This window comes from Anopheles cruzii, chromosome 2 (assembly GCF_943734635.1).
Source record: "Anopheles cruzii chromosome 2, idAnoCruzAS_RS32_06, whole genome shotgun sequence".
Taxonomy (NCBI): domain Eukaryota; kingdom Metazoa; phylum Arthropoda; class Insecta; order Diptera; family Culicidae; genus Anopheles; species Anopheles cruzii.
Genome location: NC_069144.1, coordinates 17,792,549 through 17,934,069, shown reverse-complemented (window position 1 = coordinate 17,934,069; position 141,521 = coordinate 17,792,549). Strand labels below are relative to the sequence as shown.

General features: G+C 50.5%; 9 protein-coding genes across 9 annotated transcripts in view; 7 read left to right on the top strand and 2 right to left on the bottom strand.

Moving 5' to 3' along the window:
- Positions 1–1,043, top strand: part of LOC128269289 (phosphatidylinositol 4-kinase alpha) — an 8,347-nt gene extending 7,304 nt beyond the window's left edge. Inside the window, exons 10-12 of the mRNA XM_053006716.1 lie at positions 1–67; positions 135–381; positions 447–1,043. The exon at positions 1–67 is cut by the window's left edge and continues 689 nt beyond it. Of these exons, the coding sequence (XP_052862676.1) occupies positions 1–67; positions 135–381; positions 447–832 (700 nt within the window). The 3' untranslated portion in view covers positions 833–1,043. The remainder of the gene's footprint in view (positions 68–134; positions 382–446) is intronic.
- A 37,069-nt stretch (positions 1,044–38,112) lies between these two features.
- LOC128269226 (serine-rich adhesin for platelets) lies at positions 38,113–54,305 on the top strand. Its single transcript, XM_053006629.1, has 6 exons — positions 38,113–38,230; positions 49,721–50,144; positions 50,418–50,508; positions 50,566–50,848; positions 50,911–51,011; positions 51,078–54,305. The coding sequence occupies exons 1-6, from the start codon at positions 38,113–38,115 to the stop codon at positions 54,129–54,131; spliced, it is 4,071 nt and encodes a 1,356-aa protein (XP_052862589.1). The 3' UTR covers positions 54,132–54,305.
- A 6,273-nt stretch (positions 54,306–60,578) lies between these two features.
- LOC128278574 (uncharacterized) lies at positions 60,579–66,320 on the top strand. The gene is made up of 4 exons (XM_053017302.1): positions 60,579–61,038; positions 65,386–65,483; positions 65,561–65,729; positions 66,307–66,320. Exons 1-4 carry the CDS (start codon positions 60,579–60,581, stop codon positions 66,318–66,320), a joined length of 741 nt encoding a protein of 246 aa, XP_052873262.1.
- Positions 66,321–67,550: 1,230 nt separating this feature from the next.
- Positions 67,551–71,728, top strand: LOC128278573 (uncharacterized). Its single transcript, XM_053017301.1, has 5 exons — positions 67,551–67,981; positions 68,761–70,017; positions 70,102–70,259; positions 70,409–70,611; positions 70,676–71,728. The coding sequence occupies exons 1-5, from the start codon at positions 67,551–67,553 to the stop codon at positions 71,414–71,416; spliced, it is 2,790 nt and encodes a 929-aa protein (XP_052873261.1). The 3' UTR covers positions 71,417–71,728.
- A 2,245-nt stretch (positions 71,729–73,973) lies between these two features.
- LOC128267495 (inactive rhomboid protein 1-like) lies at positions 73,974–78,883 on the top strand. Its single transcript, XM_053004340.1, is given in 8 exon segments — positions 73,974–74,452; positions 74,533–75,954; positions 75,956–76,949; positions 77,024–77,251; positions 77,316–77,654; positions 77,718–77,972; positions 78,040–78,297; positions 78,362–78,883. Coding segments are annotated over 8 exon segments (4,497 nt in total).
- A 999-nt stretch (positions 78,884–79,882) lies between these two features.
- LOC128278572 (tRNA pseudouridine(38/39) synthase) lies at positions 79,883–81,490 on the top strand. Its single transcript, XM_053017300.1, has 4 exons — positions 79,883–80,174; positions 80,237–81,059; positions 81,120–81,271; positions 81,360–81,490. The coding sequence occupies exons 1-4, from the start codon at positions 79,883–79,885 to the stop codon at positions 81,488–81,490; spliced, it is 1,398 nt and encodes a 465-aa protein (XP_052873260.1).
- Positions 81,491–81,608: 118 nt separating this feature from the next.
- On the bottom strand, positions 81,609–109,055 carry LOC128278570 (uncharacterized). The gene is made up of 7 exons (XM_053017299.1): positions 108,443–109,055; positions 102,505–102,654; positions 84,555–86,232; positions 82,663–83,699; positions 82,419–82,589; positions 82,227–82,344; positions 81,609–82,161 (listed from the first exon to the last, which is right to left on the bottom strand). Exons 1-7 carry the CDS (start codon positions 109,053–109,055, stop codon positions 82,122–82,124), a joined length of 3,807 nt encoding a protein of 1,268 aa, XP_052873259.1. The 3' UTR covers positions 81,609–82,121.
- Positions 109,056–126,436: 17,381 nt separating this feature from the next.
- On the bottom strand, positions 126,437–127,857 carry LOC128278569 (uncharacterized). The gene is made up of 3 exons (XM_053017298.1): positions 127,645–127,857; positions 127,313–127,548; positions 126,437–127,237 (listed from the first exon to the last, which is right to left on the bottom strand). The coding sequence occupies exons 1-3, from the start codon at positions 127,855–127,857 to the stop codon at positions 126,601–126,603; spliced, it is 1,086 nt and encodes a 361-aa protein (XP_052873258.1). The 3' UTR covers positions 126,437–126,600.
- Positions 127,858–129,923: 2,066 nt separating this feature from the next.
- On the top strand, positions 129,924–135,665 carry LOC128278568 (uncharacterized). The gene is made up of 7 exons (XM_053017297.1): positions 129,924–130,293; positions 130,370–131,111; positions 131,182–131,842; positions 133,114–133,353; positions 133,527–133,857; positions 134,135–134,879; positions 134,951–135,665. Exons 1-7 carry the CDS (start codon positions 129,924–129,926, stop codon positions 135,663–135,665), a joined length of 3,804 nt encoding a protein of 1,267 aa, XP_052873257.1.
- Positions 135,666–141,521: the final 5,856 nt, after the last annotated feature.

The following is a 141,521-nucleotide window of genomic DNA, read 5'->3' as shown; positions in this document are numbered from 1 at the left end:
CGTGTTCCAGCAGGTCGGGCTCGAGCTGTACCTCTTCCCGTACCGTGTCGTCGCCACAGCGCCCGGTGTAAGAGCGATTTCCGCCGCTGGCGTGTCGCATATTTTTCAACATACTTTCGTCTATTTTACGACAGTGCGGTGTTATCGAGTGTGTGCCGAACGCCAAATCACGCGACCAGCTTGGCCGGCAGACCGACTTCGGACTGTATGAGTACTTCCTGCACCAGTATGGCGATGAAACGTCGAAAGAGTTCCAGTCGGCCCGCAGCAACTTTGTCAAATCGATGGCGGCCTACTCGGTGATCGGTTACCTGTTGCAGATCAAAGACCGGCACAACGGAAACATTATGATCGACAAGGATGGCCACATCATTCACATCGGTACGGTGTTCGCTTCCTACGGTTGAGTTCTGTTTTCCTAAGCCTGTTTCTGTCGGATTTTCCAGATTTTGGCTTCATGTTTGAATCATCACCCGGCGGGAACATTGGCTTCGAGCCGGACCTGAAGCTAACGGACGAAATGGTGATGGTGATGGGGGGCAAGATGGAAGCGGCACCGTTCAAGTGGTTCTGCGATCTGTGCGTCCAGTCGTTCCTAGCCATCCGCCCGTACCAGGACGCGATCGTGACGCTTGTGTCGCTCATGCTCGACACCGGCCTGCCGTGCTTCCGAGGCCAGACGATCACGCTGCTCAAGCAGCGCTTTGTGCCAACCAAGAACAGCAAGGAGGCGGCCGTGCACATGCTGGGAGTGATACGCAATTCGTACCAAAACTTCCGGACGCGCACGTACGACATGATCCAGTTCTACCAGAACCAGATTCCGTATTAAGGGTGCAAAAGGGTAAAGGGTTTGGTGGTTCCACTGGGTGAATGTAAGCTTCAAACGTTACCAAAGGTTAGAGGTGAAAACGACACAGACCGACGGGGTCTAACGGCTATCGTCCGTGTGTGCGTTTATTTAAATTAATTGTTGTTACTCTGTTTGTTGACAAGGCAAGGAAATAATCAACTCCGTAACACGGTAATAAAGGCAAGCTATTTATTCCGACACATCGAGATACAATTTTTTCTGTTAATTCTTTCTGTTAATGCTCTGTTTCTGTTAATTCTTTCTGCTTTCTGTTAATTGGAAATGTTTCCAAAACGCTCAATTTCACAACCGTTGTTTATAGGAAGCCTATCCACTAATTCAAGGATTTTTGCCATTTTCAAAATGTTCTCTTCGAACCGCAGAACTTACTGAACAACCCCAGCAGCAAATTCAATTTCCAATGTGTGTGTGAAGTCAAATGACGAAAAAATTACGATGACGAAAAAAATGACGAAAAAACTTTCATCACCAATATTAGCAAACGAATGAATTGATGAATGAAATGAATGAAACGAATGAATGACGGATGAATTCGTGAGTTACCTTCGGGATTTTCGCAAGTTGACTCGGGTGTCAGGTTCGTCATCAAAGTTAGGTTCGCAGCATCAAAGTAAGGTTCAAAAATCTGGTGAATTCATAAAAACAACATCAACATTTTGACGTTTCGTGTTTTGATATTTCGTGTAGGACAAATCAACAAAATCCGTTGGTACATCAAGTTCAGATAATACAACTTAAAACTTTCTTTTGCCGATGTTTTTGTCGCGATCGTCGAATTTCACGTGTTTTCCGGTTGGAAAATAGAACGGTTTGCACATTCACGGAGTTGTATTTCAAACAAAAATTCAAGCGGACAGTTGCGTGTTGTGTTTGTTCTGTTCTAAAATTTAATGCTTTGGTGCTAAGGTGGTGAGTAAGGAACCAGAGTTTAGTGTTGTGAAGTGCGTGCGAGATCTGTGGGCGGAATCCGATAGAACCGTCCTCATTGCAGTGTGTTTTGTCTTTCCGACCAACGGAATTTGGTGAACAAAAACAGGGAAAACCTTCTTCCAGTGCTCGGCGATACATGTAGCGCCTGAATATGCAACCAGGGGCGGGGACAGAAGCGGAAATGTAAAAAAGTGCATCTTCCAGTGCGTGGTGTGTGCGATCATGACGAACGCGGTGCAATCAACCGATTTGTAGGTTTTCGCATTCATTTTCGCCCTTTCAGCACTCGGCTGTTGGTGCAGTTGGTTTTTTTTCGTTCGGCCCCATTTCTTTTTACCCGTTGCCGGATACCGGGAGAGCCAGCAAAGCGTGCAAGCGTTCCAATAATGCACCCAGCGCTAACGCCAACGAAATCTGTCTTGCCCTAGTCAGCGCGCTGCGTTTCGCTTCGCAAAGTGCAACCGGGTGGTGGTGCAGCAGCTGAAGGCTGCAATGAGAGCGAGCGAGAGAGAGCCAGTAGACGAAGATTATTGCTTCTTTTCCTTCAACAAACAACGCACACCACACCACAGTGCAGTGTGTAGAACGGAATGTGGGAACGGAAAATGTAAAGGAAAAGGGATGTAAAAGTGTGATCGGGATATAGAAAACGGTGTTTGCCCTCTCGAAGGAGTCACATGAATGTTGCCCTGGAGACGGAGAAAAAACACGACAACACCGGCGACAGTGGGCTGCTGTGGTATATCTTTAAAGGAATGTCGTGACTAAGCGACCACTTAGCCTTAGGGGCCGATCAAAGGGTGTGCGCGCGCGAGAGATGCCTTGACGAGGGGCTAATTAAAGTGGCCCGGAACACTCGCCTCGCTTCGCTGCCGGTAAGTAGAAACGACAACAAGCATTCAGCGAGAGCTTTAATTACCTTTAAAGACGGAACCATGTTCTGATGGCCGGTTTCTTGGTGAAAGAGCAGTCCTGTAATTTGTTGTTTAAAAGCTGACGATGCCGATGCTATCGCCCCGTTGATAAGGCGACCAAATTGCATGTTCGCCAAAGTGCCAAAACGGTGGGTACTCGCAAATGAATGCGTGTGTTTGCGCCCCCCATTGGCAAATAGAGTGGGAAATGTGAGGCTACTCCCAAAAAACGAAACCTCGCCCCACAAAGGGTACGGCGCATTAAAAGAGATGCCTGATTTTGGTCTGACACGCCCGACGACGCGCTGTGACCTTCGTGGGTATCGCGCAGTTTTTGGCCGCCCTTTGGGGGGAAAAGCGCTGACTTTTTCGTTTCGTTCGAAAGGTTCGAATTATTTATGCACGCCATGAAACTCTCCCGGCAGCAGCTGATGGAGTTTATTTATTTTGCAAACTCTTCGCAGACGCTCTTTGATCTGGCCATGCGATTTAAGGGAAAACAAACGGGTGTTTCTGTAGGGGATCAAACTCCACAACAAGGCACGGCACGGACGCGGCCTGTTCGCTTCCGGAGCTTTGTTTCCCCAAAAAACGAAAAAAGCAACATAAAACCATGTGAGCAAACGCACGCAGCATCCTCATCCGCGAGAGAGTGAGTTCTCACGCGCGCTCTGCACTCTCTCACCGTCACGGGAATTCCTTCGTATTACGCGCCCCCTTATTTCGTAGTGTGCGTCCGCTCGCCGTGTGTGTGTGTGTGTGGTGAGTTCATCTGTTGGCAAAGTTCAAGGTCAGCGAGTGAGCCCCCATCGGCCCACTGTCAGCGAAGCGAGCGAGATGAGAAAGGAAGCATCGACGAAATCGGGTTCTCCAGCGAGCTCCGGAAGTACCCGTGCCCAGGACGCCATGGGCTCGTTGCTATTATTTTCTCCTAAATTGTGAGGATAAGCGCGTAATCGTTAAGATAGTTTCAGCGGGAGTCTCAACCCTTTTGGGGGTCCTTGGGCAACGTATCCTTTGTACACACGTGGCATGGCCCAACGATTTCACTGTGTGCAGCCCTTCGGTCTTTCGCCATGTGACCTTTCTACGTTCCCGAATCGATATGGAGTTTTCCGAAGCTCTCTCTCTCTCGCTACAGCTCGCGGGGAAATCCGATGGCCCTTGGAGGTCGAGATGGATACACTTTGTTACATTTGGTGCACTTTTCGGGCTTCCCGTTCGACGCACTCGGGCTCCCACGTAGACCTGTCTTGCCCGGACGACCCTCGGGAGTGATGTTGTTTGGCTGGTGACCTTACGATGATTTGTTTGTGTAAGCAAATGCGATAATTGCCTAACTGCTTTCCGTTCCCCTGATATGGTCGCAAGGTGTGACTCACTAATGTGGGTCACGTTGGGCTCGTCCTCCAGGCCAATAGAGTGAAAGAAGTGCACCATTGCTAGAACAATAAACATTAAACATTGGGCGGGTAGCCACTTGAACGGGACACACTGCGACGGTTCGGGTGGCGCCAGCTGTTGACGCGTTCATTGGGTCTGTTGATGGATCCGGATGCCGGATCCGGACTCCGGACTCCGGACACTCGGACAGACAGACAGCACGGGAAGGAAGTGTGTCACTCAATCGCGCTGATTGATAGTAGCATATGGTGTTCGCCGTCGTGCCAGCCAAGTGCCCGGCGGCCATGGCGTTCTACGGAACCGCTGGTGTCTGGTGAATCAGCGTGCTTCGGCCCTTAAATGACCGGTCAGCGTCTTTGTCTCGCGCGATCGCTGCCTTCTTTTTGCTACACAGTCGAGTCCTGAGCGTGGCTCCCGCCCCGAGATGGTGTTTATGCGGTCGTTTCGTCGCGGACCGGTGACTCACTTTTGGAGTAGCTTCTTTTTATGGTGCTTTAATTTATTGTTGCCACATCGTAACATTGCGCCTGAGTGATCTTAAATATAATTGCAATGTGAATCATTATTGATTGCCAACAATGATATACTGTCACCGACGGCGATGCAATTGTTATCAATCAGCTTGAGTGGCCGTACAGGCAGACAGGACCATTGGTCGCCAAAAGCCAATCGAAATGGCTTAATTAGGAAACAATCAGTTTCCTGGGAAGCATAAACGAATAACACGAGTGAATCGAAGCCTTTCGAGGCTGCGATGAATTTAAATACTCGGAACGGAACGATTTCCGTACCCTGTGACGCCAATGACCAATTAACATATCCCAATAGAAATCACAACTTAATTCCCGTTTACTAACCCACGTAGTAACGCGCAGTCGGCTCTCATTAGCATTTTGTTGATTTCGTTAGGGCAGCGCGCGCAACCATTGCGAAACGTAATGTCGTTGCGTATTGCGTAGAATTGACACCGAAAATACCCGAAGCCGGAAACCATACTTTGGTGTGCTCCACTTACCCCCAAAAACCAACGACCAAGGACTTGTTTCTGCTTACGTAAATACCAGCACAGTTCGCTCCTGAGTTGGGTTCGTACCGAAAAATCAGCAGAAGAAACATAATCACTCGCCGTGTGCGTCTTGGCGCTGTTAAGGCTTAAGCAGGATGTAAGTAATTCGATACCCGCTGACGGAGGCCCGATTACAACTCGAGCGTGATATCCTGCCGCCGACTTGAATGGTGCGTAACAGGGCCCGTTCCGTTTTTTTTGGCACCCAGCAAAAAACTGTGGCCAAGAACATTTGATTTGGTGAAGGCTTCATTTTTGCTTCTGCACCTCGGTCTCGTTAACGTTTTTCACACGTCCACGTTGGGTTTAATTGAATTTTCCCGTAAAGCCTGCGAAATGACACAACACTCGGCTCGGCACGCACGCCCGCAGGAAAAATCGGGAAAACCTGCTTTTCGGAAACAGCTCGTAACACCGCGGCACCGCGAATGGTATGCTTCCTCGTTCTGTGTTCCGCGCCGGGTTTGATTATGCACACACTTCCGAGAGCGTAGCTTTTCTTCGGAACTGACTAAGAGTAGCTCGTTAGCGAGCGTCCTACCGGGCGGGTGGGGAAACTCTCCGGTGCCCTACGCGTGGATTATTGTTTCCCGATGTCACTCGGATGTTTCGGAAAATTCGGCTGCTTGCCCACGCGTTGGTGGTGGCCACGGTGACACGCGCCATCTCTCAGTTTACGAGGAGCAAAAATTGTGTGTATATTTCGGTGCACGTTCCGTGCCGGGCCCGGACACAGATGACTCATCCGCCCGGTCAAGTGGTGCGTGAAATGAAACCAGAACCTCCACGGAGTGGTTTCGGTCGGGTTTACTGGTTGGTTGTGCGAATTGTGGCGCCGCCGCCGTCCAGACATAACAACCGTTTTTCCTCCATTGGGAGCAAAATTGCGAGGAAACATTGCGACACACACGCAGCTCTCAGTTGGAGATCGTTCTATCTATTTTTGAGTCCACCGATTGTTGGCAAATCATTTTTCATTTCGTGTTCGGGTTGTCGGCAACTCGAAATTGTGGAGATGTTTGCCGAAATGTTTATTATTCTGTCTGTAAACAGTCTCCAAAATAACACAGGACAGAGGACATTTTAGGCACAAGGTGGAAATGCTCGTCACCGGTGTATAGAACTGAATTCCTAATCATTTAAAATAAAATTACAATAATTCCTATTACTACAACATAATTTTTACCGGCGCTGCAATCTTTTATGGGACGGCATTAGTTTACGTTCAAATCAGACACGTCAAATTAAATATATAATGTTATTGTCTGGTCCGGGCGTTTCCATAAAACGTTCAGCTAATAATATTCCCGGCTCATAATGCAGATGTTATGTCTGAAGACCTGCAGCGAAACTTCTTGTCGGTGTCCTTTTTGGAAGTAAAAAGCTTCAATATAGTGAAAGAGAGTCTTAAGGTTGGTCTTTTTAATGTCTTTTTGGCTTGATCAGCTTCGAGAGCAGTAAACGAGAAACCCTATCGGTTGCTTTCGAGCTCTGCCATAACGTAAGTGCCCCTTTTCCCTTTCACTTGCTAAGATTATTTGTTAAGTTTCGTATCTTAAGATCGCTTTGTACTAAGTCGAAGTCGTTCGTTCTATGTTTCCTCGTCGTCGTTATAACAGACAGCGTTTTGGCCAGCACCAAAAAGGCGTAGAAGTTGATTTCCTGCAAACAAACACATCAAAAAGTTCTCCACTTGTTTAACAAAAATGTAACAAATAGACTCCCGAGGGGAAAACCACGTTTTTCCCGGTTCTCCACACGACCCCGCAAGCTGCGAGAGAAAAGTGCGGTTGCCTCACCGTTTGGGGCTCCGCTTTCCACTTTTCATTCGGTCGATTCCTTTTCCGCGGCCGATGATTTATGGCCCGCTCGCTTCGGAGAATCCGCGAAAAACCCTTCTGCGGTGGGCGCGTGCACTTTATACCGATGGCCGAATGGCGGCCGTGTTTACCTTTTCGCCGTAGCTTCGGTGGGTGGGTCATTAGTGCTGGTCGGATGGGGAGGTTTGTTTTTACGACACATGCAATTCACCCACAACCCGAGCAGTCGGACCGAAAATGCCTTTGCTCGAACTTGGTCGGTGTTGGAACTTCGTTCCGCCTTTCGGGTTTCGGGTGACCAGATGCTGATTGACGACGATCGTGAAGGCGTAGGTGCGGTATTGAAGGTTTCCTCCACCACAAGGGTTGGCCTGGTGGGCACTAGAAAGTCATCGAGGGTGGTTCCGTGTGATGGGCCCCCTTATACTCCGCCCGGGGGCATCAAGGGCATACGTACCGAATGGAAATTGAACCCTTTGGCGTGTCATTATTGACTTCTTTTTCGGGCCCGGATAAAAGTTTTCCAACAAAATTAACGGCCGGCCAAGACCTCCAAGAGCAGCGTGTTGGGTTGGGTGTGTGTCGAATGTCTGTTTGCTCTGAGCTCGATGCTCGATTGGCCGTTCGGGTACTTTCCCGAAATCGAAAATCGGTGCCACGGAGGACGCCACTTTGCCGTGTGCTGTGGTTATGTTGCGGTTTGCGCTGTAGCATAGAAAGTGATCATAAACAGCGCGGCGCGGTCGATCGAAGGTGTTCGAACTGGCGAATGGTTGGGTTTTCCATCGGTTACCGCTACCAACGGCTAGCTCACACTCGATCAATCTACTCCGGTCGGGTCGGATCTTGGTAGTAGTTTGTCATGATTTTCCTTTCATGTGGCCGTTTTTCTTTTCTGAAGTGGAATGCAAATTCAGGGCTGTCACGAGGGTTGAAATTTGAAAGTAAAAGCTGGCTAGAGTCGTGGTTTCTTGGTCCGACGAATGAGTGGGCAATTTCCAATTTAACGTCAAACGGAGTTGAGGTGCTCTTAGGTTGTTTGCTTGACTAATATTCTGATTGATGAATTACTACTAAACATTTTCGAACAGAACCTTGCGAAAGTCGATAAATGCAGCAACTAACGACTTAATTAGCTCCTAATATTAGACTGGGTACTTTATATGAGCCTCAAAAGTTCCGATTTAAAAAGCGAAGAAGGAATTTGAAGGAACAGCTTGATTGTACATTTTCCTAATGCTGGCCTTTTATACACGCCTCTGATCCTCAGCTTCGATTCCTTGCTTCGAACCAGCAACGGTCGTCCCTCTAGCTAGGAAAGTTTACATTTCGAAACGACTATGCAAATCTGCTCTTCGACACTTCCTGCAAATATTCTCGCTGCAAGCCCCGTCTTTGCTTACTTAAAATAATTGGGCGTCCAACCAATGGAAAACGACTCCATCGATCGTCTACATCATCACGACCTGCACACCCTGGTGTGATGTGAAAATCGAGAAAACCTAATCCCATTACTACATCCAACATCTAGCGAGGCTTTGGAGCTTACGCTTTTCCTGGCGCACACTGGCGGCGGAATTTTCATGCACTTTATGTAAGACCATCGCGCCCGCCGGAGAGCGACAGCAAACATCTAACATATAACCAATCCGCGCCAATCAATCGTGGCTCAATTTCCCTCCGCCTGCGTCGCCGGCTTCGGCCCGACCCGGCCGGATCAAGATCAGGCGGGATTTTTCCCGGCCAAAGGGTGCCGTCGGTCGTTACATAAATCACGCGGGCATGATCGTGATCGTCGTCCGTCGGTCGATCGGTCGGCTTTTGTGTGCCAACCTTTTTCTTCTTTTGTTGATATAGCTTCGCATAATCAACCGCGCAATACAGGATTAGACTGCGGCCGAAGCCTGTACCTGGAAACTAATTATGGGAAAACTGTTCGGCCACGATCGGCTAGTGATCGAACGGCAAATTATTAAAATTTACTCGCCAACCAGCTCGATGAGCTCCTTTGGCGAATAATTTTACATCCAGCAGGGCTTCGAAGCGGGAGCATCATCATTGGCGGCTGGCTGGTTTGATTTAGTGACGCGCGGTGTCCGCATCTAATTCGGACAAAACGGGCGTGCGATCGCCGTTGATCGGCTGCGTTTAAGCGGGAGCGATTGCGCAAACGGTTCGCGGTGTGCTGTAATAAACGTTTTTCGACCACTTTTGGGCCCAACGTAATGAAGCATCACGCGGGTCGGGGCCGGGCAGAAGATGAACGGTAGCCAAAAACGCCCGCCGCCGTATGGGTATTCGCTTCGCTCGAAAAAAAACCGAGAAATAAAAACACATCCCACCGGCCGCACGGCGATGGAAAAGAAAATCCTCCCAAAAACCGCAATCAGACTTTAATTAATTCGATTTTTATGTTGCATCGAAAAACTTTCCCAAACGGTGGTACTAGGTGCACGCCACTGGAGCCTCTTTACCGGCGTGAGCAGGATTGGCGCAAAAAAAACCGGTGGATCGGTAAAATAGATCCCTCAAAATGGCCGAACGGATCTGCAGACGGCAGCGAAAGTGGATGGCGAAGCAGTGTCCGGCCCTGGCAAAATAGTTTTCCGATGGTTTTCGGACTGATACACCGATGTGCAGTTGCGAAAAGTGTTACAAAATGTTTGCGGTTTGTAACAATAAATTGGGAAAATTCGTTGCTGAACGATTAGGCGGTTGGCAGCCTATCGGTTCGGGTGTTTTGTATAGGGGAATGTTTTTGCGAACCATATTCAAAAAACACTGTCTCCCTCCTTTGGCGAAGGCCATATGTAAACGTTATGGTAATACAATCGCTCGATCAGCTAATCAGGTCTAAACATCGCTAGTCTGGGCAGTATTTGGTTACCGCTTACTGGAGTTGAGTAAAGAATGTTTTTTTCTTAATCCTTTTCTGTAAATATCTCCGACCTTGCGCCATCCTTTGGGAAATCGGATTCCAGCAGAACTACTGTGGGTTCCTGGTGACTTTTTTCTTTTTCTTCCAACATTATTCATGTGACATTACAAAGCCTTGTTACGTTTACAATTTTTCGAATAAATTAAAACTGTGATTAGAACTACGATTAGAACTTTCGAAGGAAGTACAAATTAAATTGTTTTCCTAGTTTTTGTTCGCTTCTAAACCAACAGATCTGGGACGGTTTTTTTAGATCACATTAATATGTTGCACTCAAGTTGATGCACTGTCAGGATTCGAACTGAGGACTTTCGCATACAACCCGAGGAACCGTTTTCAGTGCAGACGGATGATCTACGGACGAGCCACATATTTTGAGGTTTGCAGATTTATCAAACTTTTTCCACCAGGAATCGGGAGCTCATATTCACAAAAATTTAGCAAACCCTTTTTTTTCAAAATTTATGCTAAAACCATCTCGAAAGGCAGCTGCCACTTGGCATAGAGTAGCGTATTTTATGTTCCAATATTGAATATGTTCAAACCAAAATGGCCAACATTTTACGCTCATATTTTATGCTCGTTAGCGTTCCGTTGACGAAAGTGGCAGTCGATTAGCTAAAGTGCCTGAAAAGCGCCAGCGAACGGTATCCTTCCTGGATAGGGCTGGACGCAAGGACTGGCGCGCTTCGTCCGATAAGGTCCAGTGCCCGACGAGAGTGTGATAGAAGCGCAGAGAGATGGCACGAGAGAGAGAGAGAGAAAGGGCCTTCCTCTTCTTTGTGCGAACGTGACAAGGTTTGCATAGAAAAGTGTCTGGCGGGGTCCCTATTGCCCGCAGCTGCAGTACCGATAAGGAGCAGTGGGCCGGCCAGCAGTGTGCACTTATGCAGCACTTATGCTGCACACGATGCCGGAGAGGAACAGTAATGATGATATCGATAGTGAGTGAAGGAAAAACAAGAACAAGAGCCCTAAATCACTCGCCGCCGCTCGTCGCCGACGGTGTGATAAGCAAAAGCCGGACTACGGAGCTCGTTCGTGCTGACGGAGCCAAGCGAACGCAAATTAATGCAATCTAGTTAAAAGAAGAGAAACAAACTCGCACACACACACGCTGGGGAGGAATATGTGTGGCCACGTTGTTTTTCGGCTTCCGGCTTCAGTGAGAAGGAACTTGGCGCATAAATTACTCCCCGAGGAACGGGCCTTTCTAGGTTATGCTCCTTCGCCATGGCGGCGAGCAAGCGCCTCACTATACACAACGGGTGCATCAGGCTGATGCATCTGCCCCAACTGGGGTGGGAAGGAGGGCCCAGAGGCCTGCTACGTGGCAAACATACGCCACGCTCTGCGGTCGCTTCGTGCTGGATTATTGAAACATCGCGAACAGCACCGTGATCGTGGACGCTGCACGCGAAGGTGCCCATCCAGCTTTTCGGCTGCTGGAGATCTGGGTGGGTGAGATGATAGACACCAACGGGGGTGTGTGTGTTTCAAGGCCCGTGCTTCGCGATAATATTGCGAAAGATAGCGCGCCCACAAGTCACAAGGTGAGTTGCGTTGCGTGAAGAAGCGCCGAAGAGCGTTTTGTCGGAGGAGAAATTCATTTCACAAGCACACAGTAATTAGCCTACAGTCCTTTGCTGTGCTACCGTTTGGCGTGTTTATTTGAACAGCAAAGCTAAGTGTTTAGCAAACACGTTGTTACGACGGTCCCTAATGAGAGAGGGAAATCTATTAAACATTCGGTCGCCCTTTTTCGTTGTCGGTCTGCCAATTTGTAGTGTCTGGCGATATGGCGTCAATTGTTGATGCGGGTAAAAAGTGTACTCACATCTCAGATCTTATTTTTGTATAATTTGTAAAGTTGTTCTATAAAATAATACATCCCTTGACTTGATACTCTTATGTTAGTTTTACGAATTTTACTAGATAAAGAATCACGCGCTTTTTTGACGCCACATAGTCGCTAGATGCCATTTTCCCATGACTTTTGTTATTCATTTATGATGTGATATTTATTTGTTTATAATAAAATTCTTGCCTAGCGAATAACTTGACTGTTTGCAGATATTGCATTACTTGATTCAAGTCATTCGATTCTCTTCCTGTACCATTTTCTTCGTTTTAATTAATTGCAATTCTAATGTCTTTACGGCTTAATTAAAATCCACCTTGACAGGCCACGATTTCGCATCCTGTTCTCCTCATTACTCCTCGTTAACTTTCTTCGCCAGCTTAATCGAATCGATGTGTTTACATTTCGGGCACTAAAAAGCTGTGCGAAAGTGAAGCTAATTCAGTTTACGTAACACCGGACCCCCACAAGACCCTGACGCTTTTTCACCACTCATTACCGCCCAGGCGACGACGTAGCCCAACTTTCAATTACAGAGCCCCGAAGGCGTCTGTCGAAGTGAAATTGATGCGCGCCCTTAAAGTCAAGCGCCACCTCCTTTCGTGGTGGCGACCGCGAAATGAAACCGCGAGTGCGCGAGCAACAAAACACGAAAGAAGAAAACAACATCTCACAAAATATGCTGATAAACCATAAACGCCCGCCGCCGCCGCCGACCGTCGCCGAGAGCAATTTGGAGCGTAATCTAGCATCGGTTCGGTGTTTTATGCGAGTTGCTGCTGTTGTTGGCTTCTTTTGCCGTTTCGGCCAGAGATCGTGCCAAACGGTGCTACTAAATCGCTTAAACACACCCACAAGCGCCTGGCCGGTTTAATGAATTGCATTGTTTCGTCGGCACACCCTCCCAGCAGCATGATCGGCGGGGTGCATCGCGCATAATGGCGTGCTGCAGCGGCAGCAGCATGATGTTGGGCCCCGGCAAATCAGGTGAAGCGAATCGCACGCCGGCGCGGAACACGGCGCGGGGCTTATGGGTTTCACTCGCGTGCCCGCCCGAGTAAGATGTTTCCACTTCAGCGCATCCCAGCGAACCCCCATTACCGGCCAGTTTCCATCCCGCGAACGAACGTTATCGACAACGTTAAATGGTGCAACACGTGCCTTCCGTTTCTATGCCCGGCGGCCGCGGGCCTCATATGAGGCAGCATAGCGGCGATTTGTTGCAGCAGCTGGAGTGTCGGTGATGATCCTCTTTTCGCGAGAAGAGTGTCTCCTCAGAAGCTTCGATATCTGGCTTCATAATGGCGAACGAAGAGAGTGCACTCGATGAAAGGTGTCGAGGCTAATGGTTTCTCCGACGACACTAATGGGACGACCGGAGTTCTATCTATCTTCAACCACACGCCATTTTGAACCGCTGATATGTGAGGTCCTTATCGCCAAATCGAGCCACAAGTCAGCGATGTGCCACGCGGACAACCTATCGCGTGGAGATCTGGTTCCGAATCTGACTGGATTCAGTTCCGGTGGGCGACCGAAACACGCATAAGCACTTCCATATCGTAGTCTCTCTTATCGCGTTCAACGCTCAACGTTACATGGCACCACTATCTAGAGTTCCCGTTTCGCATACCACGAACACGGAACTGGTAATAGGATTCCCTCTCCCCCTGGGGGGCCTGCAGCCGACACCGGTTGCTGACAACTTTATTAAGTGTAGCAATATGCAAAATGGACGGTTGGAGGACCCATTCCGCACGGTAAGACTCCGATATCTGGTTCGACTCCCTGGGCTCGGTCCAATCCATCGAGGGTCTGTTAACTGACTTGTCCCCGGGACGATCGTGACAGACTGTTAGCAACTTCATTGAACGTGCTGCAACGTGGTACACTGTTATGGGTGCTTTTCTTCTAAATTTATCTCTCCGCCGTTAAAGTCCACGTTGGCTCAAGGTACGGTGGTCGGATTTGTGGATCCAATTTATTCGTCTTTAATGGCTGATCTTTCGTTCCGCTTGCATCAACCCGCCCAGCCCAGTATACGAAACTGTTTGCTTTTAATAAAACATTTTCTCCCACCAAAAACTACCGGTTCGTTGGAGGTTCCTGGACCTCCCCGGAGCGGGCAAGATCGTTGGGCTACGTTGGACCGACGAGACGTGGGGCGGCAATATCTCAAGCCATCGGGCACGGCGCACCGTTGCTTTTTGGCCGTTTCTGTCCCTCCGTGCCCGGTTTCGATGCATCCTTCACGACTGCCCTGGATCAGGAGAGGGGCTCCTCATTGGCAGTGGCAGTGGCGTGGCGTCGTAACGTAATACGGCAACGTAACATGTCTTCCCCCGGGACACGACATGGAGGAAGTGCACCACCAGAGCGAAAGATATTCAGCAGCAGCGCCCGGATCGGGGAGTGTGTTGCACTTCAACGGCCATGGAGTAGCTACTAGCGCACTGATCCGATGGCGGAGCGGCAACGCGGAAGTGATTGTCATGATAATTGGCACGACGGCGAGGCGAGGCGGACCGAGTCTGGCAGGGCCTGGTGGTGGTCGCGACTTTGTTATGCTGCTCTATGCTGCTTTGCTGGGGCGAGATTTCGTTCCCATCGGCCGTTCGGTTCGGTTCGGGGAGTGTCAGTGAACGGTGAATTGCCCGTCGGGTGAGTGGCGGCCCATCGATGAGGCTCTTCTGCTGATGGGCCCGGGAAGGGTAAACATTTGCCCAAGCGTGCCTAGGTGGTGTGTCGCTGTTTCGTGGTGTTCTCGGCAGTCCAAAAGTTGCGGCCCTCGTGGATCGATTGATTAAGGTTTTGCCACACGGGCCACACAATAGGAATTCACCAACCGGCCAGCTTTGGAGTTTAGCTGGCCCCGAGTTTCGAGCCCAGCGTTTGTTTCAGTAACCTTCAGGGTTCTTGAGAAGTCTGTGTAACAACAATCCCTTTTTTGTGTCAATCGTCCATGGCCCGGCCATTAGACGGACTTCAGAACATACAACCGCTCTACACGTTTGGTTTGTTTACCCTCTTTGACGTTTGTTGATGCGGTGCGACACGCGTAGCGTTGCCAAAGGTCCAAAACATTCCTCAAGAGCTACGTGCGTGCGATATCGATCGAATAACATATTTTCGATTTATGTTCTCCCGGTCAGGGGCTCAGTGGGTAAGCTTCACAACAACAACAACATCGACCGGCACCCTGGGCGCCCGAAAGAACTGTTACACCTGTCCGGGAAGCAGGGGTTTTAACAATATTAATATCATAAAGAGCAGCCGAGTACAAGCTGTTCCGGTAGCGTTACGACGCCGGACCAGCCGGTGGACTTTGCGGTACACCCGACCGAAACCGGGAAATGGTGCAGTCGGTAGTTGGCTGGCTTTTTTTTTATTGATTCCTTCTATCGTGGCGGCACCAGCGCAACATCGACACCGTTCGGCATTCGGGAGGTCGGACTTCTAACCCGTACTGGGCCGGCCTTCGACACCCTCGGACGCGCGCGCAGCCTTATTATGCTTACGGTTGGTCGGCCGGGCTTTGTTTACGATTTCGCTTCACCTAGGCAACCTCCAGGTTTGGTGGGGAGACCTCCAAGGGTTGGGCTCTGGAGAGACCTCCCGTCGGTCGTACTGGAGCGTGTGACAGATATTCGTAGTACAGTTTCCCTGTGTTCTGCGCCAGAAAGCGAGGGAGAGAGAGAAGAAGAGAGTCAAAGAGTAAGGCTTCCGGCAACCGAGGTCGGGGTAGGGGCCCGCGTTGGAACCAGTTTGGGTGGACAAGTTGGTCGGATGTTGGCAAAAACTAAAGCCTGCTTTCCTGCCCGGGCAGGGCCCGGACTGCTGTCGGAGGATATGCTAATCGGCTGCCCGCCCCGGGCTGTACGGGCGATGCTCTGCAGCACATCACCTTTAGTGCCTTTGATGGGTCTATATAAATCCAGTTCAATAACCTGTGGCCTGCGCCGGTGAAGACGGCGTGGCCAGATACTTTCTTATTAAACCCCGAACCACCCGGTCGCTCGCTGGCCAGAGTGACGGCCAGAAAACCGGTTGCTGGAGAGTAGACCCCCGGCCAGTAATAGGAGCCGCGGGCCCTTGAGCTGGCTGAAGTTGTGAAACCCTCGCACAAAGAAGACCATCACCATTGCTAGAGATTTTGTCGGGCACACCTCCTTCTCTCTTTCTCTCCCCGTGGACGGTCACAGACTTTTCGGAGGGGGACAACCAAAGAGAGCGGATTCTCGGTTGCGGTTTGTTTCGGGCAACTCCGGGGCGACGGTACCTCGTCGAATCCGGTTTTCCCGGCGTGTGACACCGCGGTACGTAAACCGCCCACGTTCTCGACGGCGGTGGTGACCTACTTTGGAGTAACCGGCGGGTGCGCCGGGAACACAACACTCCCGCCCCCTGGAGAAGCCATCGCAGCCCCCGAAGAGAATGGTTCGATTTCGCGTTCACGGATCCGCGTGTGGGCGACCCCCGGTACCGGGGTTCGTGGTCGTCGATGACACGTTTAAACGGCTGTAACTGTCGAACTGTTCATTTGCACTAAATGAACACTTAATGTGGCTGTCGGAATGGAGTGGTTTGCACCGTTTGTCTCTGGGCTATTACGCCGGGTTACGTTGGGCTGTCACTTGCCGTTGTTGTTAGACACGGCCCCGTGGGAAGATGTGATGTCCAGCCAGCCATCGGGACACAGTCAAGATGGAAGCTATATGCCTTGTTCTATTTAGAGTGAGTTGTTCTACTCGTACACGGTCTGGACGTAAATTCTAGAGTAAAAATCGATTAGACCACCTTCTATGTCGGTTCCATTGTTCCCGGCGACTCATCTCAAAACCCTGTTCGTGCCGAAAGCACGCATCCATTCAGCTATGTGGACTTGACGACAAAACAATGTGACACCGTATTAGTACAAGCTAGGCCTAGCCTTTGACTAATGAGCTCGGTTGACCAACTCAACCGCTGACTCATCCACGACCGTGTCAGAACACTCCGCGGTTGTGGCTTCGGTAGTTGTTTTTTACCATAACTAGCGGCTAGCAAAAAGACCGCCGGGTGGTGCTATGCAATGCTCCGGCTGGTTCCACGACGGCTTGCCAGTTCTCGGACCCCCGGAGCACAAAGCCGTGAAGATGCCGCCTCGCGTACTGAATCGGCGTCCGAGCGAAACCGAAACCATGACGCGGGGGGCCGCTGCACACAAGTCTCCATCCGAGGTACCGAGAGATTGCCGGCCATCTCCTCTGAAATGGGGATCAAGGAATTCCCGTTCGCTCGCTGGTGGTAGGTTTCGCCAGTCGCCATTTTGTCCGTGCGGAACGAGAGGGCCTTGCGTGATCCCCAGCTGATCAGAATCTAGCCGGGTCCGGTTCTGTGTTCTGGGGACGAGAGTTGATTCGCACCGGTCTCTGCATGGGTTTTGGGCGATTCGAATTCTTCATCGGTTCGGGACGTGGTGGAGTCGTTTTGTGTCCATCTCTTCCAGGCAGGCCTGAGATGGTGGAACTCCGTTAGTTAGGGTTTCATTCGGTTGCGCCGATCGGAGGCGAGCTTCGTCTTGAAGCTTCAAGTAGCCCTTGGGTTTCGTTGTCGAAGATTTGGGTTATAGTTTGAGGGAACCTCACTAATACCGATGACCGCAGAAATGTTAGACGCTTTGTCGTCTTTACGGTGTCGAGCGGTCGCTATCAGGTTGTCGATCACTATTTACACAGATGGATGGCCCACTGTTTACCTCGCGCGATGGCCTACCTACAACCTACACAAGATGTGGGCTCAAGCGCTGCTGTTCTTGCGTAGTGGATCTTTTACCTATCGTTTCCAAGAATGCCCGACCCCATACGAAAACCCCCTTTCCAAACCAAAAAAAGAAAAAAAGTGCGGTTCCATTCTGCGACTAATGTCTCACGCCCCCCACCGGTTATCGATCAAGCTACGAAAATTTGCTATCAGCACGCGAAAGAAATGGCCCAAATGGGGAAGCCACGGACCTGTGTCGTGCCCTCCGAGAGAGGGCAGTCCAGTGAAAACGGTCCGCTCGTCGACGGTGTTGGCGAGGAAAGTTAATGTTTTTGAAAATTTTCACTTCACCACCCGGGCGGAGCTGGAATTTTCTTCCAATTCCAATGTCCCGGTGTAACAAGTGCCGCAGCTAGTTGGCGGTGTAAAACACACAAAACACAACACAAGCGCAATGTGCAACTCGCAGGGAGAAACACACAGACCGAGAGAGACAGAGAGTTTTCCTTCGTAGCGATTTTCTTTTTTTTTTTCAAAACGAAAAACACTCTCGTCTCGTCTCGGACATAAAGTTGGAAAAGCTGGACGAATGGCCCCGAATGACTTGCGGAGCGCGCGCTCGGGTTAGTTATGAGTCGACAAAACTTCGACAAGTGTTTCATGGTCGAAGCGAAAATCGGGTTGATCGGTCATCAGCTACTTTACGCATGGCTTCCCGTGGCCGCCGGTGGGGGGCCGTTTGTAGACCTAGAGGTTCGCTAACTTGAACAGGTAAAGTGAAACCAACAACACGTGCCGAAAGACGAACGGTTTGGCCCCTGCCAAGGAGGTCGGCTAAGAGCCTAGACGCGGTGCGTCATTACTACGACGTAGTACACAATTTCTCCGTTTTATGTCGCGACTATCATCGCGCCCGGTGCGCGCGGCCGAAAGTCAAACGTTTTCGTGAAATATTAAAACTGTGCGGCTAACATGGAATGATTGTTTGTCTGTTGGGATGTTTGCACTGACTCTGGCTGTTTACTCTGGTTATGGGATGAATTATGGGGATTAGCGACGGACCGAGCACGAATAAAGCCTTTAGCCACAGCCCAACCGAGTTCACTTGGAAGAAGGCTTGAAATAAAGCGATACGCGACTCTACGCGGCATAATGAAATATGGCTCTTAAAGTTTTAGTGTTTGTTGACTGGGCAATGGGGCCAACCGCCGTGAGCATCCATCCTTCGTGACAACTGTGAATTTCACTTTCGCGAAAAATAAGACAAAGGTTATGAAAAACTATAGAAACATATCCAGGTGTTTGATGTTAGGGTAACCACATTCTTCGGGGATCATTCATTGAGGAATGGCTTCTTGAAAGCTCTTTTACAATTTTCTAATTGTTATCGTTGTCTTCAAAGCATCGTTACTGGCATCCTTTGCAATTATGTTCCAGCATTGTCGTCTGCATTCTGCAGCAATCGTTCTGGTTAAACATCATGGACTGAATTTCTAAACTGAACAATTTTTAATATCTATTTGTTACAGTTACTCTCTTCAACGTTCAAATTGTTAATGTTGTAATAGCAGTCCTTCCTAAATGCTGCTTTCTCTCTCGTGCATTGCATTTCAATGTTCGGGTTCATTCTGCTCATTATGTTGGTCGAAGAGGTGTTATTGGTTTCGCCGAAAATATTCTTCACAGCACCCTTTTCGATCTAACACTTCGATGTTAAACTGATTGCGCACAGAGAGTGGTTTATTGCCCCAGTAGCCCAATGACTCTAAATAGTCTAATTGAAAATTTTCTAAATCGTTTTGTAACATTTTTATCAAACCGCTTGCCATCTATTCTAATCCTTCCCAAGAAGTTACAGTACACAGCCATCCCGTGCGGGCTTAGAGCGATTTTTCATTCCTCCTTTCTAAGCCGCCATTCGTCCCAAAACGGGGCGACCAGTTTTGTCAAACAAAACTTCTAATTGAGTTTTTATTTGCTTCTCTTTTGCAGACTTTACAGCGATGCGACAGCGGATTAGGCTCACAGCACCGTTTGTGACTCGTGACGGTAAAACGGTAAAAAATACAACACGGAAACTCTACATCGGAACTCTCTCGCGTGTTGAGCTGCCGTGGCCACCCGTGCCGTCATCTTTATCATGCGCCCCCCCCACCCCGAACATACACCGCGACCGCATTGTTGTGTTGTAATTGAATTTCAACCTCGTCGTCGTCGTCGTGATCCGCGTGTGTCGACTGTCTCACCCGTGATGGTGGCTAAACTTTCGGAAAACCGTATTACTTTCCGGCGGCGAGGCGAGAAACGGAAAATCAGAAACTGAGCGGAAAGTGTGCGTCCTTCAACCGTCGGTGTGTCGGAGACTCTTGAAGCCCGCTGTCAGCTGTCCGGTGTGACCGGTGGAAATCGTGGATCTATTTTCTCTGTGTGTCCACCGGTGGATGGCGGTGTGTCTGCCAGCTAGTCAGCCAGTCAGTCAGCCGTCACCGTAATCCGAAGGCTGCCTTAGGGCTACAATTTCTGTCCTCGTTGGCAGAGCCTTCGTTGGTGCACTTGATGTGGGGGGGTTTTCCCCAAACCTACCACAAATACTTGAGTTTGAACACCGAATGCAATGCATCCCGCGAAGAACCGACGAAGAAGCAAGCGATGTAGCTCCGTCGGGGTTTTTGCGGATGATGCTCTGCCGGGTTTTTGGCCACCTCCGGTCCGGCCATTCTCCGGCTCTCCGGTGTGGTTTGTTTTCACTTAACGTTATCTTTCCGTTTGGCGGGCCGGTTCGGGCGCCGGTTCTGGATTTTCAGATTCAACCGCACAACACCTGGCCAGCAACAGGAGCAGGGCAGCAGAAGTGGACGCAGCGCAATGGATGGACGATTCGACAGTGCGGTGCATTAAAGTATGTGCGGTCTGCGGAATGCGCGGAAGGTGTTATAACGGCCAGTGACGGCCGCGGTGCTCAGTGCGCGAGAAGCCGGTTCGCTATCGAGGCCAACCGGGAGTTTCGGTCGATCGGATCGCGGGTCGCCGGCGCCGGCTGCTGTGGTGGTGTGCGTGCCACTGAGGTGATTTGAGGTGTGAAAAATAGAGAATCTAATGTAGCCGGCACACCGGCGGTTGGTGGCCAGTGCCATGAAGTCAAGTGAAATGGTGAATGAAACCAGTGGAAGGTTATGCTCGCAATGAGGTGGCGAATGCAGAACCACGCAAAATAGTGTGATTTTTTTTTCTGTGTTGCTCGTGGTTTGTTTGTGTTTTTACGTGTGTTTGTTAGGTGCTTTTGGCTTCATTTTAATTTCTGCGATCGATAAGAACCCTAGAACAGCGGACCCCTGGATTGGCCGAGGCCGTTGAATCATTTTTTCGTACAACTGGAGCGGAACTTCCACACAACCCGGCAAGGTAAGAAACGGCCAAGTTCTTAAGTCAACATTTGCTTTTGTTTTCCTTCATTTTGCTGGCGGCTAAGAGCATTCTTGGTGCACCAGTTGGTTGGTGGGATGGTTGGTTTGATTGAGAGGCAATTGAAGTTCTATTTTTGCACCACTGTTCATGACGCAACCTGATGCCACAACATGGTGCAGCGGTAAAATGTGCGCGCTTCCAACAAACAAACTTTAGGCAAATTTCCATCAAACGAGAAAGGCTTAATTACGCTCTCGCTTTTCCCGATTGGGGGATCAATTAAGAAAAATTCGATTATCGCACGCCAGGCCGCGATCGCCGATAGGGGTGTGCATCCGACGAGAAAATTAACCAATAAACGTTTATTATATCATCCTTTTTCATAACGCTCGCTGCATACTATATTTTATGCGTAAGCGGCCAGCCTTTTTTGGTTTTATTAAATCACTTATTCGTAAATGAAACGCGCGATGCTTGGACTCTTCCTCTTCTCATCTACAGTTGGCTGGTTTGGGGGCCCAGCCAAACGTGGATGTAACTCATCACGACAGTGCTGGACAAATTTGGCACATATGGACCATGTTGGGCAATAATCTCCGAACCTTCGTCCGTTCGTTGAAAAATACTGTTCCGCTAGTGACATTATTGGAGATGCTAGAAGTCCGCTTGTCCTACGGAAGTCCGCTTGTCCTACGGAAGTCCGCTTGTCCGCTTGTACGGAAAACCCAAAATACACCGGTTCTATTGTAATGTCCGTTGCTCAGGATGCAAATGGGGCGAAGAGTTGGTAACGCTCTTTCGCCTGAGAACTTTTAAGCAGTTGAACTCATTGTGCAGTAGAAAATACTATACTCGCAGAAAGAGAAGAATGTGGCTTTCTGTGAGCCCACAGCTGCCTTGCCACAGAATGTATCTAGGAATCTATCTCCAGTTCTTTCTTGGAATACAGCCTAACACCTGAATGGAGTGCGTTTGAAAGTCTTGCTGTGAACTAATGGTAAACAGCTGTTGGAATTTTTCATTTTATTATCCAAAGAAGCACATTATAATTTAATAAAATGCTTTGTTCAATCAAAATGCATTAAATATTAAAATTTTTCTATCAAAGAACGGTGAACGATCGGACGCTTAACTCAATTAATACGGACGCTGTTCCGATTGCGATCCAATTCCTGGAACGACTCCATTTCCTGCCCATGCTTCGAAACACAAAATGGCCACGGGTGTGGTTCTTGATGCAATCAACCATCAACCTGTGAGCGAGCACATTCAAAGCGAACCAATAGACGAGGTGCTCGCGGTACCCGGTACCGCGAGTCCCGGGCAGCAAACAATCGAACGCATTGTGGCCAATTGTTGCAAACGATTCGTTGTGCGGTTTTGAACGTATTTATGTCTAGTACAGGGGTTTTTGCTGGGCACTGGGCTGGCCATTGTGTGCACTTCCCGGCCCATCCAGCCCGGACCCCGGGAGAGCATCATCCACCGGGGTAACCGGGGTTTGTTTTTTGAGGTGCGGTCATGTACAATGCGCTCCACCACACTCTGATTGATGATGTGGTGAGCCCCGGAGGGAGCGACTGTTCTTGTTCGAGTGGCAGCCTTCAAAAGCGGCCCGGGATGGCATGGCTTTGGGAGCGGATATGATAATGGTCCATTGAATCCGAGGTCCGGGAGGGAAGGCGGTCGTCAAGAGATGGTGAACAAGTTATTGAAGCTGATCAGCACCAATTTGACGGCATCGCCGATGATCAGCTTCGTCGCTCGAAGGTTGCCGTACTCGATGGGCTCAATTAGGACCTTCGTTTGGCTCGGGTGGTCTGGATGCTGGATGGTTGTTTCCGATGGTCGGGGGAGACCGTGATTGAGTCATCGAAGGTCGGAAGTCGAGTTTCAAGTGGAGGCAACTTGACTGGCACAGAAATTAAAAGTCAATATTGATCAGCAACATCAGCCTTGCAGGTTTCGTCTACCGAAAGTTCGGATGTAATCTGTACGCCATTGTCTAATGAATAATGTAGCACATAATGGGCGGCACATAATGGACTCCAGCAAGCAGCTTCCAAAATCTTATTACACTCATAAAGGCCTTTGATAATTTTAACCTCTCAGCTTTAGTCGGGGTCATTAAATAATATTTAAATTGTTATGTTACTATCTCTCTCCTTTTCAGTGAAATTATATTTTGTCACTCTTGCAAATTGAAGAAATTGTAGAAAACTTTGCTACTATACTCTTACGTTGAGCAATTAAATACCTTCCGTAGGGTTAATCGAAGCCAAACCCCGTAGTTCCCCTGTTGAGGTCTAAGAATAGCTAGAATAGGTAGAGCCCTTTAGCATCCGCCGCGCCCAAACCCGGAAAGTACGTCAATGCGTAATTTGTCACTCAACTTTGTCCAAGCACTTTTTGATTTGTGTCACGAAATGTGCGTGTAGATAACAAAAATGCTGTCACTAAACGATATCGCTTTATAACGCACATAAATGATCGTTTATGGTTGCCACTTACTGAAAGTCCCCGTTTGGTCTAATTGTTCCATATCTTTCAGCAAACATGGGCAATTTCTTATTAGGCACCTATAGGTGTTGACTTTAGACTTTAGGAAGCCTGGCCAATGCTTCCAGTATTCGTACGTCAGCTGAGGTTTTCGTTAATTTCATAAGACAAAATAATGATTCTTCGAGATTCTTCTCCGATCGGTTTGGATCAGCTTTTTGGAAAGCAATCAACATTGTAGTTTCTACTTCTGTAGCTACTATACACGTCTAAACGATGTACAAAATGAATTAAAAAAGGTAAACCTTTCAGGTGGCGAAGGTGTTCTAAAGGTGGTGCTGTTGTCCTATGCAAATCCAAACCACAATCGTTCACACCACTCAAGGACACACAGTCGTCGCGTTCGCCACATTCTCCCGGTGGAGGTGAACCATTTTTGCAATGGCAAAATGTGTTGGCTCTGGCCACTTGAAGCGACGAATCCTGGAGCACCCCACCGGGTGGGGTGTATAAACCCAGAATCGAGAAATCTCCCTCCAAAAAACCAGGTCAAACCCCAGCACCCGGGCCTTTGGGGTTGGCATTTTCCAATGCAACTTTTCAACACGTCGACCGTTGACGGACAGTCGTCGTCGTCCTCCGAGGTCGTTTCGTTTCGAGAGTGGACTCATCCACCACCATTCACTACTCTTCCTATTTCGATGCAACTGATGAAAGCAGACCCCCGCACAAGCGGGCGCCGTTGATGCAACTGCAGCCGGCGACCCAGGCCCTGGCCACTGGGTGAGCTGAAGGTGAGCTTGTTATTTTTTTGCGTTTTGCGAAACCATCTCCCGGGCTGTGCTAATTTGCAAAGCTAATGAAGAAAATATCATCATCGTCGTCGTCGTTTTTCTGTTGTTTTGTTTACATAATGTTGCCTGAAGCACCTGGAGTCTCAAGGACGGCCGCGATGTGGGTGGGTTTGATTTCGGGAGTCTTTCCCGCTAGTTTATGTGAGTGGATTTTATTCACTCAGTTACTGTGCCACTTGACCCGTTAAGCGTAAGGCATTTTCCGAGTGTCTCCCAGGCGGAGACCCATAAAAACACAGATGGAAGATATGGTTTGTTGTTTGTTTTAATGGATTATAGAGACTTTGAGCCGCAATGGCCTAGGCATTCATCTCTTTTATATACTAGACTAACTACTACTATATCTAGCTTATTTCTATCTTTATAGTCTATTTAGATCGATTCCAGTGGGGTCTTGTTTTATACGAATCAGATATTTTGTGGTGAAATTAGAATTCCCTACAGAGGGATATTTTACCACCAAAAAATATCTGATTTGCCCTACTCTGCCTCCACTTCATCAAATCCAAATCATATAATATGTTTTAAATTAGGTTTATATAGGTTTATAATATAGTGATAATAAATAGACTAACCTATTGGAATTGATTCCAGGAAAGTCTAGTTTAAGTCGGATCAGAGATTTTTGTGGTAAAATTAGAAATTTTTACGGAGGGCTATTCTGCTGCGATTTTAGGATTTTGTGATAAGCATCTGATCTGACTTACTTGATATGGTATGGTGGCAATTTATGGTATGGATATGGAAGATATGGTGGCAATTTATGTTGCTTCGCGTCCGGACGGCACCACGCGGCTTAATTATGCACCTCCTCATATGCGCCGACCGCAACCAGGCTATGGCTATTTTGTACCTGGGCCGCCTGGCTTCTGTGTGTCGCAGACGGTTCATTAAAATGTTTCTCACTTGCCTTGAATTTTTGAGCATTCTGCGTATCTGTTTGGCCTTTCCGGAGCAGATAATGTGGAACAGCCGGGGCCAGCAATGGGGGGCCGGTGGCTGGCTGACGTGTAGCCGTTACCATCATTACGCGAATGCTCCTCTTGATGCCATTGTGCTCGGCTCGGCCCGGTCCGAAGCACTTCTCCCGCACGCAAAGTGCAACTCCTGGCACCTATTTACATATTGTTACGTGTGCTCAGAATGCACAGCGAGGAACTCCTCTTTTTACCGTGCCAAGAATTCAAAATGGCGTTTTTGTTTGTGTTGCGCCACTTTCATAATGACACTCTCGCAGTCCTGCCCGCGGGCCTAATGTAGGCCAAATTCCAATTCGCCCGCATGGATGGAAGCTTAAGAATTTTTCCCGCCCAGTTTCAGCTGGCTGGCCTGGAGCTTAAGGACACTTCAGTTTATTTTGTACGCTTTTCAGTTTTATTCTTCTGCGCTCTGACATCTTTTTAAAATGAGCCATTAAAATCAGTGGACAACCTAATTTTTTAGGGTCAAGAGGGTTTGGGTTCTGTGATTTTCAGCTTTCAGCTGTGTATAAGAATTCAATTCAATTGTTTTATACTTCTTTCAATTTGATACTGTTAGACACTGAGTTGTTTTATATTTCTTTAGCTATTTTTAAGATTTGACTGAGATTTGCTCTTATTGATGAAGGTTTTTTTTTATTTCAAAGCTCTTGAAAATGTTTTTATCAATTGTATTGGCTCTATTTTACTTATTGTATTTTTCCATATTGGTCTCTTGCTTTTTCCGTTTTTTTGGCCGTAATTGCTCCATATTTATTTATTGTTAAGTCCATCGATAAGATCAACAGTGATCGAGTGCGCATTACCCTTCGCGAGGGGAATCTCGCTTGGTGCATCTAACCAACAATTATGTTCATTAAAACCTATCTACCTTAATCGACGTGAAAGTCAATAGTGATAATCAACAATAGAGAGAGAGAGAGAGAAAGAGAGATAGGAAGCGAGTTAAACTCCTAGTGGCCAACAGACACACTCACACGAGCAGCTTTTCAGTGCCAGTGGGCCACCGGAGAACACCCAAGCCACCCAAGCCATGCGCAGACAATCGGACCTGCTCTCGGCAAAGGTTACAAGACCTGATGCTGCTCCGCCGTGGGGCCCTGATTTACATTTTCTCACGGAACACATTTACTTTGTCCATTATCAACATTCCACCTACGCACCATAACGCATACCCCGCTCGGTGGGAGTCGCAGTCAATAGGTGGGCAGACCGCAGCTCGATGTTTATGCTCATTTTTCCCGTCACGTCACCCCGGCGAACGGTGCGTATGGGAACGGGAGAACATAAGCCGAGAACTTTGCCTATGCGCTAAGACCCTCTGTGGGTGGTGCTCATGTTCATGCTTCGATTATGCAACCGGTTGGCTGGCCGTGGTCCATAGCGCTGCGAGTTTGCAAAAAACAATCTGCCACAAGCGCACATACAACTCTCACACACACCGGCACGTCATTGACGTGGACGGACGAAGTGACAGAGAGCAATTATTCGATCATTATTTTCCACTTCGCCGGTGCCAATCCGATGCACACTTCACTTGATGGTTTCCTTATGCCACGCTCGTCGCTGTGCTTTGCGGGTTCGATGCCGGCCATTAACGCACACACATAAAGGGTCAGCCGGCTTTATCCGTGCGTGAGCGGACAAGGTTATGGTGAAGAAAAATCTGATGCTTGGGCCGCTGATCTGAGGGTCCGCCGTAACTGCGCTTCAACGTCTTCAAGGTCGTGCCCAGTTCGAGCATCGGAGTTACCAGAGTCGGGTCGAGAATTCATAAGACACAAACACCACCACGCGAACGGCCACGATGTTGGCGATGGCTCCCCACATAACCCGATCGAACTGTGTTTGTTGCTCCGGTGGGTTTCCGGTTCACGGCTCGCGGTTCTTACGTTTCGTGGAACTCTGCGCCCCGGCTCTTGTGTTCTGTGTTCAAGTTCTCCCCTTGCTTCAGAGATTTCTTTGCTGTTTCTAGAAGCGTTCTTCTCCACAAAAAAGTTCGCCTTGGGCAGGTTACACACGTTTTGGCGGTTTTTCATAAAAATTAACAAACATTCTTTTTTCCCCGTGTTTGTCCATGTTTAATAGAAACGTTCAATCGCCCATTTAACGCTGGCTGCTCATGGATTGTGGAAAGATTTTTCTTGAACAGAAAAAGGTAAGAGGCTTTTCCAATGCTGCCCACCCAATTACAAATCTCCAGTTTCTTCGTGCGGGGTCTACATTCCACCTTCAGTTGACCATCTACCTCGGCTTTCGTCTCGTGAAATTGAACTTAATTAAAGACCACCTCAGGGTTGGTTACTTTATTCTGGTGGAACTGTTCTCGACTCGCCGCCATGACAGTGGAATTTTCGGGCATTTTGGGCTGCGATCCGAGGCGGATGAGGCGCAATCGGCGGCAGAACGTTAGTTCTTTCCTTCTCCCGCTTGTGCCCCGGCGACCGGAACGGACCGTTTGGTCCGTTCCCAATGCCCCAGGTAAATGGTCCGATCCGGAAGTGAGTCGTCGAAAAGCAAAAAGTGCTCGAACTTGGGCCGGAAAAGGTTCGTATTTTTTTTGTTTTGGATTTGTTGCTAGGCCAGAATGGACACCCGAATGTGCCGTGCGCGTCGAGTAAATGGAACTGTCAAATGGCGAGCGGAATGACTTTCGATTTTTCCAACCGTGGCGCATCCGTGGGTAACAAGTGGGTGCGTTCTAAGAGGATGTGGGTGCAGCAGCAGGCACTGTGCCTCCGGTCAAAGCCAGTGAAGCCTGCAGAGTGGCCGCGGTTGACCAAACTGCCATTCTCTTCGTTTCAGTTAGAGTGGGTAGCGGTATTTTGACAATTTGCAGGGTCACTTACGGGCATTCGAACGAAAGTGCAGTTAAAGTGTTTGTTAAAATAATTGCAAAATTTGAAGAAAGTTTAGCAAAACACTGACACATATTATTATTTTAATTTTACTTAAACTACTTTTAAGTTAAACCCACTTATTTCCAATCTTTCGCGTTCCGAATGACGTGTTCTGCGAATGTTTATGCGTTATGTCACACGTGAAGCAACTTTTATGCTGCCGGCTGAGCCCACCATTAACCGTGTCCATTATGTGGATCGATCGACCCTGAACAACATTAGAACAACGCCCATTACACTATCCCAAGCTCAAACGATCACACCTCAAAAAGCCACCCAGCCACATTAGCCGGATGTTGGGCCCGAAAATTAGCCCCCAGCGACCGGCCGGCGCCGCGATTTTCATCACCAACCCCCACCAAAGCCGCCCAACCAACCGTAACGCAGACGATCTTCATCAGCGTTTCCTTGGTGGATCGCTCCGTTAATGGCCGATCGTCACGAAAGCAGCGCACAACGTGTGGAGGTGAGGTGCGCTCATTACGCTGTATCTTAATCGGGCTCGGAATATCTCGAACCCTTCGGTGCCCGATGAGCCGATTACCGATTCGGCCGCGCCGGGGTTGAGGGTCTGAGGTTCGTCCGCGCCGGACCAAGTGTTTGAGCGAAATTTCACGGCTTTCTTCACGCGCCGATCAGTGGTAGGGGGCTCCCTGCCGATGCTTTATGCTCCCTTATGTGCGGACCAACGGGTCCTGTTGCCTCCCCCCGTTGGCTGGCCGCCCGCCGGAATTAGTGTGGCATTTTTCACTTTCTTCCGTTCGGCGGCCGATCGCGGACCCAGATAGTGGTGGCTGTGGCTGCGGCTGCGATGCATTATTGCACCGGTCCGGACGGGAAATGGAACTGCTGTGTGCGCCGTGTGCGCCACCTCGGAATTCGGGCCGAGGAAAGTTATGATAATGTGCGTGTGTATGTGTGTGTGTGCTGCGGTGCCTTAATCCAGATAACAAATCATTAAATTAAACTTGATTTGTTCGCCTTTCCGGTGGGCCGCCCGCCGGAGTCGGTGGGTGCACCGCGCCGGGGCTGCGGTATCTGGTATTATTATTTGTGGTCGAAATGGAACAACACGCCGCGATTTCTAATGTAAACACTTCGTACGCGCCGTGCGTGGTGGGGCTGGTGCGGCAGGCGCACACACTTTCTTATCGAGATTGGCGAAACACGCGCATACATAAGTCGTTCTCCCTTTTTTCTTCCCGATCCGGCTGGGATGATGGAGAATGGTTGGCAATTTAGCTTCGGCTCCAAAGAGTCTTCACTTTTTTCATCGTCTGCTCCGCTAATTGAGCACGCCAAAGGTCAGGATGTCTTGCCACAGTGATGGTGGGGGTCGTTGCTCGTGGCGGGTTGCAGATGCTAACAACGGGCACGAACAGTGAGTGAGAAATGGCCAGGGAAAACTGCCAGGGTGTTGCTCGGTGATGTTGCTTTCAAAGTCAATACGTAACGAATGACATTTGACACGATTTGTGGTCCCTCTTTTTATGGGTTCTGGGCCAAAAAGAATAAAAAAGTACAACGGGAACTACTCAAAATGAAAGGAGACCCACAAACTTGGCGTGTCATGAAATAGTAGTTAAATGACGGAAAGTAAATGAAACTAAACAGAACAGCTAACAAACTGATAGTGATGCAATAATATTCTACTCAAGTTGAGAAAATGAAAATGGAACATTTGAAATTAAATAGTAATCATAAACAGTGAGCCAAATTCACAATGGAAAATAAATTAAAAAGAATCCAACCAAACCAAATGAAAACCAAATAGACAAAATAGACAATCCCAACCAAATTTAGCTAAGCTAACAGGGTAAACAAATTATATCACACTCTGCCAGGAACTCAACCCTGCTCCTGCTCAATTAGGTGCCCCTTTTGTGGTTCAGATATAGCATAAATTCCCCAGAACCTAATAATTAGCCCTTAACGTGCTTTACCCTCCCAAGGGTCTAACTGTTTGCGCCGTCAGCTCGCGTTAGTGAGATCTCAATGAGCCATCGCTCCTTCGGCTGGTAAGCTTTCACCATGCGCCACAGCCCATCGGACCAACGCGGGAGATGGTCTCCCCAGACACTTTAGACCGTCCGGCATCCTTCACCCTTCTTCCCTTGGATGGACCACGAAGGCCATCAACCGGTCAGTTGCGCCGGTACGATGTAATCGTGCGCCGGTTGGAAAGGAGCGGGCAGCGGACGTCGGGCTCGCCGGCCACCGTCGGACTCTCTGGGACTCTCTTTAATTGGCGCCATCTGGTGGCGTACTCTTCCGTTTCGATGCGTTTCTACGACCGAGCGCGCGCCACACAGTGACAGACGCGGGGAGGCGGGCAGCTCGGAATCGGTCACGTCCATAATCCTGCGTGGCGAAGCGTGGCCGTAGCGGGGTCCGGGGCGATGTTGATCGGATCTGTATCAAAGTTCAGCCGTTTACGAAAGACAGAGCTAGCGAGAGAGAGCGAAGGGACTCACAAAGTGAAAGCCTAACGCAGTCTCGGAGCCGTGCGTGGCGAGTTAGAGATCGATCGATCGCGAAACGTCGAAGCATAAGTCATAGCATAGCCGTGCGGCTTGCGACGGCGGTGACGGTGCTCTCTTGCCGGAGCTTTATTAATTGACCTAATTCAATCAACCAATCTTCGTTTCGCGCTGCGGGTCAACATGTGCTCTTCGCCGCGCCGGCCCCGCGAGTTTCTGATTGGTGCGTCCCGCATGATGTTGCCGGCATCAGCGACATCAGGCAAAACAAAGAGAGGAATGTCCACCACGACACCCGGTATGTGTGTGTGTGTGGATGGAGAAGTTTTGGAAACGGGTCCTGCTGGACTCCAGCCGCACCACCGGTCCTTCCTAGCGGGTCTACGGGCGGCGTCACCAACAGACGGTGTAATTTAGCTGTTCGTTTGAAGATCAACTTTTCTGGGTCACGACGTCGGACCGCGCCGGGACGGCCAAGGAAAATGGGAGGACAAAACGGTGTCCGAATGACATCATTTAAGGCTAAAACTGGTTTGCGCAGCCCAGCGCAACGCAGCGCATTTCTTTCTTTTTTATTATCAGCGAGTGAACGGAGGTCGGCCGTTTTCTTGTTAATTCCTTTCGCCCGAGGGCCCAGCCAAACACCGTTCTTGAGGTGAAGTGTGCGAAAGAAAGCTTCACTAACTTGTGCGCTTCCTTCGCTGCTCATTCTGAGCTTTCTTATAAACTCTTATTCTTTATAACTTGCGAATATTAACATTACCAAGCTCTGAGTATTTGGTTTTCGCTATTTGATTCATTGCATTGCCAAATCTTTACTTCACCAATTCACTTTCAACTTCAATGTTCCACTTTAGGGTTCTTTATTAATCTCAAGCGTATTAATGACTTTTTAGTATTTTTCTACATTTGTTAGCATTGCTGTTTTCTTGTTTCCGTCCTTCTTTGCCACATCCTTTAGTGAATGTTTGCTGCTTTCTATTTCAATTTTTTTTTATTTTGGTTGTAAGTGTCAAATTTTTCATTCCAATTTTCGTTTTTATTGCATCGTTTCAACTATTTCAAACCAATCTTGTCTGTTTTCCACACACTTTTCCACTGTTCGCTTCGGTGAAGTCATTTTTCTTGCATTACTGCTGCACATTTAGCCCATAATTGAATTGTGCGGGAAATGTTTCGTTTTCGTTTCGGCTCACACACGGCGCCTGAGAAGGCGATTCATTTTCTCCTTTCGATCTTAAGGTTGCGTCTCTGTGTGTGTGTGTGTGTGTGTGTGTGTGTGCCTGTTGCCTAAAAGCTCCAAAAGTGCTGAAAAGCAGAGCAACGATGCTCATTAGCTGCGGTCCAAAAGAAGATGTAAGTCCGGAGTGTGGCGCACCCACGATTGGTGGCCATGTGCGTTGTTTGCCAATCGCGCCGTTTCGATTTCGTGGATCGTGGCGTTTTTAGCACGAAATCGAAACTCGACACACACACACACACGGACGGACGCGTGGCTGTATGGGTAATGCGATTCACAAAGTGCGAGGAATTCATAATTCGCGCGGGACTCGCGCAATCAACCGAGCAAACGGTGCGATCTCTGCTGCTGCTGCTGCGGTCGATCTTGTTGCGCGGCTGATTGGGTTGCGCCAAGAGCCTCCGGTGCGGCGGGTGGAAGGTGGACCAGCTGTACCATACACCACTGCCCCGCCGGCACGTCCACCACCCCGCCGTTGGCAGCGCTCAAGGTTTAACGAGGCGACGTCGTGCCGCCGGCCGCGTCACGGTCGCGTTTGTGAATTCAATTTGCTTTCGTTTGGCGAAACCGGCGCTCGGCCGCAGTATCCAGCAGCATGCTGAAAAGTATCGATTTTCGTTTTTGGTGCTCCCAATTTCGTGCCTCAAATCTGGTTTGAGCGGCACTGCCTGTGCCTGTGTGTGTATTACTTGTTTCTTCACTGAGTTCGGCTGGTTCCGGAGTTAATTGGCGAATTGGTTGGTCACTGGGGTTTTTATTACTTCATGGGGCACTTCTTTTATTTCAATTGCCACACAAAAGTAGCATTAATGTGTTAACACACTGTTTGCTTTGTATTTAATGTTTGTTTTGTATTTCGAAAACCATGCCAATTACACATTTAATTAGGTAGATGCTTAGATTCCTGATGCGTGGCCAATACTAATCAGGTTTTGGCAGTCAAACACTTGTTCGGAAGGCGACTGTTGACTCATACGAAAAGCTTATGAAAAAGGCTGCAACGGGGGGAGCAGGAAGAATATCGATGCTGTCAAAATGCTCGATTTTCGCCTGCAATGACATGTAATGACGCAATGAAATATCCTTGAACTAATTGAAAAAATCGACCATCAGTGAAATGCTGAACTGAAACGCAACGAAATCGACCCACATGAGGAGCATAGATCACTGACGAAGAGAAATGGTTTCAATGTGAGTGTTCATGGCCAAAGGCGGCAAATGATCCTCCGTAAACGACTTCAATACCTGGATTGACGGCAAACAATGCAATGTTGTGTGTGACGAAAGAATTGTTATAACCTTCCGAAACGGTTAATTCTGTATTCTTGGCAATCAAGAGTTTAAGACATAGCTATACACATCTTTAAGGGGTCGTAGAAACATGATAGAACTTGGGTTGGGAAGATGGAATGCATCCGGCACATAGCTCGTACGTTGTCATGTCTAACAATAACTTGTTTGGATTTGTGCAAAGCTCTCGTATTGTAATAAATTTACCGACCTAACAGCCATTAAAAATTACTATGCCAGGTTTTTCGATAAACTATAGAAGTTCTACATCAATAGAGAGTGGCAAAAGGTCATTCATAATAACGGACAATATGTAGATGAGTTGAACCATGCTTTTGTTCAAAAGTTTGCCAAAAACCGTGGAACCTTTTTAATTCGACCCAATATAGTCAGTTCAAGCGATTCCTCCTAATTTATTATTGTTCAAAAAAGTTACTCTGCTTGTGACTCGTTTATCTTTCAAGTCTTTGGATGAACTAAAATTAACATCATCTTATATCTGCGAGCAGACCAAAGTCGCGTGGAGGCCAACCAATGATGGTTTAAGGTGAGCAGCATAGTTTAGTATTCGATACACCGTTGCTCTTTCGATCAAGGGCTGAAAAACTATTTACAGCTTTTCGGTTTTGTTAAGTTCAGGTTCACTTTACATGTCCTTAGGCTTGTTATCGTGAAGTTCGTTACTCGATGTGCACCCGACGCCTCTTGTTAACGGCATATTATAAGTTCAGTATCGATATACATTCGTTGCACCGTTTATGAAGTTTACGATAACATTCTCATTCCTGAAAGTCAGTTAGCTTTTCCCCGCACTGAATAACTCTCCACGTTGTCGCCGTGTCCGGGTGTTGACGGTGTTGACTTCGGTTTGCCCACAAAACCGTACTTTCTCGGGCCCAAACTCGTCACCCGGCACCAGTTTATTGGTCGTTCGACATTTGCAAACGGCTTTTCAAACCGTTCCTACGGCTTCCCGGTTCGGGTTTGGGTTCGGGTCGGCCACTACCGACGGGCTTCACCGACACACCTTACCACGCGGGCGTCTGTAAGGCGCCAACGGAGGTTGATCGGAGGTTGTGCCTCGACAACCACCACCCGGCAGTATCGTAGCCTGTGAATCATGTTACACTGCACCGTGCCTAGACCGCGAAGGTTGCTCCCACAGCAGACACACGCGGAAGGTCCTCCTGCGGTGATTAGACTGCCCAGCTGCCCGCGGTACACACCCCGTTAATGGTGCTAAATCTTCATCGGATCGCTGCCGCCGCGGGAGGCAATGGCGCGAACCGGAGCTGCACCGGCGCCGGAGCACAGGCGTTTGCGTAATCATATTTTTTTCCATGCTTCATACCAGAAGCTTTTAACCAATTTCGCCCAGCGCACAGCCGCAATGCTGGCTGCAGGATTTTTCTCTATCGCGCTCCTCTCATTAACATTTTGCTTACACCTGCACCACGGCGGCTAACGGGCGCCCAGAGTTTGTTTGCCCTTTTTCGGCCGTGCCCGTGGCGGCAGTTGCAAACGGGATTAGCGTGCTTTCATCGCACCTGCCTCGCTTAATCCTGGCGGTCGCCGTGGAAGGCATGTGTGTCTATAATCAAAATGAAGCAAACCAGTCGCACTAGCACTTTCAATTTTAATACATATTTTTCCACGTGCCAAGGCCACGTTGGCTTGGCTGGCGGCGGAGTAGAAGCCAGGAAGTGAGTAGTTTCTTTGCAAATGTGCTTTTGCGGCTGCTGATTATTAGTTAATTAATCAGTTTCAATGTTTTATTTGTTTTAATTGTTCATTTTTCCACTTGTTGGTTTTGAACGTGCTTCATCTTGTTAAAATGATTGGACTTTGTTTGTGTTGTTTTTGCTTCAAGGAGCTTTGGATGTTAGTTTCAAAAGCATTTAGCTTCATTTGAACTAAACCGTTTCTTCTTTATCTGTATTTCTATCATTTGTTAATAAAAAACAACTTCCAACTCAACGTCACACAATCCAGCCCAGTTACTAGCTTTCCCGTTGGGGTTACTCGGCAAAATAGTTTGCGGTGTAGTGGCCTCCAAGCCCCGGAGGGCATACGGGCGGGGACTCTATCCGCCGTCCGCAGGAAGTGAAGGTTAATTTAATTTTTGCCCTCCACCACCCCGGCCGCAGGAATGAGTTCGCGATGCCGACCACGAGGTGCCAGATGCCATTCAGTGCGTTGGCCATGATTTGCTGGGTGATAAATTGCGCACTACTGCATCCGGCAGGCTGGCAGGCCTTTGCGGGGTGCCAGCAGGATCAGCACCAACCCAGGTGCGCCGCTCATGATTCTGCAGCAACAGCAGCAGCAGCCCCGTCATCAAATCATGCCCACCGATGCCACGGCACGGGCTGTTGTAGGGCACCATTCGACCATTCTGGGGCGCCATTTCGCGAAAGGTCAACCCTTAGCGCCTTTCAATGTGGGACCTCTAATGCCCGCGGCAAGTTGATTTGCAGAAATAACACCCGGCTCGTAAATGGCATCCCCATCCCCGGTTGGGTGTTAGTTGGGTAGTCTATAAATAAATTGCAGATTGGTTCCGATGCGGCGAAGGGTTCAAAACGGGAAAGCCCATTCACGTATCGGGGCACAGTCGGACTGCACTTTGTGCCGGGTTAAAAGTCGTTTGATTCCGTCGATGTCTACCGAGTGACGCAGTGCACACCAAGGACCTCTATGGGGGTTACATAAATGCTGGTCTGTTACATCAGCAGGGTCGGAATCGATCTACCTTTGGTGGGTTTTTAAAGGTCTAAATAATTGGAGTTAAACATGTATTTTTTCTCCCTCATTATTCTCTTTAAGTCATATTTCCGCATGCCTATCACTGGCTGAAGCCTCTCACATGTTTTTTTTTGAAGCATATCATTTCTTTTCTATAATTCTAAGACCAAGCCAAGCAAAGAATCAAAACATGTGCATAGTGAGCATCGGAGAAACCCCTTTGCTACCCACTGGAGCATTTATTTCTAAACGATCCGCAATTAACGATGAATCATCAGTCGAGTCGAACCGTTTCGAGTGATTATCGTTTAAAAGTGGTACAATTTTGCATTACGGTATCATTGGTGGGTTTGCCATTTTCGAATCATTGCCTGTTAGGCTTCAGCCGACCGCGTAGACGCGGATTTAGCTGGCATCCTCCCCAGCACAGATTGTGGCACGTTTAACACGCGAAACGTGCGATTTATGAAAAATGATACCCCTCCGGCTTCGGCTCGTCACAACTTCCGCCCGGTTCCACCTGCGCCACCATCCCGCACTATCATCAACTGTTGCTGATGCTTTAAATTGGTGATGAGTTGACTGCTGTCACGCCGAGAGAGAAAGAGAAGTGGCGGCCACAGAGATATCGGTCGGCCTGTCTGCCACCCATCACAGGAGGAGGCCACATACATACACACCCACAAGCCATGAAACGGTAGTGTGCGTGAAACGGCAACAATGAGGGAGAGAAACAATGAAGAAAAAATGGCAAACAAGTAATGCCTGCGCGCGATCGGACGTGGTCTTCGCGGAGCGGAACTGGAGCAGAAAATATCGTTATCCACCGCCACACGCGCCAACATTGAACTGCTTTCCCAACGGCGCGCGATCCGTTGCGCCGGTTGCCGGTATCCAGTGTGTCAACCGCACATGATTGTGCAGCCCATCATCCTTCCATTCCGCGTGTCGCTTTGGACACATTGTTGGCAATCCGACTAATTTGCTGCTATCTTTTCTTATCTACTTTCAGGTAACTCCTTAATGTTCGGCCCGACGTGAAGGGGCACAAGCTGGTGCGCCTAAACACATACCAGAAACACACTGGATCTGGATACACTTAAAAGGACGCTGATGCGATAAGACACTCGTTTTCTTTTTCGTTTCGAACGCTTATGCGCGTGTTATCTCCAACAACGCACTCCTATTACTTCCTAATTTCCCCAATTGGCCCAATCGTACTAACCCGTTTACCGTATCTCTATTCACTCTTTCTCTCTAATCCTATCTTTACATGCTTCTGTGTCTAAACCCCCTATGCGTGAGTACCCCTGTTAAATATCTGATGAGTTTCTCTCTCTGTCTCTCAAAACGTTATCGTTACCATGTTATTTCCCTAAATCTTGTTTAATATGCACTCTAAATTGTTTCTGTCATCGCTATTCATCCGACATTTTGCACGCTTTTTGAGTTTACTTTGTGCTTTACATCTTTGTAATGTTTTGTTTTGCTTTTTCTTAGTTTCGCTTACTAAAATTACTTCATTACAAATTGCAAATTGAAATGCTATTTATTTGGTTGTCTTTTACTACTTTAAAGCATATGTTGATCATTGTTAAACAACTGTTTGTTTCGTGTTGATTTAATTGTAAACTTAAAAAAAAAACAATAAAAACAAAATCAGTCAGTGGTCTGAATCTCGGGCACAACAAACAAAGAAACATATCGACCAATCATTGCAAGGTTCTGGAAGCGTAGCGCTTTGTCGCCGTCGTAAGCCGCAACCAGCAAGCACATTCCTTCCCATATCAATCAAATGCTGCATCTCCGGCTTCGCCCGGAACTGTCAACAGAACCTTGCCGTGCAATCAGACGATGACCGGCCGTAGAGTAGACCTTCCGTTTCGACTCGACGGCAGATTCCTTCAAAATTAACCTTATCAATCAAGCAACCAACAGCAACGGGGCAACGTAGCATGCATGCGCTATGCTTCCTCGTTCTCGGGTTGTGGCGAAGGAGCACCAAGCAATCAGCGCCCGTCAGAAGGGTTGACGTTTTGAGAAGCCCTGGGCTGGGCCTGCTCTGATGGTAGTTCATTGTTGAACGGCGGATATTAACCGGCTTTATCGTCTTTTGTTTCCTTTCGTTCTTTTACGCCCTCGCCCTCGTGCCCGCCCTCCGTTCCTCCAGATGTCGGCAGGATTGATGTCGTGTGTGCGCGAAAACTCGCCACCACTAGAGAACTCCAGTGGCGCTGCGGTACAAGTGCAAGACATACCGATCACGATCACCACGCCGGAAACAGCAGGTAAGCATTGTTTCCCCCCCCTTATTTACTCGATTGTTTTGCACGTCGTCAGCGATCACTGTTGCGTTACGCATTCGCCCCGGGTAACGCGCGCGTAACGCTTAAAGCTCGAAGCTTTGCTGCCAACTGCTTGCCTACATTTAGGCGCACAGCGTGCGAGAAGCGTGAGCTTTCGGTAGATGAACATTTCAAACATTTCAAAATTACGGTTATTTCTCAAATTCTATTTAAACAGCGTGCTTTAAACATAGCTTTTATGTTTTGAGTTGGCACGGATCATGGGAGCAAATTAAAAGTAATCTTCGGTCGAAGCGTTGGACTTCCGTTCTGCCGAAGCGAGCAGTACACGTGTCGAAACGTGCGCCAACGAAGCTTTCATGAGCCAATGGGCGGCGGTGGCGGCCTCCTTTTCGTCACCTCGGGCTTTCCTCACGGCACGGCGATCCGAGCTGTCGAACGGGTGCCGTTGAGGTAATCCGATACCACGCTTCCACGCCAACGCGTGCAAAGGGGCGTGAGGCAAGCAAAAAAGCAACAAAAACGTGCACTAAAGTTTTATCACGTGCCGCGTGCAACCACTTCGCGCGTACGCGCGCAACTAGAGCAAGGTTTCAATTGGAAGGCCCAAAAATTTAAAACCAACCCCGAACTAACGATTAAAAGCCAATTGCGGGCCCGCGTGAAGCGAGTAAAAGTCAAGCAATCCGGACCGGGGCGTCCGGAAATTTAGGTGGCAAGCGAACCGCGAGATGCTAAACGGTGCCTTCGGTTTTTTTCGGTTCGGTTTCTCGGTGCTGGTTGTGGCCACCAAACTAACCCCAGCGCGCCCCTGATGCTGATCGACGTAACGGGTGTTCCCGCCGGGTAGTGATCGTTACGATAGACAGTTCCTTTCTTCCCGCGTTTCGCCCGGCTACCCGCCGTTTTGTTGTGCCCCATTGTGGCGATGTAGTTTGTTTCCATTTCGTTGTTCGCATTTTGTTCCCCTTTCTAGCGGGTGATATGTCTTTTCTGACACCCCTGACGTCAGGGTACGCCACGGGGCGCCAAGATGCGCTGCGCGCAAAGAGAAGGGAACCGTCGGGGTCCGCTCGAAAAGAGAAACTGGACCGAACTGTGAAGATCGCCAAACTTCATCGAAGCGTTGGCGTTGCATCGGCGATGTCGCGAGAGCAAGTTGCTACATTAGTTGCAAACAAGTTGGCCGAACCGGAGGAGGATGATGATCGGTCGCCGATGCGCGCCACATCCGGTCCGTGGATGCGTGTTGTCATCGTCTCATGATCTTACGCGCGCGCGTATGTGCAGTATCGGATTATGTCAGCAAGCCGACGAAGCGGAGGCACATAATGGCCGTCGATAAGCGCGGCCGCGGAACCGGAAGTACGGTCCATCAGTTGTCTCTGCGTGCGGAGCTGATCATCAAAACGACGCCGGTCATTACTTTCTTCTGCGCTGCGCTGGTAATCTTCGACCGGCGTTGCTGCTGCTGCTGCTGCTGCTGATCCGCGGCCATTAACGTCGGCGAGTGTGCACGTCACAAGCGGTGAACCCGCTGTCCAACACTCGCGGACCACCCCGCGGACGGTGTTGAAGTAACTAGCTGGGGCACAAAAAGGTGTGAATGTCCGCCAAAAATTTGCGTAAAAAGTGAGAAGCATTTTCCACGCCGACGGAGAAAAGCACACACACAGGCAAATGAGGCATCATTATGGGCGAAGGCCTAATGGTCAGGGGTCTGGCTTTTTCTGGGGTCTCCATCACTCACTTTTCTGCGCCCGCCACGTTTGCTTTTAATTTGGACATCTTTAACCCGTGGAAGCTCCCAGCCGACGGACGATGGCGATTTTGGAGCGCCCGCTGTCGATGGCCATTTTTCCGGCCCAGGAGAGGCCTGTCTGCGTACTTTCTTATCAATCAAGCGCCCAGGTAGCTGGCCAATAAAAGAAGTCTGACAAGATGATTTGAAAGCATAGTCATAGTATGTGTGTGTGTGTGTGGCTGTCGTTATGATTGCTTCCGGTGCTGCATAAAGCCCCGGCCTTTTTTGCATCCTCTCGCTTGGCTTGGCCATTTTCCTCGCTTTTCATGCGAAATTTGATGGGCGATGGGCGCGAACCGATTCGATTCGCGTGGTCTCGCGAAGGTACTCCGCTCCTAGCCCCGTTTCGTGTTTTTCTTCGGACAAATCTCAATCCGTCGGGGTCAACGGTGAAGGACTTCCCCCTTTTTTGGCAGCATTGCTCCGTTAATGCCCTCTGCTGACGCTGAGTGCGCCTTTCGGTGCATGTCAATGCACTGCCGTGTGGGGTGGCACTTTGGGCAGTGGAGAAAGTGCACCCACCGGCAGCGTCTCTTATTCTTATATTGTTCGCCTTCGGCCGCGAGGCGGGCAGGCCTTAATTTGGTTTGCTTTGTAGAGCGTGGCAATTGATTTTTGATCCCAGAAATGCAACGAAATCACAAACAAAGTAACGGACGGAAACAATTAGTGGGGCTCCATCAACTTTATTCAAAATCGATCAATTTTGCCGGCAATCCGGGAGAAAGGCAACGATATTAAATGGATACTAGGAGGCTTACCGGCCTTGGCGTCGTCTGTACATGCTTTGAGTCGAAATGATAAACTTTCAGTCTATTCAGATGTATTCAGTCTATTTGTTGGCATACCTAGTATTGACTCTAACCCATGGAAAAATATAATTTTATCGCCCATTAACCGATTCTAAACAAGACACATGCTTAACTACTAACTGGTAATATCATGCTTGCTCATTTTGGTTTATGAAGGATTACTTTAACTCTATTATAAACTCAATGAAGTCTTGACACGTTTCTCGAAATGAAATGTATGTCTCATCCGATCTCGTCTTGGTTTAAACATCGTATCGGAATTCGAATCAGTAGTCGATCGAGTGGCCATCGATCAAACCCGACCAAATAAGGAACTTTGACTTTAATCGAATGGAAATGGAATATGGTACATGGAGTAGTTAAAACGCATCAAAAGAAATTCCTAGACTTTCGGGCTCTTTGACGTTAGAAATGACACGAAAATGAACGTCAGTTTTTCTATAATACCCAATACTAGAAGCAACAGAGTTTAAAGGAACGAGATTTATATTTAACTAGCAGGCCCGGCGAACTCTGTTTCGCCCCAGAGGCAATGGGCCCCCGGTGATAGGAGCAGTCGGTAACGCTCGTCCCTGTATCGCAGCTGGCCATGGGTTCGATTCCCGATTCCGGCGTTCCAGGGGGGTTGGCGCGGGACTAACAACCCGGCCCGTAAAAACGAACGTTTAGAAAGAGTATCAGAGATTAACATTGTCGCTGGTTGGTGCAGGCTAAAACCGTTCAACGGTCGTTGTCCAATAAGAAGAGAAGCACTTCATTTCGTCAGCTGATCTTGGAATTACTGGCAGTGTTTGGCGGAAATTTCAGGACAGTAAAATCATTGCCCCTCCAAAACATCTCGCAACATGCGCCAAACATCTCGATTATATACGTCATTCAGTTCACGATTTGGCGCTGGCATTGCTAATTGTTAGCTGGTATCTCCTTATTCACCTGAAGATCAGGATTGCTGGAATTGACACGAATCTTCACATTTTTTCCCAAACAAAACACGGTACGGTACAATTTCACTATTTTCAAGTAAATAATTACTGGAGAATGCTTCCCTACGATTAAAATTATTTCCATAAAAAGCAAGTGTTTAAAATGAAGTATTCAATATTATTCCCACGCACGATAATTTTTTTACGACGCGAATGATGAAAGGAGATATGAGAAAGGAGATCCGCCTTTGTCGCTAAACAATTGCTCACAGTGGCGACTCGCGAGAATAAGTGGATGCTCTCTTAATCGCTGACAATTTGCCAAACTATTCGGCGTTCGTGAGAGAGAGTGTAAACATACGCAAGAGAGAGACAATTGCTTGCTGTTTCGCTCTCTGTCTATCGTTTGTCGATGCCGCCTCAGTGGGAGAGATCGCGACGACCTTTTTTGTTGGAAGGGGGAAAGGGGGGTGGGGGAACGCTTCATTAGTGAGAAAGAGAAGCCAACAATTGTTTTCGGATTATAAAAAGTATCCTATCTGGGGCCCTTGGATCTAAGCTACCTCCAGACAAATTTTCAGCCAAATCGGTTCAGCCGTTCTTGAGTTATAAGTAAACAGCCAATAACGCGGTACTCTTTTATATATATAGATTTCAAAATAAAAATCAAGTCAATTTTTTTATTTTCAAAATTAGCCCGGAAATGGATTCTAAGTGTTGTAAGCTAAGAGGATTGCTTGTGTTCCTGTCACGTAAAACTTGTGTACAAAGTCAAACCAATGTATAGAAATCAGTACAATTAAAAGTATAAAAATTGGTAAAAGATTTCGGAAACTACTTTTGAACCATCGATCTATCAGTTTGATCATCAACTAGAAAACGGTTGAAATTGATTTGAAGAAAACTCCAGCGATAGAAGGAGTGTCCAGTATCCAACCCAACCGTTTCGCCAATGAAATCGCAGCTCAAGAAAACAATCGAAACGAAGGTGGCCGTTAAGGTCGGTCGCGCCTTCATACGCGCAAAGAGTGTGTCCTCACGGCAGGAAGCGGCGTTGATTAGATTATCTGCGATCGACAATCAACGTCGGGCGATGCATCTTTCGTTCACGCGGAACGCCTTGCCGCGGGTTGTTGTTTGCACTCCAAACGTATTGCGTTTTAACTCCCTTACTCATCCGGAACGGGTGTGTGAGAACGGGTTTGTGGCCAAACAGATGACCTCACCTTCGCCACCAACGCCACCGACGCCGCCGCCGCCACCGCTGTTGTTGTTATTGTGATTAGTCTATTGGCAGTCAAGAACCGAACGTCGTCCCACACACACTGCCTGAGGCTACACGGTCCGGAAAGCTCTCCGCGAGTGTTGTGACCCGCGTGAGGCGCGCACTACTACCACCCCGCTACGGGCGCTGCGGACCGAATTCGCGGCACGCCGCGAGCTCATTGCCGTTCGGTTGCTCGCTATCGTCGGACGTGGTACGTCGCCGCGCGTTCAGAGGAAAATCATCCACCCGGAGGATAGTAGTGCGTTCCCACCACGTTGACATCTAGCTGAGGCTGCGTAAGTGTCCTGATTCAGGAATTGGGGAATTCAGAGTCTGGTTAAGAGTTTGAAAGGCTCAATTTCTGTGTGTGTGTGGTTCGATTTCGTTTTTCTTTCCAACCGAGCGTGACGAGGCGTTGTTCTCCAAACGAATTGTGCACGATGTGTTTCGAGTCGCTCGAATAAAGGGTTGGCAGAGTGATCGGTGCCCGGTACTGGTTGCAGAAACACCAGCGCGCGTCATTATGACCCAAAGCAAGTGAAACCCTGCGCGAAGGGAAACTTCCCTTTTTTAGCGGCGCGGATGCGGTTGTTAAGCGCGGAAGAATCGGTGGAGCGGTTTGGCGCCCATTTATTATGGGGTGATTTTATCACCATCAGCGGTAGTCGGGGTCACGGCTGTAGGCATCGGTGTGGAGATACGGTGGAACTGTGGAGAAAACCGACATCAAGATGAGCTAAGGGAGGCAAAGCACAAGTGAGTGATGGCCGAGGCTCGTTCAATTTGGCCACCCGAAATGGAAGAGTGGTGCGTAGCCGTAGGTCGGAAGTGCTCGATAGTGTGCAGGTTGCGAGCAAGCGAAACATAACAACAGTGATCAACTTCTCTCATGATTTGGACATAGCATAGGCTACTGACCCCCACCGCTGTTCAAAGCAACACAGTGCAGTGCGTATGTGTGTGATGATCGTGTGTTCGCGATCTTCCGGCGAGAGAAAAGGTCAAATGTAACGCAAAGCACAGACCGCGGTGCTCGTTAGTTTGTTGTGATGCTGCCCTGACCATCTGTGGAAAGATACCATCGTCGTCGAGATTGATTAATCAGCTGACGAGGGAATTGGGTTCCCATTCAGTGTGTGTTTGACCCGGAGGCGCGCGGAAAGTGTGAGATTACGTCGCTCGCCCGGAGGAGACTCGGGGGTGTCTAGGGTGCCACCCAACCCAACCTAGATGCGCTTTCCCTTACTATTTTTTTATGCTAGCCACTCATTAACGCACGAACGTTAGTTGTTACGTTTTTTTGCGGTTGTTTCATGTTGGCCTCAGCAAAACTGCCACTTTTCTGACCCATTCCGGAGTTCACGGGATCGAATGGGAATGGGACAGCAAAAAAAAAAATAAAGCGCAACAAGGAAGGGAAAAGGTTACCCGAGCCTCCGCCGACAAGATAAATGGAAAAGCCGCTTGTCTTCGTGTCGCATGCCCCGCCGGGGGACGGGAAAATGTGAAAACACAGCAGAGCAGTGCGTACTGAGTGCGGTGTGCGGTGGTCTCGGGGGCACGTGGAAAGTGTGTCATCCGCTGGGAATCCGCGGCGGCCGCTCGGATGATAATGATGTGAAAAGTTCCCAAAACGCCACGCGCAAAAGCTCGAGCATTGATGACAAGCGCACGGGCCCGTCGGTGAGCGAAACCCAGATCCCGAGTGTTGGTGGTGAACAGAACAGAAAGTACAGCACAAATTAACATTTCGGACCATTAAATGGCGCACTTTTAGTACCCGCTTCCAGCTTCTGCTGGTCGGAATGAATACGGGGAGCACTTGGCACCACACTTGGTTAACGAATTCCGGCCAACAAATGATCTCGACAACCTTCTGCGCCGCCGATGCATATCTCCTGTGGGGTTGGCCAATAGAAAGGCCGAGCCGTTGAGCCGACCAAGCAATGGAATTTCTGGTGAAAAGTGGCATTGTTCGGGGTGGTGTGCCCCTTGTGTGCTGCGTTGTGTGATAAGATAACCCACAAAAACAACAACTTCGCCCGGCTCTCGAGCTGACCCGGAAAAAGCGGAAAACTCTCCCAACCCGAAACCCCAACTGAAACCGAAACGGTTTAGCAAACCGATCCGAGCGGCGGAGATGATGGGTGGCTTGGAGCGGGGTGTTTGGAATCACCGGCCTACCGGCCAGCCACAATAATCGTCGAGAAGCACCAAAGGTTAGCACTGCGAAAAGCGACCTAAGAGAAGTTGCGATTTTTCACCACTTTTCACCCACCGCGGGAGGGCCGGTTTGCAACCCGGTTTTATCAAAATCTGGGTTTACGCGCCCGAAACGGGTCCGCGGGACCATAAAGCTCCGCGGGTGGCTCCGCAGAGGAAACCTCTCCAAATTTGGAGGCGGACGATGATCGACGGAAAATTGCCGTTGCACTGCGCGCCGTTTGGTTGTTGTTGCTGGCAAATCGTTTCGAGGCCAGTTCGATTGCCTCCCCCCGCCCGCCAACTGGGTGGTTCGAATTTGCCACACATACACACACACACAGGCCAACCTGGGTTGGCTGGGTTGCACGACGGTGAAGAGATAAGAGCCTTCAAGGTCGAACGCGCCTTCACCTTAAACTCCGCAGAGGTCTGCTGCGTCTGCTGCGGGTTGGACCCATCATCATCGTCGCGGTCGGACTTTTGGATCTGAAGCCCCAGATCGTCCGGTTGGCTGAGCCCACCGCCGAACCCGGTCATTACGTTAATGTCTTTATTAGGCGGCATAAAAGCTGGGGATAAAGTGCAACTCTTCGGTGCTGGCGATGATGATGGCCCCTTAGAGATGGAGGGAAATGTCGGAAAATGAGTTTTTGATGCTGCTAAATTGAATTGATTTTTTGGATTGCAATTATCAGCATTGGCTTAAATCTGCTACACCGGATCCGGATCCTTCGAATATTTGGGGTCCTGTATGAGGCTCTTCTTTAGTCGTTGTTAGGGGTGGCTTAATATCGAAAAATATGAACAAACCACTGGCAGTTTCTGTTTCAAATTTTATTTTGGAAATAAGGAAAGATCCTTGCAAATGTTACTGTCTATATGTCTAATGAAAATGGGTGAAAACACGATCAAGTCGATCAAGGTCAGATTGAATTACACCATACGATGGACAAGTAGACAGCAATTTACCATCATCGCCCTCAGTGGACTTATGCACAAAAGTTAGCCAAAGTTAAGAAAAATACGACGCTGAGAATTTAGTGTAATTCAGATGTTTAAGGTTGGCTAAGGTTTTGAAACTTTGTGTAGTTGATCAGCGAACGTTTGACGACGGTTCCCTTATCGAATGCGGTAATACGTAAATTTGTAAACAATTTTGGTTTCATTTCATTAAAAGGTTTGGTTAAAATATAGAACCCGTCGGGGTGCACTAGAAATTATTAACTAATATAAGCAACGACGACGTTCCACTTTACGGTTGCGAATTCGAGAAGAAAGGCGCATTCGCCGCCAGTTGGGACACTGACAGTTCGATGATGAACGACAATAACGGAGGTTTCGATGAAGTCGACCGACCAATAGGCAATAGACATTTTATGGCCTCCGCTCAGGCCTTACGGAGCTTACGGGCCTGTGCCACTCAGAATGAGGTGGTGCACTTACGTCAATTGGCGGCATCGAGGTGCCTCGTGCGTCGGCGACTTGGCATTTTGGCACGTGTTGGCAACAAGGCGGGTGTCTCAGGTGGGCAGAGGGTTGGCGCGGTTGGCGCGAGCACAGAAGCCATCATCTCAGATAGTGGAATCTAATCTCTCGCATCAGCGCAGCGCACCGTATAATGCTACGGACGCCCAGCGCGTGGAGTGCTGCCCAAGGGGGGCCCGGGTGTAACGGGCAACGAATGGCCTAATGTTTGGCCGTTGGCTGACAGGAATTAGGTTTTGACGAATCAGGGGAATCCGGCATTGTTTGCGGGGGCAAAGTGGTGTGCGAAAGGTTGAGAAAGCGTTGGCTTTGTCTCCTGAAATGTATAAAATATTAAATAACATTAATGCAAATGACGCTTGATGGGCGCTCCACCAAATTATGGGTCAAAATGAATTTAATGAACAACTTTGACACTAATTGAAAGACTTTGAAGCGTGGAGCGCCGTTTCAAATGGACGTTCTTAGTTTTACTGCTAACTGCGTGTGGCTCGGTTGTTGACACTTTCCATCGGCTTTGGTCCAATGTCCGTTAAAATCAAGCTTCAAAGCGGAACTGACACCGGGCGCTTCGAATACCCGTCGAGGATGTCTGCCGAAGAAGCAACGCTGGCGATACGGATCGGGTGAGACTCGTAAAACCGCGCGGTTACATATTTATACTCAATCCCGGCGTATTGAGCAATTTTCTTAAACGACCGTCTCATGCTTTTGGCAAACCGAGCGCGAAAATTGTCAATTTTTCCAACTTTCGAAAGGGCCATAAATTGCGTTTTGATTTATACAAACTGTTGGAATTATAACAATTATGTCTTCACGTGTGATCTTTCTTCGTGTGGCCGGGGGAACCTCCAGGGTGCAATCATTGTCTCGTACAACACTCGTTCGTTTATGTAACGTGTGGCGCTTGTGCCGCCTCCTCGCCGGGGCGGTTGTGAAACTCCAAACTGAGCCGCGGGGATGATCCTCAAGTATCGGCGCTTTCTTTCGACACCAGGGTGCCCGTCAAGTTTATGGCCGAAAGTTCAAACAACTCTCGGCGGGGGGATCCGTTTGCCGGTAGCCGACCAACCATATTCAAGGTATTCAAGTGAGCAGCGAGCCGAAAGCCGCCTCTCCACTCTCCGGAAGTGGTTTAACGAATTTCGCGTCTTTGCGGATCAAAACTGGCCACAGTCCGCCCGCATGAGGGTGCAAAAGAAAAAACGAGCCCAAATTCGCTAACACACGGCGGGCGACCATTGTGCCACGGTTTGCAGTTTACAGTCTTCATAACAATAATGTAAATAATTAAACCCGACTTCCCGACCCGCACCCGCACCCTGTTGTGACCCTCGGCGGGCTGCTCACACTGCACCGTATCATCCGGTGGCTCCCTCGGTAGACGACGACACCGACGGTTTGCTGAAAGGTTGTGCATAATTACGGCTTTTGCATCACTGACCCCCCCGGCACGGTTAGTTTGCCCGCTTTGTGCGACCACGGCGCAGCATAATGTTTAATAATGTTTGTCGGCATTATTGCTGCAACCGACGCATCCGATCCGCGCAACTCCCGGTCGGTCGGCCACTAATGGCAGACAGTTTTGCTTTTATTGTCATCATCATGGTGAGCGATTACACTCCCGTGGACTACCCTAATTTCTGGAACCCCCATTTGGAGACCTTCCTCCGAAGTGCTGGTCCACGGGGCTGTTCCGGAGTTGGCTTTGGGTCGGCGTAATCTGGCCAGCGCGGTGCCCTGAATCGGTTTCCTTTTGAAGGGTTCATCAACGGGACCACAACCGGAGCCCATTAGCTCGAGCTCTGTCAGTGTCAGGAATTGCCGGACTATTACGGTTTTGTGCGAACGAAAACAAACTTATTAGAGGGTTGGTCCGATCGCACGATCGCACCGATGATCGCACCGGCTGACGGCAGCTCAACCATTGCCAACCGTTGTTGGGCTGGCGGCAACGCCTCCAGATCTGCTGCCCGGTAAGGCACCGTCACCCAGTTGGAATTATTTATTATTGTGTGCCGACACAGGTTCGTGGTGAGGTCTGGGCGCGTGGGTTCCGATCGAGGTCGATGAGTCAATCCCGACCAACCCACCTGTGGCCGATGACATACCTCAGGCGTTTGACTGCCTGATGTCATGGGTTGTGTGAAGGAGTGGTTCGTCCCCGCGCGAAGGTTACTGCGGAATAGAGAACCGGAGCGGAGAACCGTGGCGGATACCCTCCAACTGATACGCGGGTCGCTTATCGGGTTCGAGCAATAAATCTAGCCATCTTTGGTTTGAGACCCTAAGCGAAGGCCCTCATCGGAGGACGCCATTCTTGTCGAAGGCCGCCAATAAAAGGGTGGCCTCACCTTACCGGTGTGGTCCCGTTACGGCTTGTTAATCTTGGCCACGCTTGCAGACGCAGCAAGTTGGAGGTGATATAACCTGCGGTCTCAGATAAGGTCCCCAGGCTGATAAGCGCGCCCTACGGCACCTCGGGTATCTCGGGTGCCCCACTCGAGATTTCATTTATTTGCTGCCCATGAATAGCTAATTGACTCTCCGAGTGCGTCAATATTGACTCGGAGTGAAGTGCACGGTACACACGGGCGGCTTACGTCAGGCTGCTGATGGCAATTGCCGCGTGTTTGGCCAGAACTTTCGCGTGCAGAACGTTGCGTCAAGTTCCACACACGCGCGGCTTGTTTGGTTCACACTTTACCACTAAGCCATTGGGTGTTTATCGCGCCCGAATCGATGTCAGACAGCCGTCAAACGCCAGATAACATTGTTGACCGTGGCCACTTGACCGATCTTCACCAGGAAGCAATCCGTCATCGACATCGGCACTGGGTTTCGCCCACCGAAGCCTTACCTTAAAAGGCAAAACCAAAGTTCGGCCTTATCTTAACGGTCTTTGGAGCTCTCTGCCACACACTCCCCGATTTGTTGTTGTTTACCCTCTCTGCTTCGGTTTGGTCTTCGTTACAGCGCCAGCCACCGACACCACCAAGCGGAAACGGTTCCACCCGCTGCGCAATCTTCGGCGCATCTTCCGGCGGCGTACGGTTTCGTCGGCGGACCGCGTACCGGGCCAGCTCGGGGCCAAAGGCTCGAGCCCCACCCATATCCACTTTGCCACCCCACCCGGCTGCTCGACGACCGATGCCACGCTCCCGCGGACCGGCTTCGGTGTACCGATCACGATCCGCAGCGGCGGCGACTCGACGGCCGGCACCTCGGCGCACCACCAGCACCACCACCATCACCATCAGCAGCAGCTGGCTGCACCAGCGGGCGGCGGCATCGGCGGGTACTTCAAGCGCGAAACCTACCGGCTCCGCAACTCCGATGATCTAGACAAGGACATGTCCGACTACCAGCGCAGTCTCAGCGAAGGCCGACTAGTGGACAGGTAAGTGGCCGTGTCCGTGTCCGGTTCGATTTGGCAACCCTCAACCCCGTGGTGTCCATATCTTATCAGCGAAGGGCTGATCGCTTCACAAACGCTTGTCAAAGCTTTGTGGCCACATAAGGTAACGCTGTGTGGATGTTGACCACAAGTCTACCGTGCAGCGTGGCCTCAGTTTTATCGAAGCGGAAAGCTATGATGGACAGCGCCGGTTTGGGGTGGGGGCTCACTAGGTCAGTGCTAGAGTTAACGGAGTTCCTTCTCTAATCCGCCCAGTGACATCAGCCGCGATGGACTTTCCCAATCCCACGATAGCGTCTTCTCGGAGTCAGCCGGAACCGCCAGCAGTCTCTCGATTACGCTGAAGGTAAGTGACTAACGTGACTCGTGTGGTCAGTTTCTAATCTCCTGCTCCACGCCGTAGAACGAGCTGGCCGATGTGCTGCGGAAGCGACGAAAAGATCGCCAAGGTGAAGTATCCGACGAAGACCTGGGCCTACCATTGAGCCCGATAACGCCGCAGCGCAAGGACCGCGGTATGAACAAGAGCGAAGGCTCGCTAAGCATTCTGAGCATGACCAGCTCAGACCTGGACCTGGACGAACGCTCCACCTCGAACGCCAGTGGGCACAACCTGCTGCACCTCGACTCGTCCGCCTCCGGACACTCGATCGGGCTGAACCGTTCGGACAACATGGACGAGAGTGGTAAGATCGAACAGCAGCAGAGCGTCCGTTTGATCGTCCCCTAACTTTCGGCTTTCTTACAGGTGACTCATCGAAACTAAGCCACTCGGCGGCCAAGCACAAGCTGGCTGTGCGACCCAAGAAGAAGGGACCCACCAGAGCCCGAACTCGCCCGGCACGTGAGGTAAGTGCGCCCCTTGGGCACCCTCACTATCTGTCGCGTCCTCAACTTATCTCCGGCGTCTTTCAGACCTCACTGCTGCCCGCTACGCCCGAAGTGAACGAAGATTCGCTGAAGCTGTCCACGTGCAATATCGCCGACGTGACGAAACACTCGGCCGAGGCGGAAGAGAAGGCCCATTCGCTGCCGTACGTTGGCGTGATGCCGGTCGTGATGACACCGGCCGCACCGGTGACCGGCAGCAGCAGCAGCACCACCGAGCTGACCGCCAGCTCATCGATCTACGTCAACAAGACGCTCTCCAAGAGCCACCAAGAGTTCGACGGGGCCGGCGGGGCGACCCGCAAGGACGACGATGGCTTCTTCAAGCGCATCCTCAACTACAGCTTCAAGAAGAAGAAGCACGAAAAGGAGGAAACGGCCGGTTCGCCGAAGCGGGAAGAGAACACGAGCAGCGTCTACATTACACCGTCGGAGGGCACGACCGACCCCGGGGCGGGCGAGCAGCTGATGAAGCTGTCGCTCGTCGTCGGCGAAGCGGATGCCGGGGCCGGGGAGCAGCAGCAGCTCGCGAGTGGCTACCGGAAGATTAAGTCGGGCCCGGCCGCCCGGCAGCGCATCTTCCCGAAGGACATCTACGGGTCCGGCGAAGAGCAGCAACACCAGCACCACCAGCGGTACTCATCGAACGTGGAGGTGAACCGCCAATCGGTGGCGTCGTCGAGCGGTAGCGGCCACTCGCTGCTGGCGGTCGCCGGCGAGGGGGGTCGCGGGCCGCTCCACAAGAGCGAGGAGTACCTGTCGTCGGCGAAAGTGCGCAAGTTCTCGGAGCGCAGCGTCGACGAGGGTGGCGAAGGAGACGACGAGGAGAGCGATGGGCTGCGGAAGTACGTGAGCCACGGGGAGGGCGGCCGGGTGAAGAGCACCGGCGCCGGCAAGGTGTACGGGCAGAGCGCGTACCAGCAGAAGCTCGCCAAGATGTCCGTCACCCAGCAGCAGCAGCAGCAGCAGGACAGCAGTCCGTCGAAGCGGAAGGCGGTCGAGAAGTCCAAGAGCTTCCGGACCTACACCGACAACGTGTCGAACAACTTGCAGCAGGCGGGTGGCGGCACGAGCAGCGCGGGCAACGGGACCGCGCACGGGCACCAGCTGCCGAGCCTACCGAACTTAAGCTCGTCGCTGTCGGTTGGCAACTTCAGCACCAACAACTTCCTCGAGACGGAGCACAAGTTCTTCAGCATGACCGATAACATGAACGCGGGCAAGCAGCGGGTGTTCAAGGACTACATCAGTAACGCTGGGGACGATGGCGGCGACGGACGGCTGCTGCTCACGTCGAGTGCCTCGCTGCAGAAGTTCGAGATCAACGACAACAATCTGCTGAACCCGCGCGAGGAGTACTACGACCACCAACCGAAGAGCATCGTGCTGACGACCAACACGCTGACGCCGCCGGAGCCGTCCAACAGCAGCATTCTGCACAAGTCGAACCAGAACATCTCGCAGATCGAGGAGACGATCGACAAGCTGGTGTCGTCGCAGTTCGTCAGCATCATCCGCAGCTCGGACTCGGATGGCAGCAGCACCGAGCGGCTGGATGACGTGGGGGGCCACGTGCCGGAGTTTATGAAAATTCAGTTGAACCGAGTGGACGGGGCCAGTAGTGGCCGTACGGGACCTCCGGCACGAACGAACGTCGTGCTGACCAGTTCGCCGACACCGGTCCCACCGACTTCACCGGCGATCGACCGTAGCCCACCGACCGAGCCGGTGGACACGGTCCGGATGCGGCGCTTCAGCAACGAGAACATCGAGATCACGGAGTCGAAACCTCCGCTGCCACCGTCGGCGGCTCGGACCAGTCTGGACGGCGGCGGTGGAGTACCACGGAGTCCGCCAGCGTTCCGCAAGCAGTCGAGTGGTGGTGGTAGTGGCGACGTGCCCGGCTCGAAGCGCAACTCGATGAATCTCTCGCAGGAGCTGAGCGACGACCGGAAGGTGATCCTGCAGCGGCGCACCTCGGTGACGGAGGAGAAGATCAAGTACGAGCGCCGGATATCGTCGTCGTCGGAGGACATCAAGTACGAGAAGCGCAAGTCTACCTCGGAGGAGGTGCTGGAGAAGCAACCGCGCGCTGGTGGCGGACCCGCAGGTGGTGGTGGCGTGAACTCCAGCTACACCAGTGGCTCGAGCAGCGGCGATGAGCTGGTGGTGCTGCGCAAGAAGTTCGTCGTCGATCGGGAGGGCCGCCGCGAGAAGGACAGCACGCCGGAGCTGATGAAGGTGTTTGCCCGTCGCTCGCTTAAGCTCCGCTCGGACGACGACTACAAAGTGGTGTCGACCGGCGGTGGCCTGGAGGGCAAGTCTATGTGTAGCATCGACAGTGACAAGGAGAACCAGTCGAGCGAAGAGAAGCTCGACAAGGTCGGTGTGGCGAAGCACCATCACCATCACCAGCAGCAACAACAGGAGGCACCCGCTTCCCTGTCGGGGCCACCATCGTCGAACGGTTCTATGACGTCGACGTCGTCGCTGGGCACTGCCAAGGGATGTCCGGAGTTGGGCAACAAAAATGGTGTCACGACGACGGCGGCGCCAGTCAGCAGCGATCCGTCGGCCGGCGGCGAGCCGATCCTGCGGAAGAACACGACCAGCAAACCGTTCGGTGTTCCGAATCGCTTCAGCAACCTGGCCAACGGGCAGTCGGGCCGGAACGCGACCTCCTTCATCGATGTCCGCAAAACTTTGCTCCCTCCCAGTGTACCGACTGCCAGTGCCAACGGCAACAACAACAACAACAACACCGGCAAATCGGCCACCACCAATAATGGCGAGTCGGGTGGCGATGGACCACCGTCCGTCAACAACAATAACAACAACAACCACCATAATCATCACCATCACAGCGCCAGCAGCAACCGCCATACGATCGCGTCCCTGAACCAGCTCAACAGCGCCGGCGGCGGTGGCGGAGTTGTGGTGATCGCTAACAATAACCTTGTCCCGACGATCGAGGCGATCGGTGGAGGCGTCGGCGGTGGCGGCGGGGAGATCAACGAGTTCAAGGGGATCCTGCAGCGGCGGGCCGAGTGGGAGAAGCGGGCGAAGGAAGGCTTCAAGTAGGGACAGTCGCCGAGCCCCGTCGATCGTTAGGGCACCGAACGACCCCACCGAGACAACCTTCCACAGAAAGAGAGAGAGTGTGGTCGTCAATCCAGATTTCCCGGGTGCGCCCATGAAGGACCAAACCGACACACCGAGCCCTGCGTTCTCAGAGCCCTGAGTAGAGTAGTTGCCCCGTAGTAGTTGATCCGCCGAGGGTTGGGTCTACCGACCACATAGCAAAAGCGTTGCTCAAACCGCTCTCTCAGTGCTGAGCTGAGTGCCCCCTGTTAAATCCTTACACAATCAACCACCATTCAAACTTGAAAAGACCTGAGATCATCGGTGAAAGTCACCGCTTGGTTGGTTCGTAGAGAAGGCAGATAGTTATGTTCCGATTTGTTTCAAATTCTAATAGCTATAGGTATATCATTGTGTATATGGACGCATCACCGGCGACCGGTTCCAATTGTGATAGACAAGTGTATGTTAGTGAGAACGGAAAATCAAAAGCACGCCACGGACAATGTCGCGATCAGCGCGTATTTAAAGCTAGCTACAGTGTAGAACGACCCACTAGAGGAAGAAAAGGAGCAGCAAAGAAAATAAAGAGGGCTATAAAACATGTTGAGGAATTGAAGTTACTTTTTGATGCTACGAGCGAGCTATGAGCGGACTGGCTGTTCTGGGAGGGATTGGAGAGGATTAGAAGAGATCGTTTGATCGATCGAGTGAGGGAATAAGAAGAGCGAGCCGTCAGCTGAAGGATCTATTTAGCGTAGACATTAAGCGTCCCCCGGGTTCGTTCTTAGATGATTACTCACGCAATAACGGATATAACGGCTTCCCGTTGACACTTCCCCCTTCTGTGTAGTACTCGGTGTACTTGCTCCGGACTCCGGACCGCTTCTCTGTTGCGCTGCTTTGAGGGGGCTCAAGCTCTGTGTACATAAATCATTGTTCTTCCCCCAGGTTGACGATTTCCCGTTCACCATCACCGAGTGCGTGAGGTAGTCGCGCACTTCTGACCAGTAGCACCACACTCCTATTCCATTATCTAATTCCTAACGGGCGTGAGCGTATAAACAGATTTACCGTTACAAGCGCTTTGCTGTAGCTTAGTGGTATTCCCCCGAAGGGGCCTTCATATACTCTCGCTTTTACCATTCATTCGCGCTTTTACCCCGGGAGCACTTAGTGTTTAATCCGTGTGTGACTGCTCACGTGACGCGCTTCACCGCTAAATGTTGGCATCGAGTGAACCAAACTCGTTAGATAGTGTTTCTCAACCTGCGTATCCTGCGACGGTATACAGTATATTTTATAGGCGACAGGGCGAAGGAAAGCACCACTGCTGCCCTTTTTGTTATACACGTATTTGTTTGTGGTTAATGTTAAGGCTCTGCAGATCCACGAAGCTCCTAGTGGTACCGCCGGGCCGGGCCAATTAGTGGCGGCGCGACGATTTCGTAGCTTCTCGGCGGTTAAGATTCGGATGTAGGATTGACGTAAATCAAATCACTCTTTTTGCGATATCGATGTATAATGTTAGCACTCTGAAGAGAAATAAACATGCAACTTCCTGAACGTAACAAATCCACAAGCGGGTCTAAATAAGTACAACAAACGAAAGAAAGCGGACTGCTTGTAACGCAGAAGACATGATGGTAGAACTGATAAACTAAAAGCTCTACCAGCAAAAGCTTTCGCCGAAAAAGCCCACAAGGTAAGCTTTTTCGAAATTGAAAATATCGGCGATAGCTTTCTCGAAATGCTTTCTTATTCGACCTGAACACAAGCGATGTCCTCCTCATTCCTCGATGTCGCGATGTCGATGGCCAAATTTCGGTTTCTTTCCGGTCCCGGTCACTCGTGTCATCTTTGTGCATAGCATTTTGTCGTCGCCCTGCAGACGCTCGTGTGAGCACGTCATAACTGGCGGCACACAAATCATTGCTTATAAATAGTTGGACCCGGTAGCGGTTTGGCCAGTCGCGGCACCAGACAAGGCTTAACTTAACTGCGTGCCGATGCATCGACGGGTGCCGCTGGCGACACACGCCGTGTCCATCTTGCATGCGAGAAGAAAATTGGAGAACTGCTCCCACAAAAACCCCACTGATGTCACTGAACCGATGAGGAATGCCTAAAAATAATACGATGTCCCACCGGTCGTGGTCCGATCACCCGCCGTCCCGAACGGAGCGTAATTAGTGCACGACGGATTGACATCCCAGCGGGGTGTGGACCGTTCCGTGAAAGAGCGTTCCCTCGGCAGGGTCCTTCCGACCAGTCCATTCTGAGAGAAAGTGTGACCAAATGATATTATTACATCTTCACTCGGGCCCTGTCGCATCGTCTGACTCATCGCGGCGTACACGGACGATCTGTCGGAGATAGTAATTCATCCGCCACCGTGTCCACTACTTGTGACCGCGGTGAGTTCACCGAATTTTCCAGCCCGCACACACAGGCACACACGCAGGCTGGTATGTCATCGTCTTTTTTATGTGGTGTTTCTATTTTTACGGCCAGCGATCGGTGCATCGTCGACCACTACGAGGGCAGCTGGCTCAGGTTTGTGCAATTAATGCACGTGCGGAATGCACGCAGACAAATGATTTAATTATGTCTCCACAAACGACCATGGGGGCAGTGATGCTTCGTGGTAACTCCTTTTGCCAATGATGACGCCCCGGGATGGCAAAATCAATACGCACCAGCGGGTTGCCCCGTTGCTGAAAGAAGGGCAACCACGGAAGCGAATCGGTTACAGGACGGGCCCATTAGGCGCTGGACGGTGGCCAGAAAACTGTAACGCACCAAGTAAGAACGAGTTCACAAAAAAAAATAACTAAAAGCAACGGCGTTGTCACCATTTCATAGAGTAGAATCTGCAAGAAGGAGTTAACTTAGAATTAAAGAAATAACAGCAAATAATGTTAAACAGACGTATCGTTGTTTAATGGAAAGTAAAATAAATAAAAAATGATAAAAAAGAATACACAAAAATGATAAAAAGAGTGATACAATAATTAACAGAATATCAAAATCTTACACAAAATTTAAAACAGTAGAACAAAATAAGGAAACACAACACCGTTGCCCTATGATTCCATTTCCAAAATCAATGTTATCAATATTTAAGTAAACCTGACATTTCATTTAGTACCCTTAATCTTGTCCTTTTAAGTACCATTTCAATTTGCCAAAAAAAATTATTTCATATTAATATACGCAAATTACCTCTCCGAGTAGAACTACACCCTTGCAAGTACTTCGCGACTTTGTACGCCGTCGTCCGTCCGTTTCGTTTTCACCCCATTTTTTGTAGCTCACCCCACGACAACAATGGAATGGCCCGCAAGAAAGGGCAGCTGATGCTGAGACGCGGACCGCGGGAAAAAGGGAAAAACCAACTTGAAATCGCCAGCGGAGACCAGAAAACGGCTTGGCTGGAGGAGAGACATCAACAGCCGCACCGGCACGCGGGACGTCATCGTTGTTTGTCCGCTGGGAGATGCTCACGCATCATCCCGTGGTGCTCTCATGGCGGCGGCCGGTCGAGCGGCCAACCGGTTCTCAGTTAACCGTCGACCGGCCTCGAGGACGGACTATTTTGCGCTTGAGCAGCACCGGCCAACCCGGGTTTTACAGCACGCGCCGTGCCGAGCTCCGTCGCGCGATCGGAAAGTGAAATCGTGCTTCAACGTGGTGGGGCCCTTCTAACCCGCCAACGAAAGTTCATTTCGCGTGCCAAGAAAGGGTAAATTAACTCCCGGCAACGCGGCACCAAGTGCCGGGCCGCTTGAGTCCGGAGCTGGTTCTAGTCCTTTTGTGGAAACGCAGCTTGTCACCGGATCCACCGGTAGACAATCCGTCCGAGTGACCCGAGCCCGATTTTGTTTGTGTGTGTTTGAAAAAAGATTCGCCTGAAGGTGTTCAAGGTGGCCGCACGCGTAGCGATGATGCCTAAAAAAAGTGGACAGCGAATAGTGAAGTTCAGGCAAAAATGAATGTCTAATTAGGATTCTCGTTGACGGTTGTAAAACGGCCAGCTTGGAGTTCGACTCTTATCTATTGAAACTAGAGTCAGGAATAACGTCTGGCATGCACTTGTACCTATGCAGTTAATCGAATCCCCCTGAGTTCAGCAGTTTATGATCACCAGGGCACCCCGGCGCCTAAAGGTGTTCCACCTCGCAAACGATAAACGACGATCGTTAATCATGATCGATGATCTGGCTTGTCAGCTGCTCACTATGCAGTGGCAATGAAGACTGACCCATCAAAGGGCAGCTCCGTTCTAGTCACCTAGTAACAAGTGCGTGTGAAGATTTGCCGAGAAGGAAATAATTGCTTTCCGCGTGCCTGAAATGCGCCTCGCTGAAACGTGCCGCATTGCCGCTTCGAACTGTTTTTCGTTCGAAAGCCGGCCGGTAATCGATTTGATTTAAAAGGACGCTTTTGCTACTTCTGACGTGCGAGAACAGCCTCGTCCTGAGCGTGGTGTTTTGATTTTGATTCCACGCACGGACGCCCGTTAGAACGTGCAGTAACGGGCGAAGCAACGGGCACCATTGCCTTGGGCCACATTCAAGGACAATCCTTCAATTGGTGGAACGCTAATTCTCCTCTCTTTGTAATAGTTTAGTACCGTTAATGAGGAATGGACTTAATTTTGTGCCGTTACCATTGGGTCATGATTGGGCGATGGATTTTGATCCCCAAAATGCTACATTGACTAGAAAATAACAGTCCTGTCGAGAATCTGTAGTAATTAAACTATTGTTATTGTGGTGGAAAATTGTTAATAAGCTCCCAAGCAATGGTTCAAGCAGCTAGAACCGTTCCAAACCACACATCGCAAGCCATTTGCTGCCAGCAATTTATTTTATATGTGACCATCGTTTGTTGTAATTCACGTGGTATTCATAAAATCGGTTGGTTACCTGCATTTGGCATAAAAATGCCTTCTTAATAGTGTTGAAAAATAATGCCTTACTCTTGTTAGCATCTATTAAAGTATTGTGAAAATTTATTTACATTTGAATTAACTGAATTAACTAGTTTAGAAGTGCTTAATGGACCCCATTATGAACCATTATGCTGAAGCAATACTTTTGAACAATCTTGTCGGATGTCCAGTCGGCAATCTAGTAATTCCTTTTCTTGCGGAAATACTCGTACATAGTTTGAATTGGACCAGTCTGTAGAAAATTGAACAAACCAGTCTCTCGATAGCATTCTCTTTCAAATTTGGGTTTTAGAATTTACGGACCATCTTCAGATACGGTGATCTCGTTAACGGCACTTCGATAGCCTTAAACTAAATGATCGTTTGACAAGAGAGTTGATCGTTTTGAGAGATCACCCAAACAAATTAAGGGTCTCAACATAAATCATGATTTATCGCATATTGTGATCAGTTTGGCACGACTTCCTGCCGCGTGTTTATAAACACAACTAATACCCTACACGCTGCTACCGCGTTCCGAACATCATTCGGTCTTTCGGTGGAATACAAAAAATCATGCTTAATAATAAACGATTTGCGTTCCGATTCATCATTTCGCTACTCGCTGCTCCTTGAGTCAGCCGATTCGTAAGGACACACGATTTACCCCGTAGACAGTGATTCAGACGTACAAATAGATCACGATCGGCACCGGTACCGGCAGCTGCGGGTTTTCTTTTCCGTTCTGACGGCGGTGATAAATTTCCACCCCGAAAGAATGGTCACCAAATTGAACCTGACGTGTTCGCGTTAATTGCAGAACGCACGCATTCCAAAGGCGCGTGGGACACGATGATTGAGTTTGTGTATTTTTAAAAACCCGCTCGCCGATGGCTAGTAAAAGTTGCACTCGAATGGCCAGGGGCCTTCGAGCGCAGTGTCTTTTATGAGTCTTTAATTTGGCGTTTTCATTTTGGCGTTTCAGGACGGTGAGCGAGGAAAACCGAGCCCGAGTTTCCCAACGCACACGGCGAGTGGGCGAGCTGTGTAGTTCTTGTGAAAGATTGCTGACAAGTGCGGCTCGGACTTGGGAACTGCTCCTTGGCGTGAAAGTGAATGGCGGCGATCGGTGTGAAAATGAGTGAAAATTTTCGTTCCCCCGAAGTGTGACCTCGTGAAAGAAAGAGGAGCCACTGGAAACACAGCACATTTTCTCGTGGAACGTCCTGGGTGTGTGTGGAACTTGGCGAAGGTGGGCGACACTCGGAGTGTAGAACGAGCGCGCTTGTAGATCATCCGTGGACCGTGTTTTGACCGTTGCATCGGGAGCAAAAGATAAAAACTGTTGTTCGGCGTTTGTTAATTTTAGAAGGAAAAATCAACATTTTGTGCGTGTGCTTCGGGGGCCGACAAGAGACACTTGCTTCGAAGAGGAAGAGCAAACCACCCCGGCCATGACGCAAACGGTCGAACCGAGAGCGTCCGCGGGTGCACCACGGCCCAGGATCACGATGCCACCGGTGTTTGTGGCGCCACCGCATCCACAGGCCAAGTACTCGCCGGCCCACTACTTCCAGCAGCTGCACCAGCAGCAGCTCCAGAACCCACTCTATCAACCGCCGCCGGGGATGACTCCGGTAACGCCCGGTTCCGCAGCGAGGATCTCGATTGGTCCGGACGGCGTTGCCGGGCTGCCACCGGGTGCGGCCGTTCCGGAGCAGCCCGACTACACCGACTACTACTCGATGTACCCGTCCAAGGCGGGTGAGTTTATGTTCAAGCAGTTCGAGGGCTTCCGGGACTTTACGATGAACACGGCCAAGTCCGGCCTGGGAGTGGGCGAAAAGTCCGTCTTCTGGATGTACACGAAGATCACGCGGTGGTCGCGGAACTGGTTCACGCACATCTTCCTGTTCCTGATGCTGTTCCTGTACTCCGTGGCCGGCGCTGCCCTCTTCATAGCCGTCGAAGGTGAGTCCTGCCGAGTGCGCCTCTTACCGGTTTCAATAAGCTCGTTCACTCCACATACAAGACGTCTCCTTGTTGCTTTCGACACTCGCCGGAATGTTGCCAACGGTCGAAAACAAAAAGGAAAATCGCTTTAAAGCATTAGCCAGCTGAGTGCTGCTCTGATTACCTTTAGTTCTTTTATTTGTCTCTTTTAAGATGTTTTTTTATTGGTTTGAGCTGGCAGTATTAGCACCCACTTAAAGGTTTGCACTCGAATTTGTGCACTGTCAGAGTTCAAACTGACGTCTTTCGCTTAGAACCGATTGATTCGTCCGGAGCCACGATTTCTTTAGATAATGTCACTGTCTGTTGGAACTCTCTGGAATTTGAGATATTATTTACAATTTAGAAACCATTGAGATATTTTTTATGTGCATGGCAATTGCGGCTAATCTTGTCAAGAACATGGCAGATTCATTTAAATGCTTCTCCGGATAACCTATCCGGAGCTTCTCCGGATGTGGCTTGGGGGCTTGGCAACCATAAATTTCCTTAAAATCCAACAAGTGAATATTTAGTCATTTATTTGCAATCCATTGAACCACGTAGCTTAGATGAAAAACATTAGATATATTTACACGCTGTATCATTTGGCTTAATACAAAGTTGAACATTACGATCAATAATTACAGTCGGCAACAGGCTGTTCAGCAAACGGATTGAACTGTGTTACAGACACATTAATAACGGTTAACAATGAATTGTGAATATAGATTGGAAAAAAATGTTAGAAGAACTGTCTTGTGTTTTAGAAAAAAACAGAATATGGTCTCGTAAAATTCAATAAATTATGTCAATACATTTGACATCATTTTCAAAAGTTCACGAAATCTATGACGACACACCGTCTCACACCCATCCAGACCTTCGCGCGTCGCATTATCATTCGCCTGACGGGGACCACCATCATCGGTGGTCGGTGGTTTGGTGCCGCGTTATGCTGCTATATTTTGTTAAACCCTCCTCTCGCCCGTGAAAAGCCGCAAACACAGCCCCACGTGCGCGACGTGACCACCGTTGCCGCCGTTGGTCAAACCGAACCGCCGCAGATGTCGGACAAAAGTCACCCCGAGCCGGCCGAAGACTCGACTGGCGCCCGACCTGATGCGGCTCCCAATTTATTTATTTTTATTTTGGTTTCCCCCCCAAAAAAAATGCCGTGTTCCGTTCCGTTAATCATCCGCTAAAATTATCTCCACGGAAACCGACAACCGATGGGTGGCGTTGTGATGAGCTGCCGATGCCGAGCTGCCAGCCTTTGGCCCAATTGGCGTGATCCTTATGCCGTCCTCTCGATGCGCGAGATGGGTTTCCCATTTTCCACTCCATTAGGACGCGGGGACAGTGCTCTAGATTTGTCAAACATCTCGCTCCCCACGAGTGGTGTTGACGGACGATCGATGATCGATGGTCGCGTGACGCAGTCGTCGTTTCTCCGCGCCGCGCCCGCAGGTGGTTTTTGTTGGTCGTCGGATCGTCTTGGAAGGGCGTCTTCAAGTAACCACGCGGCTATTGTGTAGCGGCCTTCTGTGGGTGCTAAACTGGGTTAGTTGACGTTGGTATGATGAGTTCTGAGAAATAAATAGGGATGAAGGGATTAGATTGCATGACACACAGACGTAGCACTAGCGGTCAGCTCGTTATGCTGACGACGCGTCAACAACGAATGTGCAAGCGAGTGGCATTCTTAGGGCTTAGGGAGATTCACCAGCACTGGGAAAAATTTACTATCTGCGTTATTGTCATCGTATTGATGTTGAAAACAGCTACTGTTTACGATGCTAATGTGTACAAAACGAGCACAGCAGGCTTTGTGCAGAAGTTATCTCCACTTCAGGCCAAGGATTAGTACATCTTTCGGGTGAACTGTTAAGCTCCGTCAAGGTTTCCCGATTTTGTGTATTTAATACAGGTGCTACAGATCAGTTCATTTTAGTTTTGAATTTGGCCACCTGTCTTTAAAGTTTTTGTATCGCTTCTAAAGCTTTGGCTTCATACCGAAGAATTCACTGCAAGAGTTGACTAATCGACGAAATGTTTGGAATAACGTGGACCAATTGGAGTGTTTAAAGGTTTTTATTAAATTCGTTAGTTCAATAAATTATTACTTATAGTGTAAGAAAAATCAGATATGCAGCTATCCTCACAAATCAAACATTTACATTTACATCCATTTTCTCCGTAATTTGCCGCTCATTTTGCCAATAGTTGCTATCTAATCAACCCTGTTATTTACCTTAAAATGAAAGTCTTGAACATAAAAATAGCATATAATTTATAGAAGTCGATCAATAACATGCATCTTTAAAAAAAATATTGAATTACACACGGAGCCTCATGGAGCAACATAAGATAAAGATATTCGGAAAGCTCATTCGGAATATTTTCGGAGTCGATAGATCGTTGCTTCGTTCGTTGCTTGATGGAAAATTCTCATCTATTAAACGATTCATACTGTTACTGTGAATATTATTTATTTATTGACAATGATCCGAGTTTTAAGCTTCATATGTTTACGTCTTTAAAAAACAATTTTAAGCACTTTGTCAAAAATAAACAAAATTTAAACTGCCTCTCGGGTGGATTCCCTAGGAAACCGTATTAATGCTTGTTGGGCTAACCTGACCACCACACATAACAAATCCTTTGAACACCCAAGTGGATGCTTACTGCCCAAAACCTCACATCACAACCGTATTAGTCATTTTAACGAAGCACATTTTAGTGAGCTACGATCACCGTTTTATTATGATACCATTGCATAATCCGAATGGCCCTGCCTAATTGCCGGAGTCAATTTTCCTGATTTTCGCGCATTTCCATTAACCCCTGGCTTCCGCTGCGGCTTGCCGGTCATAAACCACCGTTCTCGATCGCGGTTCGCTTTGCAAATGGCGCTCGCCCGACGAAATTAAAGAAATAAATATCGCACCGCTTCATTGCCGATGTTAATCGTAACCGCGTCGCTTTGCCCCGCCGTGCGTCTCGATAGGTGATGCCGATAGTGCACCGGAAGTAGTAGATGCCGCTAATATTGCCACCCCCATGCTCAGCGATGCGCCTTACACTGATGCTGCTGCTGCCGCGGCTGCTGTAAATGTTAGCTTCGAGCTGGACCAGCAGACCAGCGCCGTCTCTGGTAAGTTCCGTGCGTTAGCACCTCATAAAACAGTTGGCCGATGGCGGTTCCAAGAACAGCCGCGCGGTCGACGAGTGATGTGCCGATTTGGCGCGGTTTATGGTTGAGTGCCGTTGATTAATAAGCGCATACCTCTCGCGGGACGGACCTCTGTCGGTCGTGCTTAGCTAACTGCTGTTTGGCGATGACGCGTGTGTGAGTGTGTTGTGGGTTTAATAATTGTAATGAAAGCAATAACCGAAATGTGGTGAAGGTGGCCACACTAATTTGCAGTCTATTTGGCGTAATGGTCACGGATCGCTCTCGGCCGGCCGTCACAACAAACGGACCAGCACATCACCGGACGGTCCTGGGCCGCGTTAATCACGTCACTTTCTTCCGTTTAATTTGATGTTTCATTTTGCACAGACCCCATCAGGTCCAACGATATCGCCTGCGTGTGTGGAACGGGCCTTGGCCAATCCCGCCCCAAAGTCTGATCTTTCGGCACTCTCGAACTTGAGTTTGATTTGTTTATTGGGCCGGTGGCTTAAAAATAAACCCCGGGCGCACTGGCGGCCACGTGGATTTGATCGGCTTCTCGTCCACGGCGCATACGTCATTGAAACCTGGCCTGAGAGGTCGCGAGGTTTAGGGTGCCTTTCCTTAACCAAATCGCACAGGATCGCGTTCCGTGACAGATTTAACAGGCCATCCTCGCCAATGCCAGGCCATACGGGATGTGTGCCGCCATTTTCCCACCGACCCCCAAATTACGTCACATCGGTCTCGATTAGTTTATTGTTAAACAAATACAAGGGGAACATCAAGAACGGCCCAACAAGACACTGCCGGGGCGAGGCGGGGACTTTATAATCTTCATTTCCGAGCCATCCTCCCATCTGCGATCATTAAATCTAGCGACCGTAATCCATCTGGCTGGTGATCGACCGTGTGTGTGTTTGCTTTGCGAGTTGATGCTGTTTGTGGGGTGAGGTGTTTTATGAAGTTTGTTTACAATGTCCGCCAGTGTACGGAACGGGACCTAGTTCGGGAAGGAAGACAAATATTGTGTTTCTTGTTTTATTGGACGGGATCGCACTAAGCGGAAATATTAATCTGATTACTTCTTGTTCCGTTTTACTGTATTTACTTTGCGTCACCGTGTGCTGGGCCATCACGATCCGCAGGCACGCACGAAAAGAAGATGGAAACCAACGTGAACCACGCGAAGCGCATTTTGGCGAAAAATCTGCGCATCCTGGCGCTGGATCGCGAAAAGTTGGAGGTAAGCCACGGCGGGGAGGCATCGTGGAGGTCTTTGGGCCCTTGAGCTTAAACCGATCTTTTCGATTCACCCAACAGAACCCCGATCCGGACATCTGGGAAGGGCGGGCGATCAATCTGGTCGAGGAGTACAGTGCGGTGTTGTACCAGTCGTATAAGGAGGGCTCGTTCGAGAACAAGCAGAACAAGAAAACGTGGTCGTTCTGGAACGCGGTGTTCTACTGTGGCACGATCTACACCACCATCGGTAAGTGTAACGGGTCTGTTGTGTTATTTCACGTATATCATAATGCATCTGTCAATTTATTTCATGAATTATCAATATTTTATGCAATTAAAAAATAAACATCTTTATTATATCGGCTCTAATCGGGTATAACTTAATAATGAGTAATTCAGAAAGTTCTTCACGGAACAATCATAATCCACAACGTAACACCTGTTGTTACGCCGGAACAACTCCTTGTCAAATGAGTAAAGATTGCAAATGAGCTTATGGTGTAAAAACAGCATAAGCCGCTTCAAATAGACTCAAACAAACTCAAAGGTTGTTCAACAAAAAACGGTCGATTTTTTTGTTCTTACACCCGAAATGAGCTAAAAAGCCGTTGATAGTTATCTTATCAGAATCGACTGTTGTCATAGGTCCCGAGGCGGCCATCTGTACGATATTGTATTTCACGCAAAATGATAAATTACAAACTTAACGATAAAAAAAATGCATTTAAAATGTTGTTTGTTTGTTAAAATGTTAAAATTGTTTCATGTTGTTTCAATGTTTTCATGTTTTCATGTTGTCTTTTCAAGTTTTTTTTTGAAACTAGAAAACACCCTATAGCTACTAATTTCCAAATCCAAATTCACCAAAACGTTATAAATTTCAATTATTGAATTATTAAAACTGAAACCAAAAGCCAAGCGAAAACTCAACCAAAGTCGATGGTGGAGTCAAATAATAATGGCCACCACTGTGAAAACGGTCGAGCTCCTTGGTCCTTGTCAGTATGAGTGAGTTTCACTATTGATTTTGAGTTGCTGTTAAATTTAATCAAAGCACATGTAAAGAAAACAAAAACGTTGAAAAAAGTCCGTAGATTCTTTCTAAACCCCAAATATGTCCGCCTCTCCCATACGAATTCCCCATAGTGAGCCGTCGAGTAATAGTAACCGCCGTAGCAGAGTACTGGTGGTGGTGCTACCCGCGTACTACTTATTTGCCGTACTGGTGGTGGTGTTGGCCGGCGTTCTTTCGGAAAAACATCTGCATTTCCACCGACTGCACCGGTGACGCGGGTTTTGCACCAAACACGGCCGCACGCGCTGTGTGTGACGTACTTGCGGATGGAATTTTCCTTTCGAATGCCACGAAAAAAGGAACACGCAAGTGCAGTTTATTGCTCACCAAGCACAGGGGCGTGTTATTTTTCTTTTTATTGAAATTCATGCCACCCCCACGGCCATCCGTTCGTCTGCCTGTGACAGTAAATCAGCAGACACCAACAGCTGATCGCGTCACGTAGCAGGTTGTTGGGCACGAAAGTATTGCGCCGAACCAACACAACCGTCCCCGTCACGGAGAACCGAACCGATGTGGCCGGCAGGCAGGATGCGGCGGGAAAGCGTCCCAAAAGTGAGACGGTTTGCGTGTTGCGTGCGTGAAAATTTTCCTCCGCTGTGTACTTATTTTTAGCCCCATTTGGCACCGGCACGGCGACCGCACAGAGCACATCGAGCGGTCGCCGCGTACGGTTCTCTCCCGGTTTTTCGGCTTCGAGGAAATTCTTCCTACGGTTTTCGCCACCAGCGAAGAAAGAAAAAGGAGGATTTTCCACCGAATTTCCCACGGTTTCGAATTATCCGATCCGGTGCGCGTGCCGCACGTCGTCGTTGAGGTCGTCGAGGTGCCAAGTGACACTCCGGAAAATGTGACACTCCGTGCAGGAGTCACATTCAAGCGTGTGAGGCCATTAAGTGTGTGACAATCGGTGTGTGATCGACGGCCTGTGCGTGTGTGTGTCGGTGAATGTGGATACTTATTTTCGTAACCGACCCGTTACCGTAACCGACGATGGAGGCGAATAACGGAGCGGCCTCAGCCCACCAGCACCAGCAAATGGTGCCGGTGGTGGCGCGGAGGCGTCGCCGGACCGCGCGGCAGCTGCGCGAATCGACACCGGATCCGGGAACGCGCGGGAGCCTGGAAGGCAGTGCCTCGAATTCGGCCGACGATCCGGCCGAGAGTGGCTCGGAGTCGGCCCGCGGCCAGGGAGGAAGCACCGTCGACAGCAGCCCGTCGTCGTCGAAGAAAAGCCTGATCGAGCGGGCGATGGAGTACGGGAGCGCGCACCGGAACAAGATCCTGGCGCGGAAGGAGAAGAAGCTGGCGACGGTGCTGGTTCCGCGCAGTCGCTCGGTCCCCCGGGACGAGGGCGACGTGCCGAGCAGTCCGGAGATCTTCTCGCTGCTGCGCCGGGCCAAGCGGAGCCTGTCGGGTGCAAGGTGAGTTCGGCGCTTCTACTGTTTTTTCGTTTTTTTTTTTCTCGGGATGTCTGATGGCAACCTTGGGACCAACGCTGGCAGCGATTCATAATTTTTGCATCGATTTTTGCTTTCGTGCGCTTCGCTAAGTAACGCTCGGCCAATGTGAAGACTCCCCAGCGGATGTCGCCATTGTTGGCGAAAGAACAGCAACTATGGGTTGGGATGGACCTTTTTTATAGACTTTAAATGAACCAAAAAAGCACTCTCATTATGCTTAATACGTTAATGTTAAGTTGATGTGTAAAATAGTGCCAATGATCTCAATTTTTATTTGGCTTCTTCCTCTAGAATATTATCTAAATAGTCCATTGATGTTTGATTCATCTTAGTATGATATTATGATTTCTTCATATTCTTGTTTGTATGCATGTAAATCCTTAATGATCCCCAATTGATCTTTAAGATTGATAGCGTTTACATTAATATTAATGATTTGATGATGAAGAGAACAATATTTGAAGATGAAACCAACCTTTAGAGCGCATTGGCTAAAACTTATCTAAGAATCTGATGCCAGTAAAATAACTTCTCAAGTCAGCAGTCCTTGATTAGATGGTTCAGTAGATTAATTGTTTTATTTTCAACGCTAATCCTTGAAGAATGCCAATGCCGCACTACTAAAACAATTGATCATAACTTATTACCTATTTTTTATAGACAATACTGAGGAGGGCTCTTTAATTTGGCGCATTTGTTAACTGTTCCTGATGGACATCTCTCTTCGTCTCTTCGCACAGAAAACCGAAAACGGACGACTCGAGCGACGGGGGCCGCATTTCCGACACTGAGGTGCGCAAGCGGCGCGAACGAATCGAGCGCTTCCAGAGCGATCGCGCCCGCGAAGGCGACGGGAAACCGACGGGAAACCTCACCAACAGCAACCAGGCGAACCTGCAACGGTTCAACGAGGAGCGGCGCCGCTTCGAGCTGGAGAAGCTCAAGTTCCTGCAGGAGAAGCGCGAACTCGACCGGATGCGGCTCCGGCGGTTCGAGAAGTACCGCGAAGAGATGCTCGAAGAGCAGAGCCGCAAGCTGAAGGTGAAACTACAGCAGGAGCGCTCGAAGACCATCGAAGCTACCCCACTTCCGCCGCTGCCACTTTCCTCCGGAAGCATCTCACCGCATCACCGAGGATCAGCGACGCCGGTCAAGGAATCGACCACACCACCCTCGGTGGACCGTGTGAAGAAGAAGATCCTGATCGTCCCGAAGGCACGCTCGTCCAGTCACTCGGCGTCGACCAGCGAAGACGAAGGTGGCCGCCTATCGTCGGACGAGGAGGTAAAGCAGGCGGCCCCGGTCCGCCGGCGGTACTCACCCCGCAAACCGAAGCGACCCCGGGCGACGATGAAGCTGCTCGAACCGATAAAACCACTGCCCGGGGTCGCCGATGGCATCACGTCACCAGAGTCCGAACTACCTTCGGACTATCAGCCGGAAGAGGAAAGTGTGGCCCCAGCACCGGTACCGAGGCCGGAAGAACCGAAACCGGTCGAACCGGAAATGGTACTCACCCACAGGCGTGTCCCTGGGAAGGAACCATCGCCGATCCGAGCCGAAAAACCGCAGGAGGAGTCAACAACAGTGGTGAAGACTTCAGTTGTCGATGACCCCAAGAAGGAGACGAATGGCACGACGGAGCACCCGAAAGGTGATACGGCGATCGTCGAGGATGTGAAGAAACCGCGCCGTCGAAGGCCACTGGTGCTGTACGTGGAGCAGCCAGGCGATAGCTTCGGCTGCGGTGCGCTCCTGAAGGAATGGTACGAAATGTGGCAAGACTTTGTTGAGGATCACCCTGAGGAGCTGGTCCGGATGCGGCTACAGGTCAATCACTGTGTGTTCTACTTCGGCGTGATGGTGCTGCTGTGTGGTGTCGGAGGGATCGCCTTCCGGCTCACGGAGGGCACGTTCGAGTCGCAGTACAAGTGTGGCGTGAAGCGCGTCAAGCGAGAGTTTATCGATCAGCTCTGGCTGTCCAGTCACAGTCAAAGGTAGAGCGGAGCGGAGTCCCCAAAAAGCGTTTGTTCGACCGAAGATCTTCAACTTCATTGTAATGTGTATTACGTACTCCACAGGGAGGATGACTGGAAGCTCACGGCACGGAACCGGCTGCGGAAGTTCGAGGAGGAGCTACAGATTGCGTTCGAGGCGGGCATGAAGTCGTACAGCGGGAACACGGCCTGGAACTTTATCAACGGAGTCATCTACTCACTCACGGTGGTGTCCACGATTGGTAAATCCGATAAGCACCAAGAATAAAGAACTAGTCGACATCTGGTGGATTCCTTGACGCTCATTATCATTCTCAGCTACTTAATATACAACTCCTTCAACATAACTTGCAGTTTTGTACTAAAATTGGACCCGATTATTCAATTACAGGATACGGACATATTACACCCTCTACGACGACGGGACGGGCACTGACGATCGTGTATGCCATCATTGGCATACCGATCTTTCTGATCGTGCTGGCCGACTTCGGTAAGCTGTTCACGCGCGGCATCAAGTTTCTATGGGCGTACGTGCGGCGCCTCTACTACACCGGATCGTTCCGGAAGGTCCGGAAAACGGCTCAAGTGCAGGTAGGCAGATACTAAGACGTCCCATGTCTCATGCCAACTGACTACTAATGTCCCAACCTTCCAGGAAGTAATGAAGGGGCTGAACGTGATGTACGATATGGTCCGACGACCCAGCGGTGACAACGAGCTGCAGGCCTCGACGACAACGGCCGCCACTCCGATGATCCCACCCCAGCAAACCCCTCCACCAGCGGTGCCCCATCCCTACCGGCTGCCGGTGACGGCCGAGGGAGGTCAAGCGGCGACCGGGATCGAGCTAGCTCCCGATACGCCGACTACCCCGATTCCGGAGACGTTCGAGATCGATGACGAGTTCAACCTGCCCATCTCGGTGGCCATCTTCATCCTGGTCGCGTACATGCTGTTCGGGGCGACGATCTACTTCACGTGGGAAAACTGGAGCTTCTTCGAGGCGTTCTACTTCGTGTTCATCTCGATCTCCACCATCGGCTTCGGGGACTTTGTGCCGCAGCACCCGATCTACATGATGTGCAGCATACTGTATCTGATCTTTGGCCTCGCGCTCACGTCGATGTGCATCAACGTGGTGCAGCTAAAGCTGAGTGACAGCTTCCGGCAGGCGAGCGCCAAGATTGGGGCCACCATTGGCCTGCAGATGGCGGAGGCGGCCTCACTGCAGCAGTCTCCGGTCCACACGCCGATCGAACTGGCCGCGGTGCACACGTCCACACCGACCAGCGCGGGCGAAGGTGGAGCCTCGCCACCACCGGCCGCCGCAAATGGCTCTCCGGCCCTGCCGACCCGACCTTCCAGTGCCGTTCAGAAACCGGACAAGAAAGACTGAACGGGAACCGGGCACAACCAAAAGGACGATGGACGAAAAAGGGGCCCAGCGTGGCCACGTGTGCTCTTGTACCATTAGGAATCTTCTACTTAGTTTATACTGTGCTGACGCAAGAAGTTTGTTATTTAATCGAGTTTAAGTTTAAGGACGAACAATGGGGCGGAGAGAGACAAACCAAAAGCTGCGGAGAAGCGAGGAGCTTCCTCCGGATATTGCCTACGTGTGCTGCGCAGGATTGTGCTATGCGATTGTGTTTTTGCTGCGTTTCCTTGGAGCTCTCGCGCTCCCGGAACGTGTGTACGCGCAATATAGATACGAATAAAGCTGCTCTTTTTTACGTATATTGTACAATCGAAACTAAAAAAACGGCGAATTTTTTCTTATCCTTTATCCTGTTATCTGAAATGGAATCACCAACATTCTATACCGATTTTTTCTACGATTATCGAAGGACGGCGAAGTTTTGACGAATTTTTGGAGCAGATTTTTCCGGCAGCATGTTACGAAAACCGCCCAAGAGAATGGCCAAGAAATGGCGGACAATGCGAAAACCTCTGCGTCAGGTCGAGAAGAAAAGCACGAGTAACGTTTTCGCAAATGTTGTCCCTGAAGCTTCCGATGAATACTGATTTTCTTTCGTGCTTTGCTACGAGCCTTACCTTACTTTTCTCCCTCATTTCTTTCGGTGGCCAATTTCTTTCCAATTCCAGCGGAAGAAAAGAATCGTGACAAAAATCCTTTTAAATCAGGACTGGCGACCAAGAGCATTTTGAAAATTACAAAAGTTCTTGAAGTCCATGTCCAAGATTTGAATGTTTGTTCAAATGTTCCACGTTTCGACATTGACTAACATTTGAGGAGGCTCCAAAGTACACTAGTTTCGGGTTCAAAACATTTTATCGGCGGTCTATTTAACTCACCCATGGTCCGCCATTTTTTAACGGTTTAAAACCATTTCGAAAACGCACGCGTTTCCCTCCGGCGCGACCATCGCACGTACGCAGCCCAATGATGGCGAAGTTCTGCGTCGTGTGCCGCGAAATGAAAACATTGCGCCTCCCCGTCCATATGCGGAAAAACGATGCGAAACCGCGGAGACGGAAAACCGTCCCACAACGACCACTTGTTTGTGCCGAGGAGTACGGTCAACAACGGGGACCAACCCTCGTTGCGGGGCGACCGAAACGGAAACACGGTGTCCTTGCACGTGCGCGCAAGCGACGCCAATATGACGGGCGCCGGAAACGTGAAGTCAGGGGGTCAGGCCGCCCGGCGGGGGGGTTGAATTTTGTTGTGATTTTTCACCTCCCCTACCGAAAAAGACGACCGCGCGCTCCTGTCACAGTCGTCAAAAAGCCAGGGCTGCCAACAGCGACGGGCCAAAGTAGTAAGGAGCCCACACCGTGGTCGCAAAATCGATAAACTCGCAGCACAAAACAGTTGGGTCGCCCCGGAGAGTTCGCAGCTCGCGCGTAGCGTGGTCTCGCGCAGTTCCTGAGGGGTGGTTTCTATTGGTTTCGCGCCCAGGTTCGCGCCTCGACGCCACACAATCGAGGTGAGTGTGGAAAAACCACAGACCTTCACGGAATTCACGGAAACTCGCACGGAAATTCGCACAGCAGCGGACGGACGGAGCGATGTAAACTTCGCAAGGATCCTGTGCCTCTCGGTGTGTGTGTGCTTACGAGTGTCGGTGGTGTGCGTGTCCGTGCCCGCTCCCTTGGGTGTGTTGGTGTGTAGTGGATTGGGCTAGCCAGCGGATTGGATTTTTCTGCTCGATCACTGCTCAACTCCACTACTGGCTATCGTTCTGGGTGGCCATCCCTCCGAAACTCGCGAGACGGGGAGATATTTTCAAGGCGAAACCCGCGGACTCAAGGATTCAAGGTGTGCGGTTGTGGTGACCCCGAAAGTGGTTGCAATCGCGCTAACTGCGATGGCTGCTGAACCGTATCGAGACGGGCACGGTCAAGAAATGCTGGTACCTCGCTGCTGGAGGTCTACCAATCGGTGCCACTTCGGAGAATAATCATCTTTCGTAGTAGACCAAGGGTAGTGGAACCACGGAAAATCCTTTCGTGCTTCAGTGTACGTGTTCAAAAAGAAATGTACGACGGTCACAGTGACGTCCAAGTGTACGACGATGCGGACGGGCAGTGTGGGCGGCAGCAGCGGTGGTGTTAACGGGCCACACGCCACGGAGTGTAGTGCAATTTTTACTTTAGTCCAATTTTATGCGGTACCTACGCGGGGATAGGCAAGGCTCATCGAGATAACCAAACCAACCAACGAATACTAGGATAGCACAATTGCGCACCAGGAAGAAGGGCCAGCTTCCGAGAGGCATCGATTTTTGGTCCCGATCCGCGCTACGTAATTGTCTGTGGACCCGGGTGATCTCGGAGCGATCGTCGTAGCCAGCCAAGGATATCATTGTAGAGGGCTCTCCGTAGACATCAACAGATCCCCACATCCGGAACCTTCGGCCTGCCTGTTGCGGATTTGATGCGGCGTCCGGACCTGAGCGAAAGCGAGAGTAGACCAGCAAGCGGGAGGCATGAGCCGTAGCCGGCGGTCCTCTTTTGGCCACCAGCACTACCAGCAGCAGTTTACGGTCACGTCCACGATCAACTACACCGACGATGGGCTGTGCGACGGGGCCACGGCCAACCCCGGGATGGTGGTGTCGGGAGGCGCTGGCGCTGGCACCTCGTCCCCGTCACGCTTCAGTGAGTCGTCCTACTCGAATCTGGGCTCCCGGCTGACGGCAGCGTACGCTGCGCAGACCTCGGCATCGGCACCGGCCCCGGCGGCAGCCGTAGCATCGGCGTCTTCTTCGTCGATCGCTTCGTCCGTAGCCGATTCGCGATATGGGGCTGCCGAGGAGACGGGTCATTTGCGCCCGTGCTGTATATCACCGGTGGTGGCTCCGGTTCACCACTCGGACCGCTACTCGACCAGCTCGGCCCCGACGTCCATCATGTACCCGGAACAACGGAACGGGCCACACCATCGTTCGATGTCGCCCAGTTCCAGGTAAGTTCACGGTCCAGTTCCGGACGCTAGAGGGTCACGATCCTTACTTACGCTTTGCTTTCTCGCCCTCCCCACGACAGGACACGCTATCCGGTGCCGGAGCGGTTCCGAGATCCACCGGCGGTCTCGACACCGCCAGCCCAGTCGGCGAAAGTGGACCAGTTCGGTAACTACCTGATGGCTGGGTCGCCCCTGATGACGAGCTCGGAGAGCTACAACTATCTCACCTCGACCGTGCACACTCCCGTCAAGCGGTACATCCCGACGCCACCGCCCCCGGAAAGCTACCAGCACGATCCGCCGCCGCCCGGACCGAGCCTGATGGCGGGTCTGATGGCTTCCGGTGGCGCCGGTATCAACATCATAACGACGCCGGGCCACGGACCACCCCCGATGGGCACTTCGTCGTTAATCAAGTCACTGCCGTACCGACTCAAGATGAAACCGCCGGATGGTGGACGGGGTGAAGACGGTGCCGCGGACCATTACGCAACGCCACCCCGGGCAAGACCGGTCCGCCTCCCCGACCAGTGCCAACAGTCGATCTGCAGTTTCGGTCAGCAGCAGACTGGCGGCGGCGGCCGGCCATCGGTCGGCGGCGAGTATTCGCTGATGCGTGCCGCAACGCCGGTCAGCATCATGAGCGAACCGATGGCGGTGCTCGGTCAGCACGCCTCGTCGGACGAAGAGGCGCAGTGCTATCAGTGTACGAGTCTGCGGCACGCAACCGGCGTCCATCAGACAACGCAAACGTCCGCCGGTGGGCCGATCAGCCCGCAGCCCCTGTCGATCTCGTCCGTGTCGATGTCGGACATGGAACGCCAGTCGCCGCTTAGCCCACCGCCACTGTACGCACAGCCGCAGCAGCCACAGCATCAGCACCACCACCATCATCACCATCATCACGGGCATCATCATCATCATCAGCACCAGCATGGGGCGCACCAGTCGCAGCAGCAAGCGCAGCACTATTCCCTGGCAACGCCTGGAGCTGACGACGGGGCGCAATCGCTGATCATTGCCCAATCGCACGCACTCAGCAACCCATCGATCATCATCCAGTACCAGCATCAGCAGCACATCCAGCAGCAGCAACATCAGCAACAGCAACAACAACAGCAGCAGCAACAGATCCAGCAGCAACCCCTGTACCAGCAGTTGCAGCAGTTGCAGCAGCAACAGTTGCAGCTACAGCACCACCAGGCGCAGCAGCAACAGCAACAACAGCAACAGGTTCAGCATCATCAGCAGCAGCTACAGCATCTGCAGCAGCTACAGCCGCGGCTGCAGCCGGATTCGACGCCGTCGACGCTGCAGCGGAACGTGCAGGCGATCCGGCAGCAGCGGCTGTCGCACAAGCAGCGCCTGAAGGAGTACCTGCGCCGCAGCACGGCCCAGTTCTTCGGCGTCGACCAGCGGCACGACGAGTACGAGCAGCAGAAGTGGGAGGACCGCCAGAAGCGGTTCGCCGTACGGCGGTTCGGCTCGCTGAAAGAAGAGCACCACCAGCCCGGGGGGGCACCGGGGTCACCCGCATGAGCCTGCCGATCAGCTGCTTCACGGTGGCGGTTGCGGTGACGGCGGTGCAGCGGCCGCTGCCGCCCACCTAACCCACAGCGATCGCCCCGACGTGCTGCCCGCCCAGAGCCAGGACGAGCCGGAGACGGAACAGAACCGGCGACAGCGCTTCAACCCGTACTTCCGGCACGGCCTAGCCGGCGGCGGTGCCGGCGAGGAGCCGCTGGTCGAGCGGAAGCCGTCCGTGTCGCGCATGATGCTGAACGGGGCCGTGTTCGTGGTGCAGAGCCTGCGGCACCGGGTGCCCCGGCGTCCGAAGCAGTGGTCCCGCAGCTTCGCCCCGGCCCACGTGGCGCTCAACAACGACGACAACGACATCTACGACGGGCTGACACCGGTCCAGGACGACGAGATGTTTTTCGATGTGCCGCAGGTGCTGATGGGGGCTGCCGGGGGTTCGGTGGCCGCACCGGACCAGGGCGAGCTGTGTGCGCAGGATGAGCCGCACCGGCAGATCTACCTGCTGGAGGCGGCCGCGGCAGCGGCAGCTGCGGCCAGCAGTAGCAGCACCAGCAGCAGCATGGTCAGTGGGGCCGGTGGCTGGCGGACGCGGTCCGCCGAACAGCAGCACCTCCAGCAGCTGCACCACCACCATCACCAGGACGGTGGCCGTGGTGGTGAGCCGGGTGGCCGGAACGCGGCCATGTTCCAGTTCCTGTACGGGCAGCGCATCCCCGGCACGATCCTGGAGAGCGTGCTGGACAACTCGCGGCGCCCGTCGCGCCACTGCCTCAAGCTGTTGCGTCCGAATGCGCTCGACGATCGGTACGATTACCGACCGTTTTTCACGTACTGGGTCAACACGACGCAGATCCTGGTGCTGCTGTTGACGCTACTGTGCTACGGAGTCGGCCCGATCGGCATCGGGTACGAGCAGAAGAGCAGCCAGGTGCTGGTCACCAGCTTGAGCCTCCAGACGGTAAGGGTGCCCTTCTAGCTCTATCTCAAGCTTTTCGGATTGATGGTCTTTTTCTCTCGCCGCCGCCGCCGCAGGTTCAGCACTACGAGCAACGAAACATTTGGATAGGGCCGCGGCGCGACGATCTGGTGCACCTGGGGTCGAAGTATGCGCCGTGTATGCGGCGCGATGGCCGCGTGATGGACCAGATCTCGAAGACCCGGAAGCAGGAACGCGAAACGGCCTGCTGTATACGGAACGATGACTCGGGCTGCGTCCAGAGCTCCCAGGCGGACTGCTCCGTGCGCGGACTGTGGCCAACGGTAGGCTCGGCAAGCGTCAGCCTTCCTCGCCTGGCGAACATTAACGGTGTCTGGCCATTTTCAGACCATTTCGACGTGGAAAAAGTGGTCCCCGGGCGACTCTGGGCCGGGCGGGCGCATCTCGGGCAGTGTGTGCGGGCTCGACCCGAAGTACTGCGATGCGCCCGCCTCGATCGCACCGCACGAGTGGCCGGACGACATCACCAAGTGGCCTATCTGCCGGAAGAACAATCAGTTCACCCAGCGGTTCCGCTTCAAGGACCACACGGCCGAGCACATGGTGTGCGAGGTGATTGGCCACCCGTGCTGCATGGGCATCTCGGGAGAGTGCCGCATCACGACGCGCGAGTACTGTGATTTCGTGCGCGGCTACTTCCACGACGAAGCTTCTCTGTGTTCACAGGTCAGACGGCGGGCGTCGGCTGCCAGGACTCTCGCGCTAACAAGACTCTCGTGCCTTCCACAGGTTTCCTGCTTGAACGATGTGTGCGGCATGTTCCCGTTCATCGTGACCGACCTGCCGGACCAGTTCTATCGGCTGTTCACGTCGCTCTACATCCACGCCGGCATCGTTCATCTCATAATCACTGTTGCCTTTCAACACGTTCTCCTCGCCGACCTGGAGCGGCTGCTGGGTTCCCTGCGAACGGCGATAGTCTACATTGGGTCGGGCGTGGTCGGCAACCTGACCAGTGCCATCTTCTTACCCTACAAGCCGGAGGTGAGTTGAAAAGGCGTGTTCCTCCCGACCTGTCCGACACGCGTTCAATGCTTGTCTTCCCCTTCAGATTGGTCCACTTCCGTCGCTGGCGGGAACGCTGTCCTCGCTGCTGGTGCTGCTCATCCTGTGCCACTGGCGGAACCTGAAGAAACCGCAGTACGCCATGTTGAAGATGCTGTTCCTCGGATGTCTGCTGTTCGGGATGGGCACGCTGCCCTGGCAGCAAAACTTTACCGGCCTGATATCGGGGCTCCTGTTCGGCATCACCTTCACGCTCGCTCTCACCCCGTACCTCAGCTTGACCAAGTACAGCCGGAAGGGCAAGGTAAGATAACGCCAGGCAAGATCTCCCTGGATCCTGTTCCGTCAATCCCGCCCTTTTCTTCCAGATTAAGCTCGTGTGGACCTGCTTCGTGCTTTACTCGGTGCTGTGCGCGCTCATGTTTCTGGTGTTCTACCTGTTCCCGACCCTGCTGTCGCTCAACTTCCTCGAGGGCAACCAGATCGCCAGCATCAACGACAACAACGGCGGGCCGCACGACCACTTCAACCCGTACGATACGTTCAACTACTTTAACGCCAAAAACAGCGGTGACGGTGGCGGCTCGCCCCACGGTGGCATCATGCTGCCGGGTGAGTCCGGCGGCGCCAGGAACGGAGCCGACGGCGGCAGGATCAAGGACTACGATCGTGGCGGCGGTGGCGGGAGCAATCGGTACGGTGGCAACGGCGGCGGAAACGGTGGCGGTGGCGGTGCTATTAGCATGTCGGGGGGCACTATAAAGGCCATTAATCCCAAATACAATAATATAAATAGTAACGGTAATCCTAACGCTAAATCCAATATTCATAGTCATAAGATGGTAGCTATATGTGAGAAGGGACAGTGCAATCCGCGCCCGAACGCATGACGGCGAGGTGTTCTACGCTCGGTTACGGTGCCCCCGCTCTGGCGGTCGGTTTGCATGTTTTACTCATCCTTATCACGATTACTGTACCCGATTACACGCCCGATAACGAAGCATATACATAACAGCCGCCAAGCAACAGAGCGCAAACCCACTATATATACCGATATACTCCGACTCACAGATTCACACACGCTCTATAAGACGCGGTGGCGCGAACCGATGTTTAGCGAAAATTAGTCTGCAACCGGCGCAAAGAAGCGAACACAGAAACCGAGAGGAAAAACACAGGGCCATCAGCGTCTCGCGAAGAAACGGTGCGCTAAACTGTGTTTGTGCGTGTTTGTGAAAAGTGATGAAAATCAAAGAAAAAACACGGGAAATTAAATGAAATATATAAAAAACAAACGACGCAGAACATGGTGATTCATTACCATAGTAAGCCGATCTGTCGTTCGAGTTTATCTCGGAAAGAAACAAAACATTAACATTAAGTCCTTGTTGCGAAGAGTTTATGGTTTATAGTCTTGGTCTAGAGCCTTAAATTGATCGTTGTATAGGAAAGTCCTGTAGTAGAAGTAGTACAAAATGGAATACTCCCAGCTGATCCGACTAAATGCAACAAATGCATTAAGGTACGTTTCTTGTCCTGGAATTGCTAATGAATTTAACAGAGACTGTAACTGCTTCTTTAACTGATCCAATGAGAAGCGAGAAGAATAGATTATTAGATAAATGTTTGGAATGCCGAAAGTTTCAGCAATATGGCGCATTTCAGTAATCTGTAAAGGAAACAGTTAGTTTAAAAAAGGAGTACTAGATTCTGGGCTGCGTACGTTTATTAACTTTAGACGTACGCAGCTCGCTCAGCAGAATGGCACAACTGTCAAACGCAGCCTGACGTTTGTTTTTGTTGTGATTCAAATCGTCCTGTGTTTAGCCGGCGAATTGGACATGTTATTAGCAGCACTTCTACACTCCGTTTGGACCCTTTGAAGCGAAATGGAGGTAAAAGTTAATCGGAAAAACAAACCCTCCACCGAGGACGAACTGTTGCTGTTGTCGAAGCAAGAATTGGTGGATAAAATCAAACAACTGGAAGCCCACAACACACAGCTCAAGAGTATCGTGCAGAAAAACCTGAAAACGGACAACGGCGCGAGTGGGAAGTGCCGAAAGAAACGGCCGTTTGACTTCAGCAAATGCCATAAACGCCACATTCTGTTGCGCTTCTATTACCTCGGCTGGGACTATCAAGGATTTGCGGCGCAGGAGGATTCAATCGAAACGATCGGTAAGTGTTTGGTCGCCTGACGATCCTCGACGGTAGCTTCACTTCTTTGCCACTTCTCACAGAACATCACCTTTTCGCGGCGCTCGCGAAAGTCTGCCTCATCGAGAGTCGTGAAACGTCCAACTACAATCGCTGCGGTCGGACGGATAAAGGGGTCAGTGCTTTCCACCAGGTGGTCAGTCTGGATGTCCGGTCGAAGATCGCCCCAGAAGAGGATCAGCTGAGCGCCGCCAGTCTGAACGACGAGCTGGACTACTGTGCGATGCTGAACCGTGTGCTACCGGAAGAGATTCGGTGCGTGGCGTGGATGCCGATGGTGAACCCGCGATACAGTGCACGGTTCGATTGCAGGTCACGCACCTATCGGTATTTCTTTCCGCGTGGTGACCTCAACTTGGAAGCAATGCGCGAGGCATGCGCACAATTCGTAGGAACGCACGATTTTCGGAACTTTTGCAAAATGGATGTAGCGAACGGAGTGGTCAGCTTCGTTCGGAGTATCGAACACATGGCTATCCATCCGTCGCAGGCCGATAGCCACGGCGATCAGAGCTACGACATGCTGTTTGTGGAGCTGCGGGCCAAGGCTTTCCTGTGGCATCAGGTACGGTGTATCATGGCCGTGCTGCTACTGGTAGGGCAGGACCGCGAGCAGCCAACGATCGTGAGGGAACTGCTGGACGTGAAGAGCAACCCCTGTAAACCACAGTACAGTATGGCCAGCGATGTTCCGCTGAATCTGTACGATTGCCAGTTCAACGAAAAGGGCAGCGAAGGCGCAGAAGCACCCGGTGAGAGCGATTTGCGTGACTGGATCTACAGCGAGGACGATTTGCGGCGCACGATCGTGGATCTGCAAAGTTTGTGGACCCAGCAAAGCGTCAAGTAAGCCAGAAAGTTTCGGAGCTTCCAGAATCAGTTTCGCTGATTTGTGACCCGTTCCAGAACCACCATGATGCGAGAAATGTTGGCCACATTGAGCAGCGTTTTGAAGGAGCGATTTGACTCGAAGGACCCCATCAGCAGTCAGGCTGATTCACTAACGCTGGGCGTCAGAAGTCGAGAGTACTGTCCGCTGCTGGAGCGCCAACGCTGTGGTAAGGCATATCGGGATCGGGACTTTTATTTTTCTCTCGCATAATTTCACACACTCTGTCTTCGGTTTGTTGCGGACTGTGCGAACAGAAAGTCTTGAGAACCGCATCGAGCATTACACCAAGAAGCGACGCATCGAGGTTAGCAACAAATCAATCACCGAGGAAAGCGAGCCTCGGGAGGATGAATACGAACGGGGCAAAACAGTGGCCAGCACATAGCAGAGGAACATAAAGCGGATCCTGGCGGTCCCGTCAGCAATATGGATCACGCGACCCGCGTGTGTTCGGAATCGTGGATGAACCGTGGCGCAGCTTAGCATCGATGAATGTTGTATTTTTCTCGTTCAAAATTTACATTTACGCTTTGTACAGTGTATCCTCTTACGTCTAGGCTTCTAGGGGTACGTTGCGGTGTTACCCCAGAAAAACTGATCCGATTTCATTGTGCTTCGCTCGCGACGATCGTGGGGATCATAGATCGTCGGCGCACGTTTATGTACAGAGGGGGCTATGAACGTGACATCCAATTTTCGCGGCAACATCGCGGTCATTTGTGTTTAAATTCATTCAACGATCGGCCCCGGATCGTGCGGTAGATATCTAAGATGGTGCGCAAAACGCGTTGAAATCTAAAAGTAATGTGTCGGCAAGGCGAATGAAAACTCGATGAGGCAAAACTACTGTTGCAAAAATAAAAATCAAGACAAACAAGCGGAACAGGTGACTAGAATGGAAGTGTGTCGCTCGCGTCCGAGCGCTGCGCGGGCGCGTGGAAAGAATAATAAATAATGTGGTCTCGGTGTAGGATGGAAATCGTTGAAATCGTTCGTCGCAAGCGCGGCACTGCCTCTCAGTTCGGTAGATTGTCCACGGATTTGGCGCGATGATATCTGCAACAAAAGCGAGACGGTTTAGCTGCCGCATTCTTCCGCGAGGCGCGTCGGCGATCGTTTACCGTCTTCTGGCCAGCTTGAGCACCACCGGACCTTCCTTAACGTTCTTGAACAGTGCAATCGTCTCCGCGTGGCTCATGCCCTGCACTGCGTCCTCGTTGATGGACTGTATTTCGTCTCCTGCAAGCGGATAAAGAATGGCGCGTGAAAGGGGGATGCGCCTGGGAAAGCCCTGGGTGCGAGGGGTCACCTACCGGCCTTTAGCGTCCCATCGAGCGCGGCCTGGCCGCTCGGGAAAACCGTCTTCACGTAGATTCCCATGTTACCTCGCGGCGAGTCCCGGCCACCGACGATGCTGAAGCCGAGCGACTTCATGCCGGTTCCTTTGTAGAAGGTGACCGTCAGGTAGATGCACTTGTGTATTCCTGTTATGGCGAGACAAATGATGCGTTATCCAAGAGGTTTCTATTGTTCCTTTTGGACAATGAGTCGCCGTACCTTCGATATAGGATGATCCTTCCTCGTTGATCAGTATCCGAACGCCGGACTCGAACTTGGTGCCGTCTAGCCCACCCGAGCCGTCCACCATCTCGTCCGTCCCGGTGCCACTGATATTGTTCTCCGTTTTGGACCGCTGCAAGGGATTGCCCTCCGTCCCACCGAGCCCGTCCTGTGAGCCCATACTGTCCGAGGCGAGCCGAATCCGGTGCACCGACCGGTGTAGGTCTTCCTCGCTCTTGAGCGTCGCCTTCTGGCGCATCGGCACGTGGCGCCGGATCGTGTCGGAGATCACCTGCACCTGCATCACGGCGGGAGGCGCCTCCGCGATCGACGCCCGTCCACCGGCGGCGTCCCCGTTCGTGAGGTGCCGTATCGATTGGTGGATGCTGCCGTGTGAAATCGGCCGGTACAGCGAGTAGAGGCCGGTTTCGTTCGGATCGAGCGTTTTGCCCGTGGCCAGCGGCGGTTCCTCCTCGTCGCTGTCTTTGATGAGCCGCTGCGAACCGAGGATCCGCGAGTAGCCGTTCTTGGCCAGCGCCTCCAGCCGCTGCTTGCTGATCATCTGCCACTTTTCGTCGTCACAGATCGTGTTCGAGATCGAGATGCGGTTCGCGTACACCGGCACGTAGTCGGACGGGGCGTAGATCGGGGTCAGGGGGAACGGTTTACCGGGGCACCCGCCCGCCCCCGTTCTCGGTGAGCCCGAGGAGGACGACGATGACGACGACGGGTCGGTGCCGCTGGTGCTTGCGATGGGCGATGAAGACGCGGGCGTCGAGCAGGTGGAAGTGATCGATATCGCACCGGAACTGACCACCGCAGGACCACCGCCGGCCGGGGGCCGGGCGTCCATCTTGAACTTTCGGTTGGCGTCAGAGCTGAACGTAGTTAACTCGTCATGTGCAATGACAAGGTCTACGACATTGTTGACAAATGTCGAGAGGATCCGCTGGACCGTGCTGGGAGACTGCAGGCCACGTAAATGGTGCCCGTTTACGTTCACAATCTCGTCGCCGACACGCAATCGGCCGTCCCTGAGCAAGAGAGAGAAAGAGAGAGAGGGAGGGAAGGCGATGAGTTCGGGGAAGCATCCAACGGCTCGGCGTAACCGTCAAATTGTCGGTAAGCACACCGAAAGTGATATAATGACGAGTGGCGGCTCGCGCTTTGCATAATGCGATTTTAATATGAACCTCACGCTCCGCTCACGTCAATATTCGCCATTTGCGCTCCGGTGCGAGTGAGGAAGTCAAACACACGGTGGCGGTGCGCGCCCGGTTGCGCCATTTTTACCACACGAATTTATGGAATGTTGGATAGTGGTTTGGCTGGTAGCCGGTACCCGGAGGGGCTTCGCTTCCGAATCGTTGATTTGTGGAAAGAAAACAAAAGTTGTGTGCCCTTTTTGGGGGTCCGCCGCTTTCGGGTTGATTAGCGGGCTGGGCCGGCCGACATGGCATGAGTCTGATGGTCTTTTCGATTTGTTTCGAATATTGGATCGAAACGTTGCGATACGTCGCCGCATCAATTATTCAACGTTATTCATAAACGAGTGACTAACGTGCCGCTCGCGGTTCATGCTCAATATGGAGACAGTATTGATAATAAGCAATCATTCGATTGATCGATGATTTCAATTGATTTGCAATGAAAGCAAACCACATCATTCAACCTTTTTGACATTTCATTCGCAAATGTAACAGGAGCACATACTGGGAGTTGGGATGTGATATTAAGATATTTCAGAACTTATAGAGACTGGACTAGGAATCGGGCGGATTGACTCTTCATCATCTTCCTGGATACTGTTCTATTCCATGTTTGAAATCGAATCAGAATAAATTCCGACGATGGCCTGGAGTCTGGAGCCAGACTGGATGGGTACTTACTTGTACGCGATGCCTTCCGGGTCGATCTCGGTGACCAGATAGCGCGTCTCGCACTCGCCCTCGTCCAGACCGATCGTTTGCGGTGTCAGCTCGATCCCGATCGTGTCGTCGGCCTGCTGCTTCACCAGCTTGATCTGCCGGAACCGGCGCCGCACCGTGCCACAATCGAAGCTGCCACCGAGCGACGATGACGACGACGAAAGCCGCCGCCGGCTGCCAAACACGTACGATGCGTCCTTCGTGCGGATGGCGTCCGCGTACGAATCGCTACAGCCACCAACAGCCACCGACGGCCCCCCGGCGCCCGACCCACTGACGCTGCTGACCAGCGACAGATTGATGCTCTGGTCATCGATCTTATCCTCGGCGTGGCGCCCGTCACTATCGTACCCGGACTCGTTGCTGCTCAAACAGCTGCTCAGTCGCTGATAGTTCAGCACGAAACCATGCTCGGTATCGGTGAGCGTTTTGATCGAGTTGTTCCGTGACATCGGCCCCAGGTTAGTCTCACGATCACTCACGATCGACCGTTGGCCATCGCTGTCGGGCGAACTGTCGAGCGTCGAGATGTTGAGCTGCGAGTCCGTGATCGAGACACTGTCCAGATCGGAGCGCAGACTCACGATGGAACCGCGGTTCCCGGCCCGCAGCAGGTTCTCCTTGATGCGACTGTAGTTGATCACCGAGCCACCGTTCTCCTCCGGCAGCACCGACAGCTTCGAGCGGAGGAACGCGTACGGAAAGTGGTTCTTCTTGGAGCCGGTGTCAGCGAGCTGCTGCTGCTGCTGCTGGTTCGTGGAGGATGTTGATTGGCCAACGCGGGCGATGTCATCACAACTGGACGACTTCGTGGCGGACGCATTGGGCGCTGTCGTCACACCGGAAGCGCTCGGTTGGCCCTGGGCGGTGGTGACTGGGTCGGTTAGTCCACTGAGGTGCAGCTGAGAGGAGCAGCTGGCCGCCGTCTTTGAGTGACCGCCGTTCGCGAGATTGACACCGTCCGTTGGGTCGTCACATTTGACGTACGACGAGGTGTTGAGCTGGCTGGTGGAACTGCTACGGTACAGTAGTTGCTGCTGCTGTTGGTGGTGGTTGTCCACTCGGCTCGAATCCCCTGACTGTGACATCGCCGCCATCGCCAGTTGATGTGGCGATTGACGGTGTTGATGTTGCTGTTGTTGCTGTTGTTGCTGCTGTTGCGGCTGCTGCACGAATTGTTGCTTCTGGTAGTGGTTCGACTTGTGATTGAGCATTCCGGTGGATCCCATGCGGTAGAAGAAGTTCCGGAAAGTGCCGGACGAGCGCTCCGAATTGAGCTTCACGAGAGGATCATGACTGGAGCACCGATCGCCGTTCGGGGTTCGCTGCTGCTGCTGCTGCTGGCTTTGGCTTTGATGCTGCACTTTTAATGGTGGCGTGGGCTTTGTCTTCTTCACGCCGTCGGCCACGATCGAGTTGGGCTCGGAGTTGTTCGAGCCACTGGAGTACCCGGAGGACGTTGACGACGATGACGACGACGACGACGATGGTGATGATGATGGGGACGATGCAGATGGCGGGACTACCGGTGGAGCTACCGCGATCAGTGCCACGCTACCCGGGACGGCCAGCTTGTGTGCGTCGCTGCCACGGCGAAGGAGATCGAACTTTTTGCCCATCTTGCGGCCCCATGTGAATACTGTGAAGAGAAGAGCAGAAGAGGTGGACGGTTAGCGGAATGATGGTCAATTTTTGAACATAAACGACGCACAAGAAAGGCGATGGTTAATGGCCAACTAATGGCGGCTAGAAGTGGCTCGAGTAGAGGGACCATAATTTTTGTCAAGACAAGCTCAAGCTCTTTTTGTAATTATTGAAACAAAATTCAATAAACAAAATGGAATTGATATTACGTTACGATAGTTTTAAATACAGCAAATAATAATAAAAGTTTTACAAAATAATCCCGCAAAGTAAAACATCAGCAACGGTGCTCGAGGTGCCCGGCTCATTTAACCCTCTCTGGTCTAATTGACGGTCAAAGCCCATATTTATTGGCCGTTCACTTATCGGCTATCGGAGCGGAATACATTGAAACACACTCCCTTGCCAGATAGGCACATTATTCGACACTTCGAGTGCGCACTGCGGACGCCCCGGGACCCCGTTGCCTATTGGGTCCCTCCCGCGATATAATGGCCCTCGATTTGTTTCGCCGATTTGCATGAAACCGCGGCATAAATCATTGCCCGGCCGGTCCGGGTTCTTCCACGCGGACTCTCTGCCTTGCCAGACAATGCACCGGAATTGTTCAAATTTTACAACACCGTGAGACGCAGCGCTGCGAGCTTCTCGAAGAAGGCCCAACGCAGCAGCAGCACCTCTTGAAGACTGGAAATCGAGGAAGGAATCGGCCAAAAAGCGCAAAAAAGAAGCGATGCGAAGCACTTCCTTATCCGCGCGCGCCACAATAACTCGCCGCCGATTTGTTCTTTCTTGTCTCTCTCTCTCTCTCTGCCTCTCTCTCTCAGGCGCTCTCTTTGTTCCTAGGTTATTTTGTGATTTAAAGCCCTGCAGTATTCCGTTCCGTACCGGTTCCGCGAGTGGAGGGCAGTAATAAAACCGCAACAGCTCCACGGAGACCCGGACGTTACTCACGGGGTAGTGAAGAGATGCGCCTCGAAGGATACTTTTGTTTGTGCCGAAGACGAAACGACGAAGACGACGGACAAAGACAGGAACAATAGCAGAGCGGGCAGCGGAGTAACGAACGGAGCATCATATGGCAATCGACATTGGGCCGGGAGGTCCCGCAACCTGTCCGAGGAGTCCCGGTGGTCGGCGCTGGCGGCAACCTTGAGAGCGCCAAGAAAGGCGAATGATGCATTTAATGATCGGGAAGATGATTATTGGCGCGCCGAGAACGGCGATGCAGATCTTTTCGCTCGGATGGGGGCGCCATTTGGCAAGCTGCACACACGAGATGTGATATTCGAAACCCGCCACTCAGCAGCATTGCGCCCAAAGCATCTTTTGGGGAACGTCCAACGCGGCGTGGCGTGAAGAAGAACCATTCCCCGTTCGGGAAGATGCTACACAGGACCGTGGTGTCGAGTTCCTAATGCGTTCGGACGGGTGGAAAAATCGGTCCTGGCTCTTCCAGCCGAATGCAGTCGAGTGCAGTGTCGCTGACTCCAGACGGTCGATGGCGCGCGGTCGATTAACTGAAACTGGAGACACGTCGGCGATTTGGAAGTCAGTTATCCGAGTAATGGGGGCACACACACACCCGAGGAATATCTGCCACGGCCACAGATGGTCACAGAGTCTCGAACGGTGCCCCTCGGTGATCCACATCGCGTACGCGTACAATACTGGACTTCTCGCGAGGCGACACGCCAGAAAGTCCAGATTGAAAGTTGTCCCTAAACGAGGTCTTCCTCCGGGAATGAGCCCCGTTAGAGCCGCTCCAATCCAGGCTGTCGCAGAGACCAGACCCAGACCTACTCCCTATAAGGGAGTCTCCACCTCCTACCTCTCTCTCTCTCGAGGTCCACATCTCGATCCAGAAACCTGGACCCGCTGTTGGTCGGCTGGCGGGGGCTGTGCGTTACAATAAATCATTCTCCCGTGCGGGTTAAGGCTAGGAGCCCGGGAATGTGGTCGATCGGCCAATGGTCGTGCCCGCCAGATCGGATGACAAATTCCGGTGTCGCGCTACAGGGACCAGGGAACCCCCCCCGCCACTCCAGCCGCGTAACGGTGTAGCGAAGGTTAATGATCCTGTCAAAATAGTATCGCCAACGAGGACGAGCTTCATGCGTCCGGGGCCCCCGATAAAGTTACAACATAAAACGTAAAAATCTGCTAACGATCTTACGAGCCCACACGGAAGTCACGGGAGCGACGCCAGCGAAGGGCTCCGTCCCTTGGCCGACACACTGTAACGTGATCGATATCGGGGACCGGTTTGGATGATTACCAAGAATAGAATAATTATTTCTTGCTGACCAGCTCGGCTCGGCAGCAAACCGGCCCCCGTGTCGATCGAACGACTGAAGCGACTGCGACCTGTCGCCATGGTTCCCGTGTTGTCGGGTCCCCCGTCCCCCTCGGCTGGTTCGGACCGGAGCCTTATGGGACGGCCAGCGCAATTAGGCGATTGATTTTATTGGAGATGTTGGGTTTAATTATGATTTAGGTCGGGGATCGGGTTGGAAATGTGACCGAACCGGATTTATTACCACCGGGGCCACCGTTCCACTTCCCGTCCAGGTGTTGCTGTGCTGTGCCGCGTCAACATTGTCGGCGATGGATGGGATTCGGTGTAGCATAATGCGATGGTCTCTTCTCCGATGGCTTCGATCCGGCTAATCCATCTCCGAACTACTTTGCGTGGCCACACAATCCATGCTCGGCATCGTGTGTAATGGTTTTCTAAATGATTCTCCAATTATTCTCTCCCTCACATCACGGCATTAACGCGAGCTCCACGACCAATGGTCTGCGTATGATGGGCAGTATTGGATCAATAGATTACGGGCGCGGAAATGTTGACACGAGCGCCATCGAGGGAGATGCGCGGCCGATTATAAATTATGCGTGCGAAGGTTACAATCCGGAGCCTCAATGTTGACCCAGGTGATTGTTACAAGCCCGAAAGCCGGATGAGGATTTATCGTGAAGATATTGTCAGCCGCCGTCCAGCAGAACGCACAGTTACAATCTGGTTAATCGTGGGGCTATTATTGCTTGCCGGTCATAAATCTGTCGGAGTCTTTTTTCCCACTAGTAACACACGTTGAGCAGTGTGACCACTGCTTGCTGCTTTGCGGAAGAAGCCTGGCAGAATGGTGAAAGTAAAACCAAGTGGCCGGACAACCAACGTCCGCTCCAACCAGAGTGCGCTCTACTTGGAGGACGGTTTATGGGTGGATTGTTAAATGCCCGTAAACGAATGGTGTTAGAATTTGACGGAACCTGCCCAAAGTCAGATGCCCAATAAATAAATGATACCAATTGACGCTCTGGCCAACGAGCGGTTCATTAACGCGTTTGATTAGGAGTTTGTCCAATTTTACTGTGCACCCTAAAGAGGTTAGTCTTTAATTTTAAGATTATTGTGTAACACTTAGTATCCGCTTATTAAGTGCAACGTGTAATTTGAAGGCGTTTGTCAGTCGTCACAGGTACCGTTAAACGATAATGAAACATCACCATTCCCAAGATATAATTCAAGTAGAATAAAATCAACATAAAACATAAATAAGCTGAAGTAAATAACTAAGACTCGTAAGAATAATAATGCCAGATGAAGGTCTCTGTGAGGCTATGCTGCAAATGTTTGTTGTTTAAAAATAATTCGGAGGGTGTTTAACCAAAAAAATTATTCTTATAAACTTTTTTGAGGTCATTTACCTGAAGCCCTTGCTTTGGATCAATGTGTTTTTATTGTATCGAAAGTGTGCTTCAAAAGTCATCCCTATTAAGTATCAGGTGTACAAATAGAAAACCGCCGTTTTCCCATAGGCGGTGCTAGCAGCTACAAATTAAACGATAAAAATATGCAAAACCCTGGCAATGACAGTTGAGGCATCTGTCAACAACTCCACAAAATCTCGTTTGTTTATTTTCACTCTGCTTTGTGTTATTCATGTGCGAACATGGCGCAATTTGAGCCGAACGAGAGCCATTTGCGGGAAGTGTTGCTTTTTGCGTTTCATGCTAAAAAAAATGCAGCTAAAGCGCATCGAATGGTAGTAGAAGTTTATGGTGAAGCCTGCATTAGTGAAAGAACGTGTCGGGAGTGGTTTTGCAAGTTCAAAAACGGCGATTATGACGTGCAAGACAAGGAGCGTCCCGGACCGGTGAAAAAGTTCGAAGATGCCGAATTGAAAACTTTGCTGGAAGAAGATGCTTGTCGAACGCAACAGGAACTTGCAGACTTATTGGGAGTGACGCAACAAGCAATATCGCATCGGCTAAAAGCCCCAGGAATGATCCAGAAACTAGGATACTGGGTGCCGCACGAGTTGAAGCTGAGGGACATCGAACGGCGCCTTTGCAATTACGAGCAACTCCTTGAACGGGAAAAAAGAAAAGGTTTTTTACATCGCATCGTGACCGGGGATGAAAAGTGCATACACTATGATAACCCAAAGCGTAAAAAATCGTGAGGGCTTCCCGGCCATGCATCATTATCTACAGCTAAACCGAACATTCATGACTCGAAGCTGATGCTCTGCATTTGGTGGGACCAGCTCGGCGTTGTCTATTACAACCAGGCGAAACCATTACAGGAACCCTGTATCGGACACAACTAATGCGGCTGAGTCGAGCATTGAAGGAAAAAAGGCGTCAATATTCAGAAAGACACGACAAAGTTATCCTTCTTCACGACAACGATCGACCACATGTTTCCAAAGTCGTGAAAACATACCTGGAAACATTATAATGGCACATACTACTCCCCCGCCCTACTCTCCAGACATCCCCCCGTCAGACTACTATTTATTCCGATTGATGACGCATTACCTGGCCGAGCAGCGCTTCCGTTCTTTCGAGGACATCAAAAATCGGATCGATGAATGGATCACGTCGAAAGATGAAAAAAATTTCCGACGAGGAATTAAAAAGCTGCCCAAAATGTGGGAAAAAGTTGTGGCTAACAATGGCAATTACTTTGAAGAATGAGTTTGTAAGGAGTTTTTTGCAATAAAGCCCCAAATCATGAGAAAAAACGGCGGTTTTCTATTCGTACACCTGATATTTTTTGGACATTTGCTTTGACCTAATTTGTAACGCATCCCCGAATGTCGAGCAATTTTGTGTAGTCATCATTTTTAAAGCGATCCCAAACCGTGACATGGTTGGTAATTAAAACATAGGTCATTTCAGGGTTGGCCACTGTATCAGAACCATACATTTTGTAAAAAAATGTTCGTAAGTTGTGGAACTGTTCAAGGAGTGAAAAACTGTTTTTAAACAATTCCCTAATATTTGACCGCCTTAAGTATTACAAATGTTGATTATTACACAAAATTATTTTCGATTAGTTCTTGTTTGCTAGCATTATTTCTGTATCGCAAATTGTTGTGACACGACCAAACATGATCAACTTCTTCTACATCTTATTTGAATTGCTGGTGCACCTTATTAAAAAGAACCCGGCAACCGGCAACCGGCAACCTTGTATTGGAGAGCCCCGGTTCTTAGAGGCCACATCGTAATATGTGACTGTTTTATCGAATCCGTGCTTTTGCGTTGGGTTTTGGACGTTCATAATGAGTTCAGTGTGATCTTGATCTCAACCTTGATCGTGACTGGCGCATTATCTGGCGCTACCGGTTCCTCAACTCAAATAATTAATGAGAAATATTAATTCATCATATTCATAATAAAGACTCATTTTGGATGAGATGTATCGGCGAGACATCTGCGTCAGGGTTTGTGCACGTCACGCCTCTGTGGCCCCAACTGTCGGCTGTCAGAACACTGCTTTTAGCCTTTCGCCATATAGGACCAGAGATTGGCTTTTATTTATATTGGGGTAAAGCCTTTGCACCGAAATTGTTGATTGGATTTACAGTCAAGCTCCGGAGTTCATCGGATTAAACCATTCATGGTCGCCAAGGGTGCCCGCCAGGTGGCATATAAAACATAAACCATTTCACTTCGCACACTGCGTCGTCTAGGTGTTTGGAGACAGCATTAAGGCCTGCTGGGCAACTCACACTCTTTTGCGGTTTTCGGCCGGCCGAAGTTGGGGCCAAGCACCGGCACCCAGCACATGTGGCTGGGGGCGGCGGCCGGTGGCTCTTGGAATGTGCTGTTCAAACGTAGGCGAAAAGCATAAGCCTTCAGCAGGAGCAGAGAGCGGAAAGGCAAAAAACAACCCGAGGCGCGGCAAGGCGGTTCGCTCCCCGATGTGCCGCTTTGGTGACCACACGTAGCGCACGTCGAATCGCCGAGGCGCTAGTGGCACGCACAAAGCAGAAAGAACCATAACCCGCCGTCGCGCTCTAACGTGAAAATCGCTTCGAAAATTGAAATAACATGGCAATCCGCGGGCGCGTACCACGCGGATCACGGCGGTCAGTGAAGCGAAACGGAAAACGCCCGGAAACTGCTGACGAAAGAATGTGCGGACCATCGGGGACCTTGGGACGGGTACGGGTGGGTACACAAAACAGACCTGATGCTCGGGAGAAGGGAATAGTTGGCCCGTGGGTGGCGTGGACCAGCTGGTGGAAGTCCGGTCCAAAGACCGCGCACGGATCGGAAGTTGAAAAGTGGCGCACAAATTTTCACGCCCATCGTCACTGGCCGACTGTGGGCCGACCGAGCCGGAAATTTAACGCGGCGTTGGTCCGACGACATTCTGGAACTTCCCGGACTTCTGGAACCCGCACTTCTGGCTGCAAGCTGTTACACACCCACACGGGTACGGGTTTCTGGATCTAGGCCACATACGTCCCAGCGTGGAACCCTACGAAGACTTGGTCCGGAAGTTTTTGCCACCGCCACTCATCAATTCTTCGCTAGGTGCGTGGAAGTTCTGGAGTCCGCGACCGGTGTGGACCGATATTTCCTGGGAGGAAAACAAAAACTAACGCCATCGATAGAGACGCAGTGGTCATCCCACGAATGGGCCGGGTGTACGCCGCGAGCTTTAGGGCTTGTTCTCACGTGGACGCGCCGGAACTGGAAATTTATTGACCATTGACCGCGTGGCGTACCGCTTGGTGACGCGGTTGATCTCGCCCACCGGGGGAGCCGCTGCCGGACAACGGCGTAAATGGTCCGGAACCGATGCGCGATCACAGGCCACGGGACCTGCTCGGTTCGTTAGCTGATGTGCCGCCGCCGACCGTCATCACCACTTGTCAGCCATTACGACGTGGACGCATTTGCTGGGGACCGTTAGAGACCGTCCGATGTCCGAGGCCTTCCGGGGTGGCTTCGATTTGGTCGATTGTTTTCGCTTGGCCCGTAGCCCGCCGGATGGTGGTGGTGGTGACGCGCTCGTGTATCACTTCCACCTCATAAACACCTGGGCCACATCCCGATCCCGGGGAGCAGTTTCATTGATAATTAGGCAGGCGAATTGTTTGGCCGTACACAAAACGGTCAACGGCCATTACGGAAGGAACACTACGCTGACGGAGATACGCTGTGGAGCGGTACAACAATTAGATGGGACGGGCGCCAATTGCGTGTAGCGATCCCTCTCGTCTCGCGCGCCGTGTGGCCGCGTTAAATGGCCGGATGCTTTCTTTTGATGCGGCTAATTGATGAGTTTTTCCGGAATGTTGGCTGCGCGAGATGTTGGCCGCAGACCCCCCCTAGCCCCCCAACCCCCGGATTCCCATGACGAGGTTTAGAGAGGGTTGCACTTTCGGTGCACCTCGAGCGGGCCCTCGTAACGATGCGCGATGCGGTGCGTATAATGGGCACGAGCCACGGGCAGCCGGATTTATGGGAATGTGTGTGTCGGGCTAATTAATTGCATTACACCGGAGCCCGGCCCAGGGACCTCTCGCAGGACTCCCGGAGGCACCGGGAGATCTGTTTGATGTGTGCGCGGTCGGTGGTGGTGTTGAATGTGCAATGTTGCTGCAAACACACATTATGCGCGGACCGGTGCCAACCTGAGAGGCGCGGCCCGGCCCACTGGAATGGGCGCTTTCAGTCGTTCGGTTATGGTTGGCTTCATTTATCAACACAAAAGGCTGGCGTCGATTGTTTTTTTTCTTTCTTCTGGTATAAAACATGAAAAAGTGTCCGCAAAGATAAATAATATGAAAAGAATTCCGCCCAAAGTCTGCTTTGAAGCTGCAAACACTATCTGACCGGGAATGACCGGGGAACAAAAAGGTGAGCAAAGGTACGTAAAATCGAATCGGTGTTTGAAAAATAATAAAATTTCATAATAATATAATAAAAAACAACTCCAGAATACAACAATAGTGTTAAAAACATTGAGATAAGCAATATTTGAGGGAATCTATAATTTTGTGAAATTTATCGGAGCGAATCTAAGATCAACTTGCTTCGGTTTGCTCGATGTTAACGCAACTAGCCGCATGATGTTGTTATGTCAATGTTTTAATATAAAAAATACTGAATTAGGCATTAGAAATGCTTCTTCTCAGGATTCGTCAGCTTTTGAGAAACTAACCGATGAATGATGAAGCGAGGCGACAGTCAGCTAAAAAATCAAGTGTTATGAAAATGAAGATCGTGTTCGTTGTATTAAACACCAGAACGAATCAATAAACGCATAGCGAACTTCTGAACTACAAATCCGAAATTATCAGCCACAAACAGGATAAGAAGGAAACATCTTATTGGTCTAGATTTCACTCTACAACAAGATATTGCACTGATCCACAAGGCACAAGTTCGTGCCTCGTGCACGATTCGTGCAGTACTTCATGATGTTGAGGTTTAAGACTATTCACCACAATCCCCAGACCAGCCATCCATTGAGAACATGTGGCCATTGATGAGCCTTAGAGTCTCTGAGAAGACCTCACGTAATTGAACGGAATAAACTCAATTAATTGAAACAATCTGATCAACGATTAGACATAAGAACTATAGAAAGGACCGCAAGACAAAACCACGACTGTTAGGCAATGTTGTCTAATAGTTCAATCACTTAGAGACCGCAGAATGCCAGCAATTTGATGAATCGCTAACACGTTCAAGTCAGGTTAGGCTATGCGGTGCAAAGTTTACACAACTGTGCGCCAGTAACTCTTGGGCGTCGATTTGGAAGGATTGCGTTCGAGGGAACACCGTAAGATACCCTCGGTCGTTGTTTCGATATCTTTCTATCCCAATGCACTGTGACCGTGATATCCTGCTCAATTTCAAGGGCCGTGTTTAGCTAAAAACCGAGCCCCTGAAGTTCCACCAAAAGGGATAACTGTCGCTTCTCCATTTTACTGTACCCCACCAAGGAGCGAATATCTTACTGACGTCTTACTGGTGATGTTTGAAAACTTCGCGAACCGCAAAGTGTTGCATAATATATATTTTCATAACATTCTCCAACGTACGCCGCCTTCGAGTCGACACATATCTGGCTCCTCCGATTCGCGGAAGGTTCCGTTTTTTCCTGTGTAGCCCACAGACTTTTCCCACCGAAGTTTGATGGAAGTGGAAAAGCTCAATTTCGGTGGCAGCTCAACTGCATCCACTCCACTGGGCTGCGTGTGACTGCGATGCCAGGAGCCCTGTCGAGCCGTCGGCACGCCCGCGTCTAAGACCTCACGCGGTTTTTTTCCCGGTGTGTAACTCAAGGAAGCACAAATCCTGGCCCCCACCGTCCGGAGTTTCGGGTGCCGTACCCCTATCATGTGTACCCGTCCGTCCGACCGGCCGGTTGGCGTTGGTTCTTTTTTCGGGAAAACGGGAGATTACAGCTTTTTTGGTTCTTTTTTGACGTAACATCACAGGCGGGCCGCGCGGAGGAACGTGCCCTGGCGCATGGACACGTACGCGGCCAAACGCGCGGCGAACTTAGATTGCGGCCCGCAAGCCACCAACATAACCATTAATCTTGCCTTCTTGGGCGCTGGGCTGGGCTCGCCAACATTCACGGCACGCACCACGCGATTTTCTTCAACTTCTTTTTGGGCTGCAGCAAAGTTGTCGCCACCGGCCGGCGGTCTCATCAAGTTGGCCACCGGCAGCCACCACTAATTGGATCGGATGTTTAAGGCGATAATTGTGCGGGGGAACCGACAATCCCCGTCTAGGGGAAGGTCACGCGGAGCTAATTGGTCACCTGGTCAAGGCCTTTGAGGTCACACTCGCGAGGAGCGGGGTCTCGTGTCGTATTAGCCCGCTTAAGCCTTTTATGCACCACACAAATACACAGACACACACACCTGCTGCACTCGTTGCGTCGCTACACCGGACATGACAGGATTCTTTCTGCCCGATCACCAGGAAGTCTCCGCGGGTTATTTCTCACTTCTCAACACGGAATCGCGCTGATTAACATCCGCGTGGATTAGCAGCCAATAAGGAATTTTTTGACTCAATCCCTGGCGGGACCTAGGTCCAAGATCTAGGTTTAACGTACGAACTAGTAAAAAAAAAAACCCGAACCACGAGCTGCCGGACCGGCGCGTGGGTTGAGCCGAAGCCGTCGGCGCGGAGACTGGCGCGACTGCCTGAGGAAGCCCTTCCGAGAGGACTGCCACAGCCGGGGGCCGACTTAGACCGCGGCGCGGCTAACGGTTGGTGCGGGGTTTCTTGCACCCTGCCCTGCACGGAATGTTAATTCCAGCTTCACCACCCCAACCCGAACCCCCGCCAAAAAGGCGGCCCCGGGCGGACCGATATGGAAATCGGCCTCGGCCGGTTCGACGGCTCAGCCAATCCCATGGCCTTGCCGCAGGTGCACCTGCAACCGTAAACCTGCGGCCGCAACGAATGCAAGCAGCACAGCAAAAAAACCGGACAATCGGAGGTGCATCGGTGCATAGCGGTGTGCAGTTTCTAGTGGCCTAGCCCGGCAGGCAGGCAGGCAGGCCCGGCCAGAAGCCAGAAGTGGTGAAGTGGAAAGTGAAATTATCGTCAAGTGCATTCGCCCAAAGCTCGGCCCGGACAAGGATGATGATGGTGGGTGCACCCAACCCAACCCAACTCGATCGATCGTCTTCTTCGGACACAACCGGTGGGTTCCAATTAAGGCCACACCGGTGGTGGACCACCCCTATTGTATCGTTCTCTCTCTCTCTCTCTCGCCCTCTCGGTCTCTTTGTGCGTGAGGCGGCGGCGGCGTGTGCCTAATGATTGTGCCGGTGATTTCGAGCTATGCAGATTGATCAGCAGCCCGATGCGGCCAATTATTAATCACAACACCAGCCCGTCCGTCCGTGGTGTGGCGCTGACCCCCCCCCCCCCCGCCCCACGGACAAGGCATTACAATTTGGAGTTCCCTCCCCAGACACGTGCACGTCATGCCAACTTTCCCGGACTTCAAAGCTTCGATGAGGATCACCATCAGAGGGTTGTGCAACCCATCGGCTGCCGCACTTGGCTGTCGGAACCATTTTGCCAGAGTTATTAGTCAGTGATTAGAAAGCTTGATTCCTCTCTCTCTCTCCATCTCTCAATCTCTCGCTCGCACACAGTGTGGTGTGTAGATTGTTTGAATAGAAAATAAAGAAAACTGGTTTAACTGCAGCTACGGCGCCGCTGCGATAGCTGCCGATGCTGATGAGACCCAAAGCCACGAGGACGAGGTCCACCGACACCGACCAACGCAACCACTGCATCCGAATGCACCACCCCTTTCTCTCTCTCTCTTTCTCTCTATCTACCTCCCTGCGGTGGAACATTGTTTCTGGGCTTTGGCCCAGAAACATTGCGCGCGGCCATCGAACACTTCGAAGCCCGTTCCGATGCAGGTTTTTCCGCAGAGCAGAGACCGCAACACATTCGCTACACTTCGCCACCGGGCCCCGGTGAGCGAACATCAGCGCGAGTGACTGGCGGACCAAGCTTTCGGCCGTGGAAATCCGGCCGTGCCCGGCGAATCGCGGTTTCCACTTTTCCGATTCGAGCGGCGCGAGTACGCGTTTCACTTTCGCGTTCGATGGAGTGTGTGTGTGTGCTTTGCCCCCGGAGCACTGTTTGTCTTTCCACTTGTGGCCTCCACCCCCCCCGCCCCCCGGGCGCAAAATGATTTATGCTCACGACATAAATTTGCCTGCCCCTGTTTGGGTTTTCTGTTCAGTTTTCGCCTGCATTCCTGGCGTCGCGGTCGCGGGCCACCTTTTGTCTTAATCAATATCATTATCAGTGCTGCAGGTGGGCAACCTTTTCGTTTTCCTTGCTCTCGGCTGTGCTGTTCGGTTGGCAAATCGGTAGCTAGTTTAAATGTTTCAGATATTTACTGCTCAGTTTGCCACTCTCTTTTGCCTGATTGATCGGTGGTTCAGGGGTTTTACTTAAGCTTGTTGTTACTGCATCATATTACACCGTGACGTTTTGTTTTTCAGTCAGATTTTTTATTTGCTCTTATTAGTACTTTACTTGTAAAAGTTTCCCATTGATTTACAACCTTTCGAGCAATTTTTAATCTTCAAAACTGTTTACTTGTTTAATTTACAAATTATAGAGATTGTTCATTATCGGCTATTCTTTTTCACTCTTTTTATATGTTTTTATTGAGTTTAATTTTTAAGAACATTGTTCACTTGTTCACTTGCTTTTGTAATTTGTTTCTTTAATTTCGTTTACTTTTGGTTTTGCAAGTGAAAAAGGAATTATTTAAATTTTTTGCAAATCTTATAATTTTTGTGTGGTTTGTAGTATTCTATCGTATTTAAACGAGAGACTGTCTCTTGGGAGAAGTGTGTTAAAACCTTTTTTTATCTCTTTGCAACATGTGACTGATACCCCGAGGACAGTTAGATAATAAAAGGAATCCACGTTGAGAGTACAATAAGGAGGGGTTTTTCCATTCGCTTCAACTGAGGGTAACTTCAGTAAAATTTCCGAATGAGGTCCCTCGGGTACTTGGGCCCCGTACCAATTACCTACTGTTGTGGCCCACGCGTGGAATCTTTCTTGTGCGCACAGTCTTTGGCCCGCAGTAGAAAGGGAAAATAAAAGTAACTTCTTCTTCTGCGTAGGTCCAGGGCCCCGGAGACCGAGAGTGCCTGGACCTTCCCCAACTTCGAACCGAACACCCTCGCGCGCTGTAACCTCTATTTTTCCTTTTCTTCTGACCAGCCCGGTGGTCGTCGTCGTGGGCAGGAGTTTTCGACACCAGCACCTCCACCGACCCGACGCTGGCAACCATAAATTATCTCCATCTATCGGCGTAGATTTATGGCGCTGTTGCATAAGCACATCACCACTATCATCATCGCCGCCATCATCACCATCATCAGCGTCGCAGTGGCGGATTCCATCATTTCTTCGCCGCCCACCAACCACCGGCCGGAGCATTCTCCTGGGAGAAAGTGTTTGGCCGCATGTTCTCTTTCGCTCTCCTCCGCGGTGTCGCGTATGGTTGTTCTTTCACCGTTCTTCGTACCGCACCGAAACACCTCGTAGGTTGCCGTCGGACGGCGGAAAATCGAAAGCAATGTCGACACACCAATAGCTGTTATTACTTTCATTTTCGTGCCACGAATGGCCTCGGGTGGAAAGGGGAAAAAAATGGTCGATCATTTCCGGGGCGTCTTTGAGGGCCGCCCTTTTGCGGGCAACTTGCCCCACCGCCCCCCTGGCCATACATGCCGGCGATCGTACACCGTCGTTGCCGCCATGTCCGAAGTACACCGCGGTGAGCTTCAACAACATCCTCTCTCACACTTCGGTGGCCATAACAAGCTCAGTTGGCTCGTGTTGTGCAACGACCGGCGGCGTAGGGAAAAGGAATATTCTTCTACTCGGCCGACCCAGGGCCGATGATCGGTGACGATCGGTACGTAGGAGGAAACAACCCTTACGGAATGTTTTCAGGTGGGGGTCCTACTTCGCGGATGGCTCGCCAAAAGGTGACACGCGAAATTAGTTGCGCCGAAGGTACCTGAGCTAATGTCAAGCCTCAACGCGAGGCCAGTCAAGCAGCTCGCAGCTCCTCAAGCTCGGCGGTGTGTTTGCCAAACTTCAGGTGGGCACCGGAAGCTGTACGACCCGAATCGGTCCCCGAGAGTGGAATGTCGTATGCAAATCGCCAGCAGTCCCACGTAATCAATCACTCGCTCGCCCGACGGACGGACCAAGGGGGTTCGGGATCCTAGGCGGTAATTAAGACGCTTTTAAAGTGACTGACTTCAAGCGCACCTGTCATGGCCGAAGATCGGCTCCGGCGCCTTCACGAACGGTTCAACCGAAGGTCAACAACCAAAGAACCGATGGCGTTAACCGGTGCGCGGTGACTTGACTTTAATTGGCCCAATCCCAAGAGCTGTGGCTGTGGCCGCCCCGGCGGCGGCTTAGAAAAAGGTCGATAAAAAAATCAATTACTTCAACGAGTCCTACGCGTTCGAAGTCGCCGTAAGTAGCGCGAGAGCGCGGTCGAATTCGTAATCTGACGACGACGACTCACGCTATAGTTGGCGTCTACAAAGTACGGCAGAACCGGGCCCAGAGGCTATTTTTGGTGCGCTACAGATTGCATGAAATAGAGGACAGATCCTAGTTTAGTGTCCCGTATCCGGACGTTTTCTGTCACTGTTTCATTGGACGACAGCGTGACAGGATTAGATGACACCGGCCGCGGCTAGCGCTAATAATAGTTGCCTGATGGGCAGGACTCTAAACAGGCATGGTTGAGGGGTGGATAGAATCAGCGTTCCCTTCCGTATTGTTGCATGCGTCACATTACTGGTGCCATTTCCTCATAATTGAGACCGACAGGCGCAATTTTGGGCACCAGCGTGTGAATACCCCCCTCCGGGGGTGAATGTACTTGGAGTGGCCATCCAATCAACCCGGACAGCACGGCGACATCGATGTTTTGCGGCAACTGTCACAGCATATGCTAGCGAATGTAGTGACAGAGTTTTGCGTTTGCCAATAACCGCACGGGGCGACCATAATACCTCGCTCACTCGGAACTTTCTCGGGGGTGGTGGGTTTGTGGTTTTGCATTTCGAAAGATGGCCAACCACCGGCTGCGGACCGTCGGCCGACCGATTATGCAAAAACGGTAATATCTGGCAGGTGACATGTACTGCGTACTGCGTGTGGTAGCGATCACGTGGGCCAATGAAGTATCCGGCTGACTCCTGGGACAGCAGGGCCAGTAAGGAGCACGATTAGAAACGTGCCTCTTGGCAACTTCGGTTTGGATCTAGTTTCTGGAGTCGAAGGAGCTTTAGTTTACAGTGGAGTAGCTACGCCGCATTTAGTATCTTCGGACTTTAAATTTATAAATATTATATTAAACAAATACTTTAATACTGTGAGAGTTGAAATGGAAATATCATTAATGAGTAATTTAGGAACCTGATGAGCCTCAAACAGTAAAGTCATCTACTCAAAAATAATGTAAAAAAGAATGAGGTGCTGACGAAACATAGCTAGAGTCTTGTTTATGCCTATGTAAAATATAGATCATTCACAAAAACTAGCTTAAAGCATGCGCCCTGCAAAAGACACAACGATATTAAAAGAACAAAGAATTCAAGCTCCAGCCCCTTCGGTGGGCGAGTGAATGAATAATGTAATAAAGAGCCTCATAAATCATGGGAGGATTAGAAATATTAAAACGCACAGCAAACTTGTGCGGAGAGGTCTTAAGCGCACCCGGGGCTATACCTTTTGCTTGCGTTAGAGAGTGAATGCAAAAAAAGTGGCCAGAAACAGATTACTTTCCCGGTACACGCGGCGGCCACCTCGGGTTTTCCTCCCGCCAAACTGCACGCCATTAATATTAGAGCAAGGTTGTAATTACTCTTATCGCATTACAAGCTGATTGGGCCCCCCGAGGGGGGATCCGGTCCCGGGCTCGCTGCTGGGTGAGCTTCTGTTTTACAAATTCAGCACAAACCCGGTCAGCACTACATTCTTGGCGGCCAAATTGACCTCGGAGCCAGTGCACTACGCGCGTTGTTTATGTTTTGATGGATTCTAGCAGACTGGACGAGACTGGCGCAACTGAAACCGGAATAGCCGACGCCAAGCCCCGGGGTAGCCCACCGGCGCAGACGGCGGCTATCGCAACCTGCGTCTGGCCATAACAAAAAATTACCCGGCGCTCTAGACCCTCCGAGTGACCTCCGGGGCACACATTCCTTGCCGCCGGCGGAACCGGGCGCCGATTTCGGATTTCGTAAGACCGCCGGCCGCCGGGGACGACCTTGGGAAGGTTTCACTGGCCTGCGGCGGCGGCGGCGGCGGCCCAAGCGTAGACACTGAGAGCCGCGCCTCTTCCTTGGCCGCGCGTAATCATCACCGAAAATGTTCCGAACCGAATGGACTGACTTACCATTCTTGCTCTCCTTGATGGTGGCGACGGCGGCCGACAACGATGGTGGTGGTGGCGGTGGAACGGGCGTGAACGGCGAGACCAGCGAGTCGTCCTCGAGAACCATCGCCGGCACGGCGGTCACCACCCGAAAGCCCCCAGCCAGTGAACCTGTGCGGTGGTGGTGGTGGTGCACGGTGGACCAGGTGGCGGTCGGTGAAGGAAGAGCGTGAAACGAAGCGAAGTGGCATGAGCGGGGGTGCAGAAAAGTACACACACTGGGTGGAAGGGTGGGTGCAGGGGAGGTGAGATTTTCCGTCGGTGCAACGTGTCCGTAGCAGGTGGGTCAGTAAGTAGTGAAGTAATGTTGGAGTAGGTGCCTGTCTTGAGGTGACTAAAGCTATAAAGAAAGCCGATAACAACCTTAAACTGTTACCGTAACCCAATTTAAATGCATCAAATGTTTGTACCAAATTGTAATCTGAGAATAAGAGGAAAATTGAAAAATATGAGAGCTTTTCTTACTACCAACCCCAAAAGGAAAGAGAAGCAACCGACACAACTAGAAGTCACTAAAACTAGAAGAAACACCTGAAACAGTGTACAAACTAATCCTATTTAGGGTGGGTACAAATGCAGCGAAACTACGTTATTTATTAGCCGCCATCGTGGAAACAATTTTATGTTTCCTCCAACATGGCAAATTGGCAATTAACATAATCGGCGATTAACTTACCAAAAATGGTATTTAATTCCTAATATTTCACTATTAACCGAACCTAGGAACTCATAGTTGAACTCATATGTTATTGTATTTCCATTTGTCGTTTCAATACACAAATAAACTAAATTTGTGCCATGTTTTAAACTTACTCGATAGTCCAAATCTTCGTCACGGAACTCCTCCTCAGAGTCACTGTTATTGATTGCTAATGCGCATTTTCAAAGGTCTCAGAATTATCCTCGGTCTCAGCAACAGTTCTCGTAGAGCATAAATGACAGTGAGTGCTCAAAGAATGTCGGAGGTCGCTTCTGTCTTCTTGCATTTCAAAACATGCTCCACTCTATAACTGTTGATTGGCTCGAAGTTTCCCTGTATTTATTTTTTTGAATGACTAATGTACAGACAGACTGTATTTCTGAGCAAACTTTGTGTTAACAACAGTTCGCATTCTCTAGCATTCTGTTTAATATTTTAAAGCTTAAACCATTTTTAATTCATTTTAAAACATTGGCCATGATTGGCAAGAGCATAAGAGTTTCACTAAAACTAGTCTTCGTCTAATCCAAGAATCATTAACTACTCTCGCATAAATCTGAATTGAATTTGCTGATCCCAAAATCGGATAATTCAGGATAAAGCACAATTTATCCAGGATAAAGCACACATAGTAAAAATAACATTCAAATATCAAATTCAAATTCAAATTCAAATTCAATTAAAAAATAACAATAACAATAAGCATTGATTCCACGGGTTGCTTGTCAATGAATATTCACCCTGGTTGGTTTCATAACCGTGGTATGGCTATCTCACTCACTATTCGACTTAAAATGTGCTGTTTTTAAATGGACCTAAGCGTCTGAAAAAAGATCATCTTCAAACTGGACCTTCAAATAAAATGTTAATGAATTTAGCTTCACTACTCATTGACCCACCACCCCCCGTCAGGTGCTCGGGCCAAACGTGGGGACCTCGAAAAAAGACCGTTAAAGGGCGTAACCTCTCCGTCCACTAAGGCGACTGAAGTCGGGGCGACGGTGGGTCGGCTACACGAAGGGCGCATCACGAAAGTGAAGGCGCCTCCGGTGTCGGTGACGGAAGTTGCATCACCACACGGCGCCGGAAGTGATCATCGCGCGATAAGTGATTGCTAACGTTGCCGCGGACCACAGAGCACGTGGCCGTTGCCGGAGACAGTATCCGTGACAGTACTCTGCCGCGCGAGCTGGTGGAAGCTGGGGCCGATGTCTCCATCATCGTCCACCACGCCCCGGAACCGATCGATAGGTGTGGAGCAGAAGAAAGAAGAGAAATGGAAAGTGGTCGGTCGGTGGGTCGCCGTCGCCATCGCAGACTTTTCTCTTCGTTTTGCGCTTCGCCCCAAGTCCAAGTTCAAGTTTGGTTTGGTGGCAAGAAAATGAACGCGCCGGCCGACCGACCGGTGGCCGCGTGCAGTGAAAGGCGATGGAAATTGGAAAACTTGTCATTAGCATGCGCGTTCCCCCGGGTCCGGACTTTTCGGACGGATGCTTCGGCTTCACTTTTCTCCCAAGCTCTCCGCCGCCGGTGGCGACCGGTCGGTTGCTGCTGGCGAGAGTGCCTTTTTTGTTGTTGGCCCGGCCCGGAGCAGAAGTCAACGACCTGGCCGGGGACGAGGAATGTAGCCCGGAGGGCAGCCGCCGTCTGCCGGTGATGGATGGAAGCGAATCAAGTATTAGCATTAGGGCCCGCGGATGCCTGAGTGCGAGAGGCGACTTGACGATGATCACTTCCATCATCCTGGACGATAATAACGATGAACTCTCAACACGCCGCTGATGATGCTGGTGATGATGATGATGATGATGATGGTGGTAATAATGGCGGCGGTGAAGCGTACTTCAGTGGAGATGTGGTGTTCGATGTGCGATTGGCGATATTATCCCGAGTTTCAATTATTCAGCCTCCAACCGGAGGACCGAAATAACCATTTCGCTTCTCGGAAGACGAATCCACCGAAGGTCTTAGCAAATTTGATATGCCAGAGTTTTTTCTCTTGGTCGCCGTTGCAAAAGCGCAACGCTTTGTGGGCCGCAAATTCGTTGCGGATGTGCAAACGCACGCAACCAACCACGCCGTTGGTGCATAATTTTACGCCACCCATTTTGAAGCGGGGCGGCCGCGGGCGGGGTGCGTAAAAATTGATCGGATCGATTTACGCCTGCCCTGCCTGCCTGGTGGGATTGTGCTTTTTCCCTCTATTTCTCGGGTTGCCCGCCGCGCGCCATGTTATGCCACCGGCGCGAGGTGTGTACTAATACCACGTGGTGTAACGCGTTGCCCGGGCGCTCCTTCTGAATTTCTCATGCGCCTTTCTGGTGTTCCTCCTAAGGCGTGGGTTTTCAGGAAGTCTAATTAGGTTTTCGTACTGCATTGACGAAACACGGCGATGAAGCGTGCCGAAGCGAGGAGGGAAGCATAATGGAATCGGCCAACATCAGACATCGAAAATCGAAAGTTAAAAGTTGCGAACCGCACTGATGACTAAATCGGGAGCTCGGTGTTATTATAGTATAACCTGCCCGTGTGGCCTAGGGGGGCCTAGTCTTGCACAGCAAAAAAAAAAGAACGCGAAACGAAACGAGAACAGTGCCCGAAACCATAAGGTAGTGGGGAAAGAAAGTTCAAAGTAGTTACAACGAAACGTAATTAACAAGAATGAAAAAGAAACGCCCCGGCATCGGAATGGTCAATTCAAACCCAACTAACAAGCAACTAACAAGTAAACCCTTATGACGTAAGTAAAACATTCATAATGAGAGTAGAATATAAAAATTTGAAAAGAAGAGTACCGAAATGAGAAAAAGAAGAGTAGCAAAGTAGTAAACTTCACGAATTACATAGAGAACCAGTCGAATCCCAAACAAGAATCAAATCAGAGGACGATGGAGTGATCAAAGAAAGAACAATCGATCGAAGTACACAAAAAGAAAAGGAAAACATAATGTGAAACAGGGACCATTAGAATTCAATCCACACAGAATATTGGATAACGTGGTAATTTGCTAAAAGAATCTGTTCTGTCACAGACATGCTATCATTTACGCCGTACGCTTCGACGCCAGGAATGGATGTCTCAATGAAACAGACTAATTACATTGTTACAATTCGCACGTCGCGCGAAGGTGCCAACCATTCTCGGATGACGCTCGACCAGCCCGACCGTTAGATAAGCGCTATCCGATTGGTAATCACACACGGTTCGCACATGGCACGACCTCCGGGACGCTTGGCTCCATTTCGCGAAGAGCAATTGGTCCCCGGTGGGCAGATGGGATAGATCTGGATCTGGGGGCCCGCTATCGAAACAAATCTTAATCTCAGGTGTCAGCCTGATCAGGCTGACTCCGAGCCTCGGTGATCCACCGGCAACCGGGGTCTTCGGGCGAGTCCTGTGACGCGCGGAGGTTGCGGATCACGCGGAACGGGCACGATGGACGATAAGATTGATCTGAGCATAATCATCGTTAAAAGTACCGCTTTGCACGCCGGCCCGCAGGGATGTGGGGCGCCTCACGCCCTCCCCAAACGTCACGGTTGGATGGTATTTAAGGCACCGGCACACCACGTCCCGCGCAGACGACACAACACGCCCGCAGTGGCCCGCAATTTATCGTGAGCACTGCTCGGTTGTTACACCGTTCATCTGTCCCTGTGCCGACCGCCAGCCAACCACCGACCACCGATCTATCCACAAATGCGGACACGGCGGACACACTCTCCGGTAGCCCTCCGGGGAGGGCTGGGCTAATTGGTTCGTGTGTGTGCTGCTGCTACCTTTTATCCTGCGCCGCCGCCGCTATCCTTTTGCCAACGCTCTTGGCCACTTGGAAGATGAAGGCACACACACGGTACGCAGATGGAACTCTCGGTCGGTCGGTCGGTCCGTCGGATGGACTGTAATCGTTTCTTAATTAGAACCCTGCGCGGTGGGCGGAACGGCGTGTGGCCCTCGGCCACCATAAAAGCGGGGTGCGCGCGACGTGATTGTGGATTAATTTGTACACATATTTGCCGAGAGAGAGGTGTCTTAAGAAGTGCTTATCGTGTAGCTTCTTCCGTTTCGATGCTGGGTCCGCTGGGTCTGCGGGTTGGTCCAATGTTTTGGGTTTTTCTTTTCGTTGGAAAAGTTGGAAACTGGCTTCACTTTGGTTTCGATGGCCCTCGATTATGGAATAATAGGAATCGGGTTCAAAAGTGTACATAATAGAATGAAAAGCACCAGTTGAGGACTACTTTAGGTTTAGTAGGTTATGGTAACTGCCAAGAGTGGTTACACAGGATGAACTACAAGAGAGAGTACAAACGGAGTCGGAACTTCCAATTGTCCTGAACCATAGAAAGAATATAATTCGGATGAGGTATGCGTACTAGAGACTGCTGTGAATAGACAGTTCACGACCATCGCGGGAGATTATCCCAACCGACCATCGTCCATCTTGTCTGTATGGTGATCATAAGGCAGGCTTTTCCACTCTCAACATCAAATGTGGTCCAGAACCGCCAATGACCACCTGTTTTTGTCTGGACTGTAAAAGTTCTTTTGTAGAGGAGGTCTGCCGTAGGTCTTTTAGCACAAGTTGTGATTGTGGTCCACGGCCATTCGGGCCCAATGTGATCGGTGTTACAAGGACGGCCGATAACAGCTAAAAAGGATCTCGTCACTGTTCATAAAAGCAAACTTATTCCAACAAGTATCAACCCAAATACCTCCTAACTTGGTTCCGAAATAGAATGTTAGATTTTAGACGAGGTTTAGTACACTGAATCACTTCGTTAACAGATTAGAAGAGTGTTTTATGTCACAATCTACCCTTCTATAGCCCGAGTAAACAGGTACGTCGTCCCGTACGTGAGAGTCCGTTCAGTTTTCGTAGCTCCCCGATAACAGAACATGATGAACATCGATGCAATCATCGGTTAGGTCAGAGCAAGCTCCGGTGAAGGGTCGGTTCCGGCTACTGGCCGTGGCCCGGAGCATGTGTTCGGCAACCGGTTTTTTGTTTTCCTTTTTTGAATATAATCTTTTAGGAAAATGGGATCTGTCAGGCCGCTGCTGTGTCCAGGACGACGTCAACATACAGCGGCGCGGGTATTACTGTTTCTTTTTCGGCACGAAGGGTTACGACACGTGTGTGCGTGTGTGTGTGTGTGTGTGTGTGTGCGTGTATGATGCCACCATCAGCTGGAACTTACCGATGCCGTTGTTGCGTACGTTGATCGGTGCCGGGCACGTTAGCTGCTGCTGCTGCTGCGCCGAGCCAGGGCCGGCCGGAAGGTGTTGGTGTTGCATCGATTGACGTGCCTCGGTGGCCACGGTGGCCAGTATCGATGGGCCGCCACCCGGCCCCGGTAGCGATGCGACCGTCGGCGGCGGCACCCCCGGCGGCGCCATCGGCAAGCCTTGCGCAAGACACTGATTGCGTGCCGTTTCCGACGTTAATCGAATGCTTTCGCACTGCGCCTCGACGATGCTACCCGATGCTGTCGTTGGCCCGTTGTTAATAATACTGCCAATGTTATCACTCATCACCGCGGACGGGCTTCCCCCGGGGGTCAGTTGATTGGTTTTTTCGGTCACCGGCACCGGCGGATCACCGTTGGCCGGTCCGGGTGATTCGGCGATCGGTTTGCCCTCTGATTGAACCAGCTGCCCTAGTGTTCCGGGGGCCACGATAATGTCATTATGGGGGAACGACGTGGAGACGGCCGTCGACGTGTGGACCTCTGCCGGCGGACCACCGCCGGAAACCCGGGCAAACACTTGCGGTGGACCTTCGAGAAGTTTTTTCGTTTTAAACAAACGCATGGTACGGGGCGGGGTTCGTGCCACGTGCCACTCGGTCGAGGGTGCTGCTAGATCGGCGTGCTCTGATCGACAGGCAACAAGGGGGCACAGGACTTCCTTCTGCGACGTCCTGCCGCTTGGCTTAGGCCGGTGCGTTACGCGTTGCCATTTCACGTAGTGTTCCTGGAAAATGGAATAGATAGGGGGAAAGCACTGTTAGAAATTGGAAAACTCGAATAAAACTATGCCGGAGCGGCAATGTTTTTAGAGTAAGTTACTTACTTTATTAATTTATTAATTAAACTGCAAAAAAACAAACATTCGAAATAGTCTACGATAGTGTAAGGAGATTTTGAGGAACGACATAGGACCTGTGTTAAGATGAAGCCAAATTAAATGAAATTATTTCTCTCAAAAGCGCTAATTAAAAATACATCCCAATTAACGTTCGAACGGGGCACGGCTTGAACTACGTAGGATTCATACGGAGGGCGCACTGATTAATCGGTTCTGATGTGAAAGGCGCCAGTTAGAACCTTGGCCTAGAATAGTGTAATGCCGAGCTTCAAGTTGGTGATAGTATACCTACACCTTCGTTAGTTCACCTCCCGGTTCTGGCAGAACGAAAGTGTCAAACCATGCTGTTTATTGGTCATTTGTTGGGATTTGTTTGGCTTGAATCATAAGACACCCACTTATAGAGCATTTTAATAAAAAAAATATCAATTACAGATTGATGGCAGATGTCAACAAATTTTTTATAGAATGCGGAGAGTCTGCGACAGATTGACCTACTTCAAAACGTGTCACAAAACGAAAGAATTGAAATGCCAATTTAAATGACATAAATGGCCATCTTCCTTTAGTTTTTGAATTATTTCCATTTGGTGTTGGTGCTCATTTTTATTAAAACTTTTCATTATCGATCTGAAGTCTTGCGAATTATGCCTTTAGGCACGCCAACCAACAAAAAATACGCGATCATTTGTCTAACGCCACACTCTAATGCTCGGGCGAGGCTTTACCTAATGAACGCGAGGAGCGATTGCCGAAGCCCCGGAAGATCCGCCAACGGCGGACGCATCCGGACTCGCTCATTTCGCTTTCTGTCATCCTCACGGTGTCTCTCTCTCTGTCTCTCTCTGTCTCTCACATACAATCGACGCTCACAATCCCCGCAAATTCCGCGTGGCCAACCTTGAGGGCCATCGCGGCAAAATTGGCCGGAAAGCTAACGAGCTGAATCCGAAATAATTTACAGTCTCATCGCGTCGCGGACCGGGTGGGGGGCCTTTTAGGCGGAACGGGGGTGCACGTACCTTGAGGCCGGGGCCAATCTTGGGCCACATCTTTCACAAAACCCCGCGATGGAACCCCCCCGCCGGTTACGTAAAGCCGAGCGCTGTGACAGAAAACATTTCGTCCTGGGCGGTGCCGGTGCCGTGGTTACGATCCGCTGATGGTTCCGCATTGCTGCCGAACGGCCGCCCAGGTTATTGTGCAGTAGCAGCAGAATATGCTGAGTTTTATGGTTGGGCTGCTTTGAATGCTCATTGTTTTGTGATGGGTGATGGGTGATAATTTTGTCACATGTCGATTTGGGGGCCATTTGGCTGGGCGCAACTTTCGCCGCTTAAGAAATGTTGCACCGTCAAGAGCCAGTGCAGTGGAGCCTGAACAGGTAATTGAACCGAAAGTGATTGTTCCGCAATTTAGATGTGCGAGTTTAGAGTGAATCGCTCACGTTTCGACGTTTTCGATGTTTTTCGATGTTTAACGAAACGTTGTCTATGAATGGCGCGCAAAGCAATGACGTGAGCTTGAACTAATGTTTCTAAATGAGAATTTTACGATGTTTGTGGTCCCAAAATAGATGTTATGCCGCACCCAAAGCCGTGGATAATCCTCGTCGAAGTTGAAGCTTTGCTTTGGTTTAAAATTAAAAACATGACGGCGCGACCCGAGGAGTAGCTTCGTCGTTGCCTTCCCTTAGTTTATTAACACTTATCGCGCACACAATCTGCAGCAGTTGCTGAAAGAAAATGGCACCAGCACGTCACCGGACACGAGTGCACCCTCGCGGGCTCATAAATATCGCATTAACGCCAGGCTCGTTAAACTCCGCCGAACGGGAGAGGCTCATAAAAGTCGGCCTCGCAGACGGCGAAACTTATCTCACACTTCACACCGGTGAGGCTTATTTTGTTTCTCGAGAGGTTGGAACAGGTTGTGGGAGCAATGCAAAACCGGACCGGACCGGACAGAGGTTCACAGCTGCTAGGTAATCGATTCGTACCGCGCGCGAAGGCCTTTCCGGTGATGGGTCCACCGATACGTGGGCTAGCACCTCTAATGGTGCGCCGGTGTTTAGATAGTTTCGGACCCAAGACTTTGTTGCACGATTCGTGCAGCGTTGCGTTATTTGAATCGTTAAGCTAGAGCGGCCCCACAACTTAACCCCTTAATTCAAACCGGCACTCCTACATTAACGTCCCCGCAACATGGCACGAATCCGTGAATCCCGAGAAGGTCCCGCAATTTTCTTTCCGGTTCAGAGCGTTCCGATTCATTCGCCTTCGGGCCCATTGGGCACAGCTTTTTCCCCGGCAGCCGGCAGCAGCCCCAGTGAGTGAGTCATAGGGGATCGCGGACAGATTAAGGAAGCAAGAAATGGCTTATAATTTCACTGCAACACATCATGCGCCCGTGAGCCGCTTCGGGAGACGCGCTGTGGTCGAAGGAGAAGCCGAAGAAAATCCGCGCACTCAAAAGGGAACCCACTCGGCAGAATTATCTGGGCCAATTAATTTAAGCCTATTAGAGGATACATAATGAGCGTGTGTCTGTATGTGTGGTGGTTCACTCGAAGGTGAAGCCTGCCACAGTAAAGGCGCAGGACTTGCGGATGAAACATCTGGCGCAACCGAACCGAAAGTGGACATAATAAATTATTTTAAATCCACCATAGACTCACACACGCGTGGATGGTGTTTGGTGTCGTGGAATCAGCCTTCTACAGAACCTTACAAAGCGTCTCGCCCTGTCGCTCACTTCTAATTAGATCTGTTGCGGTTATCCAAGTCCACGAAAATCCCCCAACGTTAATCCCGGAGTTTTATAATTTTATGTTGCTGCAGATGATTCAAGTAATTATCGGCTGAATCCGCTTGGGGATCCACAATTCGCCCAGCAGCAGCAAGGGGCGGGTGCGCCGTTTGATTGCGGGTCTAGGTCGGGTGAATTGCAGAATGCGCCCTCCTGTGACCCTAATGAGCAGCGAGCGGGGCGACCATAATGAGGCACTCCCTTGGTGGCGGTGCATTCGGGAGCGCGGCCCCGAACCCTGGCTTGGCCCACATTTTCAAGCTGGCGTACTGGCGCGGTGAGAGAGAGAAAGGGAGGAGGATGACCCAACGGGCCGCCATGATCGTGACTTGTATTAGCCCCGCTAATGGTGCTCTATCGACAGGAAAAGGAAAAAAAAACGGCTAAACGCAACGCGGAACGGCGCGAGAGCATAACAAAAACATTATTACTATGCTAACCACCCAACCGAACGCAACGATCGGTGCGATGGGACGAGCGGGGTTGCGATGTTTAATGTTTGGCATGCAGCCCGCGTGCGAGTGTTTAAGGTGCTCTCGATGCTGTTGTTGCGTCCGGGGGGGCCACCTGACGAGTTGGCGACCTGCAGACTCGGCAGACTAAACACTCGTCGGGCGGTTTGTTATTATCATCCAACCGACGGCAGCCCTGGCGAAAGTGAGCGGGATTTCTATTGCAGCTGACGTCCCTCGCAGGGCTTGGAAACGTATCTTTCATAATTAGAAAGCTATTAAACATATTACCGTAGGTTCATTATTTAAATAAAGTATTTTACATCAGGGCTTTATGAAAACATTCGGCAGCGTTGAACTTTGAAGCATTTGTTTATGTGAATGCCGTTGGATATTTCAACAAACAATTAAACTTATATAATTTAATTAGGTAAAGCTCTTGTTCAATGTTCAGTTATGAAAGGAATCAATGATAGTTTTACTATTTCATAAAATTATAAATTCACTGTCAACTCAGCCAGCAGAAGATATACCAAATAATAAAACACTTTTCTTTTGATCTTATAGTCCAAATAACATGGAATAAAACGGGGAGTGGAAATGGTTTCACGAAAATGGCACAAAAATTCCAATACTTTTCGCCCCAGGCACCGGCTGCGGGGAGTGATTTCCTTTGGGGTTCACAATTTTCTCAACAATCACTCGCATTTCGCCTGGCGCCCGAATTCACCTGACAACGTGCGCGTGCTGGTGACGTGCACGTCATGCGAGTGGAAGTAATGAACGACCAATGTTGCTGATGATGGTGATGATGGTGATGATGATGATGAGTGCTGTTGTGGATTGTGGACTGTTTGTGCCGCTAATGACAGCTCTAGTGCCGCTCGGTTACGAAATTGGAGATCGCGCGGCAGCAGCCCACCTTTGGGATCCTTTTTGGGAGGGAGCGATGTCGTCGGGGAAAACTTTCGCTTTTCACCATTCGCGCGGCCCTTAAGTAAATATACTCGAACCCGGACCGGGTCGGCGTGAAAGGCAAAAAGTTACTAACGACTAGTGGCCACCACAGAGCGACAAATTACCACCGAGCGACCGGCCGAGGTAAGGAAATTATTGTTATTTGTACGGGAGAAAAGCACAATTCGATTCGTTTGCGGGCCGGTTGCGGGCTGAAGAAGCTCGCGTGCTTCGTCGTGCCGGTCTAGGTTAGTAAATATTGGAGCTTCTCGTGGTCTAATCCTGCACGGCCCGGCTGGGTGCGGTCAACGGTAAGGGCATAAATCAAACCAACTTGTGGCGACATTTTTCTCCGGCTTTAATTCGCGTTCGTTTGGTGGATCGGATAATCGGCGACAAATGTTTTAGCTGTCTGTCGTCACCAGCGTTCTCCCCCGGGAGGACGGATTAATTGGCCAGGGTGTGATCCACTGTGTGGTCGTTGGGGTATCAGTATTTTATTAGCTCAGTTCGGCCGCGTAATTAGAAATTAAAATATTGATCAATTAACTGGACATTTGTGATTTTCTTTCGGGACACTAATGGTAGCTGATGACTTAGTTCGAGGTCCTTCTTTTCCCTATTTGTACTTTCCATTACACCAATTGACTGTAACACCATTTAAGTAATGCTTTAAGCGAGCTATAATATTATGAACTAATTGCTGATGTTAAAAGCACCACCGACGAGTGGAAATGTGTGATATAATCCGGTAATTTTGAAAGTCAATTTGTCAGCAATCACGGTCAGACACAGTGGTGAAAATTCGCCACAGAAAACTCACCCGAAGCGTGACTCACACACTCAGGGCATACACCTGCTCCGTCAACTATTTGCCCCAACTTCCCACTCAACATTATGTTGCGCCCGCGAATTAAGTGGTCAAATTAATAAAACTCAAGCACGCGTAAAATGATTGAATCCAGTTACCGGGCGACCGTCCGTCATCATCTCCAAAAACATGAGGCTTCATCGCGGCATCGCATTTGATCGTTTAGCGTGTGCAATATGGATGCCGGCCGGCCGTCTGGTGCTGATGCTCCGAAGTAGTAGAGGGCCCCCGGCTTTAATCCGCAGCAGACCGACCACGGACGATGCCATTCGGGCTGGGCCGCGGCAACTTTTCGGTAACAGGTTTTCGATGTTTCGTAATGCCATCTCGTCTCGGCCGCCATCGGTGGTAATGTGGCCAGCCTCTACGGTGCCCGTTTTTTGCGTTCCTTAATTTTTATTCCGCTCTCCCATGGTGCGCACGCCGATGGTGGCTTCGAATTGGCCATCGAATTCGATTACGGGTTTTGTCCGCAACTTCATGCGGTGTTTTTTTTTCGGGCTCATTCGAGGCATTTCACGGGAGGCAGAATGTTCGGGTTCGGGTGGTGCTGTCATCGTTGCAATTATTGCTCGGGCCGGGACCATCTTCCCGGAAGGGCCCGGATGTGGCCAGGGCCATTTGCTCCGAGCGCGCTGCCCAAATAATCGCGCAATCGTTTTATTGCAACTCCAGCGGGGCAGGAGTGTGGGTAAATTGCTGGTGGTGCAAGATCGGGTTCCGGGGACACGACGGTGGCACGACATCTTGGGTCGACGCTAGGCACAGCCAAAGTAATAGTCCATTTGTTTGGGCTAAAAGCTTTGGGCGTTCCGCCAACCGGCGCCGGCGATGGCGACGACGATGACAATTGATATTCGTGGCAGGTCCGCGAGCGCGCGCACGTGTACCGTCGATTATGGGGCACTACTTTTATCCCACCCACCACATCCTGACACCCCAAGGGGCTCGCTCCTCGCTGTCAGGGTGGGAAAAACCAATTGTCACCCCAGACGGACTCGGCAGCATTTTCCCACGGCAACGATGACGGCGACGACGAATAATCCCAAACGGCACTCGGGCAGGAAGGACATTGGCGTAAGGACACAACTTTCGTTCGCATAATTAGACGCCATAAAAGACAATGACGACCGCCCTTTCTCGCCGGGTTTCCTGGGCTTCCCGTGCTGTGGAGTGTAAAATCTGGTGGATGGTAATCGTAATAATTATGGCACTAATTATAATCATCCTAATGGAACCCGTTACGATCGGGCAGCATCTTGTTTGGTGGCCATCGAGTGTCGCCGGTTGATAATCGAACCGAGGCGCACTTGCCGCGGTCCTTGGGGAGCGCGCCGGTCGACAGCAGGAGCGAAGGACAGCAGGTTTGCAATCGCGACCGCGACTCGTAACGAGAACGGTACGCGATCGGGGCGAGTGAAGGATTAACGAAACGAAGAAGAAGATTCCGTCAGGAAAAGAGACAACAACGAAACCAATAGAACCACCACCAGGAAGCGCACCCATAACAAGACTCTGATGGGGAGAGACGATGGAGATGAGCGACAAAAAAAGCCGCACCAAAATGGCAGAAAAAATAAAACGATACCGACGGGGCCGCAAGACGAAAATGGAGATCGTTAGCATAATTTTCTGTCACATTCTTTTTGACGACCATTCCGTGTGACGGAAGAGTGTCCGCGCGGAGCCGTCGCCTCATTCCGAGCGGTTCCGAGCCATTGGCGATGGCTGCAAATTGCAGTTGATTTTATGTTCGCCCAAGAGCCGCCACCAAGCGAGCCGCCTTCGGGATGTTCAGCTTGAAATTGTGCGAATTGTTCATTAGTGTGTCATTCTACTGCGCGGAAAAGCGGAAAAGTTATTGAAAGGGTTTTCTTTCGCCACTCTTCGGGTACGCTTTACAATTTCTACCCGAGTCCCAGGGCGGATGCTGAATGGCTGGCGAATGGGAATGATTTAAATGCGAACGAAGGGTCCCTGGCGGACGGACGGGGGGCCTGAGCTCGGCTCCTCGGCCGGTTGGACAATAATTTTGATTAAACATTGATGACTCGGTCCGTCCGCTCGGCGGCGGTTGGGCGGCAACCCAAAAACCGGTTTAAAGAGAGCCAAAGACCTAGGAAGGCCGGCGTGTTCCGACAGAACTTTGCGAGTCGATTTGTTGGACGGACCCCAGACGACAAGTTCGGTTTCTTGCTCTACTCGGCTGCCGGCAGAGCTCTTGGGACTTTTTGTCCGGAGCTGAACATATGTTTCCTTGCCGTGGCCGATAAGTAGAGTGTCCGTGTACGGTGGATTTCGCTTGTCAGCCGGATAGTGCCGGATCTAGCGCGCTGGTTTCTACTGGGTTAAGTAAAGTGAATAAAATCACTTTATAATTTTACCAACTAGGTGGAAAAACTGTTTAGGTCAATTGTTCGTCTTCGACCTGCAACACATGGGTCAATAATTCCAAGACATGCATTTTTGAGCAGCATTTTCAAAACTCATTATTACTCGTCCACGCAATCTCCTCCAATTGCGATTTGTTTTCCGTCATTCAGCATTCTTAAGCCGGACTTTCGAAAAAAGTTTGTTCTCTGTCTTCTAAGTATAATTCATGTTGGGCCCAAATCACTTCTTTTTCGGATGCAAATCACATATCCCGCTGGATCCAATGGCAGTCCCAACAAGTAATCGAAACATTGATTCAAGACAGACTGTGACAGAAGTGGTTTGAGTGTTAATTTTTAATGATGATACCTAAGGGTAATCGTTTCGATTTTTTAACCCATGCGATATTTACTGTAATGTAGTTTATACCATACTTGCAGTAATGTAATGACATTATGACGATAAAGTAATTAAAACATTGTTTAAAACACGCGATTTGCATTTTTTTACAATAAATCTCTGAAAAGATTGAAAGATTCAAATTAGTTGAGATTAGTTATGGCAAATAAGTTATGAATTTGCTTACTATTGCTTTGTTTAAATCTTTGGCATTATTTGAATTTGAATGCAGTTTACAACGGGCCACTTACGGCCATTGGATTCAGAAAGAGAGAATCGAACCAAATTAAGGCACATTGCAAACCTGGAAATTGTACAAGCAGAAGAAAGTGAGCAAAATAAGATCGGATCAGCAAACTGCAGGCACAATTGACCGGAGCAATGGCTTTCCTCCTGCACCCACCATTCCTAGACGTCCTTTGGCGAGAAATCAATTATCGCATTCCGCACGGCGCAAGCTACGTAAACCTTCGCTAATCGATTAACACATCAAAAAGCCGGCACGACCAAGAACATGGCACGCGGAATGCGCAATTAGCGGAATCATAAAGTGCATCTCACTCTTCGGGGACTGCACCGGAATGCAGCGTTTCGCCGATTCTTGCGCCAAATTAAAATGCTTCACAGTCGGAACAGCCCGCGGAAACCCGGCGACCTTGGGGCAGCTTTCACTCCAGCGCGCGCGCCTCGGTGGGCGAAATCTTGGTTTATGGGATGAAAGCATAAAAAGCATTTCTCTCCGGCACGGGCACGCGTGCAGATAAGCTGCACTCGACGGCCACCACCGGCCCCGACCAATCAATTCGCGGCCACCACATCATCATCGACGGCCGGTGGCTGTTTTCACATAAAAAGCGTGCAACATGGAGCATAACCGCGAGCTGCGAATCTTCGCGAGCTGCATTTCCATGCCCGGCTGCTGCTGCCGTTGTTAATTGAATTGTTTTCACTTTTCGCCACAGCCACAATTGGCTCCGCCGGTCCGGTGGCGCTCGATTCCCTGACGTCCGGGGCGCGCTCCGTGCACGGTTTGTTTGCGAGAAACACTGGGCGGGCGGCGCGATGGCGACGGAGGATTAAACATTGTTGTGATAAGGGGTGGCGCGCGAAAAACGGCACACCGGACGGTGGAAAACTGCCCCGGGGGAAAGTCTCCGCCTTGACGTTGGGCGACAGCGGACGGCAGAGTATGGGTTGGGCGCCTCGTTGATTTGTGCGCCAAATTTGTGGCCAAACACATCAATCAGCGGTGTGCTGCCGGATGCTGAGCTAAGGGATCGCCGTTTCATCGCCGGGCGTGCTGGAGAAATCGGTCCTTGCGCGCGCTCGTCATAAAAGGGAATCAGATCAGATAGAAATTGGAAAAGCCAGCGTGAGGCGAGTGAAGCGATTGGAGCGATCCAATGGCTGCTGCTAGGTGGATTGTCCTATTTTATTTTGTCACTTTGTTGCAGTAAGACGTTGTGATGAGGCCAAAGTCGAGTTTGTTTTCCAGTACCCGGTTTGTACATGGTTATTTCCAAGTCTCCATTAAATATTGTGTTTACGATGGAATCTTTGGCACGGACTCGCTGGAAATGTTCGACGAGCGACTCAATTTAAAAAAAAACACAAGCTTGTTGATGGTTAAAAGTAATGGCAGTTAGAACTGAATTGTTGTTTGAAAATATAGACCGATCGAATCGAATCGAAAAAGGAAAATAACCGAGATAGCGCCATTTTTCCCGATATAGGCCCTGTGTTACCAGATTTTCTCAATATACTACTTCTTTTTATATTTTCTATTTTCTAAAAGACAATCTAATTGATTTTTTGTGGCGTCTCGAAAAGTATGTTACCAAGATGTACCTCTTATTTTGCTCTATTTCAATTATTTTATTTATTCTTTTTGCTTGTTTATTTACGTGTAGTGTAGACATTGTTTGATATTTTATTTACTGTCTTTGTTCTCTTTTACATTTCTTTTGCATACTTTTCTTGCTTTCCTTTCATTATTTTCATTTTTATCATCATCTTCGTTCGTTCCTTGGGTTTTCCAATCATTCTTTAGTCTGTTTTGAACATTGCAAAAGATCTGTGGCAGAGAAATGCTACGTGGATTTGGTATGTTGTCGCAAATGGCAAATACCGATCATAGGGTGTTCACCGTTTTGTCTCTGATCTACCTCTGATTTAACTCACTTTGAATTTTTTTTTTCAAAGTGTTCGGTCGCCATCAATCGCGCAGCGCGGATCGCGTTGAAAGGCATCACATTTTTATTTGCTCTCCAGAGCGCCGGGTGACGGGTTGAAAAATGGCTTTCACTCCACGTGGAAGTCGAGTTGCGTGCCGGGCCGGAAAATGTTTTACACCACCCGCCAAATGTGTCACCCGCACACGAGACTGAAGCAATCACCCGAGATGGGCACGCAGGACACCGGACACGCTACGCCAAGTGGATACGCGTCGGTTTCTCACGCACACCGTCAGCCCCTCGGATCGGATATCGCCGGTTTTCCCAAGCTATGAGAAGGGCGCCACTTACCAGTGGTTTGTGGAAAGAAATCGGTTCGTTAACCATAATTAGAAAGTGTCTATCGATTCCATCAGCAGCACTCACGAGAAGGGCCCCTCGCCTGCCCGGTCGATAGCGGCTCGGGGAAACGGGACGCTCAAATTTGATGAATGATGATAACGGCTGCAAGGGATGGTCCCGGCAGCGTTTCACTTAATTATGTAATAATTTATTCATCGATAGGACACGGCTCGTAAGGTCCACCTCCGGCGAAGGTTGGCCCAGCGGGAGCGAGAGAGAGAGACAGTGGCAAAAGTTTTGCCATTCTCGCTCAATTGTCCCTAATTGAGCAATTTCTAACCCATCAAGACCCGGTAATGATCGATGTACGGGAGCGCCAAAGTTTTCCAAATACCGCCCCATACCGCCGTCCTGGAGCCACCCCAAATGACCGATAAATAATTGGCGACTCGCAAGCTGCTGCTGCTGCTGACCTGCATTCGAAAACGGCCCAGGGTCCCATTGGATGCCCCACATAGGGCGTCCATTACTAAAAATTGCATTCGACCTTTCCGTATTCCCAGAACCACCAGAGCCAGGGCACGCACCGAGCCCAGAACGGAGAGAACGGAGGTGTTTCCAGTGGGTTTCCGGTTCATTGGAATAAAATATGGGGCGGCCCAGCACCGGCGGTCGCATCGGTGGCAATTGGGAAAATTGGGAGCACTTGTAAACTGCATATCACTTTGCATAACAAAGGACGTGGACGGCCGGAGAGGTACCGGTGGCAGCCCCGGGACCGGACGGACGCCCAGCATTAGGAGGGATTAATCTCGTAACACACGTACTACCGCCCCGCCCGGCCAGGCCAACCTGGCTATAAATCTGGGGTAAGTAGGTTGTAGTAACTTGGGAGAACACCGGACCAAACTTCGGGCGAGTGGTCTGTAATCGCCTCACAAATGGGTTCCCCGGACCGAAAGCGGAATAAGAGGGCCCACCGGAACGGGTGCATTAAATCATATCACCTTCGATACGCCGGCCGCCGGCCGGTGGCACGTGTAAAGCGCTACAAAATGGTCTCCCCGGTGGAGTCCCTGTGTTTGTTCGACAGCTTTCGGGAGCCTCCAGTATCGAGGGCCGATAATTCGGGCGGGCCCGGTTACCGTAACCCGGGTAACGGGTAGTTCCCCAGCCAAGTGGACCAATTTCTTTCACTAAATCATCAATCTCTGCTTTGCCGATGCATGGCACAGCCATCCACTGATACGTCGGAGGATGCACGCGCTGTAAAACCTCAACGTCCGGAAACGTGTAACACGAGAGTCCATGGGCCGCCGGGCCCCTGAGGCCCCGGTGCACGTGTGTCTGCAGCCAACATGCGCATCGACCAGGCCCCGAGTAATTGGATTAGACCTAGGCTCGTCGACTGCATTTGTTGTTCCGTTTGTTCATTGACGCTCTCTAGTCTGTGGGCTGCAAAGCTCCCTGGCGGGTCTACGCCGAAGGCAGTTTTTGTTGGACCCAGAGCTGCACCTTCCTACTTCGTGTCTTCACCACAAAAACCCCTGGGGGAACGGGGCGGGTGAATGTGTTGTGACGTATTCTGCCAAATCCGGTCATGTGTTCCATCGAAAGCTGGCCGGTGGCCAACTATGCCCATCGCTGGCAACCGCCCCGGGTGGCGAACTTTGGTCAGTGTTCGTCTAATCTTACACTCGGAAGCCCGCAACGTGGCCTCTGGTCCTAGGTGGAGTCCAGGAGTACAGGGCTCGATAGCCGATGCAACAGAGACCAGAAGTTTGGTCCGATCTCTCTAGCGAACTGCGCGGATTATAAAGCGGACGGTAAGACGCTGGCGCTGGGTGGCTATACTGGGACGCTTGGCTTCGGTCGGGAACTCCACAGATCCGCCTAGCTCGATTTCGCGCTCCTCCGGTCCAATCTACTAGACCCAGCGCTCGGCAGTCCGGCAGAGGTAATAAAAGATAAACCGTTTTACCACTAATTATCACATTTGTAACTGTAGCCTAGAGACCCGAGGTCTGGGAGGTAGCGCTCAGACCTCCGTCGACTCGGGTGCCGGTTCGCCGCACGGACAACGGCAGCAGCCGTTTCGGGTCAGAGCCGAGCTGAAGCCGAAGAAAAGGAAACACGAAAAACCACGGCGGCCCTACACGAAAGCCCAAAAACCCCAAAAACCCGGGTACACGGAACCGAACTCCGGGACTCCGGGAGGAGTACGTAAATCATGGCGGTGGTGCTGAAAGATGAAAGATCATCGGATGATTTTTTACCCCGAGGCCCCGAGGCGGATTGGGGAAGATGGAAAGCGCGCCGTGGTCGGGAAGAGTGGGCAGTTTATTAGCAAGTTTAATTGGGAAAAATATGGAACCGTTTTTCATTCGAGCGAACCCCCGAGACCCGGTTAGGAAAACCTATCCTATCGGTTCCGACGGGCGCTCAATTTGTAAACGAACGCAAAATCATATTTTCCATCTCGGTACTCTGCAGTTCCACTGAATCCACTGGATCCTAATTAAGCTTTATGGCTCCGTATAGCCGTCCGGCGTCCGGGTACATCACGTTCTCCTCATTAAAGCGCGAAAGAAAGGTCCACTTCTTCCTCAATTCTGCGCGCCCCTTCGATGCGGGGCTATTAAAGAAAACGGGCAAAAATCCACTGTTCAGTCTCGGTCAGCCAGATCCTCCCGCTCCGCCGTTGGTTCGCCATTGACCGATCGATTTCGTGTCAATTGGCGGCATCAATGGCCCCCCGAAACCGGGGGATCCGTGGCATATTTTAATAACATTTTATTTATTACTTTATACCGTGCCGATAACTGTGGCTCAACTGTCAGAGAGAGAGATGATGTGAGGATGGGGCAGCATGGGGTCTCTGAGCGGTCCTGGTCCGTTAGTTCCGTACGGTTCATGAAAATTCATCAACGTTCACGCTCAAGTCCACGTCCGTATGTGGCCTCCAGTCAGTGGTTGGCGGTGGCGGTGGGAACTTCTGACCGCGTCAATTTGGGATTGCACGGAATGGAACCGCACCAAGAGGGGATTTACTGGTTAACGTTTCGACCGGTGCCTCGGCTTCAAGAATCGAGGTAACGCACTGGAACTTCACAGGAGATTGATAGCTGCCCTGGTACATTTTTCGCTACACTTGGAAGAGTGTCCCAAACAGAGTCACTCTGTCACTCGGACCACGCAATCTTTCGCTCCCAACACTTACGAGATATTGGCCACCGAAACTCCGTCCATTTTGCCAATTGCGCTGACCGGTGTCGTGCGGCCATTACAAATCTTGGACGGGTGCAAAAGTTTTGAACATTTTGTTTTTGTGGTCACTCGCGACACAGGGAGGGCGGCTTCACGAGGTGAGCAACAGAGACGCGCCTGGACCTGGACCCGATGGGGCCGATGGGTTGCGTTGGTCTGATTTCTTTTATTACTTTATACGTACGCCGCGGCACCGGAGTACGGATTTTATGATCTGCGTTTTGATTAATCGTCAGACATCGATGAGCAGGGCCGAGTGACGAGCGCTTCTTTAGCGGTTTTTTTTCTGGTTTCATCCCCAATAAAAAAGGGTACGTTTATTTGTTAACTTTTTTGGTGCTCTGTTCCCGAGCGTCTTTTTGTCTTACCGGCGCCAGTGTAGTGTCGTTCGGATCCATTTTGAACGGACAGCATGGGCTTCGAATTCGATGCGAGTTTCGTAAGGCACGGCCAGTTTCGGCGTTCACGTGGTAACTCACTTAGGAAATGGCGGCGCAGCCGTTTGTCACGTGGTGCGCGATTACATTAGGCACTTTTGGTGGAATACTCCACAAATGGAGGGCCATACCATAAGGGTCCCAGGGCTGTTTATCATTTACGCTTCCAGACATCATCGTCGAATCCTAGGACATAGTCGTTGCACAAAATAAGACAACCCAACCCGAAGAAAATAAGTAAACACTGAATTCGGTCAAATTAATTAGACAAAGAGTGAGGGACATTCAAAAATGTGTGTAATGCTTCATCAACAGAAATGCAAACTATCAAAAAGCAATTTTTGTTAATAAACCATTTTTGTGACTAGTTACGTTATATTCAATCCTTTTTTGGTCCCACTACGTTTGTGGGCACCATCAGTAACTTAAAACAGTTCAAAAGAAATGCCTGCAGACCTTAAAATCGATCCTAGCTCCTCGGGATATTCACATTATTCACAAAAAAACATTACAAAACTAGCTCAAACAAGCACCATAACCCATTATTTATTGAAGTTAGTGCTTTAATGCATTCCCTTTAAATAAGTTACATCTAATACTGAAAAGTGGAATAGTTTTCTTGAAGTTTAACTAAATGTTCTTCAATTGACCTATGATTAATTTATAAAAAAGCTAAGCAACCCTTTCGATAAAGAAACTGTAAAATGTCGACTGATGAGAAGAATTTTATATTTTGTTGGATGGGATTTTATATACCTTACCTGTGCTAAAAGTCTATCATCGAGGTTAGTTCATAGACTCTCTCTCTCGTTCTATGGCCGATTTGATTTTGATTCACCGTGGATTTTTCAAACACACCAATCGAGCCAGAAAGAAGCGCAAACAAAAATCAATCCCGATTGCAAGCCGCGCAGCGAAGTGGCACGCACTCCGCGGATAGGTTGGACCGATAAAAGGATTTAAGCCCCACTAATATACGCAAACCGCTCCACACATACACACTTGCGTACTCTCGCGTAAACGCGCTTTCGTAGCACAAACTGGCGTCACCGTCACATGCATTAAATGAATTAGTAGCCCTCGTTTTCCCGAGTGCTGCGATCGGTTTTTCTGCCAATTTTCACCGCCACCAGGGGCAAAAACTCGCACTTTGAATTTGGCTCATCAACCAAGCAAAACAGGAAACTAAACCGAAGGCAGGCAGCGAAAAAAAGGAACAACAGAATCTCGGGACGCGCACACAAACACACTCGCGCACTCTCGTCGTCAACGGGGTTCGTAGTAGAATGTGGGCGAGCGGCGGCACAAAACAGCCCTGCAGAAAAGGGCGCACAAAACGCGCACTCCGAAAATAGTTAACACTGGACACTGGAACTGAAGGCCCGCAGAATGTTCCCTAGCAACGCGCAGCAGATCGGTTCGACGCCGAGGTAAACCAAACAGTGCTGAGAAAAGGCGAGTGTGACAAACACACAACGCTTTCCTTCGGAGGCTCGCCGCAGACTGAAACAAAACACGTTGCCCCGATGTGGAGAGATCTCTCGCTCTCCGATCGCGACGCGCGATCGTTGGACTGTGTGTGCCGGAGCCCCAACCCGCCCCAGGGAAGCGGGGTGAGCGAGGAGCGGAATGCGTCAAAACGCGGAAGACGCCGAGAATGGAGGAATGCGAACAAAACAACAAAACACCCGAAGTCAATGTGCTCGCCGCGCGATGGTGTGCGTGACGGGGGGGCTCGGAACGTGCCGAATCGGCGCCGCGGCCACGGCGAAAAGCTTCACCGCTGAGCACGCGTACGGGCGAAAAGCTACATGATCGTAGTACTGGGTTGTTCAATAAGGTTTGCGGCTCAATAAGCAAAAAATACAATATTTTGGTTAGACACTACACTTTACTATTCTGTAGAGTTTACATCATCAGTGACGGCCTCGAGAGTTGGCTCCATACACTAACAGGTGTCGTATGCGGGTGAACTAACACATGGGCTGAAAAGTCCTGGCCCTAAACCATAAATAGCGCTAGTTTCATAATACTGCTTCTTGATGGGGAAAAAATACCGTTCAAGCAAAGCAATGGATTGAAAAGAGTTACAAGTACTCCGCTCCATCAGAAAAAAATAACGTTGGTTTGCTGACGTCAAACGTGGTCCTAGAGAAACAAAATGCCCAAAGTCTTTTTGAACGCTTGAAACGTTAAGTTGCGTGAGCCACCTGACATTGTAGAGATATCAAAAGAACATGTTGGCTTAATATTTACTGTATATATTTGACTATGAGAAAGCTCTGTTCAAAGTTAGAGCCGCCTTTGCTTACTGTTGATCAAACAATTACGTGTCGATGAAATTGAGCAGTGTGGTTTTACCACATGAATTGAGCTTCGATTTGCTCCCACATCAACCGTATTCGCCAGTATTATTATTATCAACCGTATACTCCGAGTGACTCCTGGCTGTTCGCAGACCTCAAAATATGCTCATCGGTAACAAATTTTGCTCGAATGAAGAAGTTATTACTGAAACTGAGGCCTATTTTGATACAAAAGGTCAATTGTTCTACAAAAGTGGTACTAAAACGTTAGACCAGGGCTGAAATGATTGCGTGGCTCTTGATGAAGATGATGTTGATGAATATAGGTAATCTTGAACAAAACATAACGCGTTTTCTATCTTAGGCTCTGAACTTTTCAGCCCATGTATTATTCCAACTACTCTAACTTCCATCTCCAATCGTGGATTGAGGAAACTTACTGCAGCAGGTTGCCAATTAGCTAAGGCCTAGGTAACTCTACGAATGATGTGGGTATTCAAGACACTGGCAGGTGGGTGGCTACAGAAATAACCAGTGGAGGCACGCAAAAAGTAGGGCTTCTTCGGGGTTTTGTAGAGTTCCCAACTGTTTTGGTCCGCAGGCCTACTTAGACGGCTTAGGAACACTGACACTGGATAGACGCCACGCCACCAAGTGCACATGGGGACCACTCCTTATTTCTTCTGTTTCATATGTCGAAGGTCAGCTGGATTCCCCAAAGCAATGTTCAGTAAGAAACGATAATCTATTTTAGTTTAATCTCTTTACGTCACGCCGAGGCGCAGTACAGGTACCTTCGGCACCTTGACCTCCAGAACGGGAAGGCTCTAGAAAACGTACTTAAAGCTAAGCTGCCCTACTCTAGACCTAGAGACGTAGAGGCTCAGTAATCCTGGGCATCACCGTCCGCCTCACTCGCGTACTCGTACTGCCGCTCGTCTCCGTCGTCGTCGCTCTCCTCGCCGGACTCGTCATCACCGCGGTATTTGTCTTCGCTTGCCGACTCGTCCACCTGTTCCCGGTTCACTTCCTCGTCGTAGTCGTAGTCTTCGTGGTGGCCGTCCTGCCGTTGGTCCGCTCCATCGCTCCTGCCCGCGGCCGCCTTCTCGTCCCCTTCAGGCTCGTCGTCGCCGTACGACCGCTCGAAGTCCGCATCAAATCGCACCATGTCGTAGTTATCGCCAAAGTCCGAATCATCTCGGCCGCCCTCGCCATCCCCATCGTCCAGCAAACGCTGCTCGTCGTCCACCTCGCCGAGGTAGTCGTAGGCGATCTGCTTGGCCGGCATCTTGCCGGACGCCTTCCGCTTGCCGTAGCCCTTCTCCATGCTGTCGTGCTCCTTCTCGTGGTAAACGATCGATTCGTAGCCATTGTGGTTGTTCTGCTGATTGCTACGGCCAGCCTTCGGCCTAGCCACCGGCTTCACCTTCTTCATCTGGGGCGCCTTCCGCTTGTCTCCGGCGCTCCCGATTGGACGAGCGACGCCATACTTCTTGTGCTTATCCGGATTCTCGACATCGCTGGGAAGGGAGGATAGCAGGATCCGTTCGAGGGTTATGGCCGGACTGGATCACTTACCCACGGGGGCTTCTCACCTCTGTTCTTCGGTGACTTCGTACGTCGGTTCCGGTCGATGATGGTCCGTATCGATGATTATGGCGTCCTTAAGTTCACCTACCTTTGGGGCGCTGTTCGAGTCCTCCGCACGCTTCGACTCGCCGAAGCCGGTCTGCTTTTCGTTGCCATATTTGTTGCCATCTTTCCGGTGGAAGTTCTCCCGGTGCAGATAGCCACCTTTGCCGGATTCGCTGCTCGAGCGCACGTAGCCCACCTCATTGCCATATTTGTTGCCATCTTTCCGGTGGAAGTTCTCCCGGTGCAGATAGCCACCTTTGCCGGATTCGCTGCTCGAGCGCACGTAGCCCACCTCATCGTCTTTCGAGCCGCTGCGGAACTGAGGTTCATCCGCGAGGGCACTCGGTGCGCTGTCACCGCCCTTTGCAGGCAGCGACCGTGCCTGGAGGAACTGGGACTTGGTATCGAATATTTCCGGGTACATGTGCAACGCGGAACAGTTCACGACTAGCACAAGAGCCATGGCCGCGACCGACGCCACCATGAGCTCACCACCGAGCCGCATATTTTGTCCGAATTTTAGAATCTTTCCACAAACCAACGAGACACTGGGCGACGTTCCACTGTGAAAGCTTTACCTGCGCAACGCCACGTGCGGTATGCAAATGTTTCTTGCCTTCATCGATGCAGTTTGATTTATATCCCAACGACCGCACTGACGAGGTAGGAGGTTTTCCCCGGTTTTCTGCCGCCCGCTGTGGGCTCACGATTGTGTAATGCTCTCCGGTCTTGTCAGCATTGTCCCAGAAATTTACACTCGCCAAACTGTACCATTGAGGGTTGCTGCTGGTGGTGGTTGGTCGTCTAACCAACATAGTCATTCAGGTGGAACGTCGTACGCACGCCGCTGAGCTGGTGGCATATTTCGTGCACAAGCTTCAACATCTTTACGATGCCAACTGTGGGGAGAAATTCCTCGCACTTTCGCACCTTAAACGGCCTGCCACGGCTAAGGTGCGCTTCGTTTGATGGCACTGTTGGAAGATTCTGTATTTTTGAAAAACGGTTATTGGATGGGTGGTAAACTTTACGTCTCGGTTTATTAGAATTTGGCAAATGAGCGCTGTTCAGTCGGTGATTGAAATGGTAGTCGACGATCAACTTTATCTGACTTCCTCAATAGTTAAATAAATAAGAAATTTCAAGAAATGTACAAATTAAGCATTTTTCATCAGTGCACCCTGTCACAGGAGCATTTTAACAGTGGCAAAAATCCATGAATCGAAATTTGAATTGTTGGAAGATCCCGATTTGATCCCTAGCGACTTCTATCTGTTTCCAGACCTAAAAAAGTTCATGCGCGAAAAGCGTTTTTCATCAAATGATGAGGTAATAACAGGTGAGGAAGCGTATTTTGTAGGCCTTCCAGGTTCCAGGGATGGAATTCATAAATTGGAATCTCGTTGGAAAAAGCGTATTGATTTTCAGGGAGACTAGTATACTGAATAATAAAGTGTACTCGAGGCGGTTCCCGACGATAATAGGCATTGCTTTCTACATCCACCGAGACCCAATCACCATTTCCACGTCCACGGGGCTTACTTGGTCCTCCACAGATATGCTTTTTCATTGACTGGACACACTGCACATTGCAAGCGATTAGACACCAATTTGTAGACGTTGACCGTTGGGAACTCTTTGACGCTGGCGCAAACGGGCAATGAAGTGTGCCAGTGCCACCCATCAGAGTAAAGCACTTCGGGGTTGCTGTTTTTCTCGCTCCCAAAGCCGAATCGCAGTGGACAGCGTACTGACAAGATTGATAGCCCACGAGATGCATCGAGGAATGCCGACCGAGTAATGGAGCCAACCCCTAAACCGTTGGCAAAATACCAGAGCCAGATACCAGAAGCCGCATTTTTTGTCCGTCTGTTGGGCAATGGGTTTTGTGCCCCGACAACAGCGACGGCGGCGGCGATGGCGATGGCTATAAAATTGGGCGTAAAGCGGCGCGAATTCAGTTCGACTAATCGTGGTCACGCTCCTGCCATTTCGGTGCAACGACGACGACGGACGGGATTGCGACAAATTTGCGTTGACTACGAACTGCGTGACCGTGGCAAGGTGTTTAGTATTGTTGGCGGTAATTGAGTTAAGACTTGGGTCAGTGGTTAACGAGGTTTGCTGGTTACTTTGATTGGGGAGTGTGCAAATGAAGACACCTAGAAGCGGCGTGGTTAGAAGCAGTTGATTGAACCGTGGGACCAACAACTGTTAAGCTTGATGGGCTTTTCCTTAAGTTTTTGTATGGTCAGTCCAACTAGATTCAGACTAGATTCAGAAGTCCAAAAAATATATGATTCATCGTTTCACGATATTTTGGAGGAACAAATATTTTCAGTCATCTAAGGATCTCTTAAAGTCCATATAGTGTTGTTCTTGTCTCTTTGTAATCAAACAAATAGTAATGCCCATTTGAGACCGGTTAGTTCACAGAAGCTTAACACTCCCCTGTAATTGTAGCTCATGAACAGTCCAATTGTCCTTCGACTGTTCTGTTGTCTCCATTGCGATTAATATCCGTTCCTAATAAATCACCCGTTATTACACCGACTCCAAACAGGCAACATAATGGCACTGTCAATAGTGTTGGCCATAACGGTAACTGTGGCGTTTCTGTGCCAAGCTCAGCATGATTGCCCACCCAACCCGGATTGCAGCGCCCAGTCGTCCAAGTACCGTACGATCGATGGTGCGTGCAACAACCCGGCGAACCCCTGGTGGGGTCAATCTCTGCGCCCGTACCTGCGCCTGGTGGAGGCTCATTACGCTGACGGCATTTGGGAGCCTCCCGTTACCCGGTCCGGAGCGGCTCTACCAAACCCTCGGCACCTTTCGTTGCGCTTGTTCGGTGAAACGGAAATGGCCCATCCGCGACACACCATCGTTGGCATGCAGTTTGGGCAGCTGGTGGCCCACGACGTGTCCTTCACGGCGGACGGTAGGTGTTCCTGGGGGGAATATTGTGGTGGTTGTCGGTCGAGTATTGAACGGGGGTTTTTGGTCTGCCTCCTAAGCGTACGGACTCCATTGCTGCATCGACGGAAAGATGGTCCCGAAAGCGAAAGCCTCCAGACGCTGCTTGCCAATCGAGGTAGCGCACGACGATCCGATCATGTCCGAAGCGGGTATCGAGTGTTTGAACGTGGTGCGTACGAAGACGAACCTAGAGGACCCCTGCCTACCGGTGGCGGGGCCAGCCGAACAGCTTTCCTCGGTGACGGGGTTCCTCGACCTGTCGGTGGTGTACGGGAACTCCCACTCCGAGTCCGACGGGCTTCGGGCGTACAGCAAAGGGCTGATGAAGGTGGAGCACCGGCACGGGAAGCACTGGCCACCGAGTCATCCGAACCGGACGAGGGCTTGCGATGTGACGGGCCACGACAAGGAAGCTTGCTACCTGACGGGGGATCGTCGGGCAAACCAGAGTCCACAGCTGGCCCTGCTGCAGATCGCCTTCTTGTTGGAGCACAACCGATTGGCTAGTGAGTTGTCTATTCTGAATCCCCACTGGGATGATGAGCGGCTGTTCCAGGAGGCGCGCCACATCAACATTGGCCAGTACCAGGCGATCGTGTACTACGAGTGGCTACCGATCTTTCTGGGCCATGCAAATCTGCTGCAGTACGGCGTGGTTCCGTCGTCGGCAATCGAAGACTTTGTGGATGACTACGACCCGCACGTAGATCCGTCCATCGGCAACGCTTTCGGAGCGGTCGCGCTCCGTTATTTCCACCATCTGATTGTTGGCCATCTGGAGTAAGTCTCACGTCGGCCCCGCTGTCTAGGTGTAGTTCTCAACGACGAGTACTTGATAATGTACTTGCAGTTTAGTGGAAGAGTCCATGCAACCGACCGGCGCAATCCGACTGTCGGACTGGTTGGACCGACCGTCGGTTTTGGAAACGGCCGGAAACTACGAAAAGCTCTCGCGGGGGATGGTCACCCAGCCTCACGATCGACCCAACTTGCACCTGACACCGGAGATGAAGCACTTCCTCTTTCGCCACCGTTCTCCCGTAGGGCTGGACCTGAAAGCGGTCGACATCCAGCGAGCCAGGGATCACGGGCTGGCTTCGTACAACAAGTACCGCCAGTTCTGTGGACTTCCCGTCGTCCGGCATTGGGTTGAGTTCGAGGAGATTCTACGCCCGGGGGCGTCAAGCGCCATTAGGCAGCAGTACCAAGCGCTGGACGACGTGGAGTTGGCCGTGGCTGGGGCTATGGAGCGTCTGCATGGCGACGGAATGGCAGGGCAAACCTTTACCTGCCTCCTCCTGGAACAGTTCCGTAGATCGCGCGTCGGTGATCGGTTCTTCTTTGAAAATGGCCGCTCGTCGTACTCGTTGCGCCAGGTGCGAGAGCTTCGCAATGCTAGTATGGGCCGTATCCTGTGTGACAACACCGTGGGGCTGGAAAGCATGCAGATGAAAGCGTTTCTTCTCCGGAGCGATACGAATCCGGTGGTACCATGCGGGCAGCTACCGGAGGTGGGTTTGATCCATTGGCGCTCGGTTGAACCGTGAGCGGGACGTCGGTCCGGGTTTAATTAACATATATTACGATCCTGATGGACCAATCTCCGACCCGTTGTTGGAAAAAGGAATTAATCTGAGCACAGCAAATAAACATTTGGGTAATTGATATAAACGTTGTTCGAAACACAATATAATTGAAATTGGAGTTGAAATTGGAATTGGACCCAACGGTCGCTATTTGAGTGATAGTCTCGTTACATATTTGTGTTTGTGATCCCGTGGGTCATTGGGCCGTTAAGTCAGTTTATGCACACGCCTGGTACAATATTTTAGCTTTATGCGAAATTGAAAAACGAGAAACAATTTTTATAGAAATAGTTGGACTAGGCATGTAGGTGTATAGTATCTTAGATGGACGTCATTGGAATAGTCGAACATAGTCGAATAAAATTTTATATGTAAATGCCGGATTTAAAAATTCCTATTATAAAAATTAACATATTGATACAAAGACCAGAGAGATAAAAACTTGATAAAGGCTAAGTGAAACATTTCCAACTATTCCTTCCGGTCTGTGAGCATTTAAACAGTATTCCAGAGTAGTTTTTTGCGACTTATTCTACTACAGACAAACTCATCAAAATTATGAGGCCTAAGCACCAAATCGGCTAATATTCCAATAATAATCTGCATTCACATTATAGCCGATGAACGCATTGACGCGTCATTGTCGTTCGTCAGATTATTTGCTTGCGTTGCGTTCACTTAAAACAACAAACGATACAATCTGTTCCGTTCCCACCATCAAAGCGTACCATATTTACTTCCATTTCAAGCGCTCGGCAGGGTGCTCCGTGTCCGAACAAAAGGCCCACTCAAACACACATAAATAGCATAACGTTTTTATGATGCTACCATTCAATGGCTAATACCTAAACGTCCGTCGGTGTCGATTTCCATTCCGTAGAAAGTCATAAATTTATCCCGAAACGGGCGCAATGCGATTGGATTTCAATCTCCCATTTGTCAACGGTGGCCCTCCACCGCGCATGGCGAGCCATGTAATGATGTTCTAATTATGCTCTCACCATTTTTGCGTCCCCCAGAACAATTAGCCCGTCCGGCGTGATATCATTGATACCGACGAAGGGAAAGAAAAAATACACCAACGACCAACGACAAATTACACTCCACAATGGCTGCCCACAATAGTGCAACAGAAACAATTGCAAAAACGGGCGCAGGCCGGTATCCTACTAATAAAGACCCATACCGCCCATTAGACCGCCCCACCGCGGAAACCGGGATTTCGGTTTCAGTTGATTGTGGCGAGCAATAAACGCGTACATCAAACCCATCTGCCAGCCATCATCACCGGGCCACCGGGTAAGCGAGAGGCCCTAATTTATCAGATCGACCTTTTGTGTGTGCTTATGATGGGCACTGAGTATCAATTACATCGCCATTTTATTTATGTGCGCCTGTGTTCCGGGGCTTGGGTTATAAATTATGTGATAGGCAGGGTCTCGGGCGGCTCTTTATGGGCTGTGCGAGGTTCATTTGGGTGCGCCCAACTTGAGCGGATTAACCGTGACCACCGGATTCCAGTGAAACCAACGAAAAACCGTACGCAATGCAACCGACCGTCAGCGTTTTCGACTGGCTGTCGGTGGTGATGGTTGCTGTGAGCTGCCAGTGCTCTAGTGGTGCGATGCTGGAGTCCTGCCCGGTGGTTGGGTCGTGTGTGGACGAAAACTCACCGTACCGCAGTATGGATGGATCCTGCAACAGTTGGTACAATGCGCTGTACGGTACACCGTACCGACCGTACCGGCGGCTACTTCCGGCCAAGTACGCCGACGGAGTCTCGGAACCGGCCCGGATGCGCTCGGGCACACCGATGCCCAACGCTCGCCAGCTGTCGATGGCACTGTTCGGCGAGACGGAGCAGCGGGACGGGCGCAGCACCATCGTCAACATGCAGTTCGGGCAGCTGGTGGCCCACGATATGAGCTTCACGGCCGACGGTAAGTTGCGACACAGAAAATCCTCTCAAAATATTTGGGAAATTCGTATTGAGGCAAGTTAAAACGGCGTAATGCAAAGGAAATGCTTTAGTGAACTTGAAAATATGTAGTAAAAAAAAAAGGCAAAGCATAATGAAATGCAAAGGAGTAAAGCGTCAAATAGGGCAGGGATTTCGAGCAATAGAACAAGAAAAAAAGAAACAAAGAGTATACAAGAGTAGACACGGAAAGAAAAAAGTGAATAAGTGATCACAGTTTGTACTTTCTCGCTCGACAGTGTTCGGTGTAAAGTGCTGCCCCGGTGGACGAAAACTTCCGGAGGATCAGCTTCCGCCGCGCTGTCTTCCGCTGCCGGTGCCAGCGGATGACCCGGTCTTGGACCGCGCTTCCGGTATCGAGTGCATGAGCATGCTGCGCACCAAGACGACCCTCGAGCATCGGTGCGCCACCAACTACGGCCAAGCGGAGCAACTCTCGTCGGTGACCGCGTTTCTCGACCTGTCGATCGTATACGGTAACCACGCTGGCCAGACCGCGGGCCTTCGGGCACACCACGGGGGCGAGATGTTGGTAGAGCACCGCGGTGGTAGTGATTGGCCTCCGCGTAACCCGAACGCGACCGCTCTCTGCCAGATGCTGGACGAGTCGGACGTGTGTTACCAAACCGGAGATCTACGGTCGAACCAGAGCCCTCACTTGGCGATCCTTCAGATCGCGCACCTGCTCGAACACAACCAGTTGGCTCGGGAGCTGCACCGTCTGAATCCGCACTGGGACGACGAGCGGCTGTTTCAGGAGGCTCGGGCCATTAACATCGGCAAGTATCAGGCGATCGTGTTCAACGACTGGCTGCCGATCTATATGGGACGCGAGAATATGCTCGTCCGCGGACTGCTGCACCGGCAGGTCGGTGAGGGTGAGTTCGCCGCGGACTACAACCCACTGGAGGATGCGACCGTCAGCAATGAGTTTGGGACGGCGGCGTTCCGTTACTTCCACAACATGATCGTCGGACAGCTGGAGTTGAGTCGTCCAGATTGACCCATTTCTCAGGTGCTCTCACTGATCCATGCACCCTTTTTTTGGATTACAGTTTTTACGGAACCGCCGGGCAGCCGAGTGGCTCGATCCGTCTATCGGATTGGCTGCGCCGTCCGGCCGTTCTGGAGCGGCACAATAACCGTGAACTGCTGACACGTGGCATGGTCAGCCAACCGCACGACACTCCGAACGCAGACTTCTCGCCCGAAGCCAAGCATCACCTGTTCCGCAACCAGCGACGCTACGGGGCGGATCTGAAGGCGATCGACATCCATCGGGCTCGGGATCACGGGTTGGCGAGTTACAACGATGTCCGCGACTGGTGTGGACTCGAGCGGGCCACCAGCTGGCAGGATCTGCACGGGACGCTGGCACCGGAAGTCGTGGAACGGTTAGCCGCCTGGTACGAAACCATAGACGATGTCGAGTTGGCTGTGGCGGGTTCGCTGGAACAACACCATCCTGGGGCTACCGTTGGGCCCACATACCTGTGCATCCTGATGGAGCAATTCCGAAGGACGCGCACCGGCGATCGGTTCTTCTTCGAAAACGGACAACTGGGAACCGGGGCACTTCAGGTGGCACAGGTCCTGGAAATCCGCAAAGCCTCGGTCGCTCGGCTGCTGTGCGATAATACGCCCGGGTTGGCGCAAATCCAGCGCAATGCGTTCTTCTTGGCTGACGACGGGCAGAATCCGGTCGTTGAGTGTGGCGAAATCGATGAGGTGAACCTGGAACCGTGGCGGGAACGATCATCATCAACATGAGCACCGTAAAGCAAGTGAATTTTTCGCAACATTCTCCCGGAACCAGTCAAGTGACTCATTAACCGGCGGATGGAAACAATTCAAGGATACGTATTTTAAATCTACTGTATTTAACAAACAATAAGTTACAATCACATTGTGCGAACGAAGTAAATAACTTACAAAAAAGCCAACCTTAATCTGCTGTAAGTTGAATGTAAATTTGGATCATTTGACAACGGTGTCGATAAACGCTAGTAAGAGAAAAGACCACTCAAATCCGTAGCACTGAGTACCCTTAATAAATCCTACTCAATATTCGTGAGCTTCCTTCCATGCCACCGTGGAGTGCATTTGGGAACGAGAACAATGACTTTTAAATCCGACTGTGCCCAATGCTCGGACTACATGCACTGGCACCGGCACGGCACTAGATTATTCTAATGAACGAATGATTTATTTCTGGCGCAGGCTTAGGGCAGTGCAGCCGGCTGCAGCACTGCGGTTGCCACAATCGCTGCCTTTCAAAGCACTGGCATCAAAATTACGGACCGTCAAAATGCTATTTTCGCATTAATGCTGAGCATTTACAATCCGGCCCGGTGGACCGACCGATTCGCGAGTCCATTTGGAAACAGTCCACCCGACGTCAGTTCCTGTTTGCTTTCGGGGGCGAGATGCTGCAGCATAATCCCGCATCAGGTGAGAGAGCGAGCGAGTGAGACGGGGAGAGAGAGAGAGCTTTCGCGAAGGTATGCAAAACCCGCGGTGCTCAGGCTTCACGTTCGGTAAATCATCATTTCATTATATCCCTGCGCTGCCGTCGCCGCCGGTGGCCAATGCGCCGGAAATGCAGTCAGAAAGGTGCATCGTGGAAGGTGCACTGTTTGCACTTTGCATAGCGAGCGAACGCCAGCAGCCAGCAGCTGCTCTGGCAACCGAGAGTTGACCGGCGCTGGATGGATTGCTGCAGGTGGCGATCCCATTCAGCGATCGGCTGGCACTGCATTTATTTGGCACCGTCCGTGTGACGCTCGGGAGTCGCTGCAGCGTGCATTTCCATGTCACCAGAAGGCACAAGACACACACATTTCTCGCGTCCGTCGGCAATCCGCATCGCAGGCGTGCCTGGCGCCAATGACATTTCCCTAGCCAGCGCCAGAGGGCGCTCATACGAGCGCGTGTCGGTTGATTTTCCCGGGTTTTCGCGTCTTGCAGTCTTGCAGGGGTTTGCTTATCGGAATCGCACCTGCAACGAGGGCCCTTTTGGTCCTTTTTCGTGCTCTGGCCGTTTCTGGCGGCGATTCTTCATCAATAGAAGGCACAATTCGGTCAGCTTAAGGCCAGAGACTCAATCCGCTTGAGACGTGAGTCGTTACAGGCATTTGAAATGTTAATGTAACGATACATTGTTATTTCGTTTGCGATTCGGACAAACAGTTCTTTCTGTACCTATCTCGTGAATGACTGTGTTTTAATTACAAATACACTGTGTTTTGTACTCTTACATGACTTTTAGTTTAAGTTAAGTATTTTCAAGATTTCGAAAGATTGTTAAGGATTTTTTCAATATTTCAAATAATTGGTCCGTGGAAATAAAGGAATTTTTTTAAAGTTAATTTATTAAAAATATATTTCTATCAAGTTTAGCCTTCATTACCATTGCAAACAAATTACCGATTTTTGTCCCATAAAATGACTGACATTCAAATATCGAATCTAACTCAACTGGTTGTTAAAATTAATAAAATTACAGAGTTGAATTCCGCACATCGCTCCTGAAGCCGACGGCCATTTTCAATATTCACCTTGAAGTTGACATAAATTACTGTTAATTTGTGCATCATTTTGATTTTTCATGGTAAAAGAGGGATTCATAGTTTATTTCTCCACCAACTTTGCCAATTAATAAAGTTTTACATCGTTTGATACGATTGTTGTATGGTTGGGGAACATTTAGCGTCAGCCAATTGTATTCTCCTTAGTTTGTAGTTGAGCCACGTGATATTACTTGCCTGGAGTTAAGCTTCCACTTCAAACGTGTTCAACAGAGTTGATTTTAACATAGTAATTTAATATTATCATCAAGCGCACTAAGTTAACCACACCATTCTGACGAAGGACAATATATTCAACAAATTTATCTTCACCTGACAAACATTTCTTCGTCGTTTTTTTAGCACACAGGCGCAGCATACGTGGTTCCCGGCTGATGGAACCCGCAACAATCAGCAACACCGGGCCACTGGCAACCCGTTTGCAAGGGGCAGCATCTTTCGAGCCACCGCCATCACCGTCCTTCCCATAAATTTGTCCTTCGGCCCGACCCGTCAACGGTGCGGGCGTGCATTAACTGCTCACGTGTGCACACGTGTAATTAATGGCATAATTGCATTCCTTTCTGCTGGACCCCCAAACCCGGTCAAGCTATCTCTTTCGCCGACTTTTTACGCCAATTGATAATAAAAACAACATGGCGTTTCCGGTCAGCGGCGCCGGTGGCAGGCGTAATGCATTTATTTATGGACCTCCGCGGACAGTGCATTTGTTGTTGCATTTTTATATTCGCCTCCATGACCCACCCAGCTCAACCAGCGCCGGTTGCTGTTAATTTAGTGGTGCGACGACGAGTCGTCGGAGCCATTATTGCCTGCCCCGAAAGGCCGTCCCTTTTTTTTTTGGTTTCGTCACGGTTAATTATTTATTACACACCGCATTGTAATCGGGCCGGCGCATCGGCGCTGATTTAGTTGCGATATGGAGACCGCCCGTCCCGTCCCCGTGGTCCTTCGAGAGCCATTTCCGGTGCGGTCCAACGGTGACCCCATCGGGAACATTTCACGAGCAATTATCGAAACAATACGGTTTATTTACATTTCCTGTTGCGTTTTGATAATGCATGTTTGCGTATTGCACGTTCACGCTTCGGGCTGGGCCACCCGCGCTGGCTCCTGTTTCCGGGTGTCGTGTTCGTGTGTGTGTGTGTGTGTGTGTGTGTGTGTGTGGCGAAAAAAGGACCTGCAAATGACGATAAATGGCAAACGAGCATCCAGTGGGCCGGGGTATCAGTTTCCTTGATTGGTTTCCCACCACGTGACAGGCCGGGACCAGGGATGGCCGACGAATTGACAGGTGCGGAGGGGGGGGCTAGTGGGCGGAGAATAATCCGAAGGACAATTTCCTTGTGACAGGTAGCAGAGCCGGCCATAAATCGATGCTCATGCTTTATTCAGCTTCAGCCCCGACGGCTGGGGTCCAGGTTCTTGTTGAAATATTGGGCCGCTAGCGATAACGGGGGAGTTCCGGTTCCGGTGCATTGTAAAACTATGCTACTCCTGCTAATGGTATGCACTTTGCCGGTGCAGGAGGTACCAACGGGTGGGACGAGTGGGTAGTTCGGAGAAAATATTAATGACCGGCCAGTGTTTTGATTGGGAATTAAATCAATTTGTATGATTGCGGCGACAAACTATGTTTCATGCTGATGGACCCGACCGGCCCGGGCCAAATTACACCCCGGACACCGCCTGGTTCGTGCACAACAACCATTTTCGATTTGCATCAGCCGACGGGTAGCGAGCAAATGGTAGTGATGAATGCAGCAGTCGAAGGCCTATTTTTATTTGCTGCTGATGCTCTGGAATTAGTTTACCCCACGGTAACAGCTCGCCATTGAGTGGAAACGAAACCACTGTTTGACAGGCACTTTATTGATATTCCCTATTGTCCGTCCGTCTACGTATTACATGTTTATAGACTTGGATTACCACCGAAGCTTCGAAGCCGAAGCATTACCACCGATTGCTTCGAAGTAGCATTCTTTGTCGGCTGTCATTCTAAACTACGCAAACAAAGCTATTTCTGGGGAACCATTTTGTGAGCCGAGCGGAGAGTTCAGAGAATTGTTCAGAAACCGCATGACAAGAGGGAAACATTGTTACCGGCGACAGTACGACCCTTCCGGAAAAAAGGGGTCTAATTCATGTTGTGAAATCTGTCCAGCTCTACAAAGAAAACATTGTTTTTGTATTCAGCAGGTTGCCAGCAATTATTTTCAACAGCTACCGCAGCTTGCGCAGGTTGCGCAGGTTGAAACGAGTTTTGGTAGCTTAGCATGCCTGTGAGACATTACATTTAACAAAACAATCATTAACCAATCACTTCTTGTTGATCTTTGGACTCTACTTGAACCACTGTCTGGGATTTTTATTTGTTAAGAACAATCCATAAATCGGAAAGTGCAATCAATATATTTCTGTTGTACCAAAAACTTTTTACAATTGGTTCTTCCTTACCAATTGGGATTGGTTAAGGCTCTAGTAACTATTTAAGAAAATCTTTTCCTTTTATCCACAATGCTGTAGCACCTGACGACGCTTTCGTGACGAAAATCTTACGATGCATTGGAGTACTTTATGTAACATATAATCATCGCCAAATTTGTATAAATAGATTTGCAAAGTTCTCCTGCGGTTCGTAGTTTAAATGGTAATTATAGTATTTAAACATTAAAAAAGCCTAACAACGTTTGTGCTGTAGAATTCAGAAGCTCATTCAGAACCAAAATGTGTTTATATAGCACGAGTCGGCAAACTCGCTTGAATGAAGCCCATTTTAGAAAGCCACGCTTTCGGTTTTTTGTCAAACTTCACAAGTAAGGGCCACAAAGGCACCCTTGTATACATATAACGGTTTCGTGTCAGTTCGAAACACTGTCGTTTGAAGTTAACCACTCAAATGCGTCCAACAAACATTACTCGGATCGCACGAAGAAAGAACTATTCATAAAACAGATGTTATGGTTGAGTCCTGCTTCTCGGAAAGTGCCCCCTTTCTCCGTCGTCCATCCGTCGATACCGTTCGGAGTGCAGTGCGCCTGTGGTTAAGCAAACCAATTTCGATTCGACTTTCTACTGCAGCAAACCCAACATCTCGAGGCACTCGGGGCGTCTGCCGAGAGGGCAGCAGGTAATTGTAACACAATATGGCCCCCCGCCGGATCCTACTTCCGCTTGATGACGTCAGTCGGTGCAGCATAAATCAGCCAAGCTAATGCACCGGGCCGTGCCGTGCACCGTAAATACCGGGACGTCCCGGGACATCGTCACAAATCATATCGAATGTTTTTTTAATGAGCCCATGGCTGCGACCGGGATCCTTCCGGTGATCCCTGTGTCCTCTCGGTGATGTTTCAATGCGCTCCGGTGTGCCCGGTGACGATGGCTCTTTTCCCTTCGTTTTCTTTTTCAGTTCTCTGCTCGGCTCTCGGAGAGTTTCTCGGGAAAGAAAAATACGCCTGCAAGCTGCAGCGGGGTGTTGGGTGTGCGGACATCCAGCCCGCACTCTAGGGTGGTCCCTGCGAAGGTTGGGCTGTAGGGGAACGGACACAGGATACGGGCGGATCGTGTCCCGATTTGCAAATTGTACTCCGAAACGCCTTTCTCTTGCCAGTGTTTTGTTTTGATTCCCGTGTGCCCGGCCCGGCCCGGAGGCGACGAAGTGACAGCCACGGGCCGGAACGGCACGGGGGGGGGGGGGGGCCCCCAGTGTCTCTCTGTGCGCCATTGTTTCGCCACTCGGTGTGGGGCTCTAGTGTGCAGTTTTATCATGAATTTTTCAGTGGATCGTTCTAACGATTTGCAAATATGTAACACGTTCGAACGTGACGCTCTTGTGCGCTCTTGGGTCTCGTTCAGGACTGATTCCAGGACTGTTCCAGGGGGATGTTCGGAATATGCTTGACACGGTACCGCGCCGCACTGTGGTTGTTGCCAACCGTCGCTCCCTGGCAAGCGCCTCCAAAGGGCTGGCTGCCATTTTTCTTCTGCATCGCCCATCGGCCGTCGGAGTCTTTTGAAGCACCCCGGAGAATATGCA

Coding starts and splice junctions, on each gene's coding strand:
- LOC128278569 (XM_053017298.1), bottom strand. CDS start 127,857: ATGCGGCTCGGTGGTGAGCTCATGGTGGCGTCGGTCGCGGCCATGGCT. Junction 127,549..127,644: donor GCGGCTCGAAAGACGATGAG/GTGGGCTACGTG, acceptor TATGGCAATGAG/GTGGGCTACGTGCGCTCGAG. Junction 127,238..127,312: donor GAAGTCACCGAAGAACAGAG/GTGAGAAGCCCC, acceptor CTCCCTTCCCAG/CGATGTCGAGAATCCGGATA.
- LOC128269226 (XM_053006629.1), top strand. CDS start 38,113: ATGTCGGCAGGATTGATGTCGTGTGTGCGCGAAAACTCGCCACCACTA. Junction 50,145..50,417: donor GAAGGCCGACTAGTGGACAG/GTAAGTGGCCGT, acceptor TAATCCGCCCAG/TGACATCAGCCGCGATGGAC. Junction 50,509..50,565: donor GTCTCTCGATTACGCTGAAG/GTAAGTGACTAA, acceptor TCCACGCCGTAG/AACGAGCTGGCCGATGTGCT.
- LOC128278573 (XM_053017301.1), top strand. CDS start 67,551: ATGGAGGCGAATAACGGAGCGGCCTCAGCCCACCAGCACCAGCAAATG. Junction 70,018..70,101: donor CTGTCCAGTCACAGTCAAAG/GTAGAGCGGAGC, acceptor CGTACTCCACAG/GGAGGATGACTGGAAGCTCA. Junction 70,612..70,675: donor GGAAAACGGCTCAAGTGCAG/GTAGGCAGATAC, acceptor CCAACCTTCCAG/GAAGTAATGAAGGGGCTGAA.
- LOC128278570 (XM_053017299.1), bottom strand. CDS start 109,055: ATGCGTTTGTTTAAAACGAAAAAACTTCTCGAAGGTCCACCGCAAGTG. Junction 102,655..108,442: donor CGTACGCAACAACGGCATCG/GTAAGTTCCAGC, acceptor ACCACCGCACAG/GTTCACTGGCTGGGGGCTTT. Junction 82,162..82,226: donor CTCAAGCTGGCCAGAAGACG/GTAAACGATCGC, acceptor CTTTTGTTGCAG/ATATCATCGCGCCAAATCCG.
- LOC128278574 (XM_053017302.1), top strand. CDS start 60,579: ATGCCACCGGTGTTTGTGGCGCCACCGCATCCACAGGCCAAGTACTCG. Junction 61,039..65,385: donor CCTCTTCATAGCCGTCGAAG/GTGAGTCCTGCC, acceptor CACGATCCGCAG/GCACGCACGAAAAGAAGATG. Junction 65,484..65,560: donor TGGATCGCGAAAAGTTGGAG/GTAAGCCACGGC, acceptor TTCACCCAACAG/AACCCCGATCCGGACATCTG.
- LOC128278572 (XM_053017300.1), top strand. CDS start 79,883: ATGGAGGTAAAAGTTAATCGGAAAAACAAACCCTCCACCGAGGACGAA. Junction 81,060..81,119: donor TGGACCCAGCAAAGCGTCAA/GTAAGCCAGAAA, acceptor GACCCGTTCCAG/AACCACCATGATGCGAGAAA. Junction 81,272..81,359: donor GCTGGAGCGCCAACGCTGTG/GTAAGGCATATC, acceptor CTGTGCGAACAG/AAAGTCTTGAGAACCGCATC.
- LOC128278568 (XM_053017297.1), top strand. CDS start 129,924: ATGGCACTGTCAATAGTGTTGGCCATAACGGTAACTGTGGCGTTTCTG. Junction 133,858..134,134: donor TATGAGCTTCACGGCCGACG/GTAAGTTGCGAC, acceptor CTCGCTCGACAG/TGTTCGGTGTAAAGTGCTGC. Junction 134,880..134,950: donor ATGATCGTCGGACAGCTGGA/GTTGAGTCGTCC, acceptor TTTGGATTACAG/TTTTTACGGAACCGCCGGGC.